The sequence below is a fragment of the Anabrus simplex genome, chromosome 5, assembly GCF_040414725.1.
Source record: "Anabrus simplex isolate iqAnaSimp1 chromosome 5, ASM4041472v1, whole genome shotgun sequence".
NCBI lineage: Eukaryota > Metazoa > Arthropoda > Insecta > Orthoptera > Tettigoniidae > Anabrus > Anabrus simplex.
In genome coordinates this window covers 220,808,166-220,952,344 of record NC_090269.1, presented here as the reverse complement: position 1 = coordinate 220,952,344, position 144,179 = coordinate 220,808,166, and the positions used below count along the sequence as shown (strand labels likewise).

General features: G+C 40.0%; 1 protein-coding gene across 1 annotated transcript; it reads right to left on the bottom strand.

The window, feature by feature from the left end:
- Window positions 1-49,217: 49,217 nt before the first annotated feature.
- flz (filzig) lies at window positions 49,218-82,375 on the bottom strand. Its single transcript, XM_068227807.1, has 8 exons — window positions 82,372-82,375; window positions 79,822-82,287; window positions 79,557-79,662; window positions 79,312-79,406; window positions 60,298-60,487; window positions 55,217-55,482; window positions 53,410-53,564; window positions 49,218-49,382 (listed from the first exon to the last, which is right to left on the bottom strand). Exons 1-8 carry the CDS (start codon window positions 82,373-82,375, stop codon window positions 49,218-49,220), a joined length of 3,447 nt encoding a protein of 1,148 aa, XP_068083908.1.
- Window positions 82,376-144,179: the final 61,804 nt, after the last annotated feature.

The window sequence follows — 144,179 nt, the reverse complement described above, 5'->3', positions numbered from 1 at the left end:
CATTTACGTGCCCGTAAATCTACCAACACGAGGCTGATGAAATTTTGAAGAAGGCATACTGCAAGCATTACCATTGGTAAGAAAAAAAAACCAAGTACGTCGATACTAATGATTTGATAATCTTCCAGGCAATGCACCTGTCAGTTAGTTTAAATGCCCGTCATATACCGCCATACTAACTAAATTGTCCTTTCCTTAAGTGTCATTATCATATTATTGTTAATTTGACGTCAAAATGTAAAAATAGTTTAAAACATTTTTTGCATACAGTAATTTCGTACGAGCTGATTCTTCACACATTTCCCATTTACGCGTAAATGGGATGCACATCTCCCCTTGCTTGAAACGTCACCTTTCCAGGATTGGTTTGTCCTTTCATGAATGAATTTCTTCAGTAAGCATGTGAAGAGGATTGGGTATAAGCCATCCACTTTTCTATCATCAGTTTCGATCTCGTAGCTCTTTGAAAATTCTCATCTGAATTCGACTTGGGATGTGGGTTGGTTAGGATCGTTTTCACAAGGTTCATGGTCTTGTTGTCTAGTCCCAGTTCAGTGAGTATCTGGATGAGGGACTGCCTATTCACCGTGTCGTAGGCCTGTTGGATGTCGATGGATGTTGCTACGCAGGGTTAGGCGCTTAGATTCTTGTAGACAGGGTGGGGTTTGAGTATCACGGTCTGTTCCATGCATGACCTTGACTCTCTGAATCTAAGAGGAGTCGAGTTGAGCCTCTACTGTCGTGAATAGTGCTTTTGAGAGGATCTTGTGGGTCATCAATTAGAGGGAGATCCCTCTGTAGTTGTTAAGGTGTGGCCTGTGTCTCTTCTTGTGTAGCGTTTGGATGATAGTGGAGGTCCTATAGCTTGGTAGTATTTCAGTCACGCAAATGTCGAATATGATCTCGTGAATAATTTTGATGGACTCTTCTTCTGCATGTTTCCTCAGTTCTGTGATGATGCCTTTATTATTATTATTATTATTATTATTATTATTATTATTATTATTATTATTATTATTATTATTATTATTATTATTATTCCGGGGTATTTGTGGACCGCAGAGATGAAAGTAGGTGCCGGGATGAATGGGTCTAACTACAATATCAAGAAAATAATTAAAACTTAAACTGAAGGTTATATTTTTGAAAAACAACAAACTTAACAACTTTTTACTTAGTGAGATAACAATGACATTTCATGTCCAAAATTGCAATTAGAAACAAGACTTAGAAAAATCCAAGGTTTCAGAACGTTAACACTCTTGGGCTACAAGCCCCTAGTTTAAAAATTTTTGAGCTCCCAGCTCAAATTTTACAGACGAGCATAAATTTGTTCAAAGGGCAGAAATCCCCTAAATTCATGGAGCACTGCTCCCAAAATACAACAGTAATCTTACTTTGAAAAAGAGCTAACAGGCTCTCAGTTTTCCAAGCCTATTCAAGGCAATTTCAACTTACAAATTCTTGCCTCTGAAGGCAGCACTTACAATAGGAAAATGAATATACAGGGATATTTAATACCCAACCTACTGGGCCTTCATGTAAAAGGAAAAACGGTTAAATAAATTGTCCAAACACAAATGAATGGAGGCGAATGCTTGTACTCCTAGATATGAGCACTTAAAACCTAAACGGCACTAGGCCGGTGAAACAGGGGCTATTCCCAAACTACTGAGGTGACTCGTATAGTGATAAATTAGTGCATTACGGAAAGGAAGAAAGCCAGTTACAAACGTAGTCACCTCAAACCAAGATGAAATGGAACTCGAGAGGGTACATCACTCTCTATCCCCGATTTACAGTTAAGGAATTATGAAGTTTCTATATTAGCCGACAGAAAGTTACATTTTTAGGAAAACTAGGTTACACAGTTAATGACTCGGACCTTTCCCTCAGGTTAAACTGCGGAGCTAGCAAGAAATAAAGACGTTATGTGGCCATTACCTTGTCGGTGTACTGCTGCCTGATGAAAGAGGCGCCGCCCGCCTCCTGCTTTGACACACTCACTAGGTCAGATGACGATCAATTGGTCAAGAGACGTGAAAAGTCGCAGTTTATGAACCCTCGGGAAAAGTTCGAGACCATTCAGGATTAAACTAGCGACACCCTCTCGATTTTATTGGATAATTTAAAAGTTACACTCAAAATCGAAGAAGAAGAAGAAGAAGAAGAAGAAGAAGAAGAAGAAGAAGAAGAAGAAGAAGAAGAAGACTTCATTGGTAGAAAATTAATTACCGAAATTTGGGATTGGCTGGATTCAAAAATGGCGGAAAGAAAAGATAAATATTGCCAACCCAAAAATAAATGGACATCAATTAGTAAAAAACTTACGAATACAAAACTTCTTTAAATCAAAAGTTCTTTCACTTCGCACCAGAGTGCATGATCATAGTTTTTAGTAGTGGTATCTAAGGAAGAAAGTCCAAACTTCTTGATGAATGACAAACAAAACAAGTAGAAATACAGTCAGTTCAGGAAACTTCACAATAACAAAATTACATCGGATTTCTGTGGTGACATCATCTGAGTAAATTTATAAGTTGGTCTAGTTTCAATTTCAAGGTTTCTCCAGTAGAGGAGTTCTTTTAGGCGCTAGATTTAAATGCGTGGCGTTGGCGTGTACCTCCCGATACAATTATTATTATTATTATTATTATTATTATTATTATTATTATTATTATTATTATTATTATTATTATTATTATTATTATTATTATTATTGTTACCGTGGTTTGGTGGACCGGCAGAGGTGAAAGAAGGTGCTGGGTGGAATAGGTCTCAACTTACGAAATTAAAGTTAATTTCTAACTTTAACAAAGGTTATATTTTCTTTTCAAGATCAAGAAATAACAAATATAACAGGTACTCAGTAGCCTAGCAACAAATCGAGAATGTACAATTACAGTTGTTACAGGATTTGGGCTCCGAGAGCCAGACACACAATTTTTGAGCAATAAGCCCAACTTTATTTATATACAAGATTCAACAAAGGGGCAGAAAACCCCAATCATGCCCAGGAGCACTTGCTCCCCATTACACGGTAAAGCCTCCTCGAGGCACACAGAAACCAAATTTTAAGAAAGAGCAACTCGCTCTCAAAGTTCAAGCCCATCAAAGGCCACACCAAACTCCACATTCAAGCTGTCCTCCAAGTACAATAACACAAGGGTAAAAATACCCAACCTACTGAGGCCTATTCAGTGAAGAAACCGGACAATGACATGGCCCCAAAATACCAATTTGAGTGGAGGCGTACTTGCACTTCTAATACACTTTATTAAAACCTAATTTGGCCCTAGGCCGCTTATGCAAGGGCTAATCCCATTCTACGGAGGTGACACGATAGAAAACTTTATGACATTACGAGTAGAAGGGAAACTGTTATGAAAACGTAGTCACCTCAAAACAAAATGAATGGGAGCTCGAGAGGGTTAGGCACTCTCTATCCCAATTTGTAGTTTAAAGAGACAGAATTTATACCAAGAGTCTTTTACATTTTAGAGGAAAGTTACATGGTAAAAGGTATCGAACCTGCCCCGAGAGTTAAACTGCTGAGCTAGCAAGAAAATAAGTTATTAAAAGGCCATTGCCTTATTGATGAACTGCTGCCCGACGAAAGAGGCGCTTCCCGCCCCCTGCTACATAATTTACACAATGATAGATGTTACGGAAGTGGCGAGGAGACCAGAAAATCAGCAGTTTATATACCCTCGCGGAAGATTCGAGACGTTTCAAGAATGATCACAACCCGCCCATAAAATTGTATTGGCTAACGACGAAAACCACTACACCAGATGAGGAAGAAACACATTATTGGTGGAAAATTAATTAGAGAAATTCGGGATTGGCTAAATTCAAAACAAGCGGAAAGAGAACGGTTATACTGCCAACCCAAACAAATGACTGAAAGAAATTTAACAAAGAACAAACTTATGAACACAAAATTTCTCCAAAAAACAGTTCTTTCACTTCGCACTAGGGTGCACAATTGTAGTTCTTCAGTAGTGCCGTCTAGGAGAGAATGTTCACACTTCTTACTACAGGGAAAACAAAAATAAATCGAAAAAGACACAGTTCAGAACTCTTCAAAATTTATAGTGATGACATCTTCTGAGAAATCATAGCATTAATGTGGAAGTTAAAGTTCAAGCTTCCTCCAGTAGAGGAGTTTCAACTGGCGCCATATTTGAATTAGCGGAGCGGAGGTGTACCGCCCTGTACAATTATTATTATTATTATTATTATTATTATTATTATTATTATTATTACTATTCCGGGGATTCCGCGGTGGCCAGAGGTGAAAGAAGGTGCGGGCATGAATGGGTGGATTAATATAAAACTTTAATTTTTGAGCTATATTTCTTTTCTTTTCTTTTCACACTTTACACTTTGCTAAGCAAATAACAAAATCAGAATAATCAAGCAATTAACAGCCTGAGCTTGAAGCTCCCTATATACAAATTTTGTATGAGCACTACTGCTCCTTTCAATCATCAGTCAAGGAGACGGATCTCCCAATTTTTACATTGGCAGGAAGACCGTCTTTGCTCTACAAATTTACACTTTAAGATTATTATCTAAAATTTTCACGTTCCAGGCCTATCAAAGACACAAGCTACATTTAACAAAAACAAACAGTATTTACTGTCTTATCGGCTCAACAGTCTGATTTGCCTTAAAATGAAATGAATAAAATTGACTTTAACGGGGGTAACAAGTGCCCATTCCACGTGGTCTCTGATAAAAGCAAAGATTAATGTTACTGGCCAAAAATCAAAATGTTAGGAGGCGGGCACTTGCACTTCTTGAAAATATTTAAAATCCTATTTGGACTTATGGCCCGACGTTACAGAGGCTAAGCCTATACTACGGAGGTGACTAGATGGAGAGAAAGTTTACAAAATTAAGACATGGATTTAAAGGTTACAAAACCATAGTCACCTCAATATCAAGTTGAGAGGGAATACAAGAGTGTACCTCACTCTTTATTCCCTAAGTTCGGTTAAGTTCTTTAGACTTGTTTGAAATTTACATTTGAGAAAATAAGAGTTATACTAGTACAAATTTGAAACCTTCCCCTCGAACTATCTTTCTGAGACTATTACATGTTTTCAAACGGTCTTCCATTACCTTGAGCTGATGGGCCTTCTGGAGATGGACGAGCCGGACCCCGCCTCCTCTATGAGCACACTCTGAACCTCCAGACTGGAGTGATCACTAATACAACATGGCCCGAAATGTCACAGCTTTTATGGCGGAGAGGAAGTTTCCAGATTTCTCTAGGTCGAAGCCCTGACAGACCCACAATCTTATTGGTTAATTTAATAAATGTAAAAATTCTGATTGGTTAATTAAATAAATGTACATAAGTTCTTATTGGCTAACATTAGGTTGGCGGGAAGAGTTAGAAGTGATGATGAATTTTTAGAATATTAAAAACGAACTACAAACAATTCAGTTTAAGAAATCTTGACACACAAAATTACTTTGAAAATTAATAGTTTATCTTCACCCCACGGGTGCACGTAAGTTGATAGTAGCGACATTTGTCGAGAAATATGCAAACTATTTCCAAATTGAGTTTCAGATTTCCTGTTATAGATGGCCTTCTACAAGGCGCTAGTTTCAAATGCACGGGGTGGGTGTACCTCCGGTACTATTATTATTATTATTATTATTATTATTATTATTATTATTATTTTGATTGAATAATGTACAATAAAACTTTCACTAAAGCAACTTTATTAACCTTTATTACAATTAAATACCGGGTGGTATAGCTGTCCCTATATTTTCCCAAAACATATGCAACCAGCTAGGACAAGAGGCAGTAAGTCAGGCCCATCTGAAAAACACTCTACCATTTTGTGTAGAGCGGAGTCCAATACTCCAGTCATTTTTACGAAATGTTACTGTACTGTATGAACTATAGCCACTCCTTTAGCTGTCGATAGAGAATTGTTCTCATGATTGGTTCAAGAGGCCATTTTATTTTGACAGAAAAGGCTGGTCACCGTATCATGGAAAATATGATAGCTTAGGGCCAAAAACAGACATGTCAATTCACCGCCATTTTGTACAGTCTCATCACAGTGAAACGGATTGAAACGCGTTTTTCACTGTATTTTGTAATATATGGTATGCATTTGCTGTACAGCAGATGTGATAGCTTACGCCATGTAATTACTGCCGTTACAGCGTTCAATAAAGCTTTAAAACTGGACTATAAAGCTGTAAAACATTAGTAACTTTACGAAGCGAGAACTTGAGCTCTCCTCGTGAATACAGAGTTGTAATAGATAGACATTCACGCAGGAAGTAGCTGCGCGGAATTACGCATGTTAGATATACCTGGATAAGCTACAAGGAGCAGTGAGGGTTCGAAACCATATTAAATCATGACGTTTTAAATTTTCATTTCTAGGCATCCTTTTACGAAGACCTGACCTTTCTGAAGTCTCAGATATTCTTCTAAGGAAGTTATAATAAGCAGACATAATAATTATCGCCACATAAGCACCGACTACGGACAAATTCATTGTGAATACCATCTGAAACATAATTCTGGACTCAGTTAACCAAGTAACAGGTACATACTCTACTCGTAGGGAATAGTTGCAACTATCTGGGCTTAAGAGAGACATGATTATTTAGCTTACTGTGGTGCTTGTAGCAAGGTAAACCTGTCTGCACATTTGAGTTCAGAACTTGTAACATACAAGATCAGTTTCGAAACGATAGCGTAGATTAGACCATTAGTACAGAGATACGAGATCTAGTCTTTGTCGCCTGGAGTGGCTACGTGGTACTAATCGCCGTCAGCATGTGATTTTTCCGACGGAATCAGAGTTCGAATCTAGCTACGAGCTTTACATTTATTTTTTATTCTCTTAAGGAATTCGTAGTCAAGGCTTAACTTCCTTAAGTCTCAAAAGTCACTTTTCACCTTTAGAATGAAAGCATACATCAGTAGGAATAATAACGTGCGACTTTTGTATGGCAAACGGCAAACAACGAACGAAGCGCACTGCACTTATTGTCAGCATTATGACACACCCATTCAACCAAACAACTGCGCACGTTCGACTCGAAGAACGACTGGACTTCATACGTAGGGCACATGAAACAGCACATAGTAATCCTTACAGCGAAGTGCAGGGAGGTTCCACCACATAAGTTGCAGCAAGCAAGAATGACTCTCCTCTACCGTACTCAGATATGCATTAACGAAGGAGATGGTCATTTTGAACATTTCCTTCATTAATCAAGCCCATTGCACCTCTGACGGTAATATCTTATTTTACTACAAACAGCTCTTTTAAGAGCTACTTAGAAATGAACATAACGGAGTACCTGCAACCTGAGAACTGATCATGATTTAGATTTGTCTTCAACGTCGCGACTCACACGAATATTTAACAACGAAGTAAAATAAACGTCCTATTACGGACTCGAACTTCTGTCTGACGAGCACCGATTTCCTCCTCTAACTTCAAGCACGCTCGGCTATCACAAGCTGTCGTTTACCTCTCTCATATCAACGCTACTTCTAGTCATTCAGCCATCATATTCTCTTTTTTTTCTTTTTTGCTAGTTGTTTTACGTCGCACCGACACAGATAGGTCTTACGGCGACGATGGGATAGGAAGGGGCTAGGAGTAGGAAGGAAGCGGACGTGGCCTTAATTAAGGTACAGCCGCAGCATTCGCCTGGTGTGAAAATGGGAAACCACGGAAAACCATTTTCAGGGCTGCCGACAGTGGGGTTCGAACCTACTATCTCCCGAATACTGGATACTGGCCGCACTTAACCGACTGCAGCTATCGAGCTCGGTATCATATTCTCTGTACATGATTTTCTGTGATACAGAATTTCCACGATTCTTTACAAACATTCGGTATTTTATCCTTGATGGTGATTTCGTTGACACGAATAAACGAATAATTATAGAAAGCGTAGTAAGACCATATATCGCTGTCTGAAGCCAAGGTTAATGTTTTTAGGTTGGACTTTAATTTGCGGGTTGCATAAAACTGAGTGAATAGGGGCAGCTGTACCACTCGGTATAAGAACGCGTGATTGTACAATTTAAAATCATTTCGTATTTCACTACACACTAAGCAACTTGCAGACACTAAAGAGACTGCCAGACTGACGATTGCGCGCGGCAAGCGGGTGAATTCATACCCCAGTGTCCATTAAAAATACACCTGCTACCCTTCCTCAAGCATATGCGAAGTCTCCACTACTTTCTATGGCGCTATAGAAATCGGTTAGCTGAGACGAACAGCACTTTTGCGTATTTCTCCTAAAAATTTTGTTAATAATTAAAGGAAATGAAGGAAAGAATTAGCTGATAAGACAACAGGGCTTGTAAAAACTGCTTTTTAAAATAATTCCTAATAATTCCAAATTATTAGTTTCATCCGGCTAAACTTGAATAAAAATGTAATATTTCCTCCAGCAGTGCCCAGACGGACTGATCCCCAGGCGATGGAATGGCGAGGAATGGGTTTATGTTTTGTGCATGTTACCTGTTCCTAACTAACACAACCTCTGGTCTTTTTCCAGCCCACATCCTTGCATGTGCTATCAAAAGATGTCAGGTTTTACATGTAGGCTCTTTCTTCTTTCTGCCTATGTGGTTTTTCCCTGACCCTTCAATACCATACCTTAACACTATGCAACCAATACAAACTTTGCCGTGGTAGCGAGCCTGACTCGGAAACCGGCAGATACTCCTTGTATCACTTCCCACTCCTCCCTGCTATCTCTTTCTTCTTCTTAGAAATAATAGCATGTCGGAGGCCATGAAAAAAAAAAAAAAAAGCGAGCCAGTTCAGTCTGAACTCAGTCTGAAAGGGATACGGTTCAGTCCTGTGAGTGGCAGCTGTCGTGAGTGAACTGAACGGCGGATTCGAATAGTCAGCTTAGCGGCGAGGGGGAACACAGCAGAGAGGAGCGATGTGGGACATTGGCAGAAGACTACTGTGTGAGTGTGAGAATATTTTCGTGCACGTGTGTGACCGCAAACATTGTAGTGAGTTAATATTGAAATGCCCTAGGGTACAAGTGATTCTGTACGATGCGTGTGTACGTGAACTGTGTGACGTAACTATTTTTTTGCTAGTTGCTTTACGTCGCACCGACACAGATAGGTCTTATGGCGACGATGGGACAGGAAAGGGCTAGGAGTGGGAAGGAAGCGGCCGTGGCCTTAATTGAGGTACAGCCCCAGCATTTGCCTGGTATGAAAATGGGAAACCACGGAAAACCATTTTCATGGCTGCCGACAGTGGGATTCGAACCTACTATCTCCCGAATACTGGATACTGGCCGCACTTAAGCGACTGCAGCTATCGAGCTCGGTGACGTAACTATTTAGCCTGTCAGTATTAGTCTGTTGTATTAGTGCGAGTGAACAGGAAGAAACTAAGAAAGAGCGTGAACTGTATAATTGTTTAACATGAACCATGAGTGTAAGTTGTGACCTCGGTATGCCTGTGAGTGTTAACGTGTAGGATAAGTAATTAGTTAATACATTTTAGAAGTAGAACGTTACCAGTTTATGTATTCATATTTTACTTTCCCCGCCAACACGTTACGGTATTAAGGTAAAGCAAACATTAAATATATATAGGGAAATGTAATGTATGTACATATTTTACCGGAGGTATTTGGCGCTCCTAATTTGAAAACGCGTGTGGGCTTTGTACCCCTTCTCATTAACATTTATTTTTAACAAGGTTCATGTGCATTCATTATTGAAATCTTTTTCTTTATACTCTTTACAGTTTGTACGTACAGCGAAGTATACCGCTGGAGAATTATTATGTAATGTAATGAACTCCTAAAACATAAGTATATATGTTAGAGAAAACTGTGCATGTAATGTAGAATAGCATTAATAAATCGTAAATTCACTATAGTGACACCTCTCTGAATTCTTAAATTCTCTCATTTTAGGTGCAGTTCGCACGTAGAAATAATCGTCTGGATGTTTTGTCCGCTTACAGAAGATTCTGGCTTCAACTTAATGAACTAGCTTTAAAGACAGGTACGATAACTATATCGCTATAGTGACAACAATATTTTAAAGTTGATAGGTTCGAGCCTATTGATAGCTTGTTTAAGAAATATTTTATTCCATGGATTTTTATACTCACTCCGGGATAAGTATAGTATGATCCTAGAAAATCTGTCGCCATTCAATGACTCGAATAATTGCACATTTTTCTCTGCCTACTGCAATAGAGCAGAATATCAGACAGATTTTAAGTTGTCAAGTAACCTAGTATAATGACAAAGATGATTCTGATTTTATTTATTCACGAATCACAAGATACAGCTACACTATGAAAATTTCACTTGCACTGTCTGTTGGGTTAGACACTCGTGCACTACCCATATCACAGATCCTTGCACCAACAATAATATTACAGGATGCCATCTACACATGTAAACAAAGTTTTCAACACAGAACATACTTTCATACTAGGTTTGATTCTTCAGGCATTTACAAACTACAAACAATCACGCCATTTTCCCTTTAACATACCCCCACAGTTACAAATTTTCAATGGGTATATAATCAAGTTTCAGGAAATAAACAACACAAAGAACATATATTACTGATTTCTAACATCCTCCCCCTTGATTGTTGCACAAAGCAACAATCAACTACCCTTAAAGGTTCAGTTTTCAGGAAATTTTACTCTCCTTCCGCTTCTCGTCACCTGTACCTCCCTCAGTGGAGATATTGAAGGTTGCAAGACTGAAGGTGAAAATCCTTTCAACTAGAGTCTCTGTAAAGGCCGAGTAAGTTCACCAGAAGAAGTCTTCAACCGTACCACTCGTACCACACCATCTCTTCCAGAATATACTTCAAGCACCTTGGCAACAAGCCACTCGATCCACCTCTTCTGGTCGCAACCAACGAGAACGATGTCCCCTTCCTTTATTTTTTGTTGTTTCACAATTTATGATGACAATGTACAAGCTGACCCAGATATTCGTCCCTGACTCGCTTCCTCAAATCCTGACGTAGTTGCTGAATATAACTCATCCTTCTTGATAAACACTTCTCATCTAGCAATTTCAAATCAGGAGTACCCACATTGGACATGTCTTGTGGAAACATGCTAGGCGTGATTGGACTCAAATCTTCAAAATTTTCTGTCATGTAAGTGAGAGGTCGAGAGTTTATCAGAGCTTCACAGTCACATATTATACTCAGTAGTTCTTCGTAGTTTAGGGATGCTCTTCCCAGCACACGGCAAGGGCTCTTTTGATTGTTTGTACGATTCGTTCCCACCAACCTCCACACCAGGCAGCAGTTGGAGGGTTGAACTTCCACTGAATTCGTAGCAACGAGACATCTTCTTCTATCTTGCTCCAGTCAATGGATATGAGCAGGTTATTACACCCAACAAAATTTCTTCCGTTGTCGCTGTAAATTACCTTTAGCCTTTATCTTCGTGCAATAAACCTATGAAGACTCATAATATACCCATTTGTTGACAGAGTGCTTATAAGTCCTAGACGAACTGCCCTATACACCGCACAAGTGAATAGTACAATCCACGACTTCTGTCCTCCCTTGAGGATTAGTGGACCTGCAAGGTCAAACACTGACGCGTCCTTCACTCTATATTCTGACTTAATGTCGTCTGCATCTATTGCATGATGCAAGCACATTTATAACAGTTCTTCGACCTTTCAGTATCCAGTATCTCTGTCGCAGGTGAGCTAATAGTATATGAGTTCCACTATGAAGTAGTCTTCCATGTTCCTTCTGAATCAAAAGCTGAACTAGTTTATGGTTGTTTAGCAAGACAAGGGGACATTTGAAGTTATCATCGTCCTTCCTTTCCACAATGTTCGTCTTCACCCGCAGAATTCCTTCTGCATCCTTGAAGATACATAGAGATTTCAAACTAAAAATCTTTCTTTGGTGAAAGTGTCCACTTGTACCAGTTGTATAAGCTTCTTTACAGCCCTTTATATTTCTTCCACTGTTAGCTTCCCTTTATATCTTTCATTTGTTTGTTTTGTACTATTCTTCATAAATTTGGATGTCCATGCCACCATCCTCACTATCTTAGTATACTTCGAAAAATACTCCAGAAATCATGAGGTAGAACTACCAACTGTCATCACTACCCCTTCCTCCTCTTCCTCACAAGAGGACTCTATGCCCACAATCATTTTACGGGGTCATTCCTCCTGAGGTAGCCTTAGTCATGCTGGTCCCTCCCACCAGGTAGATTCTAAGAGTTCATTTTTTTTTGCTAGGGGCTTTACGTCGCACCGACACAGATAGGTCTTATGGCGACGGTGGGATAGGAAAGGCCTAGGAGTTGGAAAGAAGCGGCCGTGGCCTTCATTAAGGCCTGGTGTGAAAATGGGAAACCACGGAAAACCATCTTCAGGGCTGCCGATAGTGGGATTCGAACCTACTATCTCCCGGATGCAAGTTCACAGCCGCGCGCCTCTACGCGCACGGCCAACTCGCCCGGTAAAAGTTCTTTAGCCGAGCATCCTCGCGACGGCAAGTCAGCAGGGTTTTGTTTTCCAGGAACATGATTCCACTCATTTTTTTGTGTGAAGTTTAGTATCTCTTTTATTCTGTTCTCTACGAAGGTTCCTCATATCCCATCGCTGCTAATCCAACTCAATACAATAGCTGAATCACTCCAACAATATCGATGGGTCTCGATGATACCTAAATGTTCTTGACAGTGACTAGCAGTCGGATACCAATGCAGCAAAATAACAGGTCTAGTCTAAGCATAGTTACTTTCTTCACCGGCGCAACTCGTGTCTTCGCTAGTAACAATTGCACCGTCGTCCCGCAATTACTTTCACTTCTAAAAATACAACAACGGCATAGGATGAAGCACTAACTTCACATAAGGCATTTAAAGTGTATGATGTTCGATCACTGTTCTAAGTAATTCTTCTAGGAATTTCAATATCAGCCAAACAATGCAATTCTTCCTAGCACCTTTCGAAGTTTCTTTGCAGATCTTCCGATACCTCAGTATCCCAGCTTGTCTTCTCTTTCCAACTTCCCTGCAATAGTTTTTTAGGTACAACAGTAACAGGACAGGTATACCTTACAGGATAAAATACTGCCTGACAGACAAAATCTTTCTTCTAGTTACAGGTGCCTCTATATTTAGTACTTTCGCTATGTTCTGTTTCATAGTAATCCGAGTATCAGTATGGTTTCTTGGATCGCATCGCTTTCATTTAGTGCAGTAATCGTTCAAGCTAACTCATACTTTGCCATGGCCATCAAAAGAGGAGCCTCCTTAATAAAACAGTTTAATTCTTCTTCTAAACTGACTGAAGTAACACAGTTGTATAGATAAAATATATGCATGAGTTTTTCTGCAGTTTCACGGTATCCAGAAGGACAATGATTATGAACATGATGCTCTAAAACAGATCCTAGCATGAACGTGCTGCAATTTACACCAAATACAACGCGACAGTGGCGACAAATTGTAATCTTCCTCATCACGTAATCATCCCACCAAAGGAATTTCAGATAATCACGTTCCACTTCATTCACAGAGATTTTCAGAAAGGCCATCTTGATATCAGACACTACTCCTATTTTCCTTTCTCTAAATCGCAGCAGGATGGATGGTAGAAGTTCCAGAAAGATAGGGCCTTTCTCCAAACAGTCATTTACGGACAGATTTACTCCTTGTTTACTGGACGCATCAAACACTGGCCTGCACCTCGTATTTGAACCACTTCTGAAAACTCCACGATGAGGCTTAAAGCATACCTGCTTCTATGTCACCATAAATTCCTTTAATGACATTTTCTTGCAGCCAGTCTTGTAGTACTGAATTATATTCTTCGTATCTGTTCTCGGAGACAAGTTTTGAAGTCATCGATGCAAGTCTCTTCTGTGCCACCATTCTGTTATTTTCAAGATTATCTCTTCTTTCACACCAGGGTAGGCAAACTTCATATCTGCCATCTTCGTTAACAGCTAATGTTCTCTTGAAGTGATTCAGAACTGATAACTCCACCTCCTCTCTGTTTTTCCTGTCTGCTGGATCTGTAATACCGAGCACATCTAACCTACAGAGTCTTGCAAAATCTTCACTATGTGTTAGTAAGGATATCACTATTTCGTGTTGAATCCATTATCCCCCAGCCAAGACGAGTTATTTTGCCACTAAGCCACATTGTAGTCCTAGCATATTTCCCGTGAACGTGTTTCCTGCATATTCAGCTTCAAGAAAAATTTCAACTATAGGGTGACCCGTCAGAGATTACAATGCCTTCCTCCTTTAATTCTTGCAGGCAAGCACTTTGATTAATACGAGGAATTGAACCTCATAGAGAAACTTGATCTAATGCTTCAATCTCAAATGAATAATTTCCTGTCATACTCTGAAGTGATACTCGATATCTCGTGTGTGCTTGCCTTTGCGACGAGTTTCCCCCAGATAAGAACCTGTATCAAATTTTCAGAGCCTAGCGGCTCATTGGGCCCCTAATGCAATCCGGATTCTGATGCACAATATGGCGTCAGTCGCACCACTAACACCCCTGGGCTCGACCCAACTCCCTCTCCTACCCTCTTCTTCTGTAATACCACGTTTCAAAAGCTTATATTTTCTTTCTGAGCTAGTTACGTCATGTTTCACTTCCATACAATGCCACGCTCCACACGAAAATCTTCATCTTTCTAAGCATGTCTAAGGGCAGTTCTATGTTCACGGAGGGTATTTGGGTCAGGGGTTCGAAGGTATGCCACTTTCAGAGGTCATGGGAATATTTTAATGGTGTGCTTTGGGTAGGAAGGAAGGTTTGGAGGGATGGGAGGTGTGCCGAGGAATATGGAGTCGGTCGGCAGTAATTAGTGCAGATTATAATTTCTTAACTACGTCTTGTAATTCGTGCGACGAAGTAGGTGGGTCAGTATTGCGTATTATGTCTGTTATTGTTTGCCTATATGCTACCCAGTCGGTCTGGTGGGGGACGTTGGGTGTGTTGGTATGGGTTGGTTAGTACATTTGTTACGGTTAGTAGGGCAGGGACATGGCCACTGCCGATTGAAGGTAGCATAGTGATGTCACAGTTCATTGCTAGGTTAGGGGAGATGATCAGAATGTCAGGGGTCGTATTTGATATAGGGCAGATGGGGGAGGGGAAGGGAAATTCAGCCTATCGGATATCATGTAATAGTTGGTCGTAAATGGTTTGTTGTTGTTGCGTATATGACGTAATGTTAAAATCTGCGATAATGATGTAAACACTGTATTTACAATCGATGTATGCTACAAATTTGGTTGGTGGGGAAGAACCAGGAGGTATATAAATTGTTGCTAGAGCTATTAATTGATTTCCAATTGTGAGTTCTGTAATTAAGTTTTCAGATGGAAATTCATTTAAATAATGATAATGTTGTTGTGAGGGGATGGATTGATTAATACTAATTGCTACCCCTCCGCGACCTCTGGTGGGGCGATCTGAGCGGTAGACAATATGGTTTTAAATTTTGGACTTTGTTTCCTTGTTAAAAAAGTTTCATTAAAAATTATGATATCAGGTTTGTGTTGATCTATCTGCGGATCCAGCAGCGGTCGCTTGGGCATCAAAGAACATACATTATCGTAATAAAATTTCATTTACAATAGTGGACTGGGATCAAGGAGAAAGAATGCACAGCGCATTCTTGTCCCAAAGAACGTTGCGTCCAAATGAGTCTAGAAGATCAATCGCGCAGCTAACCGGATCTGATACAGAATATTAGGATGTCGGAAGGGGAGAACAGTCTGGAGCACCATAGTAATGAATCGTAGAATGTTCCCAGTGGAGGGAGCGGGAAGAGTGGAAGAGAAGGGCGGGGTAGTGATGAGAGTGATAGGTATCGCGGTCTCACGTTGAGTAAGAGAAGGTTGAGTTTCTCCCTTGCACGTAACTGAAAATGTTGAATGAGCTTCGGCGCAAGTGCTGCATTTGGGCGATCCCTTGTTCATGCAAGCATGCGAGGCGTGCTGACCACTAAAAATCGCACGCACCTAATCGAGAAAGCACGTTAGAGTAGTAGGATGATCGTAGGATTGGCAGCGATCGCAGTGCCTGCGCTGTGGTGGAGATGAGCGGGAGGCCATACGATATCGCTTCGCGTAGATCAGCACACCATCCCTCAGTAGCTGGTCCAATGTTGCCGTATCCCGGGACAGGATACGCATCGGCGAGGTCGGTCCGTTGGCATTCGGGATCCAGTTAGGTGTTTTTCAGGGAAGATCAAATCGCAATTTTGCTCATATTAATCACAAAATGTAAGATAATTAACAGTGTAAATGAGAATAAAGTCTATTTCCCCGAGTACCACCAGAGCAAGTGATTGGTATAATCAATTTTGAAGGTAATTTTTAATAATTAAATAAATTTACTAATATTTATTTCTTTATATTAATACAATGAGCCACGAAAACCTACGTTCCTTAAATTTACGCATATTTTTAAATTTTCCTCCATGTTACACTTTTACTCGTTTAACAGTGACACAGAGACTACGTAGCCAAAGTCTGAACTTTGAGATAGTCTAGAAAATGAAGTGTTAATAGCAGGGACAAGTAACGATTCCTACTTGATGACTGATTATATTTAAGGGAACTAATATGCAGGTGATGACTTTCTTAAGAGACAGTGCAAGAACGATTCCCTTTCACAAAGAATGTAGTCGATGTGTTGTCGAAATGTGGAACCATAAAAAGAGTCTAATTGGCAGATATGTTGTGTTTCTAAATCTTGGCTGTAAATAATAACGATATGTGATTAAGAAAGACCAATCCCGAAAACTAAAATATGTTCTACACACCTCTGTCTTACATTATTAATACAATTTTGCAGTATACATTACATTTGTTGTTTTCTCTTGCAGGTAATGTCTACTGTTACACTCATCTCTCCTCTGTTACTTTTGGAGTAGGTATCTTCTCTATTATATCGTACGACACATTGGTGGAGCTGGAAAAAGGAATATCAAAACGTAGCATCACATTGGCCCTGTATGTGGTATACACCGCCTTTCACATTTTTGTGTTCTGCGACAGTCCGCACCAAGTCGTTCAAGAGGTAAATAATGGTCTTGTTACTTCCATTGTAACTTTGAATAGGCAATTTTAGCAGCATATGTGAGATGATTGATATACGTTTGTCCCTGGAATTGCGTAGGTAACCAACGTTGAAGGTAGGAGTTAGTGCGGTGTATAGAAAGGTAAGGTACGGGATATACTATAGTGCAATTGACGCTTTTAAGGTCTACATTCAGAGCCTTACCTTTGGATGGTAACATATAATATATTTGCGATATACCCTGATTGTTGTTATGTACGACTAAAAGTGAAGTCCCCAGGGATTCTCATCTTGAGAAAGTAGATACCCTGGCTGAGTCCAGCATTGCCACTACTGGCCCTATCCTCCTTACTTTAAACTTTCCTATCCGACCTCCCTTTGTATCCTCTAGTTCTCTTGCAAACGTGATGGTACTAGGTTTGTGAGGAATAGGGAGTTTTCTACTTTTACGTCCTTCGTTGTCCATCTCTTCGTTTCCCGGACGCCTTCACTTTTCGAATGGTTACCCGGGTGTACTTCCCACTCAAAACAATAATCAAACATCATCATCACCACCACCACCACCTATGTTCAGAGCCGTCTAGTCATCTGGTTATGATTTGTTACAGCAATAAACAATGGATATTGAATCTTGGCTCTGCTGAGAGTGTAAACATCAGCATATGGTCTAGTGCGAAGTTTTGCAGCTTTCTCGGAAGGACTGGGAAACTTTTCACTATTTTAGAAATCGGAGGAGACTACATAATAGTTTTATTTAACAATGGTTCATTCCAGTTTTACGTACGAACGGGAAGGTAACACAGTCTACAGTAAAAAAACAAATAAAGAAGGCTGTTAACCTGAGATTCAATCTTCTTCTTTCTTTCCTTCTGCTTCTTCTTCTTGGCCCTTTTTCAACTATCTGTGATCGGCATTGCACGTAACCGTTTAACCGTAGGTGTCAAAAATAGATTAATAAAATAATTAACTTTCTATCCTGAACTTGCCAATCTTCTCCTTACTAACTGATCTCTGTGTGATAGAATTAAGTAGTTGCACCACTCAGAAATAAGTGATTCGCGTTCTGATGTAATAAGTTACATTTCTGCTTTCTTCGAGTTCATCTGTGTTAATCTCAGGAAAATATTAGTACCTCATTTTAAGTGCTGGAACACCAAAGTTCCCAATTATACGAGGGTAAGGCAATAAGTAAGTTTTCCTTATGTTTTATGATGAACACAGCCAAGAATTCTCAAATGTTGAAAGTGATCAGTACGCAGCAGCTACAATAGCTTTAACAGTGACTGTAATAACGTCTTCAGTTTGAGTTCACACAGGGCCGTTTTGACAGTGAAATAAATGCTCAAGATCTTGAGTTGCATCAAAAATGACAGTCAGCATTCTGTGTATATCCCCATTTTTTGAGAGTAGCATTCGTTCCCAGCATTCCAGTTCTTATCCTGTTAAGGACTGCAAAATTTGTGAAGTATGTGTTGAAGTTCCTTACGTTGGCCGATTCCAGTCGGATATCACGGACTGTTGCTACCAGCATTGATTCCTAAGACCTCCTTGTGTGGTTGGGTCTGCCTTGGTTTTATTAATGAAACCCCCCAGTGATCTCAGACGTTCTAGGTTAATAGATAATGGTCGATTAAGGTAAAGAATTATGCATCATTGCGGTATTATTCGCGTGTTTTTTATATAATCACAGAAGTTATTTAAGAACTTTTCATAGCACGGAAAGAATGTCTCCTTTCCTAGATAACAGGAAGTGGCGCCCTCTTCGTTGAATACCTCCAACTGATTCAGCGTTACACGTCCAATATGCTGTTCCATTTCATCGACTGAATTAACAAATTGTATCCACGCTAATGAAGAGCAACTCCGCTCTTCATCTTACCTATTGTTCAAACATCGACAAATTCGTGGTGGTACCACTTCTGGACTTCTCGAACATATATCTTCTTCCCTCTGCCTACAAACACACTCCTTCTGCGAATGTTGATAGGTACCAATTTCTTAGCCCGCAGCAAACTGATCACTATACGAAACTCATATGAATACTCGCGACCCAATGGTCACTGTGACAAGGTTCTGCTTTACTGACTTGTGCAACTAAAATATCTACGTGTTTCCACGTCCTCACAAACGTGAAGCAAATTAGCTCTTTTATAGCAATAATAGGGACAGAATAATTATTTTCATGTAAGTGGAGAGGTGGACAGAAGATTACAATAAACTACAAATAATTTCATTCCAACTTCATATTTTCGGAAATATAATAATTCGTCATTGAATGATAAACCAAATACAAACAAGGGCAAACACATCTGCGTATATTTGACATTAGTCAGTAACGAAGCTGTTACCTCCCAGATTGTTTCGTCTGACGTCTGTCAGCCAATATTTATGCAAGATGTATTCAATTGCATTTCCCTGCAATAGCTAAAACTGTTAATCTAATCTGTTCCAATACATTATATTTTACGTAACACAAAGGATCCAATCACTTGGATTCGCTAAACCTGATCGACACGGGCGGAGCCGTGGGCAATAGCTAGTTAGTTTTTATATGATATTAACTTGATCCGCAATAAAAGTTGGTTCGTACATACAACTTTCTAGACAATCCTGAGTTTACATGCCAACTATTAAAATGGTCAGTTGAAAATATCTCTCTTACGGGAACTAGACTTTCTAGAAGTAGTGTTTTTGTCCCATACTGTGTATCATAATATCTGAAATTAGGACCAGGGTTAAAGAGAATATTTTCTACTGAATTTTTATTTACGAAAGTCTCTCAGTTGAAAGTTGAAGGTTGTCACAATGGAATAATCATAACGAGTCACTAAAATTTATACTTTTGACTTAAAATGATCATTTTGTTGGTTACATTATTCTTATCATGCCGTTAAATTACAAGAGTTAAAGCACACAGCAATGTTTTGTAATAAATGAAATTAAACCTCGTAAAGTTAGAAAATATATAGAGCATTTCTTGAACATCTAACTTAAACTGATGTCAATAATTTAATATGAATCGAGGAATAGTTTCTCGAGTTCTTATAATTAATCTTATCACTTTAACGTCCTTCAGTACAAATCTAAATCCTAACGTAGATGAATATATTATTGCATTAACTATTTGTTTCAGCAGATATCTTCGGGGATGAAAACCGAATTACAAGACATTGAATTGGGACCTACGGACCTGGAATTACGCAATAAGGTGCGTATTTGCAAGATATGAGATGTGCTTTATATAAATTTCACTTCTACCTGTACTTATATAAAAACAATAACAGTTCAAATTTATGTCAGTTGATAGATTGCTTTGAACAGCAAATTGCACCATTCATTATATCCAGTACAAGAACTTCATATCTGTAACCACCATGGAATAGAATATTTCTACCAATCCCTGTCGAGTCCATTGACTTGAAGATTACATTTCCTTGTCATTTGTAATGTAATTCATATGTGACTTGATTTTTAATTCATTTATTCTTCCCCGAACTCTTGAGTTTACTTAAAATGACGAAGGGTATCAATCATGCTCTCTTTAACAGTGCTCCGAGGAACGAAGAACTTCGTAAATGATGTTTCGCTAGAAGTAAAATATACAAATAACTAGCTGCCCGCCTTGGTTTCGCACGGGAGCAGTATGAATTTGAGACGATAGGCTACTTTTAACCGAGAACTTACAAGATGTCCTAAGATACGATATTAATCGTTTTTCCTCCGGTTGTGAACACGAAAAGATTTCTTTTTGACGTAATACGTGAAAGGGACAGGTAAAGTTGACTGTGAGAGAAACATTCTCCACTAAGATCAACTCCAGCCGCGCTAAGTATCTGACCCCGTGCTTTGTTTATTGTCATTCCAAAGCAGACTCTTACAGGAAATTTGACTGGTTTGAAATCAAAAGGCAAATCTGAAGGAAGCGTAGGGATTGTCGGTATTAAGACCGTTTCTCCTATGCCACAGCCAGTTAAATTAGTAGCTTCAATCAAACATTTTGAAAACCTGTTTGTGTGGTGGCAAGAAGGAAAAATGAAAAGTTTAGAATTCATAAGGGTAAAGAAACAGCTTCTTCTCTATCGACTGCTGTATATACTAAGTAATACACTTCAACCTGGACAGTGAATTTGTGAAGTCATTATTTCTCTGTCCTGTGACATTCGAGAATCCCTTTGTTGGTCAGTTTCATTCTTACGTGATAAAGACAATTTTTCGAATATAATGTACAACGACATATTGTACCGGGAACTGAGGTGCAGAATTAAGTCCTCGCAATTAAAACTTCAACTTCGCGCTGCGCGCCGGCTCAACAACAGACGACAGCCAGAGGCAGCGAGCAACTTGTGTGTGTGTGACGTGGTGCGGGTTGACGTCACAGCCTGCCTCCCCGTGACATAGAGCGTAAGTCAGCAATGAACATTCGAAATGTTCTTTGTTTAATAACCTTACTCGCGGTAATGGTTGGATTAAATCAACAACATCATCGTGTAGCCACATATTTTACCTTCATTTCTAAAAAGGTTGGTAGAAAAACGACGAGAGACAACGGCGGTATTAAGCGAAATGTAAAGACAGATTTTGCTCGTTTTGAGTACAAAATGGAGAGCCGTTTCGCTAGGCAGATCCGGATACGAGGATGAGCTTGACTGTGCTAGCGAGAACACGTACATGTCTTTCGCTCCGCTATCCCTCTCCGCCAGGCGCTCCGTACTTTCGAAGTATTAGCCAGACAGTTGTACTTATTAGTGCATTTTCGAAAGAGCATTTGTCAGAGCCGAGCACTTTTCAGTGCTCGCTATTTCTCTTTCAGGAGCTTTATTTTCAGCAGGGCCAGGATGGAGAAGCTAACTGTTACAGCGAGATCAGCCGGCTACGACTACAAGGGAGCCATCCGGAAACTACAAGCGGAGCTCACTTCGACGACCGTCCCCGACTGCAGACTCCCGTCTCTGTTGGTGTACAACCGGTGGAGGAGGCGCACCAGCCAGGAGACAGTCCGCATACTCGATCTCCTTACTGCAATCGCGGAGTTCATGGCAGAGAAGATCATTGAGACCTCGGGCGATATGATCCCTGGCTGGGCGGTCATCATCCGTCCCAAGGACGCAACCCGCTTCAGGATTTACGAGGAGCTGGCGTCCCAGCAATACCAAGTTGTCCGGCTACCAGGACTGAGGGAGCACCTGGACGTCTCAGGCTACTAGGAGGCAGCCACACAGATGGAGCCGAGGGCCGAGGACGACGGCGGTGCTCCCGAGCGCCAGGGCGAAGTGGACGCAGATTCAGGCTCACCAGGAAAGGCCTGTAACCCGAGCTCAAACCAGAAATGCGCTCGTGACGGTGGATGGCAGCACAACAGTGGAGAAGGACGCCCACTGGCGTTCTGAGGCTGCTGTCCAGGCCCAGCCTGCCTGCATGTCTGTCGAGCTGCAGACCTCGACGTGCGCCCCTCAGGACAGGGAACGCAGTCGAAAGTTAGCAATGACCGACGCCGCCGCCGCCAGCCAGGAGGAGGAAGAGGATGGCGACGCAGCGGAGCCATCCGCTACCCCGGGGTCAGCAGACGTGGAGGAGGGCCACCAGGAACAGGCCCCTTCCCCTGCCAGAAGAGATCCCCGGGAGGAAGAAGAAGAAGAAGACGCCCCAGGACCAGGAGGAAGATGACCCCGGCCCACCAGGAGAGGGCCGCCAAGCCGCAACCCAGGTCTGCTCCTAGGACAGCAGCCGAGCGAGGAGCCAATCAGGAGAAGACCTCAGCGGATAGCAGCAATTAGGTGAGATTGAAACGTCCCCCTCAACAGCTCTTGCAGTGTTTCCGCTGTTTGAGGTGGGGTCACCGGCGGGAGAGGTGTGGGCTCCAAGTGAGGTGCAACCGTTGTGGGGGTGATCACCACTACACGGCCTGCGCAACACTTAAGGAGGCGCAGGTGTGCGCCAACTGCGCAGGGGGCCACCCGGCCTCCGATCGCAGTTGCCCAGTCTACCGGGCCATGGCGCGGGCAGAGAGGAAGGAAGCCCGGCGTCATGATCCACCCCCTTCCAGGAGGCCCCCGCCCCGGCGGGCTTGGCCTCATTCTTCGGGATCGGAGACGGGGTACGAGGGACCCCAAGGAGGTAGCGCTGTGCGACAGGCTCTAGTGGTACTCGACGCATGGCTCTGCAGTCGGCAAGCCCCGCGCTAGTCACGGCAGTGCCCAGACGGACTGATCCCCTGGCAGATGAAACGGCGAAACGATGGATCATGGCTGGTGCATGATACCTCTTCTCAACTAACACTAGCACTGGACCTTTCCAGCCCACATCCTTGCATGTGCTATTACAAGATGTCGGGTTTTACATGTAGGCTCTTTCTTTTTCTGCCTATGTGGTTTTTCCCTGCCCCTTCAATACCACACCTTAACACTTTCCAACGAATACAAACTTTGCCGTGGTAGCGAGTCTGGCTCGGAAACCGGCAGATACTCCTTGTATCACTTCCCACTCTTCCCCTGCTCTCTCTTTCTTCTTAGAAATCAACAGCATGTCGGAGGCCATGTAGATTAAGTCGATGGTCACGCGGGGGTGGGGGTGGCGGGCTACCCCCCCCCCCCCGAAAAAAGGAAGATCGGAGGACGAGCTTGACTGCGGAAGCGGAAGGACGTACGTGCCTCTCGCTCCGCTCTCCCTCTCCTCGCCAGGCGATCTGTACTTTCTAAATGCTAGTCAGGCAGCTGTACTTATTAGTACACTTCCGAAAGTGCTTTGGTCAGAGCTGAGCACCTTTCAGTGCTCGCTCCCTCTCTTTCAGGATTTCTTTTTTAGGAGGACAAGGATGGTGAAGATAAGCGACCAACGGAGACCGGCCGACTACGACTGCAAGGCAGTCACACAAGAACTTCAAGTTAGGGTGAGCTTGGTGCCCGCCCCCGACGTTCGACTTCCGGCGCTGATGGTGTACAATCAGTGGGGAAAGGACATGTACCGGGAGACGATTCGCATAATCGACTTCCTTGCAGCGATTTCGGAGTCCATAGGAGAGGAGTCGATCATCGAACTCATCGGCGAGGGGATCCCTGGCTGGGCAGTCGTGATCTACCCTAAGGACGCAAGCCGCCTCCGCGCCTTCGAGGGGGTGGCGTGCCAACACTTCCAGCTTTCCGGCTACCAGGACTCAGGGACCAGCTGTACGTCACAGGCAGCCAGGAGGTAGCCACCCAGGCGGAGCCGAGGACCGATGACGAAGGAGGTGCTCACGAGCGCCGCAACGGCGCGCCACCAGCTGGAAAGCTGCACTTTACGAAGTACACGCAGACCAGCAAGGCCGCCAACCAGGAACGTTGACTACCAGCCAGGGCGAAGTGGACGCAGAACCAGGCCCACCAGGAAGGGCCTATCACCCAGGAGAGTGTCCCTGACGGCGGATGGCAGCACAGCAGTGGAGAAGGACGCCCCCTGGCGTTCGGAGGCTGCTCTCCAGGCCCAGCCTGCCAACGTGTCTGTCGAGCGGCAGACCTCGATGTGCGCCCCTCAGGACAGGGAACGCAGCCGAGTGTTAGCACCGACCGACGCCACCGCCGCCAGCCAGGAGGAGGGAGAAGACGGCGACGCAGTGGGGCTACCTGCTACCCCGAGGTCACCAGGCCAGGAGGAGGGCCACCACTACGAGGCCTCTTCCCCTGGCTAGAAGAGACCCCCGGGAGGGAGACGCCGCCCCAGGACCAGGCGAAAGAAGAGGACCATGCAGGCCATCAGGAGAAGGCCGCCCAGCCGCAACCCAGGACTGCTCCCAGGACAGCAGCCGAGTGAGGAGCCAATCAGGAGAGGACCTCAGCGGGTAGTGGCAATCAGGTGAGATTGAAACGTCCCCCTCAACAGCTCTTTCGGTGCTTCCGCTGTTCGAGGTGGGACCACCGTCAGGTCAGCTGTGGGCTCCAAGTGAGGTGCAACCGCTGTGGTGGTGATCATCATTACACGGCCTGCGCTACACTTATGGAGGCGCCGGTGTGCGCCAACTGCGCGGGGGACCACCCGGCCTCCTACCGCAGTCGGAGACTGGGTACGAGGGACCCCAAGGGAGTCGGGCGGTGCGACAGGCCCTAGAGGCTATTGCCGCATGGCTCAACAACCGGCAAGGCCAGCGCTAGCCACAGCAGTGCCCAGAAGGACTGATCCCCTGAATAACTGGACTGGCGAGGAATAGGCTTATGACTTGTGCATGATACCTATTCAAAACTAACGCAAATACCTGGAGCTCTCCAGAACCACATCCTTGCATGTGCTATCTACAAAATATCAGGTTTTACATGTTGGCATCTTTCTATTTCCGCCTTTGTGCTTTTGTCCTGATCCTTATTATCCGATTACACCACTATTGATACCCATCACCATATATGGCCTGGTAACATGCTGAGCATGGGGACAGGCAGATACCCCACTAGTATCACACTTCCACTCCTCCCTGCTATCTTTCTCTTCTTAGAACTAATAACCTGTCAGAGGCCATGACGATTGAGTCGATGGTCACGCGGGGGAAGCGGGATTCGGGCCCACCCCCCGAAAAAGAGCTAGGCAGATCAGTGTGTGTGTGTGTGTGTGTGTGTGTGGTGTTAGCAGCGGGCGGGTCTTCAATGCCACAGTCGATCCCGCCGGTCGGCTCGTGGGGAATGCAACGCTACGCGAGTGATAGAATCATTTCGCCGAGTTCTAGACTTAAACTCTACAGTACCGAGTTCGAACTTATAAATATTTCAGCGATTCGGAAGTGATAGTCTCATTTCGCCAAGTCTCAGACTTAAACTTGTAACACTGTGCGTGGACTCACAAATCTTCCGTGATTCACGAGTGATAGAATCCAGCCTCAATTAAGAGTGGTTTCAATTGTATTTGTCATAGATTTCCAAATAATTTATTATTTGAACGAATGCATCAAACTCACATTTCTTTTTACGTGCTTATAACTCAAGATTGAGGAAACAATTCGAACGGTGATGGATTGTGAACGATATTCGGCTTGTCAAGTAATTGAAATAATTTCGAGAATTTTATGCTTTCAAATCATTTCTCAGACTGTGACAAGTGATTGATTAATGGTTTAATTGCAATTTGTGACTGTGTCATCGGACTTATAGAAGTCGTATGATTTTCCAATATCTTGTAGACATTCGTAGTAGACATTGGACTGTGAATTAATTTCAGTCTGTGAACCACGTGTTTGAACTGTGCAGACATTGAACTGTGAATTAATTTCAGTTTGTGAACTACGTATCTGGACTGTAAATTCATCGTAGACATTGAACTGTGTGTTAATGACAGACTGTAAAATACGTATTTGAACTGTGCGTTCGAAGTAGACATTGAACTGTGTGTTAAATGATAGACGGTGGAATACGTATTTGAAATGTGCATTCGTGGTAGACATTGGACTGTGTTTAAGATGTACATTTACAATAAATGATTAACCGTGAAATTAGACGGTGTATTTATGACAAGCAGTGAACTGTGCATTTGAACTGTGTGTTTACAGTAGACAGTGCATTTTCATAAGATCAAACTACGGACTGTGAAGGAATAGAATCCGTTTCATTTATTTTCAAGATAACATTAATGAACCAAAACGGTTTACGAATGAAAGACTTTTTTTCAAGTGATTGAGTTGAAATTGCACATAAACTTAAAAAATATTTCGTGTGTGATAATTTCGAACTGTTTCAAGTGTCACATTTTTCAGTCAATTTTATTGACATTTGACGACACGAAAATACGAGTGATTCTTTAGTTCAACATTCAAATCTGTTAATTTATATTCAAGAAACTCTTTCCGTGTCCCGGGTGCAAATGTGTACAGTAATAAGTCATTCTACGTGCAACCAAATCTCATAGCTCACATTACAATCTCGATCTTCTAGACGTCGTGTGGATATTCGAGAACTTCTAGAATTTCCATTGTGTGAGAAGTCGTGGTTCCATGGTGCAGAGAGGGGACTGATGGCAGTACGAGGAGAGCCTCGAGTACAGCACCAGCCCGGATGGGGAAAGAACCTTTACCTGTATATCTGCTGTATGAATGTGATATAACTTTAAACTTTGTTAATAAATTCAAAACTTTTACAAACTTATGAATCATTTCATGAAACCCTCTCTTCCTCTGTACGCACTCCAATCAGAAACGGTACACGCCCAGCGTCTAGTTTCATGCTCGTCAAAGTACTGTGTTTACTGTTACAATATAATATTCACTTTCCGTCTCGGCATGATGGGTTATCAGAGACTATATAGATAACGAAAAAACACTGGAATTGATTTATTGTATCGTAGCATGTTCAACGAATGCTGGCCTAAGTCGTTGATAATTCGCGCTCTGACTGACAATCTACTCGGTCGCTCTGAAGCTGGCCAATTACATTTCCACATTTCAGAATGGAGAGTGCGCGAGAAAATGAAAACGATGATATATCCGAAAGTGGAAATGGAAGTAACATTCCGTATTTTAAATTTCATTCTTCATTAGTTAATTGAGGGAAACAATTAATGTTTGATAAGGATTAACCAATTAATTTAAAGAGGTGTTTTGAAATTTGACTTTTCGAATGTAAACTCTAACATAAAAACCGTTATAATGGGTTATGTGTTAAAGATAGATATATGCTGTAGCGGACTTTTTTGTAGGCTTCGTAGGTAGACTGTTCTAACTATGAGGCGTTGCGAATACGAACAGGGAACTCAGCAAAGGTTTTTGAGGAAGAGCAAAACTGAAATTATTCAGATGTACTTGATGAAAAAGGGACTTACAAATATTGTGTATATTTTTCAAATAACAGTATTTATTCAGAAAATGAACTCTGAATTCAATTTCTATACTATATATTCAATTTTTGTCAGTATTTTATAGACTATCACTAATGAACAAATTAAACAACAGCAACACAGGGTTTCTGTATCAAAATTCTCTTCTATTACCAGAAATCAAATTATGTCACTTACTTTTAGTCATGGCGTCGATGTCGACGAAACGTTTGCTCCACCGTAAAGAAACGTACGACAGTAACTCAAGTATGTCCTTAAGTTTGGCTGGAAGTATAGCGATTGAACATTCGTATTATTGTTATAGATTATTTTAATTTCCAAGAACTGAAGTAGTATAATAGGCGGATTCGGGCGCCACCACCTCCTCCGGCTCCCAGAGGCCTCCGCCACCACCACCACAGCCAGAGGCCTCCCAGAGGCCTCCTCCACCACCACCACCACAGCCAGAGGCCTTCCCAGAGGCCCGCTCCACCAACCGCGGGAAATTTGAATTTGTAAACAAAGCCACGTGCTTTTTGACAGCTGTCATCGACAACAACGCATCACTAACCTCACTAATGCCATCTTGACGGGCCTAAACCTCAGTAGTACCAACTTAACCTCACAAGCGCGAGATTTGAATTTGTAAACAAATCCACGAGCTTTTTTGACAGCTGTCATCCGCCATCTTTAAACTACAGATCACCGTGCTGCCCTCTTTATCACAGTAGCTGCAAATTCGTCACCTCTCATCGGCAGTGCTGCCATCTTGGCGGGCCTAACCCTTAGTGCTACCAACATAACCTCACTAGCGCGAGATAAACAAATCCACGTGCTTTTTTGACAGCTGTCATCCACCATCTTCAATCTATAGAGCACAGCGCTGCCCTCTTTAGCTACTTACCTTTGAAATGTGGTGGCGGATAATTTGAAAAATGCTTTTTGAGAGCAGCCATCTTTGAGCACCGTGCTGCCCTCTTTAGCTAGATACCTTTGAAATGTGGTGGCAGACAATTCTACGTGACAGCAGCCATCTTTGAGCACAGTGCTGCCCTCTTTGTGGCGGCGGGAAATTCCACGTGCTCTTGTTTGGAAACAAATTCACGTGCTTTTTTCTGACAGCTGTCATCCGCCATCTTGCATGACAAACCTCAGTGCTGCACTCTTTAGCTAGATACCTTTGAAATGTGGTGGCGGCAATTTGAAAAATTCTACATGCTCTTGTTTGGAAACAAACCTATGCGCTTTTTTGACAGCTATCATGCACCATCTTTAATCCAGAAAGCACCGTGCTTGCCCTCTTTAGCTACTTACCTTTGAAATGTGGTGGCGGCAAATTCTACGCGCTCTTGTTTGGAAACAAACCCATGTGCTTTTCTGACAGCTGTCGTCCGCCATCTTTAATCCAGAGAGAATAGTGCTGCACTCTTTAGTTGAAATGTGGTGGCGGCAAATTCCACGTGCTCTTGTTTGGAAACAAATTCTACGTGCTCTTCAGCTGTCATCCACCATCTTTAATCAAGAGAGCACCGTGCTGCGCTCTTTGTGGTGGCGGATAATTTGAAAAATTATTTTTGACAAGCAGCCATCTTTAATCCAGAGAGAACAGTGCTGCCCTCTTTAGCTACTTACCTTTGAGGCGGTTAATTTGAAAAATTCTATTTGACAAGCTGCCATCTTTAATGAAAAAGAGCATCGTGCTGCTATCTTGCGGGTAATTTTTACGTCACAGCTGTCATCCACCATCATGCATTGCTAACCTTAGTGCTGCCCTCTTTAGCTACTTACCTTTGAGGCGGACTATTTGAAAAAATCTATTTGACAAGCTGTCACCCGCCGTCTTGCATCGCAAACCTCAGTGCTGCAATCTTTAGTTGAAATGTGGTAGCGGATAATTTGAAAAAGTCTTTTTGACAAGCAGCCATCTTTAATCAACAGAGCACCGTGCTGCCATCTTTAGCTACCGCCATCTTACATCCCTTACCTCGCTGCTGCACTCTTTAGTTGAAATGTGGTGGCGGTAAATTCGAACAAGTTTAATCATACATCGGGGGAGCTAGAGTAAGCATGTGCTGCAGTGATGACGTCATCATGCATGTTTAGACTTGTCCGTTTGCTTAACAGTAAGTCGGTGTAAAGGAATGTCGTGGCGGTAAATTCGAACAAGTTTAAACATGCATCGGGAAAGCTAGAGTAAGCACGTGCTGCAGTGATGACGTCATTGTGCATGTTTAGACCTGATCGTTTTCTTAAGAGTAAGTCGGTGTAAAGCAATGCAATAAGTACAACATTTTTGAATGCGATCAAATATTTATTTACAAATGTACTACAACAGTGTTCGTTTTTGCTGCTGACAAGGTTAGTATGCTTCTTAACAACGTATGCTTCTGAAATACCTCCTGCAACATTCAAATTAAACAAAACATTTAAAAATATATTATACTAAGTATGTTATGTTTTACAGAGAAGATCATATACTTCTTACCTTGTTGTTATTCCTTTTCGGAATCATCATCATCATGAGGTACTAGAGAAAGTTCATTAATACACTGTGTACAGTGTTCAATCCTCGGATTTGGTCCACCCCAATCATCATCACCATTTTCTCCTCGATGCTTATAATGTCGTTGACAAGTTCTGCATAAAGCTACTTCGATCGACATCTTACTGTGTAGAGGAATGATGCCCCAAAAATTATGTACGTAAGAGGCAGCGTACGTAGATAAAAATCCTGGTGGTAAGTATTGAATAACATGTTTCGACATCGACGATCTATGTTTATAGAATATCTTAATAGCCTCACTCACTCGTGTAAGATAAATAAGATGTTGCGTATGAGCATGCAAACAGCATGCACATTTGCAGTTTTGTTCCATAGCGTACGATGTTGAAGCACACACTAATGAAAATGATAAAGAGCTATTCTTATTTATAGTCTCGTAATAATATTCGTTAGCGGATGGTAAGTAACATCACTCATATGAATAATAAGACAATAGGCTGCTGTGTTAGCAGGAATGTTTTCAGATGTTTCAAATTCTAAACGAATATCAACTGGAGATTCTTTTATAGATTCTTCATGATAAGAGCAGTCTATAACTACAATCGGTGCTTTATTTTTAAAATCTTGAGGTGTAAATAGCGGACGATCTTCTTTCTGATAATACGATGATTGAAATTTACAAAACATGTCATAGAGCATCCCAAACTTATTTTTCTCAAAGTTAATGTCTATGTTTTCGTAGGGATACGTAATTCCGTTGAGATATAGTCTAACGTGTCTTAATTTACAGTGATCAAACAGTGAGCTATCTTTTTCGTGATTGAATTTACGATTAGTTTGAAATCCAAAAATAATGTACAAGGGCTTCTCAGTAAAACGTGATGTGTTAACAGCCCAGCTATGCTTGTTTGTAGGCGGTAACACAGGATATTCATGCAGCTCCCAACTTCTGAAACGTATAGGTAATGGTGTATCATTTTCTACAATCTTGAGCAATCGAAGTTTTTCAAGATCAGATAAGGTTACATGTGGAATCCTCCACAGTATACGATGCAGTGTTATTTTCGATTCTACTGGTGTTTCTACTGCTTTAAGAGAATTGTAATCACTTCGATCACGGATTAGAATAAGCTCTTGTTTTGTGTTGATTATAATACGTGTAAAGTCTTCTGCGAATCCAAAAATATGTTTCAGTGATAACATACCCGTAAAAGTACCATCCTCATTAATCATCCAGTTGTTAGTAGCTTTTGGACACCATCCAGCCATCCGCAAAAGATTACTTTCTTCATCACAGAGAGAAGGGTAGAGTTTCATTGCACTTGTAATACCAACATTCTTCGTTCGATCTATTTCAACATTATTTACTTCATATCGCGCTTCAGAAAAGAGAAAAGCTGGAGCATGGTTGTTTAGTTGTGAAGTGCTTGGTCCACTTCCATCCGTCTTTTCTAGTCGTCCTTCAATATAGAGGTAGCTTTCGTGTGGTAAGGTGTATACATCTTGCTTATAAATAATAAAATGAATTTCATCATTGTTATTTAATCCAAACGTAAAAGGTTGATAGGAATGAAGCTCACTTCGTACTACACCTTCACGACTTTCTACTGTATTCGTAATGTCTAGCATTTCTTCCATTCTGTTGTAGTAGTGTATATCCTAAATCTTGGAGTATCTGCTTATGGGTATCTGTTAACTCGATGAGTCTCTGCACACATGTAGTATGTCTTCGGAATGTACATCGTGTTTTATAGATGGTTTTCATACTGGTTTAAGATGTAGTTTGTAAGCTACGTACGCGTGCTGATCTAAATGAATAAGCTGATTATGTTTATTTACAAGTCTAAGAGTAATGTTGCTAATGTGTTTTACAGACACAGGATGATATAGAACTACTGCTGGTTTCTCACAAATAGTATATTCACGTTCCTCAGTAACAATAAAGTCATGCAGGACGTGCGAAGGTTGTAGATTACTATTCAAGTCTGTAATAATATTACAAGTAATGTTCACATTATAATCATCGAAGAGTCTAATAGATTGATCAGACTCGTGACGTACGTTCGGTAGGAGCTCCCACGATGAAAAGCCAAGCAGTGGTCCAATCGAATCAGGTTGTGATTTGAAGTCAATCTTAAATGATGATTCAATAACACATTTATGTGTAATGTTGCTTATAGTGATTGAGAACTTGTAATTATGATTACTAAAATTATCTTCCCCAAACTGATCAATTAACGTACTTTCAATATAGTCGTGAATATCGTCTACAGTATAACTACCTGAAGGTAGTGTTAGCACATACTCATCGTAATAGAACTTGTTTACACCATCACGCACATTATAGATTTTATTGTAGCTTTCAAAGGATACTAGTCCAAGACTATGCGGCTGATAGCCAAGTTCGATTGGTGGATTAAAATAGACGGTTGTTTCAGATCCTTCTCCACGTACAGCAAACGTTCTTTCACTGTTCGTCATCACGTAGACACTAATGCACTTTCTCTACTGTCTGGGTTTGGTATAAGAACATAAGACATAATCGTCCGCACATGCGCGTATTAAAGTTTTGCACACGGTTTTTATTGTAAACAATGTCTGCACTGCTTCCAAAATAACGTATGGGCTCAAAAGGAGGAGGTAAGTCTCCATAGCTATCAAAATACCATACTTTAGATTTACGTTTTACATAAGCAACGTAATGAGGTCCAGGTCCACGACTGTCGTCCAAGTTAATTATGGCACTTTCACGTTCACGTGGGCGCGCTGGTAGTTGATCGCGCATATACACTCCCCGAAAATAATGAATTCCTACTCGTTTAGCAAACCTAAAACTTCATCATGCGTTAGAGCTCGATGTGGCAGTGCATTCAGTAGACGTTTTTTGGAGAAATGTAGATACCAAGCCCTTTCTTGTATGGCGCTAGCTTCATGTTCACACCTTTGCCTCGTAACGCAATTGCCTCCATCGTCTTGTTATGACGTTCACTCTCTTTCAACTGTTGTTTCGCTTCTTCTACAGCTTTGACAGTTCTCGCTACAGCACTAGCACCACCTAGCAATGACCCTAAAGCTGCTAAGCCAGCAAACAGCGCAGGAAGAAATCCTCCTCGTTTTGGTACAGAAATAATTCGTGCACGTTTACTAAATATTGCTCTGCACTTTGGAGAAATTCTCGCTCATGCTGAGCGTAACGCCTTAGTAATAGCTACAGGAGGATTGTATTCTCCTCGAATAGCTTTTTGCGCAGCCTTTATAACATCTTTCCATCCAACAGTTTTTACTTTCTTCTTCTTCTTCTTCATGTCGTTTGGATATCGTTGTTTCACCATGCTGTACACGACTTTACTAGTCAAGAGCAAATCGTAAACTAACCGTTGCCTCTTGTTTCGTTTAATATATATATTACTATTACGTACTTTATGATTCAGTTATCATGAAGATTATAAAGCAGCAAGACACACTACCTGTTACCGACATTGTACCACATCTCTTACCTAGTTCTAGTACAACTACAAGAAAACGTAATGGAACGTTGTTTCCTTTTACTGTTCGATGTATTGTATCAGGTCCGTCGGGATGCGGTAAAACAAATCTTTTACTCACACTTATTACTTCTGTAAATGGTGTACGCTTCGAGAATATTTACGTTTTCGCAAAGTCACTCTATCAGCCGCTATATACTATTCTACAAACTGTAATGCACGATATAGTTAAGGATGGAATAAGATATTTTAATTTTAATTCGCATGAGCAAGTACCATCAACAGACGATGTGCTTCCTAATTCTCTTATGATCTTTGATGATGTCGCAACAGAACAGCAAAACGTTATTCGTGCATTCTTTAGTATGGGTCGGCATAAATATGTTGATTGCATTATAACGTGCTCCTATTTTTTCTACTATTCTACGTGATTCTACGTCTGCTACGGCTCGACATGCTGCTACTAACCTCTGTGTGTGTGCTCTCTTCGCCCGTCCAGCTGGTACTGTTCGCACTGCTGTCCTCCCTCCTTTCCTCCCCTATCACCTCGCTGCACAATGTGTACCTTTTGCTCTCGTCTTTTCTGGATGTTTCCATCGTAATATAAATAAGGCCTGCTCTGGGCTCTATCGGCGAGTTGGATGAAGAAGACGACTTGTGTGGAGGGAGGACTTTCTTTTATTTGCGCTAGCGGCTGGTCCGTGTGCAATGTTTTTAAAATGGTGTTTGTTGTTCATGATTGAAGCTCAAGGACTGCTGGACGGGTGAGCGAACTTTAAGTCTATATTCTCTTCCCATACTTAATTTTCTCTTTAAAGCTGTATTCCCCTATTTCATCATGCCGAACTGGCTGCTAAAGACTGTTCACGCTACCAAATATCACTAGTCTGAGCTGTTGACATTGGTGTTTGTCTTGGAACTACACTACGATTTTTTCCAAATTTCGCTTTCTACTACATGTAAATTACAGTGATATGAACCATTGGATACTAACAGCCTTGTTGAACAAACGCAAGAATAGGACTAACTGTATTCATATTAACGCCTAGCTTCTGTTCGAATTTCAGGATTGTATTAATACTTGTAGGTTCTATCTTTCCTAATTCCTGTTGCCAGCCTTAGGTACTGTTCTCTTCCTCGTCCTTCCCTCTTCCCCACGTTCCTGTCCCGGGGTTCTCTTTTCTTTTTCTTTTGCGATTGTACAGTGGCCTATATGCCTTTTGAAATTCTTTTAAAATTTTGTATTAATGGGTAATATCTGTTTAGCATTTGTAGGATACTCCCAATGAAAACTATTGTAAAATTCATCTCTTGTTTTGAGTCTAGCTGTTTTGGGTAGAAAATTGTGTTATTATATGGTCGTCCCATTTTATTTTAAAAATCCGAACTATATATTTTTGAAAATATTGTTACTCTCTTTAATCATCTGATCACTTTCCTTGGCATGTAAAAATTGTTTTGGTATATGTTGTAATACATTATTATTATGAAAAAGCAGTTCCTTCTCTTTCCCTGATTACTGTCACACGTATTTCCATGCCCCTTATTATCTGTACTTACCTCGGGTCCCTTTGGAAAATGGACACAGCAAAATGCTTCTTTGTGCGCTCTGCTAAAACGCTTCACTTTGAAACTGAAATCTGAGTACTTGTATACGCATGGATTTTGTGGAGAGCTGTAATCCTTTTCGTGGCATACCATACTTTGATGGATTGCTGTTTGTTTACATTACCGTCTTAGTCGGACTAGTGTCCAAGTTCATGACTTATATATATTCTGCAATGATCCCTGATTATTTGTGAGTGTACTACAATTATGGCCGTGTTTACTTTGTTGGTTTATTGATTTGCAATTTCCATACTGCTGCATTTCGATTATTCTGAGTGCAGTTGGTTACCCAGATACGACACCACACCCAAACTAGAACGTTGCAAATGGTAGCAGACTTTTTTCTCTCATTATTACATTTCTTTTAGTAATTTTTCTCTTATGGCATGCTTTTCAGATAATTTTCCTTTGGGTGAAGTTAATTCTTCTCCACCTCCTACTTATCATAATCTTTCTTTGCCTAACCCTCTCGTGAGTGACTTAATTTATTATTCTACCTCTACTCCTCCGAGTTCCTTTTCTTATCCTTCTACTCCTACATCCCATAACCAGTTTTCTGATCGCAAATCTTTCCCATTTTTTCACCACCACAACATGGCTCCGGATCTAGGCCCCCATTCTTCTCCATCCATACCCCAACTTAATGCTGTTGACAGTTCTCTGAATGTTCATATTGTGAAACAATCTTTACTTCAGGTTCCGCAGTTACTAGCTACTGATCCACGTAACCTATTTGTGCCAAACCTATTCTCGTGTGCCTAAGCGGTTGATACGCGACAACGCAAATGTTATTGTGCTTTTTCGGCAAGATGAGTGCAACATGCGACATGTGTATAACGATCATGTTAACACTGATATGACATTCGATGACTTTAAACGTATGTGTGCTAAATGTTGGTCATTACACCGTTACAGCTTTTTAGTTATTGATAAAGAAAGTGATGTACAGCATGGACGATATCGCATGGGTTTCGATCATTTTATATGCATTAACACAGAATTACAGTAACTACTTGATTAAAAACCATCATCATGTTAACATCTAGCAAGGAGATCACAAAACATATCATCCAAGTTCGAACAATATTCGACGGAAATTTAAAGAGCTTAAACGTATTCAAGCAGACACGGATTTATTTTTAAGAACACAACTAAGTACACCACTCAAAGAATACTTTAATTCTACTTCATTACCGCAGTCTACTTCAAGTTTTGCTTCTATGCAAACATCATATCATAAAGAGAAGCATGAAGAAGAAGAAGTAAAGCATAAACAAGATAAGGAAGAGAAGAAGCAGGATGTAGATCAAGAAGAGGAAGAGGAAGATAAGGAAGAAGAAGAAGAACTTAATGATACATCACCATCTAGGCGTGTTGAGTTTTTAACTACAGATGTTATTGCTGAAACACCTACTACATCGACGCAAAATCTACCATCTTTGTCTGAGGTTATGATTACACCAGAGTATCGCAATCAGTTTAGAACTTTTATTCAAGATACCTATGGATCTCTCTTTGCGCCTTATATAGAAAAACTTTTTACAGGACAAACTGACACTACCTACGGTATTCGCTACGAAGATGACTGTTTCTGGATAGGAAATTCAAATGTTAAGATTAATAACAACAAACTCATTGTAAAAGGTGTTACCTATAAACCTACGAAAGGATTCTTAGAACTTCTTTTCTCACGAATACCTGACAAGGATATAATTTTACAAGATGATCTTAAAAAGTATAAAGCAATACTTTTTGCTCCTGACGCAACACGACGTAATTACAAGAGAACAGAAGCTGTAAATGCGAATAAGAGTTACAAGTATCGTGAGTTTATTTCTAAGCTGTTTCCGACTGCACGTAGTCTTGATGTTATCTACAAGCCTTTGTTGCCGTATGTGGATGTAGGATACTGGAATGACCCAAACTTACTCGTTGCACGATTACAACTTTTAAGAGCATCGCAAGAGGCTGGTCACACTGGTCACGGATCAGAAATTCTAGAAATAGAAAGAGAACTACGTTATGCCGGTATTATTTTGTAATGGCTCGTCAAGAGAAGATCTCACCTGTAAAGGTAAACATCGCACATGAGTTACATAAACCAGCACGTCGCACCTACTGTCGCAGACGCGTTATTACACGAGGAAAAGATGATCTCTGGCAAGCAGACTTAGTAGAAATGATTCCATATGCCTCTAGTAATAAGGGGTATAAGTATCCACTTACTGTTATCGATGTGTACTCGAAGTTTGCTTTTGCACAACCCGTGCGTTCTAAAACAGCAGCTCAAGTTAAAGAAGCATTTAAACATATTGTTGAAGAATCGAAACGCTGCCCAAGGCTTCTTCAAACTGATCAAGGTAAAGAGTTTTACAACAAGGATTTTTCTTCTTACCTCAAGTTACTTGGCATTCAACACTACTCTACGTTCAGCAATCTCAAGGCAAGTGTTGTAGAACGCTTTAATCGTACACTCAAAACAATGATGTGGCGAGAATTTACAGCACAAGGTTCATATCGTTGGATTGATCTGCTACCTAGACTTTTATCTACCTACAACGATACACCTCATCGCACTATCGGAACAAAGCCACGTCTTGTTACAAAGAATACACCTCGTATAAATGCTATTCATCTTGTAATTAAAACAGCTGATCCACGTCGTCATCGCTTTAAGGAAGGTGATTTTGTTCGCATCAGCAAACACAAGTCTATCTTTGCAAAAGGATACACACCTAACTGGAGCACTGAAATTTTTCAAATCAGAAGTGTTAAGCTTACTAATCCAGTTATGTATTTACTTCGCGATCTCAGAGGACAGCCTATTGAAGGAGGATTCTACATCGAAGAACTGCAGAAAACAAAATATCCTGATCACTATTTAGTTGAACGTGTTATTCGACGTCGTGGCAATAAACTGTATGTTAAATGGCTTGGTTTTAATAACAGCTTTAATTCATGGATTAATAAAGAGGATGTACTTTAAATCTTATGTGTGTTTTCTTTTAATCCTCTACGTTTCCTTTCTTCTAAGTCACTAGGACATGCTGTAGGATTAAACAACACCTGTAATATGTTTTGACAATTCATATTTATTTTAGAATATATATATATATATATATATATATATATATATATATATATATATATATATATATATATACATTTTATCCTTTGTCTATTTTACGGTCTTTGTCACTCAGTTTTCGTTTTATTGCACCAACAACGACAAGTGCTGCTATCTTCTGAGCAGCTAAAGCACTAGGTAATAACACACACACACACAGCATAACTTTACGAAGCAGATTTTAACAGCTACACGACATACTCTATGCAGGCAGCATGTAACTACGTGTCAGGCGAACGTGTTCTAGGGCTGCAGGGGAGATGAAGCACGAAGAAAAGATGATCAATCACTCTATTGATGAGTCCACGCCCAACATGCTTCCTCATCTTCTTCCCAGTACGTTTCTTCACCTTTTCCTTCTTTACTCTCTCCACAGCCATGATAAGTGTTTATAAGCGAAGATAACTCGTTAGTTTTAGGTCCGTGATACAGTTTAATTAGTTAACATGTACGGCACTGTCTCACAGAAGGTCTTCTACCTAAACTCACGTGTTCATGATGTAAACTGCACGTTTGAAGCTCTGACAAAACAGGATCTTGAGTCCACTCACGAGGCACCTTTTCCCAAATCTTCTTTACAGCGTTCGCAGCTACATTAACCAAAAATGCCTTTGGTAATGCATTTAACTCTTCTTCAGTAAAAGTGTTTAGTTTCTTTTTGCATGCATAAAACTTAACGATCGCCTTTTCAACTGCGTTACACTTAGTATCTGTTAGAAATGACATGATGTCTTCACTCTACAAATGTTTCTTTTACACTAAGGTTATTTCGACACTGCAGTTTACAAATGTTGTTCACTTCCCGGCATGCACTGCAACACAACCAATCAAAGAGCATGCATACATGTTGAAAAGACTGTTTACTTGTTTCTCTACTATGCTCTTTCGGAAGAGTTTTAAATGATGGGCACCCCAATTCATGCATGTCGATAATTTCACACGATGATGGTAGAAAATCACGCAACCATTCTTTCTTTTCACAACCCTTTAAAAGAACAAGATCTGCTCTTGACAAATGTGCATTCATCATTAAAGGTAGAAAACGATAAGGTATTCCTTTTTCTTCCCACTTCAAACCTAAATTGTTTTCAATGCACTGAGTCTGCTTTTTATCTTAATCTGTTTGCAAACAGTAAGGGAACGGTGGGCTAAATACTAAACTAACAAGTTTTGGTGACCACAACACACTGCAATCTAACACAGCCACCTCTTTAAACACAAATTTGTTTCCGTTTACTTTAAAGCCTTGCACATCAACTATTAATGTTTTCGTCATGTTTGCACTCTACTCTCTATCACTGTTTCTCGAAGACTAAAGCTTTTAGTCAACGAATGGGTTTAAACATGCGCACCTACAATAACGTCATCGCTGCAGCACATGCACACTCTTGTTTTTATGATGCATACTTATTGCATTCCTTTACACCGACTTACTGTTAAGAAAACGGACAAGTCTAAACATGCATGATGACGTCATCACTGCAGCACGTGCTTACTCTAGCTCCCCCGATGTGTGATTAAACATGTTCGAATTTACCGCCACCTCATTTCAAATAAAGAGTGCAGCAGCGAGGTAAGGGATGTAAGATGGCGGTAGCTAAAGATGGCAGCACGGTGCTCTGTTGATTAAAGATGGCTGCTTGTCCAAAAGATTTTTTCAAATTATCCGCCACCACATTTCAACTAAAGAGTGCAGCATTGAGGTTTGCGATGCAAGATGGCGGATGACAGCTTGTCAAATAGATTTTTTTTCAAATAGTCCGCCTCAAAGGTAAGTAGATAAAGAGGGCAGTACTAAGGTTAGCAATGCATGATGGTGGATGACAGCTGTGACGTAAAAATTACCCGCAAGATAGCAGCACGATGCTCTTTTCATTAAAGAATTTTTCAAATTGCCGCCACCACATTTCAAAGGTATCTAGCTAAAGAGTGCAGCACTGAGGTTTGTGCTGCAAGATGGCGGATGACAGCTGTCAGAAAAAAGCACGTGAATTTGTTTCCAAACAAGAGCACGTGGAATTTCCCGCCGCCACAAAGAGGGCAGCACTGTGCTCAAAGATGGCTGCTGTCACGTAGAATTGTCTGCCACCACATTTCAAAGGTATCTAGCTAAAGAGGGCAGCACGGTGCTCAAAGATGGCTGCTCTCAAAAAGCATTTTTCAAATTATCCGCCACCACATTTCAAAGGTAAGTAGCTAAAGAGGGCAGCACTGTGCTCTATAGATTGAAGATGGTGGATGACAGCTGTCAAAAAAGCACGTGGATTTGTTTATCTCGCGCTAGTGAGGTTAAGTTGGTAGCACTAAGGTTTAGGCCCGCCAAGATGGCAGCACTGCCGATGAGAGGTGACGAATTTGCAGCTACTGTGATAAAGAGGGCAGCACGGTGCTCTGTAGTTTAAAGTTGGCGGATGACAGCTGTCAAAAAAGCACGTGGATTTGTTTACAAATTCAAATCTCGCGTTAGTGAGGTTAAGTTGGTACCACTAAGGTTTAGGTCCGTCAAGATGGCTGCACTGAGGTTTGCGATACGTTGTTGTCTGTCAAAAAGCACGTGGCTGTCAAAAAACACGTGGATTTGTTTACAAATTCAAATCTCGCGCTTGTGAGTTTAAGTTGGTACTACTGAGGTTTAGGCCCGTCAAGGTGGTAGCAGTGAGGTTAGTGATGCGTTGTTGTCGATGACAGCTGTCAAAAAGCACGTGGCTTTGTTTAAAATTTCCCGCGGGTGGCGGAGCGGGCCTCTGGGAAGGCCTCTGGCTGTGGTGGTGATGGAGGAGGCCTCTGGGAGGCCTCTGGCTGTGGTGGTGGTGAAGGAGGCCTCTGGGAGGCCTCTGGCTGTGGTGGTGGTGGAGGAGGCCTCTGGGAGGCGGAGGAGGTGGTGGCGCCCGAATCCGCCTATTATACTACTAACGGAATTCTTCAGGACTTTCTTTTTTGAAATGTAGCTAGTATTTTTAAGTCCAGATTTCATTCATGGCCTCACGTTTCCTTTTTCGGCCGAATGGGAAGAAGTTACTACACTCGCAAACGTACAGACGTGTTCGTAAATAAAGAGGTAACGTCCTTCGTACTCGCATCCAAATCGCTTAAATATTTGCTCCGTTTTCTACAATGCTTATAAGGGTTGTTCAACTGAGGCTTAGATTGATGTCAAGGAACTTACCCTGTACGTACTGGACAACACGTTCTATATCAAAACGACAGAATAATGATGATAGTTGAGTGAGTAAGGTAATCCTCCCCCTCCCCATCATTCCGGCAACTCCCCAAGCGATGAACAAATTTCTCTTCCCCTACCACAGTGAAAAACGCTGGCTTTTACTTGAAATTCTCTTTCGCAGAACAAGAACCACTTATAAGTGGTAAAACGCATACTCTTCAGGGATTTCTTTAGAAGACCAAAGACGTGACTGTCGCATGTTGGCTGCAAGGTGGGTGAAGCACAAGGCCTGGCCAAAACAGCGCCGACTCTCCATTGTTGCTTTAAGAGCGTGTGGACGTGCGTTGTCGTGGAGCATAAGCACACTTCGTGACAGTTTTCCCTGCCAAAGCATCATCTTTGCGAAGGATTGAATCATGTCACGTATACGTCTGGATGTAACCATTAATTAAATACCAACGTTACTTCAAAGCTTTCCGCTTCTTAGTGGACGTGTTCAGACTGACCGCTTTCTAAGCTATGCGTCTGTCTCTTGGCTGTCTCATTCGTTATTTACAATGATGCCAGATTTATCTTTCATTTGAATAATCCTTACGTTATCCAAAGGAAAGAAGTGTGAATTATGACCCTCTATAGTGCAAGGCCACGGAGTTCGAGCCGGCAGTCTTACCAGTCACCTGACCTGCTTTGAGAGAACGATAAGCAACGCGCTATTTTTACCGTAAAAGTTATTTCAAGACTTACTGAGAGTGATAACCTACTGGAATTCCGTGCTTTTTTTCCATTGTTGTAAGTAAGGAATACAGAGTCATAAAAATGTTTCAGGTAAATAACTGACCGAGCATTTGGTTTCCAGTTCGTTGGTGAAATAGCGTGAATCCATTCTTTTCAACGTGCTACAACTTTAGAAACCGTAAGTCCTTACATAGCCTTCTACTTTAATTCCAGAGGTGCAGTTGCTTTCATGGCTGGGTACCACACAAGAAGGAGTCATTTTCGCAAATCTAAATATATATTTTTCAACTCACCAGCTGTACATCAGAAGAAATGCAACACGATCTGTCAGTTACTGCATTGAAGTGGACAGGGCGAGCTGCCGATAGCCATACGTTGCTATGATGCTACCAAGTTGCTCACGCCGTGTCCTTGTACTACAGACATCTGTGTTCATTTAAAATTGACTGACATTACTCTTCTCCATGGCTCATAATTCAAGCATATTAAATAAGACAATTTTCATCGCTTGTTTAATTTACCTTCTATCTTCACAGCGTCTCATATTGACCATCCTACAGTATAATATTCGATTACTACAGTAGTTCCATCATGTGTAGAGAACACCAAGCAAAGTCTGTGTTTCATGTTTACAGGTGAAAGAATTCTTGCAGGCCATACGGGCCCATCCCACAGAAATAAGCTTGGGAGGTTACATTGTTGTCAACAGAGCTTACTTCATTTCTGTAAGTAGAATACTATATTCATAAGAAAAATGACTTGTTAAGGATGAAGGCAAATGAAACGCTGTAGTTTTTTTTATTTTCAGGTACTCTCGACCGTGGTGACATACCTCATCGTTTTATTTCAGTTTGGTGAAAGTTCGCATCCGGTGGTTAACACTCACCAGATATCAAATAATTCATCCACAGCAGTTTAAGTCAAGTGTTGAAAACATTTCTGTCTTGTGGTAATAGCAATATCAGGAGATCAAGAAACTACTTGGTCGTTCTGTGGGTTCAGAGTGCTTGTGGTTGGTATTTCACCAGTGCGCCAGTGTAGATGAACGAAGTTGACCAGGATAGATTATTTTAGGAATTCCAGTGATTGAGATTAGTTATTTTAGGACATTAGTTTTATTTCTGTTAAACATCCATTGCTATGTCTGGAAATGGGAAACCCATGACTTCTAACAATCTTGACAGTGAGATGTGAAAAATGCTTCGCGGTACTCAACAAATACTCAGGCAATATGGCGGTGATCGCGGGCCATGCATAGGTACTACTAGCTAATGTACCCGTGCTTCGCTACGGAATTCTAGGTTAGGTAGTGTACACGTTGTGAGCAAGACTGCATTAAGTTGCATAGCTCTTAACGTTACCCTAGAAACGCGACGGGTAATTCACCAAATGTCTCTTCTCATATGAAGACTGGGTTAGGAAATTTTCATAGTACTGATAGGCCCACTTGCCTACTATCAATCACTATCAAGTTTTCTTTATAATTTGTACACACTCAATCTCCAATTGCCTTTTTACATCCTCATAAAGACTTTCTCAGTATTTTTCCCAACTGAAATAAACATAGGTCATTACAATGACGTCAGTAGGAATGACACGATTAAAAGCAATACTTTCATATGAAATACTCGATCAAATGAAAAACCACATATTTTCTCACTTTTAACGAACAGTACTACGTTGCTGATCTAACAGTCAAGTTCCAGAGCTGGAATGACCAAGCCGCAGACAGCCGTGATCCGTGAAAACTCTTCGTCTTTTTTCGGCGGCAGGGGGTTCGAATAGAGGAGAGCCTCAGGCCCAAAACTATGCTCTTTTGCTAATCTGTTTCCATGATGAAAAGAATTCGTACACTTGCGTTCTTATGCTGAGCCGCAAATTCCGAACCTGTAGTAGGTCTGACCCTACCTCAGTTCGCGAGAAGCTGGAAATTTGAAAAGCTCGTGTCGGTTGACCTACCTGTACATAAATGAGCTCTTGCGGAACGAAATATCCACCTCCTCAGTGTCTTCGGAAACTTTGGGAAATAAAGCAACATTATTAAAAGCATCCGCAGACGCCCTAGTTTTTCAATTACGTTCCCTCTGCAAGCTGAACCTGACCTGCTATCAGCATCGTTCCGCAAATATCTTCACACCAGCCTCACGTTCAGAAGCATTCTCAAACGCCCTAGACTTGGATTGGTGTTTTTAGGTTTTGAAGGAAGATTTTACAAAGGCAGCTCGTATGTTAGTTGTCATAGAAAGAGGAGCCAACTCTGAAAATTGTCACAGCCTACCTACTGACTATAAATAAGTTCCAAGGTGCGTTATGCGACTTAATGGGCGAGCTCATAAACTGCGAAGGAAATAGTGCACGAATGAAATAGTGCATAGTATGACTCCAAGGAAAAAGAGCCCAGAGTTAAGAAAGTTTACACTAATTGAAGATAGGATAACAACTGAGGACAGCCGAATAGGACAAATATGTAATTTCTATTTGGATGTATTGGAAAAATGAAATGTTCTTCACTAAATTGTGACGTTATGAGATATGGATTTGAGAAGGCGGTAACAGACGAGAAATTAAGGCGCAGAGATTCTTAGGTATTCAGATAGACTGACAGTGTTATTACTTAAGCCTAAAGCGGCAAGGCATACTTAAGAAATTAAGGCGAAAACGGAAGTAGGAGAGAAACACTGTAAAAATTATAGCAAATGCTAGAAAACACATTATGGTGTGAAATAATGGGCTGCTCTTCCGTTTTCAACGCCCGTCAAATATACTTTATTAATCTCCTATCTCTCCCACGTTCTTTTTCCTTACCTGAATTTAATTAACTCTTAGCACATCAAAATGCATTCTCTTTGCTGACTCAGCCAGTTCTACTTTCTTTCTTTCATAAGCCCCATTAATAAATTTTCTCCTTATTTCATTCGTATTTTTTATGACTTAGGAACCAATCATCATAATGTTAACCCTCATAAGCTTAGTTTTAAAAGGTCCAAAGGAATGGCCTGGTAATGCTCTTCCCTCAATAAACGTTTAATTGAGGGATGCCTAAAGTGGTAGCCATCCACCCTTTCTGTTGTAATACCTCGAGTACCATTCGTAGTTTACTTTTCCTATAGTCAAAAGTTGTTAGTGCTTTTAGGCTTTGAACGAAAATTTTTTTGTGCAGCTCATACTTTTGTTGTCTTAGAAATAGGCAACAACTCTCAAAAGTGTCACAACCTACCTAATGACTATAAGTATGAAGTATGTTCTTTTCCAAAGTGAAAGATAAAAAAGTCACTTCTAAATAATTTATTAAACTTGAAAGGGGCAAAGCATTATAGTAAATCACACGACTTCAAAAATCGTTGATAGCTTAGAGCGTGCATTTAAGCTAGAAAATATTTCCTATCTTTACTCAGAATGAAGTGGCCATTCTCCAATAAGGAAATGGGAATGATTATTTTGTTTTATTCATCTGTCATGATACGATTTATTAATCATAAAATATCATCTGTTGTGTAATCCTCAAGATATTTTGCTTTGCACTAGAATAGTGCAAGTCATCATTATTAACTGTACAATATATGCTATGAGTTATAGGACATACTTTGGAATACCCTGAATTTTACTTGATCATTTGCTGCATTATTCAATTCTAAGAATCAAGAGCTTCATTTCCCTCGTATTGTTCTCATTTAAAAAACAACATGATTTCTACATATTAACATTGTTTATTTCCTATTGTTTGTAAATAGTTTACACAAACTATGATTGTTGGTACGTTGACAGTATATACAATGATTCGATAAATATTTGATTAATATTAAAATGAAGGCAAGAAATTGTAGATGAACTGAAGTAAAAACTGTTTCTCATTCTCATAGGGCCATTTTTCGACGCTAAATCTCTTATTTTCCTTAGTTATTTTAAAGTAATTCGCAGTAAATGAGAAAAAAGTCCTTCATAAACGATTTGAACAAATTGGTAGCTTAGTGTACTCTAGTTAAAAAAGCATAAATGCGAATATAATGTACACAGTTTTGGAATTTCTTCCTCGATTTAAGCTAGGGAAAAATCATTAGACAAGAACAGCATAAAGAATATTTATTTAAACTGTAAACTGTAACATACACACTTTATTTGAATATCCAGATATACATTGTTTATCTACGGATATTCTTTGTCTCTTTATCAATAAGAACTCATATATTCAAAGGATTACATTCATTTCTTTCACTATACAATATATTTTCAGCACTCACACCAATGAAATTACTCTCAGAAATATCAACTATTCTTGTATCAGATAAATAAATAATTGAATGTATTTTAATTAAATAAATTAACGATAAATATACAGTCATTCGTACGTTTTCACATCATTTACCCTAGTTCAGATCACACACAAAACGGTAAGTGTAATAATAGACTCATAATTAACCCACGAAGATTTTCTTTTCTTTCGTTTATATCCGTTGATTAATTGTGAGTGTTATTTTAGTCTCTGCAAATGTCTATAAACAGTATTAATATGATTATTGTTTGTTACATACTATCACATGCTTGGAACACATCCCATATGAATTTCAGTCCTGAGATGCACACTAATACAGACGCTGCGATTTCGCTGTTCCTACTTAAACACCGGTAGATCTCTTGAAGTGCCATGTTGTTGGAGGATAATTCTTACGGAAAGGAAAACATTCATTGTGTAGTTCTGGATCGACTTCCGAAGAAGTGAATAAATCTCAACGATGAAAACAGCTTGTAAATTATCAAAGCAATGTGTCGGTATGCTTCACGTGTTTCAGTGTTCCTTGACGAACGTTTCAATTTTTTATGGTTATTTATATTCTTTTCTGTCCTTCCCAACGGTTACTTAATAATCTTACAAGCAATGGCAAGATATTGTAAATACTGGAGTGTTAATAACGTTCAGACATACGTCCAACTTTACACGAGGTATTGGCCCACGCATATCCGATGAGGCAATAAGTAAAAAAGCATTTCAACATTCATTTATAGTATTTTTAGGTTAATATGGAAATATTTACGTGTTGGAGTTGTAAACTGTATAAGCTGGCTGGAAACTAAATGGCCTACAAAGTGTCTCTATTGAAATTCGAATAAGTAATCCACTGAAAACCCGGTCCAGAAAGCCAAGAATAACGGTCGAGAGGATTCATTTTTCTGACCACACGACACCTCGTAATCTGCAGGCCTTCGGGCTGAGCAGCGATCGCTTGGTAGGCCAAGGTCCTTCAGGGCTGTATTGCCATGGAGTTAGTTTTAATCTACTGAAAAGGCAACAAACCCGTGCTTAGTATTTGTGAGATTACTTTCTATTGAAAGCTTTGTAGTTTTGGTGGAGTAACTTATATTTTCTTCACGGAAGTACAATAGTTTTACCTTGTCCATAACAAATACTAGTAATACAATGTTTAACAAGAGAAAGTGTAGACGTAGAAACTAAAACACTTCTCTGTTGAAGCAGACCTTCATTGTTCATCTCCTGAAAAATCTACACGTTTTACCACATGTTTACAAGAAATGACACGTCATTCGCAATGAATAAGTTATCATTTTGCAAAATCACAAACTGGTAACTGCAAAATGAAGGGTCAGTCTTATAAAGTATAAGGTATTCGTTATCGTTCGATTTATATAAATATTTTAACATCTCTCTAGACTTCAACGACGTCAGTACCATGAATATAGTTACAGTATTCCACAAATATCGAATGTTTTAAATAGTTAGTATGTTTATTATTTAAAGTATATGTTTATGTTATATGTGTCCAAACAGGAGGGACAGAACGTTCAAATTAGCATGTACAGAGGCGTCCAAGTTACCCGGATGTCGAAGACTGTCTGTCATGATCTCACACATTTTGTTTCCAGTTGGCTTTATTAACTTACTTTATTGAACATTTGTATGGCATATCAATATTTTGTAAATACATTTTCATCGTATTCTTTGAAATGCATATGCCTCCACGTTGATTTTATATTGCTTGACTATTTTCTTTGGCCACAGAGATTATGTAATTGTAACTGATCTGCACTGTGTTGTGACGGTTATTTATGATCACGGTCATTCCGGCAGGAAATAAGTCATTCAACTGTGATATTAGTTATGTTTTCGTAAATTATCTCTATATTTGATTCAATATTGTAGAGATAGTCTTCATCCTGTGCTTTAAAACATTTCATTTAACCACAAAATATGAAATGCAATTTCTACGGGCGAGGTCCCTACTGTTGGCATGACATTCCTACCTCCGAGGACCAAATTTGGAGTTCATTGACACTCTTCACTTGACTCTAGTGATGTTCCGAAACCAGGAGTGATAGAACCTCATGTAAGTATCAAATAATAGCGAAAAATATGTAGTGAAGTGGCATTCCCGACAGAAAAAGTACCAATAACAAATATTCCAACTTAAATTATTATATGAGTATTATTTGGATATCTCTGCACTTGGCTTTGTATTTAACGCCATCTGGTGAATGTTGAGGGAACATGTTTTTTTTTTTTTTTTTTTTTTTGTGACTATGAAAATGAAATGAAAATTTGATTAAGATTTAGAAGGAGTCTTGAAGTTAAAATATTCACAGGAGATACTCTCAAGTAATCTAAACCATGGGAAGGACACGGTGACAATGTTATATCCTCGGACACTGAGACCACTACGGTATCACGCTGTCACTCTAAGTACACTCCGATGGTTTTTAACACGTATTTTATTTTACTCCAGTGATGCTCTTGAGCCACGGTTTGTAGTATGTTGTTCTCATGTAGACACCAGGTAGGTAAGGTGCAGCACATTTTATACCGTGTGACACTGTCCCTACCAGCACCCAACGGCCGTCAGGACGTTCGTACATTAGCGGACCGCCACTGTCACCCTGCAACAACAAAATGAAACATTAAAATAATTTTAGGACAATACATTTTACAGTACTAACAACTACTGAACAACCCTCCATTGCTACGTTTTCCACAACTACAGTCAATGTTGCCACTTTGAGGGTAATTGCCCTAATTGCTGTTTGAGTCATTAGTCCTTAGACTGTTTTGCTGCAGCTCTCCATGCCACATTATCCTGAGATAAACTTTTCACTTCTAGGTGACTACTAAATCCTATATGTACTGTAATCTGTTCCTTATATTCATGCCTTGGTCGACCCTTATTATTGTTACCAACTAAACTTCCCTCAAAAACCAACTGCACAACTCCTGGGAGTTGTATGATGTGTCCTATCATTCTATTTCTTCTGCTGGTCAAATTTAGCCAAGCCATTCTCCTCTCACGAATTCTATTCAGTATCTCTTCATTCGCGATTTAATTTGCCCATATTACCTTCAGTATTCTTCTGTAAGACCACATTTCAAAAGTTTCTATTCTCTTAAATTCTGAGTAGATAATTATTATCCATGTTTCACTTCCATACAGTGCCACGCCCCAGGCGGATGTCTTGAAAAACTTCAGTGTTCGAAGTGAGCAAATTTCCCTATTTTTAAGAAAGGTTTTCTTTGTTTGTGCTGGTCTGCATTTTATGTCCTCCTTACTCCTCTTGTCACCTACAGCCGTAGCCGTGTTGACACACTGGATCCCGTGAGATCTCCGAAGTTAAGCAACATTGGGCGTGGTCAAGAAGTGGATGGGTTGCCAGGCGCTGTTGGTGCGGGTAAGGGAATGGAGGAGCGGAAATGAGCTAGCCACTCTACCGTACGTAAACTCCGACTCAGGCACACCTCCGCGGAGGTTTGGACCTGCCTTCGGGCAGAACACACCCCTTACTCCTGCTATGCGTAGTTACTCCACTACCCAAGTATTACTAATCTAATATTTCCTGAATCACCTGACTTCGTTCGACTGCACTCCATTACTTTTGTTTTGGACTTAATTAATCTTGTACTCCTTCTCCAAGTCTTTGGGCATGCCATTCAGCAATTTCTCCAGATTTTTAGCAGAATCATACAAAATAACAACATCAACGGAAAATCTCAGAGTTTTTTTGTCACCTTCAGAATCTGAAATAGGTTGATCCAATCAACATTACCAAAAGTCGTTTCTAGATCTACGAATGCCTAGTACGTGGGCTTGCTTTCAATTCTATCCTCTAAGATCAGACTTAAAGTCAGGATTGCTTCACGTGTTCCGAGTAAATGGCAGCACAAGAAGGACAGACATGATCGCCATTAAATAAAAAGAAAAAAATATACTCGTATTAGACCTCACAGTAATATTTGTAACGCACTCTGACAAACCAGATGAAGTAGACAGAAGAAAGAAATCCATCTACCTGCCTGCAGTGCCATATTATACGAGCTGGACCACGTAGAAGCGAGGTGGTTGGGTCTCGTGATAGGTAGTCCCTAAGAATTCGATAGGAGCTGATGAAGACCTTCAACATCATTACCCAGGAATTCATCGAATGGTGACTGAAAGCACTCAGGGGTTCTCTTCTGATCCTCAGACACCACTTGTATTCGCCAGACTGAGATCATGGACTAATAATTTACTTTTAATTTATCTTTGCTTTGCTTGTTGCTTAAAGGGGCCTAACATCGAACGTCATCGGCCCTAGTTTACCTTTATTGAAGTTGTTTTAGTGTATACTTCGTCCCGGCAGCCTCCAAGTGTAGGAAGATTTTGAAAATAAAAAAGAAACAGATACCGTAACTACAAATAAACTATTTTTATGTATAAAGGAAAACTCTGAATTCGTTTTGATAAATTAGTAATATTCTACAGGGTGTCCGAGAAGTCCCCGTACCCCTAGTTTCATATTATTATTTTGTTATATTATGGCATGGACAATTAAGTTTGTATAATTGGGGAATTCAGTAGTTGTTTTACTGGTATTGGTATCCCTGCTGCTAGCGTTGTTGTCAGTCTCATTTCAGTTGTTAAGTCATGGAGGACGTCGGACACAGCTACACTGTTGAGGAGCGATTAGTGGCGTGTGTGTGGGTGCACGAACGAGCACATACGGGGCAAACAATGACAGTGATAATGAGTGCATTGAGAGATCGCTTTGGCAAATACCCACCGCGTAAAGCTACTCTGCTTGATTGGGAGAAACGTGCATTTGCTTCAGGCAGTGTCAAAGACAGGCCGCGTAGTGGACGTAAGAAGACGCCGCCGTCGCTCAATCAACTGAGCAGTCTCCATTGAAATCCATTCGCTAAAGAGCAGCTGAACTTTAAGTACCGCAATCAACAATGCAAGACCACATTAAAAAATATTTGAAAATGAAAAGATTTAGGCCGATGCAAGTGAATGAATTGTCTGACAATGACATGGAGCCACGAGTTGCAGCCTGCCGTGCTTTGTTGGCACTATTCCCAACTGCCGTGTCTCGCTCAAGAGTGTTATTTTCTGATGAATGTGTGATATATCGCAGTTCACATAGGAGGAATGTGGTTTTCTGATCTAAAGAAAATCCTCATTACATGCAAGAGTTGGAAAGGAACCCCCCTCATGTTATGGTTTGGGCTGGGATATCATGGCATCACTTGTGCGGACCGTATTTTTTTATGGGTATGTGAATGGAAAATCTTATTTGCATATGTTACAGTCTTGGTTAACACGCGAGAGGTCGCACCCGTTTTAGAACGCGAGAGGTCGCGCGAAGGCAAATTGCTCACGCTTCATATTTTAATGAGCTGCTATTTTCCTTTGGCGGTGAATGCTCTGATAAAAATATTAATATGTACCCTGTGTAACTGCTTTTCGACTAGTACTAACATAATTACCCAGTAACAATATACTCTCAATGTAAAAAAAATAATAAATTTTGTCGCAGAATCTGGTAAAGTTACGAGAGTTTTTAAAGTGCGCGAGAGGTGGCGCGTGAGCAAATTGCCGCAACGTTTCCATTTGTACATTTCACTGAATGATTTGGTCACAATTCAAGATAAAACTACAGCACCACACTTCACTGAAAGCCACCATAAACCTCATGAACTTTACTTAAGAAACTTTCTTGGAAATGCAGTCATGTAAGAATGCACTACGCGAGGGGTCGCATGAAGGCAATTTGCCGCGGCAGATGCGAGAGTGAAAGAAAACTTAAACTACTCCGGAACGCAGCAGGAAAATGCACTGACGATAATCAATGTCAGGCGAGAGAGAGGGAGGAGAGTGATGAAACGAGAGCCCTAAGCCCTACAGCGGCTAGCAACGAAATTATTAACAAATATTTAAAAAGTGTGGCAAATTGCCGGGGGTGCGACCTCTCGCGTGTTAATACCTCAGCTTCAAGACAAGGGAATCATGGGTCATGTGTGGTTACAGCAGGATGGGGCTCCAGCATATTTTGCTATTCAGGTGCGCGAGTTCTTTGATGAATAATTTCAAGGCCGCTGGATTGGCCGTGGCTCACCAACATGTCCAGACCCGTTGAAATGGCCACCACGAAGCCCGGACCTTACCACGCCAGACAACTCATTACGGGGAATAATCAAGTCCCATGTGGCTCAACGTCGGTACACGACTAATGAAGAATTGCGCCAAAGTGTGGAGGAAGCCTTTCGTTCCATAACTCGTGAGATGCTCCGCAAGATGTCAATTAGGACTTGGAGAAGGATAGAACTCTGTGTAAGGCATGATATGATGGTGCACATACAGATTCCATGGATTCATAGTTTTTATATGTAAGTACTCCACTATAATATGAAACGTTCTGTAATTTCAGCCATAAAATTAATGTAAGCGCGGATATTTTCACAAAGACTATAATTAGAAAAGTTTTCAGAAAGTTTTCATGCAGGGAAGTAAATGAGGCTGATGATTAATGTTTTCATTAGTCTAACAATGAATCAACAGCAACTGGTCGCACAAGTGAAGCTTCATTCTGGAGAATGTATACTGAAAATATACCCATCCTTGCTCTCAATATAGCAAATAGAACAGTCAGCACTCACCTCACAGGAATCCTTCTGGCCACTGGCATAACCAGCACAGAGGAAACTGTTCAGGATAACCTTCTGATGACCAGCCGTCAAGAACATCTCTTGACACACGCTATTCTCGATTACAGGTACCTGGACCTCTTGGAGAACACTCGGAACTCCTCCTCCTGAAGGACAAAACAACACACATTACTTAACACACTCTAAATATACTCTCGTGTGTGGGTATAGGATCTCATGACAGAGGTCTGACGGGACAGTTTACACTATGTGGAGTTGTAAGATTCAGAGAAATGGTTTGCATTCTTGATTCTTAAATTTAGCCGATAATAATGTTACGTTCTGTCATAATTTAATACACTGAACATACTCCCAATTCCGTTCCTGTACAATATTGCAAACGAATATCATTATCGGTGTTTCTCCTCTGTATAATGATCAAGTTTTGATTAGGAATCAGCAAGTCCTCGTGTGGGAATGAGAGAGGCAACATGCTGCACCAGAAAGAGACAAAACACTTCTACATAGATGCACAGTAAACAATAATCGAACATCATACACTGTCTGCCTATAACCAATTGAAATCTACTTGAAAATAGAACTACCGAATGCAAGAACATAGATGTAACTTGTCATGTAAACCAATCGGAGCGATTTTTTCCATTTGAGCTTGCATTCTTATCTATACCACGATTTTTTAATAAACATTTACCCTAAAGTTATTTAGGCATACCTAAATGACGTTCATGTAAGCTTACTAAATTTAGACTGTCAGAAGTGATTCAGTGCTTCATAAGCCAGCATAATGTTCACGTTGAAGTAACAATGATCGTTATCGCAAGCGGAGATCTAAGGTGAGTTCGAAAAAGTGATGATAGACGTTTAGGAGTTACTAGTAAAAGTAACGCTCCAGAAAAGCGCCAAACTGGCAGCAGATATTTGCCAGTCGAATGATGGACCCATAGTGTTTCAACAGTAAAGAAACGACTGTAGGATGCAAATTGTGAACGATACGTATTGCAGCAAACAAACCCTTATTTATGAGTGTCAATAAGAAGAAAAGGTTACCGTTAGACCGGAAACGTGGACATTGGACTACTAATCAGCGGAAGACTGTTCTTTATGAATCTATTTGGCATAAGAAGCCGCCGCTTTGTCCGACTTGTAAATGGAGAACGCATGACACCTCACAGCCCATCCATTACAGTGAAGTATGGAGGAAACTCAGTTTCAGTAGTGGTTGGTTTCGAAGCAACAGGACAGGTATTATTCTCAAAATAGGGAGAATTATGAAATAACTTGTATCATAACATTCTCCATCACCATGCAAAATCACGTGGAACACATTTAATAGGGTTTCACGTAGGCTTACATCTTTCCTCTGCAGAAATCAAGTGAGGACTTAACTAGCGAAGATGGTATGACTTCCTTAAATGCTCGATTGCAATCCTATTAAACATACTGGGATCAGTTGGATAGAGGTCAGCAAAACCCTTGACTAATGTGAGTGTATTGTAAAAACATTTGCGAATGAGGAGACATTTCCGAAGAAACGTAGGTACCCTTGATAGAAAGGATATTCAGAGTGCACTAAGCAGTGATCAGGGCAAGAAAAGCTGTTCTGAAAAAAAATGGGAATGCATTGTTCATTTTAATCTCTGCATAAATAAACAAAAAGCGTTCTCATTTCAATTTTTACAATAAATCATGCAAATGAGGTGTGTTTCAGTATTTTGAGCGATAATTTCTGTATGCATGTATAAAACCGAGCATTACCCCATCGAATTGGAGACCCTTGTTTTAATCAATGAATGCTTACCGTACTTTAGTCGGCCCCATCCAGATACTGTGGCCATTCTTCCCGTGAAATCGTCGTTATCTGAGGGCATGCAGATGGGCACAATGTGTTCATCGAACGTGACCGGCGAGTCTAGCTCCAGCAGCGCCAAGTCGTTAGCAAATGTGGCAGCGTCGTAATTCCTGTGGACAATCACCCTCTTCACGTTCTTAGTGACAGAACGCTTGGACTCGAGCTCCCCACTCAGATCAAACTCGCCAAGTACAGCCACCAGATTGGCGAGAAATCTGAAACAATTTTACATATTCTGAGAAAAGTGCATAAATCATTCTCACTGCATACAAACCTGTAAACTCCCGCCGATATGAAGTATGTATATTCATTTGAATGATGATATAGCATCAGACATTAAAGAGAGTCGGACCATTCTATCTCACTCACGTTATTTTTACAAGGTTCTCTTTTATTTTTCCTAATAAATCATTTATGTTAAAGTTTTGAAACTTTTCAAGGCATAAGTATTATTATGTATTGATAGAAATGGTAATTTTTACACGCCTATTGGTACAGGCCAAAGTAAATTGTAGCCTCAATTAATGTTCCAGTCTCATTTATGGCTGTGGCAATATGGAAACTGCTGAGGTATTAGTGGTGCTGAGTAACCTTATGCAGAACTCGACTAATGGTTCTGGATGTTATAAAGATGTTACAAATAGGACCATCCATGCAGCAAAAGCACGCTTTGGCCCAGTAAGGAAAGCAATGGAAAACTATCTCACTCCTTACCATGTCTTTACGGCGCCACCATCGATTCTTGCGGTTTTCCATAAACATATAAATGTTTGTGGTGTTGTTTGAAGATCCAACCATCCTCTTAGCTGAAGGTTCATGGTAATGTTATGCTTAAGTAACATTTCTTATGAGATTTTTCGTTAAATTAGTACCTCACTATTGGATCGTCAAATTTATTTCATCATTAAAACACTACTGGTTACAAATGCTAGCAATAAAAAAGATCCATAAATGCAGGACTAGTTTGCAAACACGACATAAAAATGAGTTAATCAATGGTTAAAAGTCCTTGAAAAAGATATTCCTATTCATTCTAATATCATTAAAGCAGAAAATCACAGATAACTTTTACATGTATAACAACTGATCTCAGAAATTTCTTCTCCATAGAAGAAGAACCACGGAAATTCAAGGTAGCCAAGATAGGAAATTTAACTCCCTTTTTCCCTCGAGACAAAAGACACTCTGATCCTTCTCTCGAAACAGTCCGCAGTTCAAGACATTGTTAAAAATTGAAACCTTGTCAAACGAGTAGACACATTCTATGTCAGTTCCTAAACTGAGATAGATGACTAAAAGGACACTCACTTTATCAGAGCACGCAGATTGAACTAGATTTTCCTGACGTCCCATAGTTTAAGGAAAATGTCACACAACCCTTGTAAACCTTTCACGGGATGCAAGTTTTCTTTAATTTCAAGACTGAATACAAAATTGTATCTCATCTGAAATTCTATAAAAAAGCGATCGTAAAATTTGTCTTTATTTACATATTTTAAGTATTGGACGAGAAAGAATGATAGTGTTTTATAGTAACATGCATCGTTGCGACATTGCGAGGCGAGATATCATGAATGGTCTACGTGTAGTCTAACCTTGAACACTCCAGTTAACATTATATTTTTACAACAATGAGCATAGAACAAGTACGATTTTGGCATGTTTGTAATGCCCACATTTGCAGATATCTCATTATACAAATATTTTAAGAAAATTTAATTTTGTAAAATGCAGATTAATGTATCCATTTCGGTTAATTTCAATATTATAATTGCTGTAGATTTTTTAAATGTTGAGTAATCCTATGTCAAAAACCAATGAGAGTTTTTATCCTCATTTAGAAATGACAAATCTGATTTTGAATGTTTAAGACATTGATTGAAAGTAGAAATGAAAGTACATTTTGAGTTTATTTGTTATATATTTTGAACGATGTAGGCTAATTATTATCGCAATTTGAAATGTTTGTACATTAAAGTCTAATTTGTCGCTAGTGAACCTTGTTTTGTAGATCCAGCAACCCTGGACTGAACGCAGATCAATCTAATATGAAAGTCCCCAGCAAGTTGGCCGTGCGGTTAGAGGCGCGCAGCGGTGTGCTTGCATTCAGGAGACACTGTAGTAGGGTCGAATCCCACTGTAGGCAGCCCAGAAGATGGTTTTCCGTTGTTTCCCATTTTCACATCAGGCTGTACCTTAATTAAGGTCACGGACGCTATTCTACTACTCCTAGTCTTTTCCTGTCTCATCGTCTCCACAAGACCTATCTGTGTCGGTGCGACGTAAAACGAATTGTAAAAGAAATTCATAAAAAATATTCCTTTGTCCATTATGTCATCAGCCCGGAGGCTGGTTGGATCCTCATATAGCACCAACAAGGATTGCGTTGTTTTAAGGAGACGGCAAAAGTGGTTAGCGGAGCTAAAATGAGGCATTCTAGGCAAGATGAGGAGTGAGGCAGTTCGCCATTATTTTTCTCACTGAACCAGAACGTTTTGTTGCAGCACAACTGACCCTATCTGCAGCATATCTTATATCATTCTAGATGCACTACTATCCCCTGAATGTTTCTACTCAGCATCACGCATACCTCAGACGCAGTCATAAACAAGACTGAGACATTCAATGCGCTGGCTTGTTCCAGAATGAAAAGAGCATCCGTCTAGGCAGAATATATGTATATGTATCGAGATATTTAAAATGTTAGAAAGAGCTATAATAATAATAATAATAATAATAATAATAATAATAATAATAATAATAATAATAATAATAATAATAATAATAATAAATAATTTGTCATTTGTTTTTAATGTTTCAGTTTGCTCGATCTTCACCACTAGGTATCGTAAGTATTTGCATAGAATATTGTATCGGGATTTATCTCGTCTTTAGCACTTTACTTCAAACCTTCATGTATACTATTATAGCTCCTTGTGTGGATCAGCTATAGTGTGTCGTCCTCTTTACCACAAGATCGCGTGATAAAACGTAGCGCAGGTAGTTGGATTTCAGGCGATGCACCGTAGATAATCAGCGACATCTATGCGCGTAAAATTGGTACTACGTGAAGGGCGAACTTCAGGGTCTATTCCAGCTATGTATTTTTACTCTATGCCAACATGTGGCGCCACAGTATTCTTCTGAAGCCACTGACTGGCCAGTGGTCATTGTCACAGGTGAAAGCGCGCCAGGCATTATTTATTCCTCGTTTACGTACGTATTATCACTCAGTTTATACAGTTGTGGAAAAATATAAAAAATGGAAGATACTGGTAATAGTCTTACGAGGGAACACATACATGTGTTACACTCGGATTCGGTTGAAATTTGGTAGGAATATTCGTGGGAGGCAGTAGAATGCTAAGGTGAAAACTGCATGTACCCAGCGCAAGTTTAAACGCCAAAATTGAACAAATAAATAGTCATAAAATTAGAAGTGCCGCGGGAGTATCGGGGTGTGGCGGAGAGGTAGGGAGGACCAAAGCAGCCAACCAACCGGGCTGCGTCGAGCTGCGCTAGCAGCCAGAAATAAGTGAATAAGAGATGTGAATTGTAAGACTACGCAAAATGAAATATGGAATTCATATCTACTAAACATGAATACTAAACAGATACAATATTTAAACATTAATAAAGAAAAATATCAATATGATAATTATAATGACGCAAAATAAAATGTGAATTTTACACCTATTAATTATGAACTTTAAACCTAAGTACAGAATATTAAAAAGATAGAAACACGGAATATAAATATAATGCGATGACGGTGATAATGAAAATGGTTGAACAAATAAACTGCAGTCTACTGCAACTCTCAAATGTGGATGGGCACGCTTAGCACTCTCAACAGTACAACTGTGGCCTCCAAGTGGTTTCTGCAGAAAGCTGGCCTGTCAACAAAACGAACGATTTTTTATACGAATGATGACGGACATAGCTTCACGTGGCCCTTACTTCCGAGAGAAATTAATACCTAACGTATTCATCAGTGAGGGCGACCACCGCCAAAAACTTGAGAGTTTTGAAATTTCTCTAAAACTGTTAAGAGTTACGAAGAAAATGAATATGACGTTTATTTAGGAAATGTAATTTCAAGGCCGTATGCAATTCATTTTTCAATATGGCCAACCGTTTACTAGTTGTTTTAGCTAATGAATTAAAAAAATAGTCCAAATTTCTAAATCCCTCCCTACTTCGAAACGGTGAAATAAATTAAAATCAAAAGTATCCTTTTAGTCACTCCGGATATGAAACTCTATCCTTACCAAATTTCAGCTCAGTCGGCCCGGTACCTTTTGTGCCTATTCGAAGCAAACATACGAACAGACACATACATTACCTCATTTTTATTAATAGAGTAGGAAAATGTCCACCAAGTCTTCTTATTATGCAACTTTATATTTAAAAAAGACCAGTTCATTTTCACATTCTTCCTAATGCTAGCACCTAACTGTAAGTTTTGGCTTAATCCGAAAGAAAAATAACGAGTGAGCTATTGTTTCATGAACGGATCTTGCATGAAATATTTGGAATTACATTTCCTACCAAAATATCCACATGAATTTTCTTCCTAACTCTAGAAATTTTCCAGGAAATTAATTTTCTACCCTTTCGGATGCATGTTTCATCCGATAAAATACCAAAATAAAGTGTAAAAGGCTATTAGAATTATAGTTCCCACAACATTATCAATAGACGTTTTCTTCGTAAATTTTGCTGTTTGCCAGATAATTACTCGCATTTACAGCATTTCGAACATATGGCCCCGGAGGGTTCGCATATCGAGCGTGGTACAACTGGGAAAACTAGGTGGAAAATCTTTACTGAAATCCATAAGAGGTACAAATCCAACCATCGTTATGATTTTTAACTCCTTGAGAGTAACTTTTTCAAGGTGAAAGGATAGGATCCGGGAAAAAATGTGGAGCAAGCCGAAGTAAATGTGATTCAGGGCCTAAATACATTCTAGTGCCTTTTATCGCAGATAATAAATATTACGGAACCTGCAGAGTTACCCCACTCACCCTGGTTGACAATGAGCCGCCGTAGTGACAAAGCGATTGGTGATGAGGACACCGCCACACTTGTTCTTGGTGAAAAGCCCTAACCACGTAGATTCCCTCACCAGCACCTGCCAGGGCCAAGCACCAAACGTGGCTCCTTTACCTCCAACAATTCTGCCGCCCTTCTTCATGAGAGGTCTCACTCCACACTCTGGAACAGAAAATCAACAGTGAGAGGAAGCCATGAGGGAGCTAAAGGAATTAGGTAACGATAATTCTTCTACCAAGGGGCTTAATATTTTGGGATAAAATTCTTTCTAAATTTTATGTAAATCATTTGAAACTATCGAATAATTTCGGTTGAATGTTAAGTTCATTTCGGGATACAAGATCGCAACTCGCCGTACTTCCTCGATAGAAAAGTTTCATTCCGTTTATTTTCTCTCTCTCTCTTGCGCTGTGTGTGTGTAAAGAGAGAGAGGGAGTCCAGAATACTCCTTCCACCTATGTATATTGTATGCTTCTTTTACACCCTGTGGATGTGAAGGTTAGGTTACCTTGAACACCTGGCCTGTATGGTGGGTTGCGGTCTCACAAGGGTGTACATTTCTGATCTACCATCAAGAGTGAACAAAAGTTTGTAGTCGAGTAAGGCAGTGAAAATTATTCTTGAAGCAAATATGACAGGTTATATACAAGCCCTTTATTACAGAAAAGTTCGTGATAATTTGTAACCCAGGAGAAGGTACGAGCTTGAATGTGTTGGGTAGGGCCTAAGTGTACATCTATAAAACATGTGGTGGATAAATTACCTAAAACATCAGGGACATATGGGATATCAATACAAACACTCTGTAATGTTTGCATGTTTAAAATTAAATATGGTAATTTTTGAGGCAGGTTTACTGTTTTAATACAATAAATTTGGTAAAAGAAACATAAATAATCGAGCGACTAACATCTTTTGCATATTCTAGATACCTCATGAACATTAGTATACATGGTACCAATCACAATCTTCTCCGGTAGGTGCGTCATAGGGTAAGCAATTATAAAACTGCCCCTGCTGCATGGGTTGCTTATCCTACAACACAGACGTTCTGTGCAGTTGAAGGTCTTAGCCAACTACGCTACTAAGCCGGCCTAGACAAATATAGTAGACTTAACAGCCGAGGAGAAAGTTACGGTTGGGAGGTATTGTCATGATGTTCAGCAGCTTGTCTTTCATTGAATAGTTCCACTAAATATTATTAATGGTAAGTTAATAACGGCTTTCTTGCAGCTGACATATCCACGTCACCCCTTCGACGCAAATAATGCTAGAAATCATGACTCCCGTTACGCTACATCACTACGTGCTTATTTTCTGGGATGGTCAATGATGACAGAGGAGGAATATATAGCAGGAGAAAGAAGGCGAGAAGATGAAAAAAAGCAGTAATAATGGTTTGGCATCAGCTACCGGTTTTTAGCTTTTAAGGACGTCTAGCACTTTTCAGGCGTCCCAGATGCCAAACTAAGCATTCATATTACAATCAGACCGAGCAGAAAAAACTGGAACTCTGCAGGGAGGTTTTCTAAGACTGAGTAGATAACTTTGTCCATTGCGTCACTGTAGATCATTAACATAACAACAATGTCCATCAATGAAAATTACTCTGACTTTCCCAGGATCAAACTCGAGAACCTGAAATTTTAAAAAAAAACTGATGGAATTCTGATGTATCAGGCCACCAACTGAAGTCTCTAGAAGTAGGGTGATTAAAAGTTTCTTGGTACTAGAGGCCCGTTATCAGCATGATATTGACATGACCGCCATTGCAAGACATGTAAAATGTTAGATAGGTGTTATAATTAAAATATTAATCGAAATAATAACAATAATAATGATAATGATAACGCCCGGCTCACTGGATAAAGTTTAGCCAAGTCTGGTTAATTACACTGGCTATAAATATGATTATTTGTATTCATCTTAATACATATACTAATTTACGCACAACATATCACATCACCACAGAAACATCCGTTAGCGAATACATCCCTCGATATAGGGTTAGCGTCAGGAAAGACATCCGGAAGTACGTTATTTTCTTTCAACTGGGAAGAATTTCATGACATTATTAATCAGTGCCTGTAGGATGGATTCTAAGTGAGTATTTTATTAAGAGCTACAATTAATTTTAGCCATATAATTTTGCTGTATCTCTAATAGTTTGGTGAGCGCTATCACAACAGTGTAACATAAGGATATTAAACCAATATCCGGATATTTATAAGTCCCAGTTCTGTGAAAAATGCTCAATAAATCGTCAATGTTAATGTAATCATTCACTTTCTAAGTGGTTTTACCGTGAACAGAGGGTGCAATAATTAGTGTACATTATAAAATGTACTGCTCATAGCATATGTCTTAGTTCAAATGAAAAAAGTCTTACACGTCTAACTTATGTTAAGACCGTTAACATTTAGAACGGCTGTATACGTGGACAAGACCTGGAAACACTGGAAGGTATCAAATAGACTTCATTACGATTAGGCAGAGATACATAAACCAAGTGTTGGATTGTAAGATCTTCCCAGCATCAGACGTGAATTACGGAATTACCTACAGAATTACGGACTGTCTTGGGAAGAACCGGTATAGAGATGTTAAACCATTTACTGTTTAAGATGTATGACACAAAACAAGTACCTTCCGATTTCAGACAGAATGTTGTTTTACCTATTCCCAAGAAACTACCGCATCATTAATTTAGTATCTCACATTTGCAAAAACATTTTAACATATATTATTTACAGGAGAATGGAAAGACAACTTGAAGCTGAGCTGAAATAAGGTCAGCTTGGAGCACGTGAAACAATCCTGAATTTACGCCTGTCTAAGAGGATTGAATTAAAAAGGACTTGTGCACGTCCTTGAACACCGGCCTGTATGGTGGGTTACGGTCTCGCAAGGGTGTACATTTCTGATCTACCATCCAGAGTGAACAAAAGATTGTAGTCGAGTAAGGCAGTGAAAATTACTCTTGAATCAAATAGGACAGGATCGAATAAGGTATTCAACTACGTTGCTTCGACTAAGCTGTTTGAGATTCTGAAGGTTATCGGGATCAGATACCGAGAAAGAAGGATTGTACTCTGCTGTGATAAGAATCGAGGGCTATGGAAAGGAAACAGCAACCCAGGAAGGAATGAGGCATGGTTGCAGTCGGTCCCCTCTCCTTTTTCAATGTTCATATAGAAGAGGCGGTAAAGGAAATCAAAGATAAAGTTTGGAAAGGTACTCACAATCCAAGGAGAGGAAATAAAAAAATCTCAGATTTACCGACGGTACTAATGTGTTATCTGAGTCTGTAGAAGATCTGGAAAAATGTCTTAATTTATGAGCATAGTCTTGGAGATGGAGTACAAGATGAAAGTAACCAAATCGAAAACAAACCTAATGGAATGCAGTCAAACAAAATCAGACGATGCTATATTAGGAAATGAAGTCCTAAAGGAAAGAGCGGAATGCTGTTGCATTGAGTAGTAGAGTAACTAAACATATCAGAGGTAAGGAGGACATAAAATGAAGACTAGCACCAAAAAGGAAAACTTTTTTCAAGTAAATACATTTTCTCACGTGGCACATTGATATAAGAATTGATACAGGAAGTTTTTGAAGACTTTCGTCTGAAGCATGGCATTATATGGAAGTGAAACGTGGAGAAAAAGAAAGAAAATAGAAGCTTTTGGAATGCGATGTTACAGAACAATGCCGAAGGTGAGATGGGTATATTGAATCACGAATGAAGAGATGCTGAATCGAATTGGTGAGAGAGGAATGATAAGGCGAAATTTGATGAGTGGAAGTTATAGAATGACAGGGCACATCTTAAGAATCCCAGGACAGTAGGGGAAGACCAAGGCACGAATGTGACAAACAGATTAGAGGACCGAGCTCGATAGCTGCAGTCGCTTAAGTGCGGCCAGTGTCCAGTATTCGGGAGATAGTAGGTTCGAACCCCACTGTTGGCAACCCTGAAAATGGTTTTCCGTGGTTTCCCATTTTCACACCAGGCAAATGCTGGGGCTGTACCTTAATTAAGGCCACGGCCGCTTATTTCTCAGTCCTAGCCCTTCCCTGTCCCATCGTCACCATAAGACCTATCTGTGTCGGTGCGATGTAAAACAACTAGCAAAAGCTAGCAGATTAGAGGTATAAGTTGTAGTAGTTACGTAGAAATGAGAAGATTAGCACATGATAGGATGGCATGGAGCTCTGCATCAAACCATTCTAATGACTGATGGCCTAAACAACTACACAGAAAAACTCAGTAATCAGTATTCTTAAGGATTAAGAAGTGCAACCAAAATCTATTCCCTTCTTTCGCAGAAGAAGGATTGATTAATTGACTGATGTTTCATTTATGATGGCAATATAATATTTTCTTTGATATCTGAAATCATATCTTTTCAGTTTCGACTCAGGTAATTTATAAATGTTAGGTTCTTCAGTTTGCCGAAACAAATTTTTAATAAATAAATTAGTAAACTATCCGAAAAAGGAACCAATTAATAAAAATAGAATTCTGTTTTTATATTCTATTCTATTTTACTTTCTCATCCAAGTGTCGCCGAAAATCTTTAGGTGTGTTAGTGTGACGTCACACTGCTAACAAACAAAAATATCTCTGATGACTCATTCGGTATTTACTAGACATAAATACAACTCAGCAATCGGTCACCCAACAGATTTCTGAGTCTTCCGCCATCTGACAGATTAAAGCAGAACGCTGAAACTGACATGCAGGTAACCTAAATTGTGCCAGATTGAAGTGCCTGCGCATTGTGTTTGAGTTAATTCTATCATTATTATTATTATTATTATTATTATTATTATTATTATTATTATTATTATTATTATTTATGGAAAAGGTAACAATGAATATATTATGAATGTCGGTTTAGAAGTGAACACTTGTTGAATTAAATATCAGGGTTTAACGTCGGTTTGGTCAGTTTGGAAGTTGCTATGTTATGAGGATTTGTAACCTACATTTTTACACAGCAGTCTATACGGTTGGCGAACCGGAAGCATCGTTAATAGAATGAAACTGACTGCGTCACTGGACATTGCGTATTTTTTCTTACAAGAGCTTACATTCGAGCTAAGCCTAGTTTCTACAGACGCAGGAGTGGTACCACTCAAGAGGCACGTTTAATGTCGGGACAATCACGTCCCACTTTACATCTTGAGATCCGCCGTAATTTTGTGGGACTAACAAAGCGAATCAGACCGCGCCAAGTCACGTCTTATGTCTGCAAGTGGGGCAGCCACCACAACAACACACTATAGTCTATAGGATGTTGTGGATACATGAACGTCCACCGCAAACAAGAGTTCTAATCGGAATCAGATCATCAGTTCAGTATACGTTTCTTTTTTCAGAATGCGAAAATCAGCTTTACAATTCAGTCTATTAAGGAGACACTAGGACAGTAGCGAAGAAAAATAAAACTACTAATCTTGTAGATTTACGTGTTCGTTGAAATCGTTGATATTTTGAGAAAATTATCCTAAAATCTGGGCACAGTATGACAATAGCTGATGACGCATAAGGACTAATTCAGATCTCCATCAGTTGTATACAGAATATTACGTGAAATTCATTAAAGGGGCCTTTAATGCTGAAATTCAAACACCTTGAAATTTATATATTTTCATCTCGCAAAATTATTGAAGAATGTCCTGACCAAATTGCTTCATTACTTGTTATGAAACTCATTCGTGAACCGCGATATATTTATTTTTGAGGTACTTCTAATGAAGATTTCTCTTTCCAAGACAATTGATTAGTTTGATAAAGTTCATTCTTTTTTGTGGTAGTACTTTTTTTGCTAGGGGCTTTACGTCGCACCGACACAGATAGGTCTTATGGCGACGATGGGATAAGTTAGGCCTAGGAGTTGGAAGGAAGCGGCCGTGGCCTTAATTAAGGTACAGCCCCAGCATTTGCCTGGTGTGAAAATGGGAAACCACGGAAAACCATTTTCAGGGCTGCCGACAGTGGGGTTCGAACCTACTATCTCCCGGATGCAAGCTCACAGCCACGCGCCTCTACGGGCACGGCCAACTCGCCCGGTAGTGGTAGTATTATCGTAATAAGTTGGGTATTTGTTTAGATGGTTGCATGAGTTATCACCATAAAATTACTTAAATAATGTCGCAATCTATAGATATAAAATAACATGTCCTGACTGACTGAATGACTGACTGATTCATCACTGCAGAGCCAAAACTACTGGACATAAAGGAATGAAATTTTGGGGATACATTTATACTAAGGGAGGATTTTTGGATATTCCGTCGCTAAGGGGGTGAATAGGGGGTGAATTGTTTAAATGAGTATACCTATATCTCAAAACTTAAAAGATTACAGACCTAAACATTGGAATTTGGAAACTGCTTTAAAAATAAAGAAATGCGTAAATTTTTGTTTTCGTAAAATTCCATTAAGTAGTGAAAAAAGGTGAAAAGGGGGTTGAATACCTTTAATGAGGATACTTATATCTCAAAAACTGAAAAAGTTACAGACATGAAAATTGGTATTTGGAATCCCCTTTAAAAATAAAGAAACGCGTATTTTTGGAAAATCCAAATAATGCGGAAAAACAGGAGTGTGAAAAGGGGTGGTTTAAACAAAAGACTATACCTACAGTATATCTCAAAAACTTAACATGTTAAAGAAATTAAAAACCGAGCTCGATAGCTGCAGTCGCTTAAGTGCGGCCAGTATCCAGTATTCGGGAGATAGTGGACTCGAACCCCACTGTCGGCAGCCCTGAAGAGGGTTTTCCGTGGTTTCCCATTTTCACACCAGGCAAATGCTGGGACTGTACCTTAATTAAGGCCACGGCCACTTCCTTCCCAGTCCTAGCCTATTCGTGTTCCATCGTCGCCGTAAGACCCATCTGTGTCGGTGCGACGTAAAGCCAATAGCAAAAAAAGAAATTAAAATTGGTATTTTGAATCTCCTGTAAAAGTAATGAAACATAGACCATTTGTTTTCGGAAAATCCACTTCAGGTGAACTGAAAAATGGGGTGAATGTTTAAAATGAGTATATATACAGTATACCTCAAAAAGGTTACCTGTTACAGACGTGAAATCGGCATTTGGAACTCCTTTAAAAATAAAGAAACATGCATTCAGTCTGTTTTCGGAAAATCAACTTAAGGGGAGGGGGTGAAAATAAGTAAAGAAGGAGTTGAATTATGTTTGTGACGATACTTATATCTCAAAACTTTGTGCAGTACCGAGGAACGATTACTTTTATCAAATTACGAAATCCACGCGAGCGAGCCGCTAGATTATCTATAGAAATCGACATGAATTTTATAGTGTTACAGTTGCAATTCTACAACAACAATAATAATAATAATAATAATAATAATAATAATAATAATAATAATAATAATAATAATATAATAATAATAATAATAATAATAATAATAATAATAATAATAATAATAATAATAATAATAATAGGGGATGACTATCACATCATTTTCCCCTTAAGATAACAATCACTACTACAGTACAAGCATCACAGAAACTAACCGTCAGTTACGGGTACAGCAGCTAGTCGTGTATAAGATTGACCATAGTTTTGTGCCCAATAAGGTGCTTCCTGTGTGTATTCCCGAGTGAATTGCTATTGATGTTTAATCCTTCTGTCTCCACCAACCACTAACTTATTGCACATAATATTTGACACAGTTCACTGCATGTATTTGATCTGTCAGTTGCGCTTATATTTTCACAGGGCATTTTTTTCCTATTTCCTGGTCAGACTAATCAAGAAAGAGATCTTCGATCACAAACCACTCTGAATTCGTGTCTCTTCTGATTGAACTGGTATTTTAGAGGCGTTATTACTTGAGATGTGAAAGAAAGACTTCTCTGCTACTCAATCGCATATTACCCACGATCCAAATGCTTACGTTAACTAATTGCTGCAGGATTTCGTTAAATATTTTCTGCATGTAGAATTCTGCGTTGGGCAATATGAAATGCAGATAGGTATTCTTTTACTGTTGTGTACCCTAGCTATGTTTTATCTTGCCGATTTTAATGGGATGGTTTGTTTGTCATCAGGTTATTTAAATCTCCCCCAACCGTTAACAGTCTTAACGAACCTTAGGGCCTCATAATGTTGTACCGTAGGGGTTCTTTAATACATCGGAAGTTAATGACGTGGAATTATCGTACTTAAAGAAACTTCAATTTCTATTGAACTCAGCCGTGATACAAATGTAGAGAGCTGTACAAAATTTTCAACCATGCCTTTCAGTTAGAAAGCCAATATCAATTACTTCTATGTATAAACTGAGCGATAATGACATTATTATTATTATTATTATTATTATTATTATTATTATTATTATTATTATTATTATTATTATTACAGTCCGCCTCCGTGGTGTAGTGGTTAGCGTGATTAGCTGCCACCCCCGGAGGCCCGGGTTCGATTCCCGGCTCTGCCACGAAATTTGAAAAGTGGTACGAGGGCTGGAACGGAGTCCACTCAGCCTCGGGAGGTTAACTGAGTAGAGGTGGGTTCGATTCCCACCTCAGCCATCCTGGAAGTGGTTTTCCGTGGTTTCCCACTTCTCCTCCAGGCGAATGCCGGGATGGTACCTAACTTAAGGCCACGGCCGCTTCCTTCCCCCTTCCTTGCCTATCCCTCCCAATCTTCCCATCCCTCCACAAGGCCCCTGTTCAGCATAGCAGGTGAGGCCGCCTGGGCGAGGTACTGGTCATACTCCCCAGTTGTATCCCCCGACCAAGAGTCTGAAGCTCCAGGACACTGCCCTTGAGGCGGTAGAGGTGGGATCCCTCGCTAAGTCCGAGGGAAAAACCGAACCTGGAGGGTAAACAGATGATGATGATGATGATGATGATGATGATTATTATTAATATTATTATTATTATTACATCACCACATGATGACCTAACCGTGCCGTTCACCACTGCGTTCTGGGTGCTCTCCGTGATACCATATGAAATTTCAGTAAGAAAATTAGTGTTGGATAAAGCATAGATGGAGCCAAGCTTATACAGAAATTTTCATTTTCCCCAGCCATTTCCAGTAATACTCCACAGTTATTTATTTGTCTTGTCATCCTAGAGGTGGGTGACTCATCTCGCCAGCAGTTACATTCGTACCGTATATGCTGGCACTATTTGAGAGTTCGTCTCAAAACCCATTGATTGACTAGAATCTGTACAGTACTAACTGTTATAAATACAATTGTGTATTATTTTACATACTTTAGATTTTAAGAGACACTGAGATGTAGAAAATTTGTCACGACTGAGTCCTTTGACATGCCTGAAACCAATTGCACAGTTGTTTCAATTAAGTACCCTCAAATACCACCGACCTAAACAAGAATCAAATCCGCTATCTAATATTATTCCTATGTGGGATATGGAGAATATCTTTATTCACACATGCCGCGAGGATTATCTTGCTTGAAGCTTTCATCTTCTACCGTATGCACGTGATGTATGGAAGATAACGGAATGTATCCGTCAATTCCGACCGACTGAAGTTTTCGAACATCACATGTCAGAAAGCATCCAAACACAGACCAAGAAGTCAGTAATCCTATTTGCAATTCACGCAGCATCACTCTCCGTGACTAGCGAGCTGTCCCACATTACTACTCTACTTTCAGGCCACGCGCGACTATTGTTAGCGCACACTCATATGAGACAAACAATTGTGATGCCAGCAGGTCAACGGTAAACTTCAATGCGTCAAAACTTTACAGCTTGGACTTAAGCTACTTGTTTGTTAAATCAAGTTCGACCACTGGAATCATATTCACGCTTGATTATCTAGAGTAATTTTACCCTAAGAATGGTTTACATGGATTTTAGTAAATGTTCTGACAGATTATCAGATAATTACACAGGACTCTGAAGAAAAGTTACAATTAACTACCCTCAAGTACCGCCCACCTAAACAAGAATCAAATCCGCTATCTATTTAATATTATTCCTAGTACAGTGGCTGGTTGGATCTTCAAATAGCAAATAGCTTCTCCACCTTCGTTCAAGCTGTTATAGGGAAACCGCAAAAATCGATCACATCTCCATAATAAGGCGTACAAGGCATGATCAGTGAGGTCGTTCGGAACTGATTTCCTCATTGGGCCAGAAGGGGCTATTGTAGCATTGATGGTCCTATGAATGACACGTGACTGAATTTTTTTATTGTCTTAAAATACCAGCGGCCAGAGCCGGATCGAACTCACCAACTTGAGTTCAGAAGGCCTGCGCTCTACTGTCTGATCTAGTCAGTCCGACGCTGTTCGTTTATATTGCCTTAGAAAATTCAAACAATTAAAAGTAAAAGAAGTCAAAAGAAAATAAACAAAGCTACAATTCAATTATTTAGTCCATCTTCCTCCCAACTCGATTACATCTTGCAGTCGAATAGGCATGAAGTCGACCAGTCATTTTAAATGATGATTTTTCTCAGCCAAGGAATCCAAGGCATTCTGGACGAGCCTCCACAAATCATGAAGACGTCTTGTAAGGAGATTGGGCCAATTTCTTTGCGTATACTTCTTTTACATGTGCCCAAATATTCTAAATTGGGTTAAAGTCTGGACAGCGACGAGTTCACTCTATCAAAGTGATATCCTATCTGCTTGCAAACCAGTCTTGAACCAACTGAGTTGTGTGGATTGGATGATTATCCTGATGAGATTGAAATTTAGGTCCTCCCTCTGGTGGGAAGATGAACAATTAATTTTCTAAGAAATTTGTAATTTCTTGGTTTTCAGAACTGAAGTGACGTAAATTATTTTTTGTGTTCTTAGGTTATTAGCACTGCGATCACTTCCTTCTTCTTCTTCTTCCAAATGTTCGGCCAATCAGGAATTTGGTACATTTATTTAATCAACCGATATAAATTGTGAGTTTGTACAGGGCTTCGGCCCAGAGAATTCTGGAAACTTCCTCTCCACTATAAAAGCTGGGGCATTTTTGGCCATGTGGTCTTTCGATTGCTCCAGTCAAGAAGTTTAGAGTGTGTTCGTAGAGGAGGCAGAGGGCTAGCCTTGCCGATTTCCTGAATGCCCACCAGCTCAAGGTAATGGCAGACATCTTTCAATCATCTGATAGTCTCAGAAAGCTAACTTGAGGGGAAGGTTTCAAAATTCTTTCTTAATGTAAAATTAAACCTTTCAATGTAGAACTTAGTCTAACTTAGGGATTAAAAGTGTAAGCACTCTTGTATTTCCCTTCAACTTGGTATTGAAGTGTCTATGATTTCGTAAATTTTAAAATTTTCCTTTTGTAATTTTAAACTTTTCTCCATCTAGTCACTTCCGTAGCATAGGCTTAGCCTCTGTAAACTTCGGGCCATAAGCCCACATTGAATTTCAAAGGAGTGCAAGAGTTCGCTTCCTAACATTTTGATTTTCGGCCAATAACTTTAACCGTTTGTTTTACTAAGGCCATGGGTACTCATTGCCCCTCTTAAAGTTAACGACTCTTATTGTATTTCCCTATTCAAATGTAACTTCGACTGTTGAGCGGATAAGACAGCGACTATTGTTTGCTTGTTTGGTGTTTTTTTTATTTTTTTTATTTTTTAGAAAATCAGATTGTGCCTTGGAGAGGCTTGAATTTTGTAAATTTTGGAGAGTAGTTTCCTAATTAATTGTGTGGAACAAGCCGCTATTTCTGATTTTGGAGCCCAGTCTCCTGACTTGTAATTAATTGGAGCACTAGTGCTCGTGATAATAGTGCAACTTTTGAGCTAAGTAACTCATCTCTTTAAAATCATTATATCTATTGTACCTGATTTGAATAACTATTCGTATAAGAGCTGAAGAGTTCCCCTTCTGACCATCCAACTGTTACTTGTTTAACAAAGTTTAAAATCTGAAAAGAAACAAAGAAAAACAAGGAAAGAAATAAAAGAAATAAAATTTCGAAATTTAGAGTTTAAAATTATACTTTGGTCTTTTCTCTGTCCATCCATTCATGCCCGCACCTTCTTGCATCTCTGCTTTCCACGGTATCCCCGGAACAGCTTAGTCAAAAGCTTCACATTTTCATTGTATTTCATTGACAGTACAATGTATTAATATAAGAAATAGAAGAAGAAAAGGAAAAACTAATATTATGCACCTATATTGTTCCAAAACTATTTGTATTAATTTTATTGATAAAGAAAGATAACAAAATAGAAATTATAACTTCAAAGAGGCTATAACTCTCAAACTTTGAATCATTAAGAGAGCATAAATGCAGATATCGAATGACATTTTCTTAAACGCCGTAGTTCAGCTCAGTTCACAGGGCTACTACTGCCCGTCTACAAGCGCATGTACCATTTCGTTTCGCTGCAGGATAGAATGACGTAATACTATATTAAGAAGAAGTGCACACTATTATTATGCGGCTTCATTGTTCCAAACATAACATTTGTACTGTTTATATCGCTAAAGAACGATTCATTCAAATCCTAAAGGCAACGTCTTGTCGATGCAGCCACTCTCCTTTGCCATTTGCTGTCCTTTTCAGTTTCATGTAATTGTCATATCCTAATCTCTCCTCGATGTCTTCCAGGACTTCCTCTTCGTTTCTTTCCCAACACTTTGCGTTCAAAAATGTTAATAATGAAAGTAGTGTGTCTGATGATATGTCCAATAAATTTCGTTTTTACTTTCCCATATCCTTTAATAGTCTTCTCTTCCAATGGACTTCCCTTAAAACTTCCAGATTGGCTTTTCTTTCCATCCAGCTCGGTCTTTGCAAAAGATTTTCAGACATCACTATTAATGTGCTTGCCGGTTAAAATGTTTTCCTTCATCATAAATACCTGTTTTGTCAGTGGCATCCTTCTATTCACTTTCACTAAACATCTGTTGTCGTCTGTGACCATGCTGCCAAGATAATAGAATTATGTCACCTGATCAGTTCCGAGGGGTTGACTTCTGTAATTTGCTTTCGTTCTACCATTGCTTTGGTTTTCTGTCTGTTGAATTTTTATGTCCATTTTTGAAGAGTGTTTGAAGTTGAAGTTTCTGTTCATTTATTTTTCTGAGTCAGCAACCATTACAACATCAACAGCAAATTAGGTGCAGTTTACGCTTTCACCATTTATTTCAATTCCCTTTGATTTTTCCATGATCTGAATAGCTTCCTCAAAGCACAGGTAAAGGTAAGGGTTATTCTGCCCGAAGGCAGGTCCGAACTTCCGCAGAGGTGTTCCTGAGCCGGAGTTTACGTGCGGTAGGGTGGCCATTTCCTTTCCGCTCCTCCATTCCCTTACCCCCCACCAACAGCGCGTGGCAACGCATCCAACTCCTAACCACGCCCAATGTTGCTTAACTTCGGATATCTCACGGGATCCGGTGTTTCAACACGGCTACGGCCGTTGGCCTCAAAGCACACAATAAATAAATATGTATAGAGGGGGGTAATCTTGTCTAAGTTCGTTTTTGATTCATGTGTCTACCTCTACCCCACTGATGAATTTTTTCGTTTGTGCGTGTTTTAGTTCTGATAAAGTTTCTTAATGTCGTCTATTCTTCCAGTCAATTCCAATGTTCTTCGTAATTTGAGAAAAGAGCTAGCAATTCATATTTTCAAAGGTCTTGTATAAATGGGTGCAGCTAAGGTAACTCCACGATAACAAAATAAAGAATATGGCTTGAATTCGCAATTTCGATTTACTAAATGAGCGCTTTACCGCTGTCCCACGAGAAGCACATATTACATCACTTGTTCTTTAACGTCATAGTTCAGCATACTTTGCAGTGTTTCCATTGCCTGCGCATCTACAAGCTCATGTATTGTGTAACAGCTCCGGCATCCAAAGTGGAACTTAGAATATAGGCTATTCACTGTTCAAGTGCGGCCACTATTTTTGGCTGCTGTACATACGTAGATATTGATATGACGTAAATTTAAGTCTGGCATTTCCTTCTTATTCTGAATGTTACCACCCCACAAATACCAATACAGTATTTAAAAACTCTGACCAAACTACAGATAAAACTCTTATTTTATGTATATAGATGATCCCTGTTAATTATCTGCGGAATTGCAGCATAGGTTTAATTTAAATATATGGGTGTAATGTAGTGTTTCATAGAACTATAACGTTTCCGTTTGTAATCGTATTACTATTAATGAATAACTAATGCAGTCTGAATAACCGATATTGAATAATTGGCCAAATCGCAATATCTGAATTTAAAAACCGACAGATAGGCCCTATACGACAATGTAGAACAAGGATACACAGATTTGTGAGTGCATGAAAAGCGCTTCAGTAGTTTTGAAAGTTGACATGGTCGGAGGTCGAACCTGAATCATCTCCGTTTCAAAGACAGAAATGACTGTTTGTTAGTCTCACCTCCACAATATACCATTACAACCTACTGAGCCGTATCCTGCCGGCCCATAATAATAATTAGAGTATTATTTGACCCAATATGTAAAATTTATTCATAAAAGTTACAATCTAATATGTTAAAGCATCGTATCCCAAGATAGTTGATACCGGATGTTGAGCAAGACAGTGAGTCGCTGGACATTGCTTCATATTTCCAACCAAGCGCTGGCCTGGATTGACACGTGTATTAGATGCTGACCAAGCAATATATTTCAGCCAATCGAAATTAAGGACTTGGGAAACATGGAGGCTACACCGCGCCAAATCTTAATTCCAGAATGACCAACGTGCTCAGCTGCTAAAGTCAGTTTCTGTAGGTAATCGGTTTTCCACAGTTTCAGAAGTCAGATATATTTGGAAATGTAATATAAAAATTGGTGGAAGAGATTTGCTAGTGTTTGAGCTGTGTTTTGTAAATATATCACAATAAGTAGTGTGTCATCATATACGACGAATTCTCTGATTGGTGGTTGGTTCAGATACCCGGGAACCCCAGTATTAATGGCGTCACCGAAGCCTCCTCAGTAACCCAAGCTCTGGAGAGCGTCACTCTGTGTTAAATGCTTGGATAGTGCGGAAGCACAAACTCTGATTGGTGATCATGGTTAACGTGGTGTTATTCCAGTAACAGTAACTGGTTATCAATGATACTTTAAAATTGTGCAGTTGGAAAATGTTAATGTACTTGAATAAATGGAATAGTATAATTTTAGCAAAGTTTACTTTCAATCGATAAAGACGGTGTTTAGTGACCGCTGTGTAACAAGTGTAGTGGAAACGTGCTATTGTTTCACTACTTCGCGACGGGCGCGTTTTCGCGTGGAACTTCCGTAACGAACCGTGTGCTGCTTTTCAAACTGTATTTTTACCCTTCAAATGAAGTGTGTAATATATATGTGAATCAGTGTGTTTAGCTGATCTTTTATAGAGAAAGGGTATTTCGGCTCGTAGCATTAAGCAGTGAAGATATTGTCAACTAAAGTCCTCTGTGTTTCCAGTGAATTATTTTCCAGCAAGATGATGGCCACAACCGTAGAAGAAGGAAGTGCATTCCCACATGTTAATGGTGTGATTAACATGGAATAAATCCCTTAATTAGCGGGGATGTAAGCTGCTATCCTGGTATCTCGAGGGTCGTCGATTCAGATAAGGCGCATGTGCTATTTATGGCATGATATGTAAATTATGTTAAGGTACTAGGACAGTGTAGATAGGATTTATAACTTCATGTAAAGTAAGCCTGACGGCATGTATTTGTTTAATTTTGTTATTATGATAGTTTCAGATACGAGAATAATGCATGTTTATTTTATTTTCATTTTGCTTTATGATTAGATGTTTGGGAGAATGAGGGATTGATAGGATTAGTTGTTGTTTATTTACATATGTTACTTAGCGTAGGATATTCCGAGTTTTTCTTAAATATATGCTAGAAGGGCTAGATTGACAGGTTCATCTTTATACAACGTTAAACACGTATTAGTTCATTTTATTTCGGTTATTCAGAGAGACAGGTATAGCTATTCTGCATGGTGCATGGTTTTACAGAAGCTGACAGAAGGAGCTGCAGAACGCCGTTGTTAAAATAAGATCTTTGAAGTTAAGTTGGATTCTGTTTGCCTGATGGTCTGCAAAGGACACGAACTGCGTCTCATAATGTGGAAGGCCAATGGGATTCATGAGAAATAATGAGATAAAGATTGCATGCTGAATTATAATGTATTGGTGCAGGCTGATTGTATGCCTGACAAGATAAAAAGTATTGTGCAGATGTGTGTGCCTGCCTAGTGTCTTCTGAGTGTATATTGTGATCAGAATGGACAGTGTTAATTCCAGACTATTGAGTCTGATGTTGATAAATGGCCCAAGCATGCTAAGAAGGAATGAATATACGTGAGTTTCCGTGTAGCCGATGAAAGGCGTTATCTCATGGCAAACTGATTTCTGGCCTGTGTTTATCTGTAGGTATGAAGGAGACGGTATTTCCTTGTGGCAGCCTCGGGAGACAAAATCCAATCTTTAGCATAGTGGAGTTCAACATTTCTTTTCAGCTCGTAATCTACCCGGAAGTACATGACGGAGGACCACGCTGTTGAGCGCTCAAACGCAGCACAGGGAGGCAATGTTGCCCATTGCTTTCTTCATGATATCAAGGGTTATTTATATGTTTTTCCCTTACAGGATGATGTTTTACATTGTTATTTGTGATTGTATACCTTGTCTCGTTGTTTTAAAAGGGAACAGCCCGAGTGCTGAAGTATTGTTGGTTTATCTAGTTCTGTCTAGATCTTTTGCAGTGAACCGGGATTCACATTAGTATCAGTGTAGCATTTAAGACTTTACTCGATATCCGATGTTTATAGATGTGTCTAGTTTGATTATTTGAATTGTTGTAAATATAGTGTAGGATTTGCCCCTAGTATTTTGCATAACTTACTTAGCGTCCATTGCGTCTTAATTATTTTTCTTTTCGTCGTAACTTTTCTTTATAATGTAACTTTTATTTTACGGAAATAGTTTGACGACTCTCGGGATTAACTTAACTTTGTAACCGTATCGTTGGGATGCGATAGTGTGAAACTCCATACGGAAATACCACATGTCAGTGTTTGCGTACACTTGTTGCCATAAGTTATAAACATTGGACTATTAGAAGAAACTCAGTCTGGATGTATATAGTGTTCTTTATTGAACTTGATTTTGATGTCAAATTTGGTATTATCATTCAAGTAACGTTCTAATTTCGACTTATTTTTAATATTTTGATTTCATTTTTTTGCAAATTATTTTTCTTGATTTAATTGTTTTCTTGGGATATGATCGGGGATATTTATTAATAAATCCATCTTACCCCCTATGATTGTTTCTCATTCGTGTTATACCTCCATGTCCTGTCATTGATTGATATTTTAGAGTATGAACTTCGACTTTTTATCCTGACCCAACCGACAACCGACCCACACTCTGCCCAACCCTGAGTTAGTCGGATGTTCATACAGGAATGGAGGCATCGTCCTAGTGGGTATTTACCCATGGGTACGGTACACTACGAAGTTGTATTTATTTGAACAGACGAAATCGAGTGACCTCTTGGATTGCAATCTGCCAAATTACTGTATGTTGAACATCTAATTTTTTAAAGTGAGGAAAGTTATGAAAATATCCCTTTGTTTAACTAGCTAGCGTTATACCCATCGTTAAAGGTTTAGTTTTGTAAAAATGCAGAAAGCTCATATTCGTAATTCCTTGAGCAGTAATGCCACCTAGTAGAGGTAAGTGGCAGCGGAAGAGATAGCATGCACCTCATTTTACGACATTCAGTCTGTGCAAGTGTCCAGAAGCACGCATTTCAGCACGTAAAAGTTTAATTTCCCTTAAAACCATTAGAGATACCAGTAAATTTGCGCGTCGTTATATGTTGGAAATTTGAATTTATTGGGTTCCATTTTTTGATAGGAGTAACCTATCACCCACTATTTTTCCTGTTAGCTAATAAAACATGAGCAAATCTAGTATACACTTAGATATACATTGTCACTAGTTTTAAAGAATAATGTACTGTATTGACAAATTAAATTAATCAGGGAATACTGGGCCTTCCTTAATTCTTTCTACACTGTCTATTCTACTTATTGCTCAAATCCTTCTAATAGTGTTGGAATCAGCCGTAGCCATCATTCAATCATATGTCTTTGCTACTTTAGCCACCCTTTATTCTAGTATGTGTGATTCGCATCTCTCATATGCCAATTGGACCAGTACTTTTAGCTTGGCTGAGCAAGAAACACCTTCCATTTAATTGTTCATCGATCGATTTATATTTTCGGAGATTTCTGGAGGTTTGTGTGAAATGTAATAATTGTGAATATCTTCGTTGTTATTACTTGCACGAAAAGATACATGGAACATAAAAGACTGAAATGTACAGTTTGCACTGCTTTTATAACGCTCAATGTTACCATACAGCTGATATTAACGAGGAAGTTTGACTTTTCCTGTTTTGGTCCCCTTAATTTTGCTACGCCACTGTACTCTAATCAAGTAATATAGCCTACAGCCTATTGCACAGCCCAGCTATTCGCACGTAAATGCGAGCTTGCATTTGAGATATGGTGTGTTCGAATCCCATCGTCTGCAGCTCTGAAGATGGTTTTCTGTGGTTTCCCATTTTCAAACCAGCCAGTGCTGAGGCTGTACCTTAATTAAGTCCACGACCGCTACCTTCCTAAATTCCATTTTGGTAGCCGAAAATCTTCGATGTGTTGGTGCGACGTTAAACCAGTAAAAGAGAGAGACAGAGAGAGAGAGAGAGAGAGAGAGAGAGAGAGAGAGAAATCCTCTTCAGCCGTTTTCTCCTGATGACGTAACAAACTGACAGATATTTAACTCTACTTACTTTCGACTTTTTTTACCCCTGATCCAAGATATAAAGCAATGTATGCGGCAAAAATTGAAGTGTTCACGCAAAATTATGATTGAATCCCTAAATAAACGTTCTTTTTAGGCTATGTTACTATTGGAAATATTCTCTCAAAGTTTAAATTAGCTATGAAGCAACTTACCGTTCCTGAAGTCCACAGGTTTGTGTGTTGTAGTTTCCTCATCTGCTTGGAGGGTTGACTCTTCAATGATACTGGAGCTAAGGGTAGACGAAAGAGTGGTGACAGTGGTGGTAGTTGTGGTAGGGGCAGGTGTTGTAGTCGTGATTGTTGTGGTGCTTGTGGTTGTTATTTTCGAGGGTGCTGGCTTCAGAGAGATCTGTTCTGTGGCCTCCTCCACAGCCTGAATAAGGTTGGTGGTACTTGATGTGGTTGTACTCCGCTTTGTAGGTTTTGGCCTCTTTGTAGTTGTGGTTGGTCGTGGTCTCTTAGTGGTGGGTCCTGAAGGTCTTGTAGGTCGGCTAGTACTGGCGACTAAAACTGCAGCAGTCGATGGCCTCGGTCTAGTCGTTTGAGGTCTAGGTGAGAGCGTGCTCACTGCAGCAGTCGATGGCCTCGGTCTAGTCGTTTGAGGTCTAGGTGAGAGCGTGCTCAGTGGCCTTTGTGTAGGTCTGCCAGTAGGTCTAGGAGCGCTAAGAGGTCTTTGTGTTGGTCTCGCTGTTGGTGTGCTTAATGGTCGGATCGTAGGCCTACGTGAAGGAGTAGGTCGTCTAGTAGTAGAATTTACTAACAGTGGCGTTCCAGTAGGTCTCACTGGTCTCTTTGGAGTTGTTAGAGTAGATATAGGTCTTCTCGTCGTGGTACTTGTCTGATTTTTACGTCTGTATAAGACATTTTCTAAGTCATCAAAGTTCTCTTGGAGGGATGAAACTATTTTGTTAACAAATATTTGTATTTTGTTATTTAATTTCTCATCTTCAATAAATGACGGCGTAGTAATTTCGTGTTCGAGAAGTTCTTCTTCGTCAACCATAATAGAGTCTGTCTGAACATTAGGTAGTTCTGTGACGTAAACAACACCTGGTTGTTCTTGCTGATTCTGAACAAAACTCATGTTCAGTTGAGGATTTCTTACCGGAGGGAAATTGGCGAGATCTGCCACCGAAGTAGATTGTCCATACTCTACAGGAATATTAGTAGACGGTGGAAACTTTGATACAGTTGTTGAAGTACCTGCAGACAACGACGTGGTTAGAGGAGCTGCTGATGTTGTAGGTGACGGAGTTGTTAAGTGAGTTGAAGAAGGCCTGGCTGTGATGAGTACAGGTCGATTTGTAGGTTTGGAGCTCGATTGGGTTGTAGCTGAAGGACGTTTCGTTATCAAGGTTGTTTCTTGAAGTGTTATCGGCCCGTTGGTGTTTCCCACAGTCTGAGATGATGATGGTCGTAGTGTAACAATTACCGGTCGGTCATCACTAACTGAAGGAAGAGTAGTCGGTTTTATAAATGATTGAGTTGAGGCTGGACGACTTGATAGTACCGAGCTAAATGTGACGGAGGGAAGTTTAGTGACAACGGTCCCCAAATCAGCTACTGGTTTTGAAGAAACGATATTATCTTGTGAGACGGGTTTGCTTGTTATTATTGGATGTTGCGTCCAGTTTGAATCGGCATAGATTGCCGTCTGTGGCTTTTGTGACGTAGAAGTCGTAGGTTTCCAGGAAGGAGCACTTTGAGATGTAGGACTTTTTGCAGTAGTATAGTCAGAGTTTAATGGACTAAGGACTATCACTGTGGGTGCTGGAGGTTTACTCTGCGGCCGTGTGGTCAGCGGAACTTCTTCATATGTGGGACCACTCTCAGGAGTGATTTTATTTTCCTCTGAAACTTGCTCTCCAAAACCGGGAGTTTTTGTACCAGAAGTTGATGAAGTTTGATGCCAAGTAGAAGGAGGACGATATGAAGATGATGTCATCTGACCGTCTACAGACACCCAGGTGGAGAATCCTCCATCCCCAGGGTTGGAAGGAGGAGGAAAGTGAGGAATAGGTTCCGGCTGTGGTGGAAAGTGAGGTATAGGTTCCGGTTGAGGGTTGGATGGACCAGCATTTGAAGTAGGAGGGAAATGTGGAATAGGTTCTGCCTGAGGGTTAAATACATCTGCATTTGTAGAAGGCGGAAAATGTGGAATAGGTTCAGGTAAGGAACTAGGTGGAGGGAAGTGTGGGTTCGGTTCAGGCTCTGGATCCGCGAATTCTGGATTAGAATCATTAAGGAGTAATAAAATATGATTTATAGACTCCGGGTTTATGGAATCTGTTGTTATATCTGGTTCTGCATTTGTCAATCCTGGTCTTCTGTCTGACGCCATAGTAGAAACAAGTACTAGGTTGTCCGTATCTGACTGGGCAGGAGGTGTTGAAGGTCTCGGTGTTGTCGTTAAGTACGATGGTCGCGGTCGGAATGGAAACGTCGAGGAAGGTTTTGTTGTCCCGTAATAGGTAGAAGCAAGTGGTCTAGACATAGTTATTCGATCAGTATAAGGTCTTGTTGTGTACGAGTCAAGAGGTTTTGAACTGTCGTAATTAAGAACGTAAGAGAATGTCGTATGTTTTCCTTCAGTGGTTTCTTCTTTAGGTAGTGAAGATGAATAATGTGTAATGTGGTTGATAGTACTGAAGAGCGGCCGGGCAGTAGTGGCCGTAGTACCGCTGTAGATGATATCAGTGTCTTGGATGCTGTTACCCGGCAAAATAATGGTGGAAGGACGGAAAAGATCTTCTGGCCTATCCATATCGACCACAGCACTACCATTCTGATGGACAAGTATGGTATCCGCCTCAGGATGAGGGATAGAGGGAAGCTTCGTGGAGGGGGAGGTAGAAGACAAAGCTTGGTTGTTCTCCTGATTCGGAACAGTGATGAGAGATTCTTGGTCAAGCTCGTCCACTTCACTGACAGGGAAAGCTGCTCCTGGAGGTAAACGACAGCAAGCACCGAAGAGGAAGCCATCCATGCAGGCTCCAACAACCTCGCCACTCCGCTGACTGCACTCATAGTTGAACATACACACTCCTGGAGCACTGCTGTCAGATGCACTGATGGTGGAAGGTTTGCATGAACGTGGGACAATCCGATAACCACCGAACAGCTTCCGACCTGTAACAAGAATACATTATTATTAAATAAGTACATTTGAACAATTGAATCGATTATAGTTGTGGATAATTTTTGACAACATACCCATATTTTTATTCTTATTATTACTATTATTAAGCCTGACATACCACAGGGCGCAATGTTCTCCAGTTACAATAAGTCTACGCAGATACTTTGTGTATTTTAAAACAAATGCTGCCTCTAATGGGCGGTAGACAATAACCGTATTAAGGAAAAGAATAATAACAATAATAATAGTATTATTTCTGGAGGGAGATGTTATTACCAGTTAGCATCTTCACTAGTTTCTAAACAAAGCGACATGGTTCAAGTCCTGACTAACAATAATAATAATAATAATAATAATAATAATAATAATAATAATAATAATAATAATAATAATAATAATAATAACAATAATAATAATAATAGGCCGAAATGTGTGTGACTTGGTGCAGGTCTTTCGAACTGACGGCGTGTAGGTTTCCTATGCATCTGCGAAGATTGGGCTCTACCTAAGATGAATCCTAATGCTGCAGACAGCACAAACACCCAGCCACCGAGCCAGCGGAATTAACTAATGAAAGTTCCAGGTCGGGAGTCGGACCCGGGACCCCTTGAATCAAAGACCAGCATGCTAACCATTGAGATATGGGGCCAAATGTTTCTTGAAATAGAAAGTTAGGTCCCTGTGATTTATATTCCACATAAAACTGTAGGTCTCCTGAATATGATTACGTCAACAACAGTTCCGTACCGAGCGAGTTGGTCGTGCGGTTAGGATCGCGTAGCTGTTAGCTCGCAATCAGGAGATTGTGGGTTCGAAACCACACTGTCGGCAGCCTTAAAGATGATTTTCCATGGTTTCTCATTTTCACACCAGACAATGCTGGAGCTGTACCTTAATTAAGCTATTGACCGCTTCCTTCCCACTCCTACCCCTTTCTATCCCATCGTCGCCATAAGACCTGTCTGTGTCAGTGGAACGTAAAGCAATTTGTAAGAAGAAAAGCCGTCCCGTAAAAATGAAAGTTTTCTCCAGGTCACGAACCCATCTTTCCCTTAATTGTACCTCTCTTCTTCAATTTGTACTCGCACTAAGTACTGTACATGTGGTTGTTGACCAACATATCCCTAACTTCTCACGTGAAGCAGCAGCTGCAACTACTGTACAACAGCATTGAATATTCACAAATAACCCACAGTTTCAAAATTCTTCTAACAATAAGAAAGTAATGAAATAAAAATAATTATAAATGGATCATTTTCCGACGTCTTGCCATTATACGGTCACAACACCGTCGTTGAATAAACACTGCGATATTACTCTGGATAATAAATCAGGCACACATGGTGTGTTTTAAAACTAATGATTATATCTATTAGAATAATTGCGGATTTTCATTCTTATTTATGCAGGTATGATATTAACTTCCTTTCATGCATTATTATTCTTAACGCGCTAATATAACTGAGGTGTGTAAATTCGTATTTTCATTCTTATTTTACTCAATGTGACGCCTGAATTCTCTCCATAACACGTAGGTGTATCATTCATATTTTGATGATTTGCAAAGCTTGAAATGAGGAAGAATCCAAACTACGTCAAATTTGTTTATTTTTGGCCATATTTCGTGCTATTATGATTTAAACAGATTGTCTTTGGTGGAGGTGGTGATGATTATTTAAGAGTAAGTATAACTGGGCAACCATCCTCTATTAATACTAATCAGAGCGAAAATAGGAAGAGGTACGACACTTCGAAAAATGAAAGTATCGGCAAGAGAGAGGCAAGGGCACGAAGGGCATGAAAATGAACGAGTACCAAGGCCTCGTAAACCTAAATACCACCCGGTTCGGTAAAGAACAAGAGTTGACCCAGGCAGGTCCGATAAGAAAGATGAAGGTTAAGTGCCTGACACAAAGTAATTAGAAGCAATGCGAGGCTCAGCTGGGGAAATCGTGGTCAACAACCCCGACTCTAAAGTCCAAAGCCTCTGGTCGCTCTTTTAGTCGCCTCTTACGACAGAGTTGTGTTACCGTGGATGTCATTCTACCAACCCCACAACCCCATCTGCAGGTGAAACCGCGGCAGATGGCTCACAGCTGGTTAGATCATTGCCTGTTGTGTCCAAAGTTGCGATAGGGCCTATCAAATTTCGACGTAGTCCATCAGCATTCTAGAGACTCAAACACATTTCATGGTTAACATCAATATTCAAATAGTCGTCAAATGCAAAAATCATTAACTTCTTCTCCTGCTGCTGCTGCTTCTGAACTGGTTCTATTGCTCATATAAGATCTTGGCTTCCTTGAATACATGTTTCTATTCGTCTTATCCTTACTCCTCCGCTCCTTTACTCTCAACTTCTTGAGATTTTCCTCCATGTCATTAACCCATCCTTTCCTCCTCTTAATCTCCGACCGGGTTTTCTTATAAAGTTACCTTTGACAATTCGTAGTCCTAGCAGACAGTGAACATGCCCAAACCGTCTTAGTTTCATATGCTTAATTTTTCATCACAATATCTTAATCTTAGATCTTTTAATAAATATTGAATACTATAATAAATGAATGTGAACATTATTTTCTCGCTCGAGTGGCAAATTTGATTTATGAGACGTATAGACTATGATTATTACTTTGTTCATGTAAGTGAATGTTAATATGGATAAAAAATGAAGATGAGCTCTGCCAGACAGTTTAACTTTCTCCATTAAATTAGACTTTCCCATGACAAATCCTTTTAAAGCAAAAATTGTGTTTACAAAATTTCATGCATACTGGAGAAAACGTAGCATGAGGGGAAACTACAAGACCCACTTTCCATCTGAATTTGATCCAGTCTAAAATTTATATGGCAAAGGTGTCACCTTTTACTATACACTGTATTTCGTTTGTTAGCATTCAGTATGCTATAAAAGATTACTGAGAAAAACATTTCATTAGGATGGCAGCGATCTTGTCAATATTAATGGCTATTAGCAATAAGTTCACTTTGTTCTACAATGAAATTATAATACTCTAATCGTAACAATGAACATACTAGATTGGGTGCGATAATATAACTGTTGACCTGCATTGTCAAAACGAATCATCTGAACTGTAAACTATTGCATTCATTCACTAGTTCATAAGAACACATTGTAATTTGCTTGTCTGTACATGCAACGTTAGTTCCGTTTCCTGACGTGGAGTCGGGGATGGAGTTAGGTGAAAATATATGGCGTATCTTGTGGCCGGGTGGCATTCCTGATGCCAACCTCAGTTGAGAGACTAACGAAGGTGAAATTAATGGTGGTGAATGAAATTGAGTAAGGAGGTGGAACGAATCGAAAGTGGCCTATTAACAGGAAATACCCCGATTTTCCCATTCTGACGGCGGAGACATTCCTGACAGCAAGCCTAAAAACCATGCTACCAGCCTGTCACGTATTACTATTCCCCCTCTAACCGCGTTAAGTATTCCCGAGTCAGTGTGGTCATTAATGCATTGGCTCATCGGTGTAGACGTGTAATATATCACTTATCAAGACTTGTTATAACAGCAAGAACATTTACGCGTAAGTTATAATTTATCTCCAAGGGAGCACCTTAATACTACGTTTCTGGCGTTAACTATACTAATATTATAAAGAGGAAAAATTTGTTTGTTTGTAACGAATAGGCTCAAAAACTACTGAACCGATTTTAAAAATTACTTCACCTAAAGAAAGCTACATTGCCAGTGAGTAACATGGGCTGTATTTTATTTTCGAAACGATTCGTGGTGGGGGGCACGGGGGGGGAGATATAAAAATAATGGGCTAATATAGGCAAAATATCGAATTTGTCGTATAAGGATGAGACAAAGCTCAATTTAATCCTCTTGAGGTAAAGAACAAAACTCGGTAAGCCCTACGGACCCGAAAACCATGTTTTAAGGCCCTAAAACCAACCGTTACGGAGATATTGGCACCACACTACCCCTGCTCTAGGAATCGGATAAAATAATGAACTGCCGTAACCATGGCTACGTCAGCTCCAGGATTCTACAGCAGCGAAATTATCTACAATAAATCACAAAAACCTAACATGTTAACAGACATGAAAATTGATATTTGGAATCCCCTTTAAAAATAAAAGAACACAAATATTCGTTTTCAGAAAATCTACTGAAGTGTGTGTGTGTGTGTGTGTGTGTGTGTGTGTGTGTGTGTGTGTGTGTGTGTGTGTGTGTGTGTGTGTGTGTGTGTGTGTGTGTGAAAGAAGTGAGGAAGGAGTTGAATTATTTATATAAGGATACATATATCTCAAAAAATGAAGATGTTACAGACTTTAAAATTGGTACTTGGAATCTCCTTTAAAAATGAACACGCTCTTTTTGGAAAATCCACTTAAGGGGGTGAAAAGAATAAAAAGCGGGTGAATTTTTAAAATGAGTATCTTCTTCTTCTTCTATCACTTCACCCACACCTATGGGGTTGCGGGTGCGAACTGTGTCGCACATGTGGATTTGACCCTATTTTACGGCTGGATGCTCCTCCTGACGGCAACCGTATATGCAGGGATGTAATTTATACTTCTATACTAAATATTACAAAGAGGAAAAATTTGTATATTTGTTTGTAACGGATAGACTCAAAAACTACTGAACCAATTTTAAAAATTACTTCACCTATAGAAAGCTACATTGCCAGTGAGTAACATGGGCTGTATTTTATTTTCAAAACAATTCGAGGGGGGGCGACGGGGGAGATATAAAAATATTAAAATAATAGGCTAATGTAGGCGAAATCGAATTTGTCGTACAAAGACGAAACAAAGCTCCTTTTAAGCCCCTTGACCCAAAGAACAAAACTCGGTAAACCCTTCGGGCCCGAAAACCATGTTTTAAGGCCCTAAAACCAACCGTTACGGAGATTTGGAGCCACACTATCCCTGCTCTAGGAATCGGATAAAGAAACGAAAAGTCGTAACCATGGCAACGTCAGCTCCGGGATTCTACAGCAGCAAGATTATGCATGTACGTTTGGGCATAGCTGCCAACCAAAACTGATACACATAAAATGACTTACTATCTGGAAAAAATAAACTGTTATGTAAGACGCTCATAGCACTCCTTTGGGCGGGGATGAAATGGGAGTGAAGTATAAAAATAATAGCCCCGGAGATCTCCGTAGTACAGTGACCAGCGGTTGCCGACGGGCCTCCGTTTTTACGTACTGGCTTAGGTTTCAGCATTTTGTGGAGTCTGTTACCTATAGTTTAAAGTATTTTCTATCAAATCATGGAGTAGTAGGATCACTGATGTCATCAGCGCCGATCTTTTGGTCCACTTTTACGATCATTGTAACCATGAAAACAACCTATATACTGTACACAATTGTCAAGATGGTGCACCCATGACTTGAAAAAATTTCTCAACATTTATACTCAGATTCATTATATGATGTGCGACATGAGTGACAAGCCCTGAGAATTATAATTCTCGATAATTATAGCAGTTTCTTTTTATGCATCGCGTATTTCCTTGATCATTTGTAATAGTTACGATATGTCGGATCAAACAAATACATTCAATAATGTTTATATTTGTGGTCCTATCTAGCGGAAGTATACTTATACTAAACCTGCAGCTTTGTGAAGGAAGCAGGTGTACCTAGGTGGGAATGAAGGAAAAACATGGTAGCATAAGATCTTAGAGGTCGACGCTAATTACGAACTAATATTTAGAGGCCCCCATGAAAAAAAGAAGAAGAAGATACACTATAATTCCTAACATGACAAATAATTTCTACGTACTTAAGTAAATACACCAGTGATATAAATATCTAATGAAGTCGCTCACACCGATAGTATGAGTAACTACAGCCAGTTTCTGATAACCCGTACGAAGAACGGGTACTTCTGCTGGTCATAATATATACTTGATATTCGTGTGAAAAGAATAGTTAGATACTGGATGAATTTAAAAAGACAGGAAGGTGGGAGAGTATTACAGGCAGCATATGCACAGCAATTTAAGAGCATGTATAAGGGTGGATGGTTAGAAAAAATAAAGGGATATTTGGAGAGGATAGGATTAGGACACCTGTGGGGGGAGGTTTGGTCGAAGACAGAAGTGAGAGGGATGAATATACTGGAAAGGAGAATTAGAGATATCCATAGGCAGAAATTATTGGGGGAAAGCAGACTAAGAAATTCGCTGACGGTTTTGACGAAAATAGAGGAGATAGCAGGGTTGAATATTAGATACGTCGATAGGTCAAAACGGTATGGGATGATGTGGTGGCTTTTAGGTTTGCAAAGGAACACAGGGTGGTTACAGGGGAGGGATAAGACAAGATGTGTACTTTGCGGAGATGTGAATGATGATTTTCACTTGCTAAGAGACTGTGAGGTAACGAGGGGGTTAAGACATGGTTTATTGAGTGCCGTGCATCGGGAAATATTGGGGAGAGGGGATGAGAACGCAATCCTGAGATGGATTATTACACAATGGGAGAAAGGGGGTGAATTGAACAGGTATTTATGTGCGACAAAAAAGGCATGCGAGAGTAAAATGAAGGAGAGTGAGTTAGAGGGTAGGCAGGGGAAGAGGGGGGTGGAATAGTTATGCATATAAGGGAAGGGGATAGTATGATAAAATTCTAATGGATTAGGGAATATAGGGATAGAGTATTTAGTTATGTGGAGTTGGGAAATGATACAGGATTGCATGGTCTGTTTGTTTTAAAGTTAGCTGGAATGCAAGTGCTGAAATGCTGAGTGTTGTTATTTGAGGTCAGGAACAATAATGTGACGCAAGTACAGAGCACAATAAGGACACTGGATGAATATGTTTGAACATTGAGTGAGGGACTGCTACAGCTAATGACTGCTAGATATTATTATTATTATTATTATCCTTATTATTATTATTATTATTATTATTATTATCATTCTTTATTATTTATTTTACTTTGCATGTGAACATGTATAGGGGCGAAGTCGCCTGTTATGTTCAATAAATGTATGTATGTATGTATGTATACTTGATATTCCACGAACATTATAATAAAGACAAAGTATTTGGTGTTAAACCATCTTCGTGCTTGTACGACTATAACATTGTCAGCATAATTTTACGCTGTATAACAAATGAAAGTAATGTCACTTTTACGAACATCCAGCCTTCAAACTAGTGATCCTCCCCTGCTTTACATAGGAGTAATTTTAGTTTTTGGTGACAGTCTTTATAATAGTTCCTTGTGAATTAGGCCTACGTTAGGGGTTTTCTTCCTGATGCATGTACGCAGCTCAGTGCGGCAATGCTTATTGAGGTCTGCCTTTTACAGATGGCCATATGCCGTCACGGATTTCTTTCGTAGAGATTTTCATGCACAACATTTCTACCACACACACTTGTGATGTATCGTCAACGGTTTAGACAGCATAAGCCAAGAAACAATTCGGATACCTGATCTTTTCTTGGGTTTCATTGCTAACATCGCCACTGCTCGGGTCACTAATGTCATAGATGAATGTTCTATATACTTAAGCCTTACTCAATGAATGTTCTATACTACGGTGAAAATTGCATTTAAAAATGTTTCGTGGTTGTCGAGATGAACCCAGACAGACATATACCGGGGACCTTCTAATACGTAAAGATCTTAGTAAATTAAGCTAAATATTGAGAAGCATAAATCCTTTTGCAGCAGATGGCTTTGTTGTTTGGTATTTAAAGGCAATGAGCAGTATGTAGAGTTACTGTAGATCTGGTGTTGTACACTTTACTTATTTCGCTAATAACGAGAAGCGGATCTACTGAAATCCGCCTGAACCCATTTATTAATATTGAAACGTGGAGGCGGGTAATCGTTTACTTTAAGATTTATTGACTAACACCAATCACTTGAACAACTACACCTACACACAATCTCGCTAGTTCGCACCTCTCTCTCTCTCTCTCTCTCTCTTTCTGTTTTCACAGTTGTACAACTATTAGCGGCCGCTCAGTTTGCGCGCGCGCAACAGTCTTACAAGTTATTCGCCGCACTCGGTGGTCCATATTCACCGTCCCTCGTCACTTAGCTACAATGTTGTCCCTCGTCGTTCAGGTACACTGTTGTGCATTCACCCTCATTTCACACACTACAGCATTCCCAGTGCTTCACAGACCTCGTTCTCAGCACACTGACCTACATAACTGAATTGTCTGAATCGCTGGTAGAATTGAACCCAAACTGCCTTAAATAGGGAGACTAGCCCTTCCAACTACTTCGGAAGAGGAGAAAACCCTGGATTCCTCTGGAAATCGAGTGCTCTTGTCACACGTTTTTGGTTGTTTCTGATGCCGTCAGGGGTCCTGGAATGATGACAGTGGTGGTAGGCCGAGAGGCTGGCCTTGAGTTCCTGACTCGTCTGTAACTGGTTGCTTGCAGTGGTGAGAGAGCGGGGCCCTAACTCGATGATCCGCCTATGGCTGCAGACAGACTAACTTGATCCTCCTAAAGCCGTACATTAAGATGTCGGGCACCGTCACAATATAAACTAGTTCAATACAATTACGAAGTAAAGAGTAACAGAAACGTTAATGTTTAATTAATTAAAATGCAGCTCCTCTGCGTATTTAGATACACATCCCACTTCTTTACCAAGCGACAAGCATCGTTCAAAAAGAAGAACATTGCTGCTTGAACCATTCCAGTGACACAGCCTTGGTTTCAGCATCGTTCAAGAAGCATTTAACCTTCAGAATTTTTTTAAAAAGATCGAACAAACTGAAGTCTTAAGGTGACAGTTCAAGGAGCTATGTTGGGTGGTCAGGAATCTCACACCTCCCCACCCCACCACTTAAACATCTTGCACGATCCTTGCAACGCGTGTCGTTGTGAAGAGTAATCCACCCGACGACAATGTATAGGAACGCTTCCTCTGGATGGCTTGATCAATTTTGGCACGCTCAGAATTGCCTTCATACAGGCTCTGTATTTGCACAATGCCGAACGGCGCTTAACAACTGCGAACTGCTAATTGATATGTACACAGTGGAGCAAACAATGATGCGGATTTCACTTTAGTTTGTGTGGAATATATGTATTATGAATAAACATATTTACTTTTGGAGTAATTTAATTAGACATACACCTTGTTTACGTGATATAATGCAGATCATTATAACAATTTTAAATATCTGAATAACAAAAAAATTGTCTCATCTTTTGTTCTGGAAATCAGAGAATTGCCAACTTCGACGAAATGAAACAATAATTCCCCAATTTACAAGTTAATTCTCTGTATTTCCTAGTTCCTAGTAGAACGCCGAGGCTGCGCTGGAGTGCTTGATGCAACAAGAGGCAACTACGAAGAACATGAAGACAGTTCAACTGTTGAGAGAAATCTGATCCTTCATCAGAGTGGTCGAACTCTTCTGCCTGTACCCAGTTCCTTCTTCACTGTGATATCAGTCATTTTGATTCATTCTTCCGTGCCCTGAGTGCCTGCAACATGTTTTCCGATTTGTCCGCTGGAACACATTCCATGGTATCTTGGGTCGAGTTCTGCCGCCGGCAAATAATACATTTCAAACTATCACGGCCCTCTTTATTGACTTCCGTTCCTCGTACCTGATCAACGTGATCTCTGATTATCTAATTCAACCAGTAGTGTAGCTGCTGAACTACAGTACCACATTTCCACTTCTAGACATATACTTGTTTGCGTGATATAATGCAGATCATAATAAGATCCATTATAATTTCTTGATTGCACTATGTCTCTAACTCTTAGCGATCTTGTCATTTTAGGGATATCTGCAGGTGTGGTGTGTCTTTATACAGGTTTCATAATATTTATTAGTAGTGTGAGGAGTTTTATCCCAGTATGCTACTCCGCAGGTACTGATCCCCTTTCCAGCGGAGTGGTGCTTTACTTGAGTTGAAAACCGTAAAGTTATTCAATTAAAGGTCAAGGTTCTGCAAACACATCAGTTTTTGTTTCATAATTTGAATGGCTCACTTAGCTGGTCCATTTATAGCTTGATTACTAGGTGTTATAAGTCACTCATTTTTTCCATGCTCTGTGTAAAATATCTTGAATTCTTTCTTTCTTTCTTAATCTGCTTACCCTCCAGGGTTGGCTTTTCCCTCGGACTCAGCGAGGGATCCCACCTCTACCGCCTCAAAGGCAGTGTCCTGGAGCGTGAGATATTGGGTCCGCGTATACAACTGGGGAGGATGACCAGTACCTCACCCAGGCGGCCTCACCATCTATTCTGAAAAGGGGCCTTGGTGGATGATGGGAAGATTGGAAGGGATAGACAACAGACAAAAATAACAATTTAAAATAATTGAATGCTATGAAAATCGTCTCATATTTTTTCAGATTTTTCTTTTTTTGCTAGTTGCTTTACGTCGCACCGACACAGATAGGTTTTATGGCGACGATGGGACAGGGAAGGGCTAGGAGTGGGAAGGAAGCGGCCGTGGCCTTAATTAAGGTACAGCCCCAGCATTTGCCTGGTGTGAAAATGGGAAACCACGGAAAACCATTTTCAGGACTGCCGACAGTGGGGTTCGAACCTACTATCTCCCGAATACTGGATACTGGCCGCACTTAAGCGACTGCAGATATCGAGCTCGGTATTTTCAGAAAATCAGAGCACTGCCAACCTGGACTGCATAATATGATGATAAGGTTAGTCATTTGGACAGACTTGTTATAGAAGGAGAAATATTAAAAATCAGCGATTCAGAGGTGAACTTGTGGCAAGAATGGCCAAATAGCAACGAGCAGTGGACTTCTATCATAACCCTAATTTATCGGAGACTTCTTCTGATAAAAGTTATAAAGCATTTTATTCCTTTCAAGTGGATATTAAAAGAAAGAAGAGTAATTACTATTAATATGTCACCGAGAAATGACTATTATTATTATTATTATTATTATTATTATTATTATTATTATTATTATTATTATTATTATTATTATTATTATTATTATTGTTTCGTTTCGGCCAACTAAGGACCACGTCATTTCAACTGTTTCCCTTGAGCTTTAATGTTGGTCCAGTACTCCTTCATTCGTATACGGTGTTGCTCCTTTCGTTCTTCCGTCCATGCCTTTCCAGTTTTCATCTTCGGCTTTGGTAGAAAACTCTGATGTTCTTGGAGTTTTTTCTTAAGTGGGACACGCTCCTGGATATCCTCAAACGAGATCTCAATCTCCTGCAGATCTTCCTGTACCTCACTGAACCATGCCCCCTTTGCCTTTTTCTCTTGGAGGAAAGTGAAAATGCGGTTGGTTAACCGTGTCGAATTCATTCGGGCCATGTGTCCATAAAAAGTAATCCTCCTTTTTCGCATCACATCAGTTATTTTCTCCACATGCGAGTACAACTCCTGGTTGTGCCGTCTCCTAAACTCGCCGTTGTCTTTGACTGGACCTAAGATTTTTCTCTAAATCTTTCTTTCCTTGGCCTCCAATTTCTCCATCATGCCTTTTTTTTTGTTCATGGCGAGACATTCCGCAGCATATAGAGCCTCTGGCCGGATAACAGTGCAATAGTGTTTGATTTTTGCATTCAGAGATATAAATCTTTTGTTATAGACATTTTTAGTCAGATGGTAAGCCATTTCCATTTTATTCATGCGTGAAGAAAAGGCTTCTTTTTCGGACAAGTTAGGTTCTATCCATTCACCAAGATACTTAAATTTTTCAACTCGCTTGACTTTTCCGTGAGTCCCTTCTAGCTCACTTGGCGCCTGTTTGATGTTTGTAATGAATTTAGTTTTATTATTATCATCAACATCTTAACACATAAGAGGTCGTACGAAGAGAAGTTACTCGAGAGATCGCGTGTACTCCTTTCGGCCAAGTTTTTAAATGAGAATTTTTCGACATAGTAGGGACTTGGAACTTAATGGAGATAAGATAGAACAAATTGGTATATATGAATAAATTAAAATGAGATTCTAACGATATGTATGTAACTCTTCTCTCTCTTTCAACTCTGTTTAGGTTAGGAGCATATCACCATAGTTATCACATTTTTCTTGTTCCATTTTTCGAACAGCTCCGAAATCTCACTCATCTTCATTGAATGGCGTACCGTTTGGCACATTCTTCAGTAATACATTGATTTCATTCTCTTCTTCATCTCTACTTTTATGATACAGAATGAAAAATAATAGTTCTTGGCATGATGATCTCGACTGGATCCCTGTACAACAATGCCACCTAGAAGAAAGTCCAGCTCCATGGCTAATTGGTTAGCGTGCTGGCCTTTGGTCATATGGGTCCCGATTTCGATTCCCAGCAAGGTCGGGAGTTTTAACCATCATTGGTTAATTTCGCTGGCACGGGGGCTGGGTGTATGTATTGTCTTCATCATCATTTCACCCTCATCACAACGCGCAGGTCGCCTACAGGAGTCAAATCAAAAGACCTGCACCTGTCGAGCCGAACATGTCTTCGGACACTCCCGGCACTAAAAGCCATACGCCATTTCATTTCACCTAGAAGAAACAATCGTCATCTCCGTGGTGCAGTCTGTAAGTCGTCGCGAATATGTTCCCAAATATTGCAGTACGTTCGATATCGACAGGTCACTGGTATTTGAAGGGGGTTCATATGTGATACCTCCATGTCTTCACCATCACGTTGAAGAACTTCTGCGAGACGAAGTTGGCGCCATTTAAAATTCATATCCATTGCATAAATTTTAAAGAAATGAAGCTATTATTATTTTTATAATAAATTAAAGACTTAGGTAGAAAACATATGGTTCTCGATGTGGAAAAGGTCTAAAATCTTATTACAACAATGCACTGTGTAATTTGTGATTTTACTAAAGTGTGGTAATGGGTATAGTGAGTTATTTTTCTTCAAAATGTATATCCATTAGCCAAAGTCCCCCGAAAATGTTCTAATTTTTCTATTTGCTAGCACAGTTGCGGCTAGGAGTAACAGCGGGCGAGGTGCCCGAATTTCGCCACTTGAAAGAAATCATAAGACATAATTAATAAATTACCGCTATTTTTCTTAGATTCGGCCTTTATTTTAACTATGTTTGCATCGATGTTTGTATCCTGGCTGTCAACATTCACACACGTTTTCGGCGATTCACTATATTTAAAGAACTATGAAATTCTACTTCTACATACTGAATTGATGTAATTCGCAGAGATAGATGAGCAAGTAAACATATATTCAAAAGAATAACCGTCATCTGCCTCGCACAACAGTCGCAACATGTTAAGCCAAATACAAAATGAATGAGTGAATATTGGCAGGAAGTAGCTGGGGAGTTAGATAACTTTCGCTTTTATCATGGCATACTCCTAATTCGTACATGTTCTAATAGCTATTGGTACGTGACAAGGGTTCATCACCGTATTCCGGCTATTCGACCGCTGTTGTGAGGGGCTGATAGGGATGGGAAGTGTGCACACTTAAAAGAAAACGGCAGAGTGGCGCTCCCCGCTGTCTGTTGCTGGGTCATTCTAGCACTGGAACTTGGTACTGTCAGAACGCCCGCGTAATATTGTTAGTGAAAAGAGAGAAACTGTGGCCTTTTTCATTTGATCGAACATTTGCTATGATAGCATTGTTTTTAACCGTGACATTCCAGTCTGACAAGAATACTGACGTCATTTTAAGGACATAATATCGAGTTCAGTTAAATATTTGTCACGCGAAAATGGATGGGTGAATTCAGTTTAGAATAGGGTCGAGTAGAATCTTAGCTATAAATTTTTCACAAAATTCAGCAGGAGGGGTTGCTTCAGAAGGGGCCTAAATATTAAAACTCGACGAATCTCTTTTACGGTTGTTTTTACACGAGAATAGCTCATAGCAACATTTATTTAGAATGATTATTTTTATCTTTTTCCATTTCACTGAAAAATAAAAGAAATATCAGTGACTATCGTGTGAAAGTTTAAGTACAGGGCTGGTAACTAATTCTATAGACTGTAAGGAGAGCCGGCCCCATGGTGTAGGGGTAGCGTGCCTGCCTCTTACCCGAAGGCCCCGGGTTCGGTCCCCGGCCAGGTCAGGGATTTTTACCTGGACCTGAGGGCTGATTTAAGGTCCACTCAGCCTACGTGATTACAATTGAGGAGTTATCTGACGGTGAGATGGTGGCCCCGGTCTAGACAGCTAAGAATAACGGCCGAGAGGATTCGTCGTGCTGACCACACGACACCTCCTTATCTGCAGGCCTTCGGGCTGAGCAGTGGTCGCTTGGTAGGCCAAGGCCCTTCAAGGGCCATGGTGGGGGTAAGGAAAGCTGTTTTGAAGAGCTTTCCGGCAACATTCTTAAGACTTTGTACACCTGTCAGTAATTTTTGAATATTACGAATCTGGGGAATAGTATCAAGAGTGGACAAAAATGTAATCATGCACATGCCAAGTGATTGTCCCGTCAATGACCTCTAAGGATAGAGAGATCAAAAATAAGTATCTCAACAAACAAAGAGACCTGTGAGTCGCTATCGATATCAGAAAGCTATTGGAAGCATTGGCTGCAGGATTAAGTAGACTGGATATCGGGTACTGTTCAATCATTCCAAGGAGTAAACAAGTTTCATGACTGCCGATCTGAAACGGATTCGTCATAGAGATCGTTGAACAGGCTAATACAGTGCTTATACAGTATAGCTTTATCTGAAGTAGTTCAAGAACTGTAGATAGTCAAAATGATGGCTCACTAGACCTATTAACCCAGATAGCCGGAGCTATAAGTTATTGGAATGAGAAGACTGGGTTCCTCTTTTTACGTAACTTAACTAATTTACGATTTGTTGAGGTTCCGTTTATAGAGTCATTACCAATTAGATTTTTTGAATAACATAGTCAAACTCGGAGGAAGAGAGATTTTAAAAGCAGAAACTACTCTCCAGTATTCTGCCTCAGAACATTTTTCATCATTATTTTCTTCTCCTTGATGATTTATTTTTTACGCTATACCACTGCAGCTATGATTGGTTTTGGCCTACCAAGCGACCGCTGCTCAACCCAAAAGCCTGTAGATTAGAAGGTGACGAGTGGTCCTATTGGCCGATTTTCTCGGTTTTCCTTACCGGGGTGGCCATCTCACTGTCAGATAGCTCCTCAGTTGTAATTACGTAGGCTTAGTAGACCAACCCTCAGGTTCAGATGAGGATCGCTGACAATGCCAGGAATCGAATCGCGGGTCCGACTCTCCTTTATTATTATTATTATTATTATTATTATTATTATTATTATTATTATTATTTGTTTAGTCCCGTAGTGTAAGGTGAGTCTTCCTCTCATCCGAAGGCCCCGGGATCAATTCCCGGTCAGTCAAAGGATTTTAATTTCAGTCTGAAGGCCGGAACAAGGTTTACTCGGACTCTTGAGATAAAATAAAGTGCTATCTGATAAGAAAGGCAGCGTACCCTGTAACGGAAACCCAGCAGTGCGATTGAGAATGTCATTAGGCTGACTCTTTGACTTTCCAATACCTGTAGGCTCTCTGGCCGGGCTGCAGTTATTTTGGCAGGCTAAGGATCATAGAAACCTACATGAGCCACGGTTATTATTATTATTATTATTATTATTATTATTATTATTATTATTATTATTATTATTATTATTATTATTATTATTAAAGCTTGTCAAAGAATAATACTCAATGTTCTTGTTACCTAAATATCTGGCACCTTGCCTGAATGGTCAAAGTAGCGGGCTTCGCTTCAGAGGGTCTTGAATTTGATTCTGGATCGTGTTGAGGATTTTAGGCTTGTCTGGTTAAATCTTGTAGCTCAGGCACCCGGTGCTTGGGTTCCTCTTAATAATTCTTCATTTACACACTACAAATGACACTACAAACTACTCCAGAAACACGCAATAGGGTTGGCGTAAGGAAAAATATCCGGCCGTAAAACTGGGCTTAATCCGCATAAAATGCTAACACCAAGTAAATGAGAAAAAGCTGGGAGTAACAAGGAAAATAAGAAGAATTCTTGATATCTAAATACAAATAGAAGTTTATCAAGAGTACTGCATATTTCAGGTAGGATGCCTGCACATTTTAAGAATATGTATCTTTATTACTTTGTAAGTAGCTGTCATGTTCCGTCTCTGTGGTGTAGTGATGACCTGCCACCCCCGGAGATCCGGGTTCAATTCCCGACTCTGCTACGAAATTTGAAAAGTGGTACGAGGGTTGGAACGGGGTCACTCAGCCTCGGGAATTCAATCGAGTAGAGGAGGGTTCGATTCCCACCTCAGCCATCCTCGAAGTGGGTTTCCGTGGTTTTCCACTTCTCCTCCAGGCAAATGCAGGGATGGTACCTAATTGAAGGCCACGACCGCTTCCTTCCCTTTTCCTTGCCTATCCCTTCCAATATTTCCATCCCTCCACAAGGTCCCTCTTCAGCATAGCAGGTGAGGCAGCCTGGTGAGGTACTGTCCTCCTTCTCAGTTGTATCCCCGACCATCAGTCTCAAGCTCCAGGACACTACCCTTGAGGCTGTAGGGGTGGGATCCTTCACTGAGGGGGATCCCTGGACGATAAACTGATTAAGAAGGAAATAGTTGTCATGTTTAAAGGAGAATTTGGATGATAAAGAAATCTCATGACCTGCACCAACATTGAGAGAAAATCTTAGACATATTTAGGAAAAAACGTTTGAAATTTTATGGACATATTCTCAGAATGAGTAATCAGAGATTGACAAAAAGAATTCTGAACCTTGCCGAATCAATGAAAGTTTTAAAAAAAATTGGCTTTTCGAAGTTGGAAAAGAGGCATCACAGATGACTTTGTGTTAGACAGATCTAAGTTCAGAAAATCAGTCGGCAATCGCCGCTTTAATCATCATTCAACCATTACCACCAACAAAACCTGGTCAGAAGATCGCAGGAAAAGCCACAGCGAGAAGATGAAGAGATTTTGGGAGAAGAAAAAAAAAGCAACAACATCAGCTAAGAACACTAGTGTCCAAAAGTTTAGCATTTATCACTAAACGAGGCCATACCGCCTGACAGGAATGTGAAACGCACTGCTGAACAAACGGAAGCTGAATCACTCACCATGTGTCACACAACTTGACCAAAAACAGTGTCAGAAAGGTTCTGATAACTAAGGTACATCTTTGACAACAACTAACAAAACTTGGCAATGTCTTTCACAACAAAATATGCTGTAAATAGGGTGCATGGTTAACCCTAACGGCCACACATGCTTCGCAGCGACATGGCATGCTCTCTATCAGATGGTCCAAGAGCTCTTGTGGCAGTCAATCCCATTCCTCCGAAAGGGCAATGTGAAGGTCTTGGAGGGTCCTTGGTGGAGCTGACGGGATGCAATTCACCTCCCCAACGCATCGCAGGCATGTTCTATGGGATTCATATCCACAGACCTCGCTGGCCATTCCATGCGGTGAATGTCTTCCCCAGCCAGAAATTCATCCAGCAGACCAGCGTGGTGCGGTCGGACATTATCGTCCATTAAGAGGAAGTCTGGACCAACCACACCTCTCAAGAGTCGAACATGTTGTCTCAGTATCTCATTCCTGTATCTCCGAGCGTTAACAGTGTTCCTCGGACCACCCATGAAGATGTGCAGGTCCGTACGGCCATTCAACATGATGCCGCCCTACACCATGACGCCACCACCACCATACTGGTCTCGTTCCACGATGTTCCTGTGGTTGTATCGGCTACCCGGTTCTCTCCAGATTAATGTGCGACGGGAATCGTTCTGCAAACTGAAGCGGGATTCATCTGTAAAGAGCACATGCCTCCATTCATTCATGGTCCAGTTTCGATGTTGACGGCTCCACAGTTAACGGGCCGGTCTCTGTGCTGGAGTGAGCAGGACGCACACCGCTGGACGTCGGGCAAACAGCCCTGTTGTTCTGAGCCTCCGGTACACAGTTTGCCGGAAAACGGCAACCCCTGAAACGGCAGCAAGCTTCGCAGACAATTGTCTTGCAGATGCACTCCGATTTTGTCGGGTGGTTAAGGCCAGGTATCGGTCCTGCTGTGGGGTGGTTACCCTTGGTCGACCTGATACTGTCCTGTGACTAACATCTCCTGTGTCTCGAAATCGTCTTCAAAATCTGGAGATGACACTTTGTGGCACATTCAAGGATACGGCGGCCGAGTATTCTTACCTGTAAAACGGGGTCCAAATGGCGCCGTTGTGCCATTATGTTGTCACGTTCACCACGAGGCTACACTCCGCACACTATTACAGGCCAAACACGACTGAAGGAATATGGGGCGCAGGCACTGTCTGTGTTTACCTTGCGGTTACGCCGCTAGTCATAGCAGGGAACACTCCTTTCCTATACAGAACGAACACGCAAGGTTGGTAGGTGCATATGACGTGCGATTTGCGGTCTATTTCCTGTTGCCCTGCTTAGTTGTGACTTATGCTTAACTTTTGGACACTAGTGTAAGTTCAGTCGCGCTCCTCAGTTGGGAATAACGAAGAAATAATAATAATAATAATAATAATAATAATAATAATAATAATAATAATAATAATAATAATAATTTCTTGCGGCTATTTCTAGCCGGGTGCAGCACTTGTAAGGCAGACCTTCCGATGAGGGTGGGCGGCATCTACCATGTGTAGGTGTTATTGTGCTGGAGGATAGTGTTATAGTGTGGTGTGTGAATTGCAGGGATGTTGGTGACAGCACAAACACCCAGTCCCCGAGCCAAGGTAATTAACCATTTAAGGCCAAAATCTCCAACCCGGCCGAGAACTGAACCCGGGACTCTCAGGACCAAAGGCAAGCACGGAAACAAGTTAGCTATGGAGCCGGAAGTAATAATAATAATAATAATAATAATAATAATAATAATAATAATAATAATAATACACAGTGATACGTACATGAGGAATACTTCGACGTTATAGGAGTGCGAAATGAATTCATACTATCAGGATACCTCATCTTATGATGTACTGTACAGAAGAATAGTATGTTCTTTGTAATCTACCACCTTCCATTGATTTTCAGTATGACAAGTAAAAACTTGGCATGGGACTGTTTTAAAACTTGGATTTCCTCTCTTTTATCATCAACAAATGCGTACTTTTTTGTTACTTCGTTGTTTTTTTTGTTTTTTTTTTTTTTTGCTATTTGCTTTACGTCGCACCGACACAGATATGTCTTACGGCGACGATGGGATAGGAAAGGCCTAGGAATTGGAAGGAAGCGGCCGTGGCCTTAATTAAGGTACAGACCCGGCATTTGCCTGGTGTGAAAATGGGAAACCACGGAAAACCATCTTCAGGGCTGCCGACAGTGGGGCTCGAACCCACTATCTCCCGATTACTGGATACTGGCCGCACTTAAGCGACTGCAGCTATCGAGCTCGGTGTGTTACTTTGTTAACGTCACACTAAAACATCGAAGGTTTTCTGCGACGGGACGATGAGAAAGGGGTGGGACTGGGAATGCAGTGGCCTTAAGAAAGCTGCAATTGTGTTGAACTAAGGGTAACAATGGTTGCCAATTACGCTAACTGAATCGCAAAATAAAGGTATTGGCAACTTCCTCTGCTCTAATTTTCAGGACACTTCTAACACTAGGTTTATTTACAGGTTAACTCCGAGCAGCTGTTAATGATTTGGACCACGAAACAGGACGTGTATGAATATCGGTACAGTGATGAGTATTACTTGACATGATTAGTTATCGAACGATCCTTTCTGAAGTTAACAGAGCAGTCCCTTATAAGGCCCACATTCATATCGGTAAAGAATGGAATGCTCCACTCGCCGAAGTGAATGGGGGCGTGTTGACCCCAATGCTCCTAGGTTGAGGAGCTCCTTTCTCTGTACCGTTAACGTTTCTCTTACTGCGTGAGATAGGTTTGGTAATCATCAGTCTAACAATACAGGTCTTATTGAAGCTGTTACGATGGACTAGTGATTAGAAATTAAACATCCAAATGACGGCCTTCAAATCAAACGCCTTGAAAATTACAAACCTATGTCAGTGCTTTAGTAGGACAGCCATTGTTCGTTGTCCATCTGTCAGCTGTCTCGGTAGATGAATGGTAGAATGCCCACCTCGTGATCTCAAAAATGTTCCGGTTCGATCCGAGGTGGGATAATCATTTCTTGAAAGGCAGTCAAAAGTCTTGGCACTCCACGTCACGCGAAAGAAATTACATGAAATCATTTATAGACTAGTATCCGTCCAGGGGGACGTTATTAGTGGTTTAACTGTTAGCATTCCTCGCGGACACCCGTGGTTTTGGATTGCGGTTGATCTTGGGTAGTAATTTTCTATTGAAAATTCACGTGACATCAGGAAGGGCATCCAGCCTGAAATCCAGGTCAAAATGAAAATGATCCCGAGTGGCTCCAGTGACCCTAGAAATACCTGATCAGCTGACGAAAATTTAATTCCAAGTACACGTCCAGTAGTAACTACACAGCAGCATTTCTTTTTTCAAGTTGATTTATGTCGCACCGTCACAGATAGGTCTTATGGCGACGATGGGGCAGGAAAGCGCTAGGAGTGTGAGGGAAGCGACCGAGGGCTTAATTAAGGTACAGCCCCAGCATTTTCCTGGTGTGAAAATTGGAAACCACTGAAAAACACATTCAAGTCTTCCGACAGTGGGGTTCGAACCCACTATCTCCCGAATACTGGATACTGGCCACACTTAAGTGACTGTAGCTATCAAGCTCGGTGTAGCACAACTTCAATGTAAAAACTGATAGTCAGGTCATCTAGATTTCAGAATGTCTGTAGCTCGGTAGCTGGGACCAAATTATTATTATTATTATTATTATTATTATTATTATTATTATTATTATTATTATTATTATTATTATTATTATTATTATTGTTGTTATTATTATTCCTTATGCTTCAAAGTTTAATAGTTTGATCCTGGCTGGAGTGTGTTCTTATGCGACAACTCCTTTTCTTGTTTGCTTCTGGCATGTCAAAGAACTTCTGCGGGATAACATTATCGGCGTCGCTTAAAATCTGTAGGACTTGACAAAATTATTCTCCTTTAATAAAATTCCCTGAAGCTACGGCTCCGAGGGGTCTTTCGCCTACCAAATAGCACTGCTAAGCCCGAAGGCCAACAGATTATGATGTGTCGCATGGTCAGCGTATTGAATCCAGTTGGCCGTTATTCTTGTCTTTCTAGCCTGGGGCCGCTCTCCCACCAACAGATAACTTCTCAATTGTGATCACATAGGCTTTAAATATCAGATATTATCTTGCAGCAGCGACTGTAGGTGCGATTGTTGATATTTTAGGCAATTAATGCGTGTGAAGTTCGTACCGTATGTGCTGGTATCTATTAAATAGGGGCTAGAACGTGGAGGTAAGTAGCAGAGTACAGTATGTTGGGTACCACACCCAAAGTTAGCTGTAGTCGAATAGAGAGGAAACTTTAGAATGCACCTCCTTGGATACCGAAAGTGAACTTTCCCCCTACGTACATTGTGGGTTGCCCTGACTGCACACTTTTTCCACTCTCAATAAGAATTAAGATTCACCATGCCAGAGCATGAAGTCAAACTCTTTTCAAAGGACAGGGCTAGTTGTGACTGCTATAAATTAAGATTCACCATGCCAGAGCATGAAGTCAAACTCTTTCTAAAGGACAGGGCTAGTTGTGACTGCTATAAATGTGTGTCTTGGATTACGAGAAGTAATATGGCACCATACATTTCTGAGTACCGAGTTGCACATAAATCAGAGACCATTTCTAGATCCTTTTCCACTTAATTACACCACCGCTGAAGCGTAGGTTATTAGACATATTAATGAACGTAAGTTTTCGTGGCTCATTGTATTAACATAAAGAAATAAATGAACTGGATTAAAGCCACTATATGTATATTTATTAATAATAAAGCCAAGCTTTCAGCCAAATTGCATTGGCCTTCATCAGGGCATGTGAAGTTTTGCCTCCGACAGTGAGCAAAGAAATTATCTGAAGGAACATGGAAGTCATGCCCGTACTATCCACGGCCTACCCCACTAACTGGACTCAAGGATCGTGGCACTGTGCTGTGGTGGTTGGGAGGGAAGTTACTGATGCACCGCCCTCTGTCGACAGTTTGAGTGCGTCCCGCTGTGCCATGGTAGTGTTATGCATTTATTTCTTTATATTAGACATATTCTTCACACACGCTCTTGATTAATCACATGAAGAAACATCATACTCCCTCTGGACTGACTGGCGTTATTGAGTTAGTGTGAAGTCATGAACGTTATTCCTGGACCACCGACGCGGTTAGAAGGTTGGAAGGGAAATATTTTCTCTACCGGGCGAGTTGGTCGTGCGGGTAGGGGCGCGCAGCTGTGAACTCGCATCCGGGAGATAGTGGGTTCGAACCCCACTGCCGGCAGTCCTGAAGATGGTTTTCCGTGGTTTCCAATTTTCACACCAGGTAAATGCTGGGGCTGTATCTAAATTAAGGCAACGGCCGCTTCCTTCCCATTCCTAGGCCTTTCCTGACCCATCATCACCATAAGACCTATCTGTGTCGGTGCGACGTAAAGCAAATAGCATAAAAAAGAAAATTACTCTCTTGTATTGCTTCAGTTGGACCTTGCGGCAACGGGTGAATTTGAACGTACAAAATAGTGTACTTGTTATCTTAAAGTTTAAATTTGCACGGTTTCGATGAAGCAGAGATAGGAAAGACAGTGGCCGTATCCTTCGGTATGGTACAATTCCGAAATCTGATAGTGTGAAAATAGGAAATCAGAAAAGAGAACTTCAGGGCTACCGACGATGGATTTCGAAACCACAATCTCCCTCTTCATGAACTGTATCATAAATAAGTTCGTTGACAAGTATTCATAGGATGCCAATATGATTGTTGACAACGTGATGTATGAATGTTGAACAGTTTTCAGGAGATACTGTTTTAACGCGACGTGCGATTGATTAGAAATGTCAGTGGAAAGGTAATATAATATGATGTATGATCGTTGATAAGAATTCATGAATTTCTTATTTAGAGTTAGATCACCGTAATGTGTGACTGTGGAGTAGTTTTCATAGAATGCTAATGCACAGTTATGATTATTTTTTAATATTCATATTAATAACACTAATTTGGTTGTTAGTGTAAGGGCCCGCATTTATGGATAAAATTCGGTGCCATTTTATTCACATGAGTGTAGTGTTGTTTAACATTTAATTTTCATTTCATGGTTAATTTGATGTAGAAATTAACCAAGCGAGTCGCGTCATGAAAGAGAATAAGAATATTTATACGTTGTAGCCTATGTGTCAAATACGAACCTTTTTGTCCTTTTGCTGTGTTCTCTAGAGATCGTTTAAGCGATGTAGACAGGCAACTGATAATTTGGATCACCGAATTCAGTCAGGGTAATATTGATGATTATTCAGATGCGTTTTTATTTAAGACAAGTGGCAAACGTAACAAAAAGTAGTTATTTAATAGTGCGATGGTGAATGACGAGGTTTATTGAGTATACAAGAGGTCCAGCTCAGTAGATTGGCTTAGGTAAATTGAGAAAAGCAACGTGATTCACAGCTGGATTGGAAGTATGAATATTGTCACGGTGTCCACTATTTTATTGGGAAGGGAAAATTATCCTGGCTGTGGTCGCGAGTGATGTCATCGAGTTAGATGCCCTATCCGCTCACCGCTCAGCCAACCAGTCGGGACGGAGCGATGAGTGCAAGGCCAGGCTCTCACTGACACTCCCTGGACGTCTCTGGCCACAGCCGAAAACCCCGAGATGACTGGGGGCTGAGAATGTTATGGACATATCTGCTTCCGGAATAATCTGGAACCACTGGTCTCCCTATTTAAAGCGAACCGAACGAGCTCATCAGTCAGTGAGAGTGAGTCAGGGCTCAGTACTGTGTGCAAGTGTACTGCTGTGGAGTACTTGCTGTGTGTGATGTTCTAACGACGAGTGAGGGCCGGTTGAGCGGTCCAGTGCATTTGATCAGTGCCGTGCAGTGGAAGTTCTGTCTGTGGAATTGAGGCTATCGTTCTGTTCAATCTGTCATCGAGCAGTTGTGGCTCTAGTGTCCGGCTGCTGTGAAGCGAACGTTTGTATCCCTGGTGCAGCATGAGAGAGATCGGTGAGGATTTGGCAAGGGTTAGTGAACGAAGTTTGTTGTGAGTGTACAAAGAGTATATGGTGTACAGAATTGTGAGGCTGTATTGTGCACGAGCTGATGATCCAATGGCTCTGATAGCGTACAGTGAATAAAATATTGTGGAACGGCCTTAGAAAAAACAAGTAATTTTAGCGAAATGGTGTGAATGTGTACTGCGTAGCTAGCGTACTTGTGTTAGGTTGTAAATGGTAGAGTGAACAACCAGTGTGACTGAGTTAGTGAGAGTTGACAGAGCGCAGATTGGTGTAATTTTGTGTCTGCGTAGTGTGTAAAGAATTAGGTAATAAAAGTCTTAGAATTAAACGCGACCAGTTAAGTGTTAATTTCCTACCCGCTTTCACGTTACAATATTGTGGTCCATCTTCAAAAGGACTGGATCCTTAGTAAGTAAACTGTTAACGTAATAGTAAGAGTAGTATAGAAGGTGTGAAATACGTTGTGAGTCCTTCTATTGGGGAGCGTGTCTAAAAACAATGTTTCATGATACACCGCCTGCTGCATAAATATATCCCTTATTATTCGTCTTGGGATCAATTTCTAATGCACATGAGACCGGAAATTTCATTTTCTACAGCTTTCGAAATGTAACATTTCCTAGAATTAACGGCAGTTTTTTGCCACACTTTTCTTTGGGGTATCGGACTTGGAAAGAATTGTACTAGAATTATTCGTGTATTATTATTATTAATTATATTAATATTGTTGTTTTTCTGTGGTTGTTGTTGTAACATGAAAATGGCGCCTCCGTACAGTTAGGTCTTTAATCATGTTGCATTAGTGTCATCCAGTGGCGAGATGTTGGACTCTCTCTAGATATCAGTTCTTTAGTCTGCCTAAAGATATCGCTTTTATCTTTGGCGTCGCAACATAGAACCTTTTTAGAAAGAATTGTAATTGTTAGGAATGGGCACCCCCTTTCTTTTTCCTGAAGGCTGCCACTAACTGTTTTCTCTGCACCCAATCGGTGGCCAGACAGCTGTTATAAAAGAAATTCCTAGTTGCCGGCCGAATCATCTTCTCATCATCTGCTGAGATACGCACCTCGAGTAAAGAGTCCGGCCGCCGGGGCATCCGTAAGGTAGACTATTGCGTCTCAACCATCATGTAACGCTAGAAATATCGAATGGCCGACAGAGATACTTTGGTAACTTAGAAAGTGAAGTCTAGGGTAGTACTGTTTCGTTGCCCTGCTTAATGTAGGGCTTTTCTTAATTTTTTTAGATTTATGTAGACTTTCATGATTCCTTTTAGATTAACCACGTAGGTGCCTGTATTGGCTGTAATAGGCTAGTTTAAAAGGAAGCACGAGTGCGGACTCTCGTTTCCCTTTTTCAAACTTCCCTCGTGACAAGAACTTTCAAAATTCAACCTTCTATTTTTATTTTCGGCTCCCTTGTTCCTAGTCGCAAAGTAGCATAGGCATATCTTATGTTTCTCTGGGCTTCGTACCCCGTTAGTTTTAATGGTAAGGTAATTTTCGGGATTGCATTTAATGTTTCAGCACCACTTTTCTATTTCTTTTTAGTTTCAGTCGATTTTCTAAATTCTTCTTTGCATTTTTCTTAAATATTTCTTGGCCTGTCTGTGGTATGAGCTTTGCTCCTGTTTGACTCCAGGGTTCACTCCCTTTCGTATGTTGTGTTGTGGTTGCCTTCTTATTACGGATAAAAAGGCAACGAGTGCCTTGGCTGGTACGTGAAGGCATTTAATCCTTGGAAAATGGGAATTCAAATTGTCCCTTATTATTAACTAGGCTCTGAGTGAACTCTGCCTGTTGTAAGTTTCTTATACGTTGTAAATGTTATGTATTACTACTAATGATTATATTCAGAGTGATATTTTGATATTGATATTTTGGTTATAAACCAAGAAATAAAATAAAGAAAGAAGAAACGATTAAAGAAAACAAATACAGTACATTAGAGATTTGCCTTTATGTGATCATCTTTATTTTATTCATCCAGTCCTACGACTCTGCCCATTTTTCCTCTATCCATTGTGGATCACCGGAACAACTATTTTTTTTCCCTCACAGCTCTAATCTTAAGCATGCCAGCAGACTCACCGACAGCTGTTACATGTTATAATAAAATAAGTACAACATACTTTACGTGTAATATTCCCCCTTCCTCCTCTTCAACAGAGGCAGAAAATTGACAACATAGGTTTCTAAGAAGTCGGAGTGCTATTCCTTTTTCAGCAAGGTCATTCTAGGAAGGTCTGGTCACGCTACCCCAGTCCTTTGTGGTGGTGGCCAAATTGGCTCTTAAATATCGTTGGTATGTGGGCGTGCCCGATGAGATGTATTTTGAAGGAAAATGGGATACGGTGCCGCACCAAATTGTCAAAATAAGACAACTGACGGAATTAACAATGTTTCGCTTCCCGTGAGATAAGCAAAGGAGAGCTCAGTGGGTACAAAACTGTAGACGTGACAAATGGCAACCTACAGATAATTCCGACTTGTGCGATGTTAGCGAAGTTATACATTCGTATTATTCCTGAATGTCCGGCTCCATGGCTAAATGGTTATCGTGCTGGCTTTTGGCCACAGGGGTCCCGGGTTCGATTCCCGGCAGGGTCGGGAATTTTAACCTTCATTGGTTAATTTCGCTGACACGGGGGCTGGGTGTATGTGTCGTCGTCATCATCATATCATCCTCATCACTATGCGCAGGTCGCCTACAGGAGTCAAATCAAAAGACCTGTATCTGGCGAGCCGAACTTGTCCTCGGACACTCCCGGCACTAAAAGCCATACGCCATTCCATTCCTGAATAATAATATGTTTATACGAACGATGTTTTATATTTATGGGTCTTATTATGTATTTTCTTCTAGCATCATTCTGAAGAATCGCAATTTGAACTAAAGAGGGCAGATGGACGGAAACTACTCAAGTGGAATTTCATCCCAACAATTTGCAACGTCCCTAATCCACCCAAGTCTTTGACAATCCTATGATAGGAAACCTCCTAAAGAAAGAGAATTGTCTTTCAAAAGAAACAAGAAAGGTAAGAGGAAATGTGTATAGTAGTATTGATGTTCATGAAAGTTTCCTTTTCATGTAAACTCCAGACAGTATATTTCTAACCCTACATTCAGTCGCGCTCATAGAAACGTTTCACAGATATTTAAAATGCTTGTTCCTGTTTATTTAACAATTACAATTACAACAAACAATAGGCTTATCACTTCAAACCAACAGTTCGTGTCCAGCTTGCCATTATTACAACAATTGTTAATAGCAGTCTTATACGGTACTGTAAGATAGTTATTATTTACAGCTATATCAACATCAACAGGCAAGAGCTAGTATCATGATTAAAATAAATTGAAGGAATCTTTCCCGATATATGGAAAAGTGCCATAATACGACCGATAAGAAAAATCGATAATCCAACAAAACCCGAAGACTTTCGACCAATTTGCATACTTCCTTGTCTTAGTAAAATATTAGAAAAGGTCGTTCACAAGCAGATAACAAATTACCTTAACAAACACAATTTACTCGACAAATACCAGTCAGGATTTAGACCTAACCACAGCACAACCACAGCATTACTAAAAGTTACAAATGACATTCAAGCAGGCATGGACAACGGACAAATGATTATCCTTGTACTTTTAGACCTAAGTAAAGCATTTGACTGTGTGGGCAGGGAAATATTATTAACTAAGCTACAAGCACAAAAATTTTCTTCAAGCGCACTGACGTGGCTGCACTCTTATTTAATTGGGCGGCAGCAGTGCGTTTCAGCAGGTACGAAAGTATCACACTGGCAACAAACTGAAGTTGGCGTACTTCAGGGCAGTGTTCTAGCGCCACTGCTATTTTCACTGTACTTAAATGACCTACCAGAAAATATAAAAACGTGTAAATACCATTTCTACGCAGACGACATACAACTTTATATACAAACAAACCCGAAAGACATCCAACAAGACATTAACGAACTAAACGATGACCTGGAAAATATAAAAGACTGGACTAAAAATAACTCTCTTAAAGTCAATCCATTCAAATCGCAAGCAGTCATAATTGGATCCAAAAGTAATCATAACAAACTGAAAAGTGTTAAAATTCCCCCAATCCTATTCCACGCAACACCAATACAAATAAACGAAACTGTAGAAAACCTTGGCCTCATTTTTGATAAGTACTTAAACTGGACGGAACACACGACGAAAATATGCCAACGAGTATTCTTTTCTTTGCACTCTCTTAAACGTTTACGGGATCTCCTTCCTCTAAATACGAGAAAGTTACTTGTTCAAAGCTTAATCCTACCCATCTTCGATTAGGGTGACGTAATATACAACAACCTAAACACCACACTTAACGCTAAACTTCAGCGGGCTTATAATACATGCATCCGTTTTGTATTAAATATGCCCAGGTATTGTCATATATCACCTTGTCTTGAACAGCTGTCATGGTTATATTTGGCGGAGAGAAGAAACCTTCACTCTGTTTCCCTTATTCACAACATCCTCCGTACAGACACACCAAGTTATCTGAGAATGGATCTTAAATACTTGTCATCTCCAAACAGTATACCTACAAGGTCAGAAACCTCTTCCCTGCTGAGCTTCCCAATTTACCGCACGACCGGTTACGGCAACTCATTCATACCTGCAACCACACGCTCTTGGAATTCCCTTCCGGCTGTAATTAGAGACATACATAGTAGAAATGTATTTTTTTTAAATATGTTATAAATGGTACATAGACTTAAGAAATTAGTATTTAATGTTTTTTTCAATAATGACTCTAAGAAATGTACCTTTTGTTTATAACCATTATTTAAGTTTAATTTTATAATTAGTTATATGTAATTAGAAATCGTAATACTCTGTAGTATGTACAATGTAGTACATATGAGATGGTTTGGCATAACAGCAGGCTTCATAGCCTGAGCCACGCCATATAAATAAATAAATAAGTAAATAAATAAATAAATAAATAAATAAATAAATAAATAAATAAATAAATTTGTATTGTATTGATTAAGTGGTTTACCTCATTTGTCTACAATAATTAAAAGAGTAGCATTAGAAATTTTTTTCCAAATTTTGGGCTGGGAAACTTGGGAGAAAGGAGACGGGCGAACCGCTCAGCTAAGTGGTATGTTCCGAGCTGTCAGTGGAGAGATGGCATGGAATGACATCAGTAGACGAACAAGTTTGAGTGGTGTTTTTAAAAGTAGGAACGATCACAATATGAAGATAAAGTTGGAATTCAAGAGGACGAATTGGGGTGAATATTTGTTTATAGGAAGAGCAGTTAGAATTTCAAAATTCTTTGCAATTATTTAAGGAAAGAGTGAGTAAAAACATTATTTTTTTGCTAGTTGTTTTACGTCGCACCGACACAGATAGGTCTTACGGCGACGATGGGACAGGAAAGGGCTAGGAGTGGGAAGGAAGTGGTCGTGGCCTTAATTAAGGTACAGCCCCAGCATTTGCCCGGTGTGAAAATGGAAAACACGGAAAACAACTTTCAGGGTGGCCGACAGTGGGGTTCGAACCTACTATCTCCCGAATACTGGATACTGGCTGCACTTAAGCGACTGCAGCTATCGAGCTCGGAGGGTAAAAACAGATAAGGAATCTGTCACCTGGGCGATTGATTGATTGATTGATTGATTGATTGATTGATTGATTGATTGATTGATTGATTGATTGATTGATTGATTGATTGATTGATTGATTGATTGATTGATTGATTGATTGATAACAAGAGTTGATCAAGGGAGGTCGGATAGGATAGATGAAAGTGACGAGCCTGACAGAAATAGTTGGACGCAATGTTAGGACTCAGCTAAGAGCCCTGTGGTCGCCAAACCACGTTCCCAAGTTAGGAGCTTCTGAGGACGCTTTCAGTCACCTCCTATGACAGGCAGGGGATATCGTCGGTGTTGTTCTACTGACCTCACCCACAGGGGGAAATCTATACTGGGTTGTGACCACAAGGCCTTTAGCTGAGTCTTGACATTGCTTTCACTTGTGTCAGGCTCTCACTTTTTCTATCCCATCCGACCTCCCTGGTCAACACTTGTTCTTTTCCAACCACGACGGCATTAGCGCATTCGAGGCCTAGGAAGTTTTTAATTTCCACGCACTTTGTGGCCTTCATCTTTCTTTGGCCGATATCTTCATTTTTCGAAGTGTTGGACCCCTTCCATTTGTTTTCTGATTAGTGTTAATACGAGATGGTTGCCCAGTTGTACTTCCTCTTAAAAAATAATCGCCACCACCACTTTTTACTATATAGCTGCATGGGTTATCAATAAACTAGTTAAAAGTAGCTAAGAACATCACTCTTGTTGCATATGTGCAGAGTATTTTTGCCTTAGAAACGAAAAAAATTACCACATGAATGGATAACAACAGTTACCATACATAATTTAATGCACTCTACTCAAGAGTCATTCCGTGTTTGTCAACATTACTGGGGTAACCTTTTAGAAACGCAGTATCGGTAATTACTTTCTTAATAAAGAAAACGCTGTACGTAATTTACTACAACTGTCTTTTAGTACGTCAAGTTCAGTATTTCATGTACCGATAATTATAATATGACACAGGTACTGTACAGATTTCCATGTTTGTGTCAATAAGACTGCGTATCTGACAGATGATATTAATAAGACACATAAGACCAAGTTATCATCATCATCATCATCATCTGTTTACCCTCCAGGTTCGGCTTTTTCCCTCGGACTCAGCGAGGGATCCCACCTCTACCGCCTCAAGGGCAGTGTCCTGGAGCTTCAGACTCTTGGTCGGGGGATACAACTGGGGAGTATGACCAGTACCTCGCCCAGGCTGCCTCACCTGCTATGGTGAACAGGGGCCTTGTAGGGGGATGGGAAGATTGGAAGGGAGAGGCAAGGATGAGGGAAGGAAGCGGCCGTGGCCTTAAGTTAGGTACCATCCCGGCATTCGCCTGGAGGTGAAGTGGGAAACCACGGAAAACCACTTCGAGGATGGCTGAGGTGGGAATCGAACCCACCTCTACTCAGTTGACCTCCCGAGGCTGAGTGGACCCCGTTCCAGCCCTCGTACCACTTTTCAAATTTCGTGGCAGAGCCGGGAATCGAACCCGGACCTCCGGGGGTGGCAGCTAATCACGCTAACCACTACACCACGGAGGCGGCAAGACCAAGTTATAAGGAAGTAAAAGAGTAGGACATGAGCGTTTATGTTGATTCTTGTTTCTCAAAAAAGAAAAAAAGAATTGAAATTCAAGGCCTTTAATTATCTTCCTACCCAGCTCGGTAGCTGCAGTCGCTTAAGTGCGCCAGTATCCGGTAATCGGGATATAGTGGATTCGAGCCCCACTGTCGTCAGCCCTGAAGATGGTTTTCCGTGGTTTCCCATTTTCACACCACATATTCACATTTTCATACCCTAATTAAGGCCACGGCCGCTTCCTTCCAATTCCTAGGCCTTTCCTATCCCATCGTCGCCGTAAGACATATCTGTGTCGGTGCGACGTAAACCAAATAGCAAGACAAAAAAAAAAGTAAAAATTATCTTCCTATTCAAAGAGCTGTGAATGTATTCATGTCATTTGGTGTTATAGAATTATATATACATGAACAGTAAATGCCCAATTAAATTCTATATGAAAAATAGTTGGTATTATGTTTTTATTTCAATGTACGGTACCGAAATGCCCTAAATTCGAATACACTTGTCTTTGGTTACGCTCGCTTAAACACCTAATATGGCGGCTCCATAAGTAACATTCGTGACTTGACCTCCCTAGACAGTCCTTGTTTTTCAGCCAATTTGCTGATTGGTATCGCGCGCCTGACAAATTTATAGGTTCATGTCAGACAGAGTTTTCTAACCCAGACGTGAAACGAAATATAAAAGATATCCAAGTATCCAACATTTCCTGACGTTAATGTGAGCGTTTTACAATTTGATGGCTCAGCTTAAATTGAACGCTGAGACATGAGACAGATGTACATAAGATAACCAGTGGACAGGATACGTATGGAGCAATTCTAGGTCATCGGTTGAGTAGTAAATTACTCTTGGGATATGATCCTTCCCCCCCACCCCACCCCCCTTCCCCGCAGAAATGTCTTCTTCGAAAGGGTGAGTCACATGAAGAAGTGGACGGCTATCCCTTCCTCATCAACAGGTAGCGTAAAGAACTTTCTCCACCTAACGGTTCGGTGACGTCACAGGACGGACCAATTCTGGAAAGGAAAGTGGAGAATCGCTTCTCACAACAGGCGTAGCTGGTAGGAGGACATTCACATTCAAGAACTGTGGAACTGCTGGTCATAGCCTCAGGTATGAAAACGGCCGTGGAGGAGAATTGTTTCTCCTTGGAGGTAGTGCGTGGGGGTTAATATTTTACATTAAAAGGAAAATAAGAAAATTAGAAATAGCCTATGGTTAGCTGTTGATTTTCATTTCGGTGGGCCAAAATGAATCTTGGCGATGCAGGTTGGAAATTTCACCTGAAAAATTAGCTTGCGTCCAGGTGGTCTGAAACCCCCAGTCAAAATTTAAAATAACTTAAACCAGGGTGGCTCCAGCGATCCAATAAATATCCAGGGTGCGCTGAAAAAAGTAACTTCAAGTAAGAAAAACAAATATATTTTGAATATATATTTAAATATATTAATCTCGAAATTAAAATACAGAAGCGTTGCTCTAAAACGAAATTAGAATTTTAACCCACTAGAAGTATGAACAGAGTGCTGCCTAACGGTAACACCATCGGTCATTGGAGCCACTTGACTCATTTTGAGTTTTGGCTGCATTCTCTTCTTGATGTCAAGAGATTTTTCAGTTGGTACATCGATTGCTTGTTTGAAAAGCCAGAAGCATCACTACGCTAATCACACTCGAAATAATAATAATAATAATAATAATAATAATAATAATAATAATGATAATAATAATAATAATAATAATAATAATAATAATAGGATTAGATACAGGTACGTATTATTGAGCCCCAATATAGGAATTACTACGTACAAGAGGTAGCGTAAAGAACTTTCTCCACCAAGAAGGAATAATCAATAATATCATTAATTAAAAAGAAAATATTTTCCACGCACACATCTCCTGTATGACTCATGACCGATAGACAAAACGTGAAGTTTTCCAAGATCAAAGGTAAAGAAAAAGGTTTAGATGATTTAAAAAAATGTTAGAAAAACCGAGGACAGATCAGTATACCAGGAAATAAAATCAACAGATGTGCTCAGGATCTATGTCAGAAGAGCGAAAAAAAGGCACTGTTCGATCGGTTTAAGAGATACTGATAGGATATTAAAGCCAGTAGATGAGCAAAGTCTAGACACTGAACGCGAGATTGATGGTTAGCATAAGTTCCATAGGTGCTTAACTCAACTGTATATAAATAATAATTCTAATCAATAATAATAATAATAATAATAATAATAATAATAATAATAATAATAATAATAATAATAATAATAAATGTACCGGCAGGTACACCTCTAAGTCGCATATTTAAATCTTGCGCCTAAAACAACTCCTCTACTGGAGAAATCGTGAACTTGAAACTAGACCTACTTCAACCTTTACTCAGAAGATGTCACTACTGTAATTGGACGTAATTTTCTTATTGCGAAGTTTCATGTACTGTATGAAATTCTACGTGTTTTGTTTACCAGTCATCAAGAAGTTTGGACTTTCTTCAACAGAGGTCACTGCTAAAAACTATGATCATGCACCCTGGTGCGAAGTGGATGAACTTTGATTCAAAGAAGTTTTGTATTCATAAGTTATTTTTTTACTAAATTATGTTCATACATTTTTGGGTTGGCAATATTGATCTCTTCTTTCCGCCAGTTTTGAATTTAGCCAATCATGAATTTCTGTAATTAATTTTCTGCCTATCACAGGCTTCTTTCTCGATTCTGAGTGTCACTTTTGATGTTATCCAATAAAATTGAGAAGGTGTGGCTGGTTTATTCCTGAAAGGTCTCGAACTTTCCCCGAGGGTTTATAAACTGCGGATTTTCTCGTCTCTTGGCCATTTGATCAACATCTAACTAAGTGTGGGTGTCAAGCAGGAGGCGGGAGGCACCTCTTTCATCTGGCAGCAGTTTTTCAGCAACGTAATGGCCTATTAACATCTTTATTTCTTGCTAGCTCGGCGGTTTAACCCGAGGGAGAGGTCCGAAACTTTAACTATGTCACCTACTTTTCTGAAAATGTAATTACTGCCGGCTTATGTAAAAACTTCATAAAATCTTTAGCTGTAAATCGGGGAGATGTACCTTCTCGAGCTCCCCTTCATATTGGTTTGAGGTGACTACGTTTGTAACTGGTCTTTTTCCTTTCCGTAATGTCTTAATTTATTTTTATACGAGTCACCTCCATAGTTTGGGAATAGCCCCTGTTTCATCGGCCTAGTGCTCTTTAGGTTTTAAGAAATTCACATCTAGGAGTGCAAGTATTCGCCTCCTTTCATTTTGTGTTCGGGCCATTTATTTAACTGTTATTTCTTTTTCACGAAGGCCCTATAGGCTGGGTACGAGATACCCCTGTATCAGTTTGTAAGCTGGGATATGGAAGGCCAAAAGGTGTAAGATATTTTTGGTGTTGGCTTGAATGGGCTTGAAAACTGAGAGCCTGTTAGCTCTTTTTCAAAATTAGATAACTGAATGCCTTTTGAAGGCTAGATATTGTGAGTTGGGAGCCAGCGATCCATGTATTGAGGGATTTCTGCCCTGGTATAAATTTGTACTTTTTTTAAATTTTGAACTGGGTACTCAAAAATTGTAAAACTAGGGGCTTGTAGCCCAAGAGCGTGAAAATTCTGAAATCTTGGACCTTTCTAGTCTTGTTCTTAAATTGCTATGTCATTGTTATCTCATTAAGTGAGAATTTGTTAACTTGTTGCTTTTCGAAAATATAACCTTTCATTTCAGTTTAAATTATTTCTTGGCATAGTAGTTAGACCCATTCGCCCTGCCACCTTCTTTCACCTCTGCATTCCACGGGTAACCCCGTAACAATAATAATAATAATAATAATAATAATAATAATAATAATAATAATAATAATGGCTTTACGTCCCACTAACTACTTTTACGGTTTTCGAAGACGCCGAAGGGCCGGAATTTTGTCCCCCAGGAGTTCTTTAACGTGCCAGTAAATCTACCGACACGAGGGTGACGTATTGAGCACCTTGAAATATCATCGGACTAAGTCAGGATCGAACCTGCCCAGTTTGGGGCCAGAAGCACAACGTCCCAACAGTCTGAGCAACTCTGCCCGGCAAATGTAAAAGATCATCATACTCCACGAAGATTCGCAATAAATTATTCTATAATGTAACTTTTAATTACTTTAAATACGAAGATCCTGCGGAGCCCGAATGTGTGGAAACGTTTCGAATTTCAAGATCCAGAAACGGTTCTGGCCCAGACGGTCAGTTATACAAATAGGGTAGTGACTATCATAGCGGCTTTTCTGCTAGCTTTCCTCCCGGACGAACGAGGTTCGATTCCTGGTCACTTCCCGGTCGACCCTGGGTTGGAATTATCACTTGAAAAATCACGTGGTGCCAGGAAAGGCATCTGACCTTAAACTCTCAATCAACACCCAGAATTATCCAAGTGACTCCAGTGACTCCAGAAATACCTTAGATAAGGCGAATAAAAGATTGTTAGTCGTTATACAAATATTAATAACAGTTCTAAATTTGCTGGCTTACATGTAGAATTTTCTGCAAATCTGAAGACTCTATTCTATTCCCCGCTGGGAAATATGTAATGTAAGGTAACAAATAGTGATTACCCTCTGCTGGTTCCCATTCAACTTGGCATGGGGTGGCTACAGTTTTCAAAACATCTAAATTGCTTTAATCACATGTGGCTTTAATATTTCTTCCTCAGTCACCACCCTGCAGAATAGGCTTAGCCTCTGTATCATTGGGCCATAGTCCTACTTAGAGTTTTATCTATTTCTATACGGAGGGCAAGAGTTTCACCTCCTGCCCTTTCGTTTATGGTCAGTCATATTCAACCTTTTCTGTTTTCACTAAGACCACTTAGGATGGGCAATTACGCCAATGTAAATGTATTGTTGTGTGTAGAATTGTTTCTGGTGTGAAGTTCCCTTGAGGAACAGAAAGTGATAAACTGCTGAGCAATAGCTAAGCCCACCTCAGGGCTGCGTGGTATAAACACCGATGAATTGTCAGGTGACATTTAGTGCGTAACAAGAAATGTATGCCTCTGCGAAGCTGGACTATAGCACCTTTTGGAGCTCAGACTCCTATGTCGTATAAATTATCGGAGCAAGACATGCTTTGGAAAATGCTATTCATATCAAGAGCAATGGTGCTCTTTTCTATGTAAATAACAAAGCTATTAACATTTGTAAATCTTGTACCTGTTTCTCGGACTGCAAGTCATTGTTAGAGATGACGAGCTCATTAATGTTGATGTGATTTATTCAGATTTTGTATTTATCTACTGTACTTTAAATTTTAGAAAGAAAAAAATGGAAAGAAATAAACTTTCAAAATTTGTTGTGTTAAGTTATGCTCTAGTTAATTCCTTGTCCACCCAATCAAACCAGGCGCTTCCTAATCGTGTGTGAACCAAGGAATCCTTGGAATAATAATAATAATAATAATAATAATAATAATAATAATAATAATAGTAATCATCTTCATCATCATAATCAGTCCGCCTGTGTTGTGTAGTGGTTAGCATGATTAACTCCCACCCCTGGAGGCCAGGGTTCGATTCCCGGCTCTGCCGCGAAAATTGAAAAGTGGTACGAGGTCTGGAACGGTGTCTACTCAGCCTCTGGAACTCAACTGAGTAGATGGGGGTTCGTCTCCCTCCTCAGCCAACCTGGAAGTGGTTTTCCGTGGTTCTCCACTCCTCCTCCAGGCAAATGCCGGGACGGTACCTAACTGAAGGAGACGGCCACTTCCTTTGTTAGTCCTTGTCTTCCCACCCCCCCACAAGGCACACGTGAGGCCCCCTGGGCGAGGTTCTGGCCCTCCTCTCCAGTTGTATCTCTCCGACCCAAAAAGTCTCACTCTCCAAGACACTACCCTTGAGGCGGTAGAGGTGGGATCTCTCGCTGAGTCCGAGGGAAAAACCAACCCTGGAGGCTAAACGGATTAAGAAGGAAAGAAAGATAATAATAACAATAATCGTATTGCCTCTCATAGAGCGGGAAGGCATTTCGTTTTGATGCCATTAGACTACCTGCGAGTCAATTTCGACGTTCCGATTTACTCTAGCTGACGGCAGAGTATTCAAGACTCTAATAGACGTATCTGTACTGTATAATGATACATTTTTTCTTACAAAACCGAATTTGTCACCATAAATCTTTTACATTCCGGTAAATCTGCCGATACAAATATCACCGAAGTGAGCCAGGATTAAACCCGCTAACTTGTACTCTAAAGTCGTCACTCTACCACACACAGCCCAGCAGGAAGAAGATGATGCATCACAGAGATGGTTCATTTATCTGCAATCATTTACAGTCACACTACAACAGAAATAAAAGTCAATTTGTTTTTGCACAAATTCGTGATGCCGATTTACTTTATCTTTAAAATGTGACACCAGCTATAGGGATCTACATAGTCTGAACAGTTTTGCTCTAGCAGGAGGACCACCGATATTGCACACAGATTAACTTAACAGTCCTTTTGTGGTTCAGTGAGTCCAGCTCATTCCCTTCAGAGGATCTTGGATTGAATTCCCAACCAGTCCATCCAATTCTGGCGCGTCTGGGTGATTTTTCTGGCTCAGATTTTTTTTAATGTTTGTTCAAGTAAACAGCTTTTTATTTAAACACAAAACATTATAACTCTTCCATACAAAACACATTTTAGTGAATTATTTCACATTGGCGTCAGGAAGGAAATCTTGGCATAAACCTGTGCTTTACTGACCTCAATTCATTACATATATGACCAAGAAAGAAAGTCATGCAGTAAGTTATTCCGGAAGCATATTATATTGCCTTGTCATTTAAAGTAGGTGTCAACGTACCTGCTTGTTGATGCTGCACTGAGATCTCTAAATGGAACAAAACAGCTATTAAGTGCACCTTACTACTTAACCTAGCCATAAACAAGTCTCGTTATGTCAAGCATAAGGCTGCTTGTTTTCTTTACGTAGCTCACAGAGAACCATGAATCATGACTCGAGTAAGCTTTGTCTCATCGCCCTCGTTTCCTCCATTCACCTCCTGACCAACTAATGAGGGCTCCAGTAACTCATAGAATTTCGGCAGTAAGATATTACAGAGAAAAGAGCTAGAGTCACTCAGTTCTACGACTGATATGCTATTTTTTTAGGTCTACATATTGCCGGTAGTGTACTTCCTCATAAACAGTAAATCATATTTCAAACTCTACAACCCATTTCCCTGAAAATTTTCTTAAGTGTCTTTCCTCGCATTATGACAGGAACAATCAATCCTACAATACTAACCTCCTAGTCATACCTATTAATACATCTACAATGTATTAAACTGCTTTCACATCCCGTGAGTGAAATCAAATTTCTGATAATATCAATGCTATATAGAATTCAAATTCATTAATAACAATATCATTATTACATTATGGCAAAAATGATCGCATGGCCTCAGCTACCCTGAGTATGCATTTTGATTTGATACCTCCTAGGCTGCCTGCATGGCAGAGTAACTCGGACCCTTCTTGGGCGATCTGTGCCTGAGTTTTGAATAATTTTCTCCTGTAAACACCAAATGTGTCAAAAGAGTTCTTGTCAAATGGATTTCTTCAAAAATCCGACATACTCCACCGCGTTTAAACCCGGAATCTAGAGATCCGGAGGCCGACACTCTACAAATCAATCAATCAATCAATCAATCAATCAATCAATCAATCAATCAATCAATCAATCAATCAATCAATCAATCAATCAATCAATCAATCAATCAATCAATCAATCAATCAATCAAATACCTCTGATCTGCAATTAGGGCTGTCGCGCACGTGGTAGAAAGATGTGGTAAGGACGTGGTCGGTTCACCCGGAAGGGAGAAGAAACGATCAGGAAGTCAAAAAATTTAATCCCTCTCCCGCCCATAGTGTAGTAATGCGTAACGCGAAAGCTTAGGGCCTCCCGCCCATAGCGTAGTAAAGCGTACTTGTACTTCTAGTCGCATGTATGAGCCATCTATTGGCCGACAGACAAATATAACTTACTGTTACTAGCATGTGCACTTCCTAGAGACCAAATATATTAGTTATCTTCTTTTAAAACCTTAGCAGGCGTATTAGAACACGAAATACGGAAGGCAGTGACATATAGTAAACAAACACGTCGACGTTTAATTCGCGTGAAAATATTTTATGCGATAACGACATTGAACGTTTGGTGAACGATAATTCTGACTGTGAAACTGTTAGTAGTGGCTCAAGTGAACTCAGTGAACTGGAAAGTGAAAATGAAAGTGACGATATTTTAGGAAATGACGACGTACACATGCGTGATGACATAGATTGTAGGCCTAACTTTCAGTGGACAAATACATTGTCTTACGTCGAACCGGCGGACATTACTGAAGAGGCAGGACCTTGCCATTCTCTTCCTATAGCTAGTACAGCATTAGAGTATTTCTCCCTTATATTTGATGAAAACATTTTCGATTTAATTGTTCATTAGTTTTGTGCAATATACATTTTTATAAATATCTGCATTATCATAATGATGGCTGAAAAGAATTGCTTTAATTCTGGGGAAAACATGCATTTTAATATGGGCGGGAAAGGGTTAAGGAACTATATTTCCACTTCGGAGGTGTACATGGTCCTGAGGTTCACTCAGAGTACACCAGAAATGAGCATCAGGTTAATTCCTGGGGGCAAAGACGGCCGGACGTAGAGCTAACCACTCTACCTCCCCAAGTGCTAAGGTTTCGGGTAGTCGAAGCCTTTACCTTCCACCCTATCCCAGGATCTTATTGTCCTGTACGGTGCTGACTTTATTCTTTATTTAAATGATATTGAATTTAATGTTAACTGACCTAAGAGACGCGTACTAGAAATGTGGTATGAAAATTAATAAAGGGAAAACAAAAGGAATAATTATAGGTTTAATGAACAGAAATTTGAAGTAATATGATATCAGGAAAATTAAGAGTTATTGGCCTTTAGGTATCTGGACAGCTTTATAAGTGAGGACTTGCAATTATTTCACTCTTAGAGTAATATAAGATTTAGTAAGTGCAGTAATTGCTTCAGTGGTCTATCGACAAAAACTCTGCTTTTCTTGTATAGATCACGAGCACGAATCCAGTCCCTTAAATAAGAGTCAGGATAGTAATGGTCAGAGAAGCATTTAACAAGAAGAGACTTCATTGGGGTAGCCTGAATAAAGAACTGAGGAAACGTCTGGCGAAATGCTTAGTGTATACTGTTGCTTTCTATGCGACAGAAACCTGGCTGATGTGAAAAAATAAAAGAATGAGGGAAGACTTGAAGCATGTGATATATTTCATTATAATATTAAAAATGTTAATATGACCTCAGCTACCGTATGCAATCTTCAGTGAAACATTGGGAATAAGGACTCCAACCGGACAATGGGATACAAGCCCGGATTTTTTTGTTCCATAATACAGTGACGCCGGCCGTGAAAGCACAAGTTGTTAAACGATGCGAAGTGCCATTATATTTGTCTATCCTTGTAAAACAGACCGGGATCGAACTTGTAATCTTGAGACCACGAGTTGACCATTCCACCACAGACTTACCGACGTATCTGGCCGTTTTATAAATGTATAACAGTCATAAATATTTAGGTGTACAGGGGTGAATTGGTGGTGATGAGGGTGAAATAAAACTGACAGACATAACATAAGAGAGTGTTAAATCTGGAGTCGTTCCTGACTGGGCTTCTTATCATATGATTTTCTGCGTAATTAACTTAAGTGAACTGGAAAGACCATATAAGTTTGGTTATTTATAGAAGAAAAATGAAGTAAAGAAGTAAAGGAACTCGTTATTTAATAAGTGCAGGAATTGCTCCAGTGTGTATGAACAAAACCTCTGCTTTTGTTGTATAGGTCACGAGCACGATTCCAGGCTCTTAAATCTGGTTAGTGTGTGGTAAACGGGATTCGCTAAATCTCGTTAGAAAAAATGAAGAACTAATAGAGAAACATATGAGCAACCTGGGCCATATGTCCCAAATACTTATTTAATAAATAAAAACTTAATTATTTTCTACGAAAAGCATTACAGTTACGGAGGAAATACAGATACATTACTTCATTGGAAATTTAAATCTGAACCCTGTTAGTATGTTCCTTTTTATAATATTAAGAGTTCAACCAACATTTTGATATTTATTGGACAAAATAGCCGCCCATGAAAATTAAAGCAATTTCCTCACAAATCCGCTAGTTAGGAAGAAAATGTATATGAATTTTAATAAGATAAACTGAATTCTAAGTACCGATGAGCTTGAAAGACACTATTTTAATAGAGCTAACCATTTAGGCAGCGTATTCGCATTTTAAGTTCTAAGATGTACATTCTCTTGCGATTTGCTACACATTTTCTTGCACTGCATGTCCGATAATAGACATCGTGATAGTAATTGTCTAGTTACAAATGCACGAACAGAATGACAGACATATTAGAGGAGACATTTTTTACTATGATTCAACTTCTTTTTCATAAGGCACCCACTGTTATATTTTATCAGGGTTATGGAAATAGAGTTATTTTCAGCGCATGTTACAATACATTTATAGAAGAATTCGAGAATTTATTTACAGATATCTGTCTTCAATGGACTTGGACTGTGTTCAATTTATTTAGATTTATGGTGATTAAAGACCGTTTGCCAATTAAGTAAGAACCACGAATTAATTATTAATTCGTTTGTTACTCCATTGTACAAACTTTCAGCTGTTTTTCCACATAATTTCTATGGACATTTACACATTTTTTATAGAACTGGACAAATGTTTGTAGACCCTCGTGGTAGAAAACTTTGTAGTAGATATGAAAACGATTGTTGCCGAGGAACCTCTTTTGATTCAGAAAGAGATGATAGTCACTAGGCGCAAGTTCAGAGTTGTAGGGACTGAGCTCGATAGCTGCAGTCGTTTAAGCGCGGTCAGTATCCAGTATTCGGGAGATAGTGGGTTCGAACCCCACTGTCGGCAGCCCTGAAGATGGTTTCCCGTGGTTTCCCATTTTCACACCAGGCAAATGCCTGGGTTGTACCCTAATTAAGGCCACGGCCGCTTCCTTTCCACTCCTAGACCTTTCCTGTCCCATCGTCGTCGTAAGACTTATCTGTGTCCGTGCGACGTAAATCAGCTTATTAAAAAAAGGTCGTAGGAGGGGTTGTCGAAATGATGCAAGCCAAATTACTGGATGATTGCTTGTTTTGAGCACTGTATATACGACTATCCCCTCTTTCTTCATTTCGGCATTTTCACACGGACTGTGAAGAAAACGACGATTCAAAAATGGTTTTCCTTCCAGACGGAAGTCTTCTACGATGATGGTCTACAAAATTGGTCCCGTTCTATGGCAAAAGTATGAATAAGCTTGAGAATTATGTGGAAAAGTAACTGATGGTATGTAGAATAGAATAAAAGAGTAATCTAATAATAAGTAGTGGTTCTTATTTTAATGGCACAAGGGCTCTAATTAAAAAAAGACCTTTGTGCTTGTCAACTCCTGTACATGGAGTTGGTGAAAAAGTGGCTTTGAAACTTCAGGACTCGCCCGCAAGTGAAAAGTGCTGACAAGTGACTCGATTTCAAGATCAGTGCATTGATTCTCGTAACTGAGTAATATTTGTCTGTAAGGTTTGTATCCTCATCGCATAATCATCTGAACCAAATTCGTCATTACCCAATATCATCACTCCCTTTGCCTTCTACACCACTTTTTTTTTTCGATCAGATCTTTTCTTCAGGAGTATAACAGGCAACCGAATAGCAGTTTTATAACTCCATGTTTCCAGTGTTAATTCGAAGAGCATAACACACATAAATACTGTATATTTTATTCGTGTTTTAAGGTAATCGAAAATAGTTCCTACAAAAAATATAAACAAATTATTTGTTCACTAGCAGTTCAAAGACAGAAGAATAGAAAATGATTTCCAGGTATATTTTAAGGTTAACTTGTATTTTTTGTAATGTTCGACAATTGAAGGAGAGCATATTGAACTTTCCTTTTACTGGAATAATTATACCATAATCCATCTATAAAATCAGAGCACATTATGAATTCCAAATGGCTTACCTTGCTGTCCACTGTTGTAGACTACGCTGAATGCTCGAGCAGGGGCGGCAATATGCAGGCCGCACAACAGTAGAGGGAACATCCAGCCCGCCATAGCAGCGGCATCCTGCGACAAAAGAACAAATTTCGTTAAATCTTTAATAAAATGTTGTCAAATTTGATTTATTTGCAAAGTGGACGCATTTTAAGAAAAGTAGGAGCCAAATATGTTTTCTTTATGTGCGTTAAATAACTTTTCTCACCATCTACGCTCTAGGTAAAATAAACTCGTTTCCCCCTCCCCAGGTGGTGCAGCTCTTTCCAGAAACGTCCCCAAGGGGAGTGAACTGCATGTGCCGTTTCAACCACTTACCAGCCCTCCTTCCAGTTTTAAATTTCTGGATGTACCCGGAATCGAAACTAGGGCCCCGAGGACGGCAGCTAGTAACACTAGCCGTTACGCTACGGATGCGTACATCTATGCTCTGATAACAAAGGGACTATACTCTAGAAGTCTCCAAAAATTGTAGAATTAGTGGACGTGCAGCAAGTGAATAAATGTACATGAAAATTAATGTTAATATGACAAAATTCATCATCGTCTGTGAACAAATACATCTTAGAGACACGTTATACTTAGACAATTAACAAATCAAGAGAGTGAATATCTTCAAATATATTACGCCTCGGCTAGGAGCTCTTCTGTGATGAGAAAAACCAAAAATTAAGGCAAAAATGTGGTCAACAGGTAGTGTTACTTTCTGTTACCGTGTGATGTAGAAATGTGGATCGTCTGATATTCCTCGGTTAAACGCCTGGAAGCATTCTATATATGGACTCCTAGCAAAATGTTAAAAAAAAAATTATACTGATCGGCTGACTAATGGAAAGTTATGCAAATGGATAAAAGCTGTTCATGAATTAATCAATAAAATGAAATCTCGGTATATATCTTAATTTGGTCACATGGCAATAAATCTTACAGGGGTTGTTAGAAGGCTAAGTCGATGGACGACATCGCGAGGTGAACTTGTTTGATATGTGATATGAAAGATTGGATGGGCATTTACAGAACTGCTTCATTTGAAAAAACTGCAATGCATATTCAACGTTACGATCCACGACTTCTCGGAAACCTGACATGGCAATCTAGGTCATTGGTTCTTAACAGGTATGCCGTAAGTTATACTAATTGTCGAGACTTTGTGAATGGTAAAAGTAACTGCAATTATTTCACTCACAAAAAAAAAAAAAAAAAAATGTAAATAAAAAAATCAAATGTCTGAACAAATTTGTTTCTCAGAGCTGAGGCAACGTAAGTTACGTGTTAGTAATTTTGCAGGAGAGAGGAGAAACATCACTTGCAGAGTACTTTTTGCTGCACTGTAATTTAAACAATGAATGTACAGCATTGTCCTTGATTATCTTGTGTGTAATATTGATCCCGAACTTATTTATTAATATAACGTATATTATAAATTATTTTAAAAATCAAGTGACTGCATTTATTTCAATACTTCGGAGTAACGATGTTAAAAATTACGAAAACATTAATTAAATAACTTAACATTATGCGACATAATCTAGTAATAATGACACCCACGTACTAATACGTAATTCACGTGTACCATTCTAATGTGCAGATATCCTCAGAAACAACCATCTTCATTCAACTCGATCACCAGTGTGTGAACTATCTTCATGAGGTTGATTTCTGTAGTGGCAACGAATAATACTCCGGAATTCACTGCAGAAGTGTCATTTGTGTTTTTTTCACCTACCACTAATCTGCATTTAAGGCCGTTGCCAGGTTGGCAGATTCCCTATCATTTCGTTGACCGGTCTTTTCATAAATGATTTCAAATAAGTTGGATATTTTTTGATCGTCTCCCTTGGTAACTTATTACAACATTTAATTTCTTTTCATATAAACAAATATTTGCCCCAAATTATCCTCTTGAATTCCAAGGTTATCTTCATATTATGATTGTTCCTACATTCAAAATGTCAAATCAAGCATATTCGTCTAATAATATCATTCTACGCTATCTCTACACTGCCAGCTCGGGTCGCTTAGTTGAACAGTTCGTATCCTTACTCCCAAGTCTTCCCAGCCCAAAACTGTAACACTGTCGTTACATTAATCGTTTGTCGGAAATCACACAGAAAATTATTCGTGGTGGTTTCTTTGACTCTTCTTCACTTCTCAAATAAAGTAAGCCTGGTGTGAGTTCCATACACTGGAACAGTACTCTAATCGGGGTCTTACCAGTGACTTACACGCCCTCTCCTTTACATACTTACTACAACCCCTAAATACCCTCATAATCATACAAAGATATCGTTAACCTTAATTTACAACCTCGTTTACTTTTATTGTACCAATGAATATCTTTCCTTACATTAAGGCCTAGGTGCTTACAGCAGTGCCCATGAGGTACATTCACTTCAACAACAGAGGAATTTAAACTGGGGGGAAAATTCCAACCATCTGATACTTGTCATTCTTTGCCTCGATTAAGGCAAATTTACCGGTTTTCTGGTATTTTGCCGCAGACCAACTAAATAAATTCTTACACGAAGTAAAATAGGATTCCAAACGAATCTTTTCTTCCTTGCAACCATACCATCAAAGATACTTGAAATGTATTGCCTTCATTTTTTTCATGATGTTAACTGGAAGCTATTGCTGCCCATCAAAAATCTGAAATTTCTGAAGCTTTCCAAATTCATACTCGTCACCCTGAAAGGAATTTTCTCTTTGTATTTTCAAATGACATTTACTCGATATTTGCAGCTGAAGGCTGTGCTAGCAGGCAGATGATTCTTGACTCACTGTATAATACTGTGGTCCCCATCAACGTCCACTTGAGCGTGACCTCTGAGAAGAAACTTACCGTTTACTTCTTCAAGACTGGGACAACAGTTAAGAAGCCACGAGCATATTAAAGGCATCATAAGGTCACAACTTTTATTCCGTATGAAGGACATTCTCCTTCGCCCAGTTAATGAAAGAGCTTGTTTCATTATGTCCCCGCCCTGCTGTCACCTTGTTCCAAAGCAAACACCAAAGACTTGTTTCAAATGTCTGAATGTTAAGGTGTAAAACAATGCGTATGGACTCACGCTTACAGATCCCTAAAATATTTAGTATAATTTTGCAGTAACGTGACTTATGTTTGCTTTGCTTCAAGATGCTTTGGGACTTGAATCATTTTAAACTTTTATATTTTCTTAGTAAGATATTGTTCATTTCCATCTGCATCATTTGTTTTTTCATTCCTTTGTTTTCTTAGGTTAACACAGTTTTTAGTTTCAATTATTATTTTAAATTAACATCTTTTCACTTAATTTTGTCGCAGTGAGTTTTTTTTGCTCCGCATATTGATGTAAATATTGTATATTTGTGCTAATTTTGTTTTCGTCTAGGCTCTCTTTTGTTTGTTTTTTCATTTGCTCCTTCATTATGTTTTTTAGCATTTTTTCAACTTATATTATGTAAATTATTTCAAACCCCATCATTTTTCACTGAAGATGGCTCAAACGAGCCGAAACAGGTTTGAATTTGTTTACTCCGTCTAATGACGGAATATTTATTGTATTGAATTAGGAGGATACTCTCATTTTTCACCTTTGTAAAGTTTCCTTAGTAAATTATTATTTTACAATTTGCTTTACGTCGCACCGACACTGATAGGTCCTATTGCGACTATGGGACAAGAAAGGCTAGGAGTGAGGAAGAGTTGACCATGACCTTGATTAAGGAATAGTTGCCTGGTGTAAAAGCACATAAAACCTCTTCAGGGCCGCTGAGAGTGGAGTTCGAAACGACTATCTAACGAATGGAATTTAACAAATTAACTTTTGAACTTAATTCCATTTATCTCTAATAGAAGAGGGCATAATGAACTTATTTTTACGGTTTTCTGAATATCAGCTAAAAACGGACTTACGTTAGTCTACCTCTGAGGTACAGATACTAATGACGCAGAACATTTATAGGCTTATTACAAAAATTTGTGTAATAATAACTTCGACTGGCTATTAGTGTTGACCTTGCGATGAAGGTGGGTGGCGTCTGTCATGTACAGAAAACTACTTGTTAGTGTGATGGTGAGAAACGTTGCAGGATTTATAATTGTGAAAAATGGTTTCCCTTTCTTCGTGAACTGGGTGTTGGTGTTCCTTCTCAGTACACTTTTTATTTTACATACAGCACATCACACTGCAAACCACCGCAAACGCACGTAATAATGAATACAACCCTCCACATACGGTTGGCGTCAGGGAAAACATCCGGCCGTAAAAGTAGGTTAAATCAATTCAATGCCTTTGCTGGCGAGATGTAGTGTTTACAGTGCACTATGTCTTCTAGTATAGGCTAGAATAAATGTGTTACTTTCATTGACCTGTCTCAGTCTTATCCTTGGCTTTGACCATATGAAAGTGACTGAGGTATGAGCGATGCTAGTAATACCATTCCTTATGCAGCCGGTCCCTGTTATGAAAGGTGTGAAAATATCGCTCATAGGGTGCATGTATTTCAGTAGGCTTGGCAGACTGATATGTAATAGCAACTTCTGGTTCCGTGAGGAAATCAACGGGAAACTACGACACTCCTCATTTCCCTAGTTTGCCTCTTCAGTGACGCCTAGGCTGTTTATAACAGCTGTTGGCGGACCTGTGGAGGATCAAACCAGCCTTCGGGCTGAATACCCAACAACACAAATCAATTCAAAGTGCAGAATTCCTAAGTTTTGTCTTTTCATTTCACGTTCTTCCACAGATATTTCACTGCTTTTCAATGTGTTTCTCAGGTGCATCCTTCATTGCTGATGTTTTCTTCCCATAGACTGCTCTTTCCTGATTATCTCCCTCATCGACATAAACTTCTTATGTGCCTTTGAATACCTGCCTAAGACACAGAAATTCGGTCTTCCATTTCTTTTCGAAGTTGGTACGTTCTGGATCAACCTTTCCAGATCCATCTTTCTGATGTGCCGATAAGAGGCTAGTCTCCTTTACCACATGGCTGTTTTCCCGATCGTTTCACAAAGCTCCTGATTCGGGTTTAAGTGGAAGATGGAAGATGGAAGATGAGTCGCTCCATTAGCGAGTTATGTAGGCCCCTTTTCTTTTCCCACGAAGTCTCATTTTCCTTTCATCAGTGACTGGGTCCATCACCCTTATCTTGGTTTCCGTTTAACAGAATAATTCCGTACAGTAGTACTTAAATTTCGAGATGATGGCCGGTGTACAATAATTTTACTACTTATAATTTAGAACACTAATACACCGAATTGATGCTGAATGGCTAATGTCCAGTCCCAGTGAGAATCTCCCCTAACGGATTAGAGACAACCGGTGGATTACATGGTCCTAGCCACCTGAGCACAAGGAGGGCGATGATTTCAGAATATATCCCAGATGCCCATTCCAATTCCACAACAACTGAAATCGCAATTCTCAGGACCGCTCAGCCATTGCAGATAGTTCTCGAACTAGAACGTGACTACAGTAACCCACACCACAAGCCATTAAATAATGATAATAATAATAATAATAATAATAATAATAATTAATAATAAACATGTTACACTTTCAGCTACTGAGTCGCAGAACTTTTGAAGTGGTGTCATATATGGCCTGGTTTACAATTCCGATGTTACGTTCGTCTTGCCATCTAGTAGCTGAAGTGGGACTACTGGCCAGTTCCTAAGATTGAGTTAGTTTTCACAGATGGACGGAGAGTGCGCTGTTTGAGATCTTTAAAGTGGCAACAATATTATGATATTATTTTAGTGTCAAGAATTTAGCAATTTTTCACAAGTCAGACACCATGGCAAGGACGGAGCTCACGAACATGAAATTTTGAGTGCGACCTCGAAGTAAGTGGCTAGATCTTCTGGTAATAAAATAATATGACAAAGCAATGCATTTCCGGGAATGTTCAATTTTTTATTTTATTTTAATGTTTTTCTAAATACGGAAATGACGCTTGTTTCCCGCCATTGGCGATATTCCAGACTCACGTGCGAGGCAGGTTGCAGTCTCCCACGCTCAAGTTCATGCATGTGCATATTTTATTTCCAGTGTTGGCAGCACGTGACTGACCTAGAGAAGAGTAGAGGGCTAAGCACAGGTCAGTGCGCCCACCCACAGTTGTCCACTTGTCGTCGGAACGGACGATACCTAACGTCACGGTCCAGTGACCCAGCAAGGGAACCTGCCCATCCCGTGAGTGGGCCAGTGGGACACACACTAGGTGATTTATACAGCTTAAATCCAAAACAGGTACCCTCCATCTATCTTCCCACGGTAAGTTTGGGCATGTGTGCTGTGTCGAGAGATAACGTGATGAGCAAAATAAAAGACCGAAGAAAAATATAGCCATTGCCGTATAGGCCACGAAGACTCTCTTCGTAGTGGAAAGGGAAAGGTTCCTCAGAACTTTATTTACTTATCGTGTGGCTAGTATACAATAATTTTACTGCTTATGATTTAGATCATTAATCCACCGAAATGTTGCTGAAGTGGCCATCAGGAATCTTCCATATCACCACGGTAAGACTGTTGAGGATATGTAATATGCAGTGGCGGCTGGTGATTATTCTATTGGTGGTGCCAGTAAACTCAACATTTACCGAGCTCGATAGCTGCAGTCGCTTAGGTGCGGCCAGTATCCAGTATTCGGGAGATAGTAGGTTCGAACCCCACTGTCGGCAGCCCTGAAAATGGTTTTCCGTGGTTTCCCATTTTAACACCAGGCAAATGCTGGGGCTGCACCTTAATTAAGGCCATGGCCGCTTCCTTCCTACTCCTAGCCCTTTCCTGTCCCATCGTCGCCATAAGACCTATCTGTGTAGGTGCGACGTAAAACAACTAGCAAAAAAAAAAAAAAAAAAACTCAACATTTGTAAAAACAAGTCATTCAAAATTGCAAGTACAGACAGTGCATATTTTCCCATACTATACGTTACTTTAAATCACATTATTTAACTGTGCTACTGTGCAAGACCGTTCTTTTAATATAATATCAGTTGGAACTAATTTATAAGTTGAGAAACTAATATAAATACTTACCTTAATCCAATCACATTTTTCTTGAAATTCCAGCTTTAAGAAAATTATTGAAAAAATTAACAACCTCTCAGAAATAAAATTATGGAGAAAACATATGTAGGGCTTAGTCATCAAAAGTATTTGTTCTTAAACTTCGAACGACACCTTCAAATGAACTAATAAGAACGGTACTGAAAGTAACACGCACCTAACTTACATTGGAAGAAAAAATAACCATAGCTATTGCCGACACACACTCGAGCACAAACGCTTGGTCAAATTTCAGTTTCCATGAACTGAAATTTAGAAAATGCCTTACCTTCGACTTCAAGACTTCTTTACACACAAATATAAATTTCGAAGGGTTATGAGCTGCACTGTACATGAACACAAACAAAAGTTATTTTAACAACGCTATTCTTCTTCTTCTGCTTCTTCTAGCGCTCGTTTCCCACATCTGTTGGGTCGTGGGTGCGAACTGTGCCGCACATGTACATTTGGCCCTGCTTTACGGCCGCATATCCTTTCTAATGCCAAGCCTATATCTTATGAAGGGATGTAATTCACTATTGCGTGTTTCTGTGGTGATTTGTAGTGGTTTGGCTGTGTATGAAGATGGAAGTGTTTGGACAAACACGAACACCCAGTCCCTGAGACATAATAATTATTCGGACGCGATTAAGATCCCCGATGCGGCCTGGAATCGAACCCGGAACCCTATGGACCGAAGACCTCAACGCTAACCATTCAGCCAAGGATTAACGACGCTATTCATATATACATAAAATATAAACATAAAAATACCAAAGAAGGTAGCAATTTACTTTGTCTTGCGTTCTGGTAGGTCAAAGTAACTGTTCCGCCAACATAGAATAACGAAAGAGGGCAAAATTCACAGCAAAATTCCCACAGTGTTACATTACAAATAGGGAAAGATTTATTTCTGTCACTAAATGAGTTTTTTAAAAGCTGCTATGTGTCTATTTCAACACGAGAGAACTAAGAATATCCTGCCATTTAAAATATATTTAATAGTCATCAGAGGCATCGCTATATTGTAAACGCTGGGTGTTGTATAAATTTTGCTTGCCATATGCTGTACTCTAGTGGTTGAAATATAAAGAGTTTTGACTTGTGCTTTTTACATGTTGCACTGTGATGAATGAAATTGAAGCGTTGCGACACTGGCCACTGGCAATCTCTCAGTCCTTGACACCACATACAAACCCAAGCCAAACAGTATTTTGTACGGTGTTTTATGCCCGGAAGCGGTGCCAGTAAGATCTGGCGCGTAAAGTCGGACAAATGCCGCCAGAGCGCATGTAGGTTTGCGTTCTCGTTCAAATGAAGGCAGAATAAGAGATGCATACATTACCTTAAAATTTAATATAAACAGTTTTTGAAAGGATCCGACGACACCAAATAATGGTCTCATAGGTAGTCATTCAACTGTGCATCAACTTTACTTACCTGCTAGTTGATATACCCGTGTTTCTAGCTGAAGTAGTGTACATGTTGTGAGTGAGATTTTATTAAATCGCATAAGGTAGCTTTCAGAGTTACCCGAGAAACACGACTGAGAGGCCGCCATACCTCGTTTCTCATGTGAAGACTGGTTTAGGGAGTTTTCATTATATTGGCAGGCCCTTTTCCCTACTAACAGTCACAATCGAGTTGGGGAGTTTTCACTATGATGGCAGGCCCCCTTGCCTACCACCAGTCTCAATCAAGACTGTCAGTTTTCATTTACAATGGCAGACACTCACTCTCCGACTGTTTATGTGGTTTTCGAAAAGTCTCAAAGGATCTGCCAATGGAGAGGAAACCAACTTCAAAGCAATAGTAACACAATAAAGTGGTTTTCAATACGTGTCAGGGCAAGTATAAATTCAATGAAAAAATTAATTATTAATATTAATGTTTTATTATTAGAATATATAAGAGATAATTGGCCTATGTATAGATATCGTTTAAGACGATTCCTTAAAGAACAGTATGATTCCAAGACATATCACTAAAATTTGTCATGACAACTTGGAGAATGTTAAGACTAAGCGAGAAAGTAAAACGATCTCTGCTATATTAGTGTAGAATCTTTTAGTGAACCTCCATGCTATGACAACGGCCCGAGTGTGTTTCTGTTTTTTTTTTAATCTAGTACTGTTCCTTGCAAATCAAAGGCATTTAAATATAGACTCACGTGTGGCGCTAGTGCACGGTACTCAAACTGAAGCAGAAACGCTTGTATATGGTTTGTAGTTGGTTGGTGCGAAAAGTAAAGAAAAGGAAGAGCATTAACAGATGCTATGAATCACACACGAATATTTAGAAATGTTCTCGAATGAAATGGTGCAGCTTCAGCCACTTTTTTGGTTTATTTTATTCGTTCAAAATAAGGACATCACACTCCAACCCTCAAAAGTACACGACAAGGAAAAAACTATATTTTCTTGGAAATTATTACAGTTACGAAGAAACTTCTTATAAAATTCTTGCTGGCAACTCGATTTTTAAGTACACCTGCTCTGCTTTGATGTTTAATAGGACTAACCGTTCAGGCAGTTTAATCACTTTTAAGGGTCCCAGGCATACGTTTTCCTCTGTCTTGGTTCACATTTTATTTCGCTACATGGCCCGCTTAAGAGGTAGTGTAAACGTAAAACATATAAAAGCATCCATTTCTAGAATAGTGTTAGAATTACAAAGGAAACGCTTACAAACCTTTTCTAGAAAACCGAATTTGATGTACACTCGCTGACTCCATTATTTTATAGGACCGTTCCCTTATAGGAGTCCCAGGCGTACATTTTCCTATGACATTTTCCTGCAACTACACGCCCCCCTCCCTCTCCCCTTAAGACACACTGTAAAAGTTGTTTTTTTTTTTTTTTTTTTTTTGCTAGTTGTTTTACGTCGCACCGACACAGATAGGTCTTATGGCGACGGTGGGACAGGAAAGGGCTAGGAGTGGGAAGGAAGCGGCCGTGGCCTTAATTAAGGTACAGCCCCAGCATTTGCCTGGTGTGAAAATGGGAAACCACGGAAAACCATTTTCAGGGCTGCCGACAGTGGGGTTCGAACCTACTATCTCCCGAATACTGGATACTGGCCGCACTTAAGCGACTGCAGCTATCGAGCTCGGTCACTGTAAAAGTAAGTAGCCTATAATGTTAAACAAAGGTTCCAGTTGTATGCTGCTAAATTTGAGCACCGTTCGTCAACGTGAACGAAACCACAAAAGAAGATAAAGCGACCAAGGATAAAACATACTCCATTACACAACAAAACATTCTTTTCTCGAAATTATTATAGGATACCTACTAACACACTATCTTTTAACTGGGCTACGTAGCGAAAGAAAATGTGAAGCAAGTCACAGGAAAACGTACGCTTCGAACCCTTAAAATTGAACACGCTGCCTCAACGGTTAATGCTATTGAACAACGGAACTCACCAAGTGGATTTGAAATTCGATTTCCCAGAAAGAATTTTATATGAATTTTCTTCGTATTTTTCGTTAGCTATCAGCTATGAACTTGGCAAATTTGAGCTCAGTCAGTCAAGCAGTTCTTATGTGGAAAAGCATGCACTGGCAATAACACTTTCAGATTTATTAATGCTCCAATTTTTTCTCGCAGGATCCCTTTAATATTCCGGGACGGTATATAACCTATGTTACCCGAAATGGTATTATCATCCATATGAAAGAAGTTTCGAACTCGGTCCAGCAGTTCCTGAGATTATTTGTTACATACAAACAAACTCACAGTCTGTCCTTAAATGTTAGTATAGATGGAATGTTCAGCCAGACGGGAGTGCCATATTCAGCTATTGTGGAAATCAGGCTTAGAGCGTAAGGTATATATTCATCATATATCATGATAACATTACAACAAGATCCTACCTACTGTATGTAAATGAAAGTTAAACATAAAATGAGCAATAAAAGTAGCCTACATAAAACAATATATAGCCAACATAAAATATGCAATGACTAAGCCATAGGGTCCGACTCATTGGCTGAATGGTCAGCGTACTGGCCTTCGATTCAGAGGGTCACGGGTTCGATTCCCGGCCGGGGATTTAATTCTAATGGCCCGGGCGCTGGGTGTTTGTGCTGTCTCCAACATCCCTGCAACCCACACACCACACATAACACCATCCTCCACCACAATAACACGCAGTTACCTACATATGGAAGATGCCGCCCACACTCTTCGGAGGGTCTGCCTTACAAGGGCTGCACTCGGCTAGAAATACCCACAAGAAATTAAAAATGACTAAGCCATAGGGAAAAGTCCAAGGGATGAGTGCTTGTTATGCATGCATGCTGGCATGAAGGCAAAAGTGCAGAGTCCACAATCGCTTCCAGTCATTCATGAGACTAAAATGCTCAGCCACTAGCTCTTCAGCTATTAAAAACTAGCTGATAGAACCGTGGTTCGCTACGGAATTCTACACTGTATACAGAATTCTAGGCTTGGTAGTGTACACGTTGTGAGCAAGATTGTATTAAATTGCATAGCTCTTAACGCTACCCTAGAAACGCGACGGGGAAGTCACCAAACGTTTTTCCTCATATGAAGACTGGGTTAGGGAATTTTCATTGTAATGGTAGGCCCGCTTGCCTACCATCAGTCACAATCAGGTTGGGGAGTTTTCATTGTAATGGCAGACACTCACTTTTCACCTGCCTGTTTACATCCTCAGAAAGGCTGTCTTAGTGGTTTCCCAACTGAAATGAATATAGGTCATCACAATGACGTCAGTAGGAATGGCGCGATTAAAAGCAATGCTTTCATGTGGAATACTCGATCAAATGAAAAACCACACATTTTCTCACTCTCAACGCTGCCGATCTACCAGTCCAAAGTTCCAGAGCTGGAATGACCAAGCAGCAGACAACCGTGATCCGTGAACACTCTTCGTCTTTTTCGGAGGTGGGGGGGGGGGGGGGGTCGAACAGTGGAGAGTCCTAGGGCAGAAATTATGCCCTTTTACTAATCTGTTTCCTAGGAGCACCCGATGAGTCAGAAAATCTCAATTCACTACCTGGCGGCGGAAAAATCTATTTGACTTGGAGGCAAATCTTTCCTCCAAGCCAGAGGAGAATCCCCCTCTTCATTGCTTATTTGGAATAAAATGAATGTAGAATTTAATAAACGTGAAGAGGAAGAAGAAGAAAGTTTTCTTAAGAAACGGCTCTTTTCAGGGTTGAATGTTGAGTTATTTAGTGAACTGTGGTGCTATAATTTAGAATAGGCCTAAATTTTAATTCTAGACGAGGTCCTACTACTACTACTACTACTACTACTACTACTACTACTACTACTACTACTACTACTACTTGAGTCTCTGCCTTGAGTGTGCACACTGCTCATTCAAAACAGCGCGTCAGAGTAGGGATCGAATAGCTGGAATACTATGATGAACCAGTGTGTGGTTAATACTGTAGGTATTAAAAAAATACATTTTAGGCCCTTTCCGCTAAACTACAATTATCCACGTTGAATAAAATTGTTTATAGCTTAGAGTGTATTTTGTTATTCCCCGACTATACTGTATATACCGATTTTCATTAAATTATGTAACACATTTTCTCGTGTATCAGAAAATATATGAACCAGAGGAATGGCATGCTATTTCCCGCCGATATTCCGTCAAGCTGTCATACTCGGTACGGATCAGTAATCCCATCTATCGGAGTTGACTGGCAGCATAAGAAACAAAGAACATCACAACAAACAATAGTCAGCATAATGTTATTGTTGATCAATGTTGCGCTTTCGATATTGTCAGCCTTCACATTTAGTTTTCTTCCGGCTCTGAATACCACTCTTATCATAGTCGGTACTGTAAAACTGAATAATAAATGATCGGAAATTGTATTCTTGATAACTTTTGTTATGCAGTACCTTTCGATAGAACCAATAACATACTGTAGGTATTAAAAAAATACATTTTAGGCCCTTTCCGCTAAACTACAATTATCCACGTTGAATAAAATTGTTTATAGCTTAGAGTGTATTTTGTTATTCCCCGACTATACTGTATATACCGATTTTCATTAAATTATGTAACACATTTTCTCGTGTCTCGGCGCTGATATGGGCTTAGCAACAAAAATACAAATTCATGAATATCTGTGTTATCATAGCCGGTACGGTAAAAATGTATAACACATAAATGATCAAAAACTGTAATTCCAAATAACTTTTTTATGTAGTATTTATCGATAGATCTACTAATAATATACATATTTGATAATTAAATTTTAGGCCTTTCCCTAAACTACCATTTCACTCAGCGTGATTAAAATCATTTATAGCCTAGATTGTAGTGGCTTATCCCCCGACTTTACATACCGATTTTCATTAAATTCTCTTCAGCCGTTGTCTCGTGATGCGTGTACAGACAGACAGACAGACAGACAGACAGACAGACAGACAGACAGACAGACAGACAGACAGACAGACAGACAGACAGACAGAATTACTGAAAAGTAAAGTGCATTTCCTTGTTACTGTGGATATGACCTATACAGAAATTCTGACCAATGTACAGACAAAACTCTTATTTTAATATAATAATAATAATAATATGCCGCCTCTGTGGTGTAGTGGTTAGCGTGATTAGCTGCCACCCCCGGAGGCCCGGGTTCGATTCCCGGCTCTGCCACGAAATTTGAAAAGTGGTATGAGGGCTGGAACGGGGTCCACTCAGCCTCGGGAGGTCAACTGAGCAGAGGTGGGTTCGATTCCCACCTCAGCCATCCTGGAAGTGGTTTTCCGTGGTTTCCCACTTCTCCTCCAGGCGAATGCCGGGATGGTACCTAACATAAGGCCACGGCCGCTTCCTTCCCTCTTCCTTGCCTATCCCTTCCAATCTTCCCATCCCTCCACAAGGCCCCTGTTCAGCATAGCAGGTGAGGCCGCCTGGGCGAGGTACTGGTCATTCTCCCCAGTTGTATCCACGACCAAGAGTCTGAAGCTCCAGGACACTGCCCTTGAGGCGGTAGAGGTGGGATCCCTCGCTGTGTCCGAGGGAAAAGCCAACCCTGGAGGGTAAACAGATGATGATGAATAATAATAATAATAATAATAATAATAATAATAATAATGAGCCTCCGTAACTCAGACGGCAGCGCGACGGCCTCTCACCGCTGGACACCGTGGTTCAAATCCCGGTCACTCATTGTGAGATTTGTGCTGGACAAAGCGGAGGCGGGACAGGTTTTTCTCCGGGTACTCCGGTTTTCCCTCTCATCTTTCATTCTAGCAACACTCTCCATTCTCATTTCATAGCATCTATCAGTCATTAATAATCACCTTGGGAGTAGCGACCCCATTGTAATACTAGCCTATATATGTTTCATTCATTACATTCCTGACCCGATCTAAGACTGGAAAACACGTTGTAGGTTTTCATTTTCAATAATAATAATAATAATAATAATAATAATAATAATAATAATAATAATAATAATAATGTTACTGGTTTTACGTCCCACTAACTACTATTAGGGTTTTCGGAGATGCTTAGGTGCCGAATTTTAGTCCTTCATTAGTTCTTTAACGTGCCAGAGAATCTACCGTCTCGAGGCTGACGTATTTGAGCACCTACAAATATCACCGGACTGAGCCAGGATCGAACCTGGCAATTGCGGTCAGAAGGCCAGCACCTCAACCGTCTGAGCCACTCAGCCCGGCTCTTCAGCTATTTCAAGTGATGAATGCCTGTTACGAATTCGATGAGATAAAATGCTTAGCCATATTATGTTTGGCAGCCTCTGTCCCCAAGAATGATTTACACAGTCTTTTTTTTTCTATTTGCTTTACGTCGCACCGACACAGATAAATCTTATGGCGACGATGGGACAGGAAAGGTTCAGGAGTGAGAAGGAAGCAGCCGTGGCCTTAATTAAGGTACAGCCCCAGCATTTGCCTGATCTGAAAATGGAAAACCATAGAAAAACATTTTCAGGGCTGCCGACAGTGGGGTTCGAACCCACTATCTCCCGGATGCAAGTTCACAGCTGCGCTGCCCTAACCGCACGGCCAACTCGCCCGGTGATTTATACAGTATAAGCTTCCAAAGGGAGTCCTACACAGCCGCCACAACGTGTCTTCCTACGTTAGGCTTGAGTATGTGTATGTGTACATGTGTCGGCTGGTGGATGAAAAAATAGATAACGTGATTGATGAATACCACAAAGGGAAAGAAAATGCTAAAATGAGAAGCCATATCCCCATAGGCCATAGACACTCTTGTGAAAGTTGAACGTACAGGCTTCCGTTATCCGTAACCTGAGAAATAAGTGGGGTAAAGTGGTTCCGGGCCACCTTTGCTCCCAGGAATTAATGAGGTAGTCATGCTCGATACAGGCTGAATGAATTTCAAGACCATGTGACTCTCCAGAAGTGGAAATCTAATTTCTGTATTCTTCGACTTCCTAACTGAAACAGGAACCAACATCCGTCCAGGTGAATAATAATAATAATAATAATAATAATAATAATTGCATCCAGTTTGTACTGAACGTTATAAGTCGGGCTCAGAAGGCCAGGGCTTTAACACCTGAGCTATTCAGCCAGGCGATATATATTGTAAACATTGATTACCAATAAATGTCTTCCTTCCTTTTCCATTCTTGTAAAAATAGAGGTGAATATTGAATGTTGGTGGTTCCTAAGGCATATAACTCAAAAGCCTATAAATTATCCGCAGTTAAGGAACTATCACAAAAACACACGCATACGCACGCACACAAAGACGTGCAATGCAGTTGTAAAGGTTCTACTTTGGAGGTATAAGCCTACGGCGTTTCTTCGAATTTAAGCCTCGCCGTCCTTATTTTTACGAAGCATGGACGTAATGAGTGTATTTATAACCGAGCTGTAGTGGTAATGTTATTTGAACCTTGAAAAATGTATATCTACCTTTGAAATACATCAATGTGTGGTACAGATAGTACGTCCTGGTAAAATGACATAGACGACATAACAGCCTCCAACTATGGACGTTCGTTTCCAAAACATTGAAATTACAACAAGCGTAACGGTTTCAGAATTTTTTTGCATTTGATGACATACTGTATGTTTCGATCCATCTCCATCCTTTTTTCCACCCGCCGCAAGAATGCAATTACAATTGTATATCAATCCAATGTCCGCCTCCGTAGCGTAACGGTTAGTGTTGTTAGCTGCCGTCCTCGGAGGCCCGGGTTCGATTCCCGGTACTGCCAGGAATTTAAGAATGGCAGGAGGGCTGGTATGTGGTTGAAATGGTACACGCAGCTCACCACCAATGGGGGGGTGCCTGAAAAGAGCTGCACCACCTCGGGATGAGGACACGAGTTCACTTTACTTTATCAATCCAATTCTTCTTCTTCTTCTTTTGATTATGTATTTTCTTCCTATTTCTAGATATTTTCTCAAATTTTGAAGTTGGCACTTGATGCGAATTTGGACTAGTTTTACAGACGTATACCCTTCCTGACGCCAACCCTACGCACAGCGATGTATTCACTACTGCTGTTTGTGTTGTGGTTGGTACAGTGGTGTGTTGTATGTAGATGAAGAGAAGTGGATGAACACAAATACTCAGACATTCGTACAGTATACAATAGTTTCCTCCTTTCGCTACCATATTTTTCATTATTTAGTCTACCCTCTGCATGCATGTTTGTTTTATTTGTTTGTTTGTTTGTTTGCTTGTTTGTTGAATCCTCAGCCTGAAGGCTGGTCGGATCCATAATAGTTCCACCATAAGCTGATAGATAATTAAGGTATTCTACACTCTGTTGCTTTCTACACTCTGCTAGAAAGTGCTATTACAAATAAGACTGCCAAATTCACAGACCCTATGAGCGATGATCTTTCAGACCACTCATAACAGGGACTGGCTGCATAAAGAATAGTGTTAGAGCATTGCTCATACTCATTCATTTCATATTGTCAAAGCCAAATATCTACCTCTTACCTAGAGGCACAGTGGTCGACTCTCAGCCAGCCCAGTTAACCTCTTTTGATTCTGAACTGAAGGGTGGAATGAGAAGAACTGAGGAGCTAGCTGATATAGAGACGACGAACATAGTCAATATATAATGCAGGTGAGGGCGTCGTGACGCTGGCCACGTGGCACTCCTATATCTGCAGGTCACTTGCCTAGGCAGGTCTTGGTAAATCAATGCCTTTAAATGGGCTGTATATGCCATGCGTTTTTCATTCATCCACTGATGTACAAGTTGTTATTGTTCTGTGTGCGATGTAAAATTTTATTGGTTTTGCGATCAACTAACCAGTTTTACGGTCTTCGAAGACGCCGAGGTACTGGCATTTTGTTCCCAGGAGTATTTTACGTACTGGTAAATCTACCGACAGGAGACTGGCGTATTTCAACACCTTGAAGGACTGAAGAATTGAACCAGGATCGAACCTACCAGCTTGGAATCAGAATGCCAGCGCTCTACCATTTAAGCAACTGAGCATGGCTCCGCAAAGATAAAAGTAGATAGATTTTTTATCAAGAAACTGGTGAGTATATACATAATTAGCTCTTTTAGAATTTCTTTAGCTCTGCGCTAGAATTCAGAGTAATAAAGTCAAGTTCTTCATACATTAACTCAACGAAGTCACTTTGTGGTGAAATCTTACTTAAACTGAGTTAAATGGATCAAAACGTGTAACAAATAGTTGTATAAATGGCCTAGTAGATACATGCAAGTTACGGCGGTATTTAACGTTAAAATGTGTTGAAGTCTGAAGTAAGAAGGAGAATGAAAGGAAACATGAGCTCCTATTCAAGTATTAGACCCCAGCATACAAAAGGGTACAAAACATCAGGAGCTATCATAGAGAGTATGGCAAGAATTTATTGAAATAACCGTTAATATAAAATTTATTCGTAATATACCAGGAGGATCTCAGGAAACAAACTCTATCGGTATTGCCAAAGGGAGTTTGAAATCTTTTGCTCGTGTTATGGGTTTCTGTGACAATGGCGTTCTCTTAAGAAAATAGCAACATCACTACCAAATCAGCTATTGCCAGTGCCTTGATGGAGATTAATAATAATGTTACTGAATTGAATATTTAAAGAAAAAAGTTCTGGTTTTACGTCCCACTGCATTCACGGTTTTCCGTGATGCCTTTCATGGAAAAGGGATTCAACGTCTATGAAGAGGTGCAGGGAAACTCTGTTGACAGCAATCAAGAAGCGGACGTCATTGCAGTTCAGCCAAATTCTTTTCATGGATACATCATTGACCCTGATATAAAATTAGAGGACCGCTGGAGCCAGCCTGGGGAACTGATACTGGAAAGAAAGGTGTGCCTACAAGCCAACTGTCGATTTCATCGTAAAAAGTACCATTTCGGTTTAATCAATCAATTGGCTTAATATCGAGAGGCACTGGGGTCGACTCCCATCCAGTCCAGTACTTTGTGATCTCA

Bases quoted from the DNA above. Each gene is read 5' to 3' on its own strand.
- flz (XM_068227807.1), bottom strand. The intron at 79,663-79,821 runs GCGCTCCTAGAC...CTGCAGTTTTAG, and splicing joins ACCAACACAAAGACCTCTTA to TCGCCAGTACTAGCCGACCT. The intron at 60,488-79,311 runs GTAAGTTGCTTC...TTTCTGTTCCAG, and splicing joins ACCTGTGGACTTCAGGAACG to AGTGTGGAGTGAGACCTCTC.